The 130,592-nt window shown below is 37.0% G+C and overlaps 8 protein-coding genes, 1 long non-coding RNA gene and 2 pseudogenes across 10 annotated transcripts; 8 read left to right on the top strand and 3 right to left on the bottom strand.

The window, feature by feature from the left end:
- Window positions 1–9,139: 9,139 nt before the first annotated feature.
- On the top strand, window positions 9,140–11,632 carry LOC125609646. Its single transcript, XM_048781179.1, has 5 exons — window positions 9,140–9,549; window positions 9,648–9,814; window positions 10,748–11,027; window positions 11,129–11,295; window positions 11,396–11,632. The coding sequence occupies exons 1-5, from the start codon at window positions 9,227–9,229 to the stop codon at window positions 11,581–11,583; spliced, it is 1,125 nt and encodes a 374-aa protein (XP_048637136.1). The 5' UTR covers window positions 9,140–9,226; the 3' UTR covers window positions 11,584–11,632.
- A 4,782-nt stretch (window positions 11,633–16,414) lies between these two features.
- On the bottom strand, window positions 16,415–34,885 carry LOC106380901 (alanine--tRNA ligase-like; the record flags this gene model as incomplete). The annotated part of the gene is made up of 20 exons (XM_048778989.1): window positions 16,415–16,624; window positions 16,710–16,889; window positions 16,966–17,148; window positions 17,226–17,315; window positions 17,411–17,598; window positions 17,689–17,797; window positions 17,882–18,024; window positions 18,106–18,181; window positions 18,256–18,327; window positions 18,415–18,558; window positions 32,162–32,284; window positions 32,439–32,540; window positions 32,668–32,763; window positions 32,835–32,885; window positions 33,031–33,090; window positions 33,404–33,524; window positions 33,689–33,785; window positions 33,988–34,117; window positions 34,456–34,608; window positions 34,805–34,885. Coding segments are annotated over 20 exons (2,271 nt in total), but the record flags the coding sequence as incomplete, so codon positions are not given.
- Window position 34,886: 1 nt separating this feature from the next.
- On the top strand, window positions 34,887–37,247 carry LOC125609645. Of its 2 annotated transcripts, none has more exons than XR_007339799.1 (8): window positions 34,887–35,253; window positions 35,343–35,417; window positions 35,497–35,590; window positions 35,971–36,034; window positions 36,118–36,202; window positions 36,396–36,781; window positions 36,928–37,000; window positions 37,086–37,247. It is a non-coding gene; the product is annotated as an uncharacterized LOC125609645 (long non-coding RNA). The 2 variants fall into 2 exon arrangements; XR_007339800.1 differs by having other exon boundaries at window positions 36,928–37,015; window positions 37,086–37,131.
- Window positions 37,248–40,114: 2,867 nt separating this feature from the next.
- LOC111198367 (sugar transport protein 9-like) lies at window positions 40,115–42,535 on the top strand. Its single transcript, XM_022719481.2, has 4 exons — window positions 40,115–40,347; window positions 40,425–40,747; window positions 41,225–41,854; window positions 41,943–42,535. Exons 1-4 carry the CDS (start codon window positions 40,212–40,214, stop codon window positions 42,402–42,404), a joined length of 1,551 nt encoding a protein of 516 aa, XP_022575202.2. The 5' UTR covers window positions 40,115–40,211; the 3' UTR covers window positions 42,405–42,535.
- A 12,884-nt stretch (window positions 42,536–55,419) lies between these two features.
- Window positions 55,420–62,341, top strand: LOC125609644 (annotated as a pseudogene).
- A 2,712-nt stretch (window positions 62,342–65,053) lies between these two features.
- LOC106377864 (uncharacterized protein At3g43530-like) lies at window positions 65,054–65,452 on the top strand. Its single transcript, XM_013818090.2, has one exon. The coding sequence runs from the start codon at window positions 65,054–65,056 to the stop codon at window positions 65,450–65,452; it is 399 nt and encodes a 132-aa protein (XP_013673544.2).
- A 15,296-nt stretch (window positions 65,453–80,748) lies between these two features.
- LOC125609643 lies at window positions 80,749–82,073 on the bottom strand. The gene is made up of 4 exons (XM_048781178.1): window positions 81,815–82,073; window positions 81,615–81,704; window positions 81,417–81,510; window positions 80,749–80,997 (listed from the first exon to the last, which is right to left on the bottom strand). Exons 1-3 carry the CDS (start codon window positions 82,037–82,039, stop codon window positions 81,436–81,438), a joined length of 390 nt encoding a protein of 129 aa, XP_048637135.1. The 5' UTR covers window positions 82,040–82,073; the 3' UTR covers window positions 80,749–80,997; window positions 81,417–81,435.
- A 4,431-nt stretch (window positions 82,074–86,504) lies between these two features.
- On the bottom strand, window positions 86,505–87,383 carry LOC125608572 (annotated as a pseudogene).
- A 12,725-nt stretch (window positions 87,384–100,108) lies between these two features.
- On the top strand, window positions 100,109–105,215 carry LOC125609642. The gene is made up of 6 exons (XM_048781177.1): window positions 100,109–100,286; window positions 100,863–101,195; window positions 103,868–103,998; window positions 104,481–104,581; window positions 104,687–104,834; window positions 105,012–105,215. Exons 1-6 carry the CDS (start codon window positions 100,109–100,111, stop codon window positions 105,213–105,215), a joined length of 1,095 nt encoding a protein of 364 aa, XP_048637134.1.
- A 3,190-nt stretch (window positions 105,216–108,405) lies between these two features.
- LOC125608571 lies at window positions 108,406–109,295 on the top strand. Its single transcript, XM_048778987.1, has 4 exons — window positions 108,406–108,561; window positions 108,789–108,909; window positions 108,989–109,079; window positions 109,163–109,295. The coding sequence occupies exons 1-4, from the start codon at window positions 108,406–108,408 to the stop codon at window positions 109,293–109,295; spliced, it is 501 nt and encodes a 166-aa protein (XP_048634944.1).
- A 16,645-nt stretch (window positions 109,296–125,940) lies between these two features.
- LOC125608570 lies at window positions 125,941–128,614 on the top strand. Its single transcript, XM_048778986.1, has 2 exons — window positions 125,941–126,124; window positions 126,819–128,614. Exons 1-2 carry the CDS (start codon window positions 125,941–125,943, stop codon window positions 128,612–128,614), a joined length of 1,980 nt encoding a protein of 659 aa, XP_048634943.1.
- The last annotated feature ends 1,978 nt before the right edge of the window (window positions 128,615–130,592 follow it).

Below are 130,592 nucleotides of genomic sequence, written 5' to 3'. Positions count from 1 at the left end.
TAGAGATGGATGGCATTTCACAAACAATGGAAAATATACGGTCATATCAGGATATCAGGTAGATCGGGTTTATCCAGACATGGAAAGATCATCAGTAATGTTTGGACCCACATTAGATGTATTGAAGTCTTTCTGCTGGAAAATACGGTGTCCACCAAAGATAAAACATTTCCTATGGCAATTGGTGATAGGGTGTGTAGCAGTCAAGAAAAATTTGCAAGCGCGAGGGATAACTGGTGATATATGTTGTGCAAGATGCAGAGCTAACGAGGAATCGATAAACCATGTGTTTTTTGAATGTCCTTCAGCACTTCAGGTTTGGGCTCTTTCAAAGATAACATCAAATCCAGCTATTTTCCCAACAAGGTCTCCTTTTACAAACATGAATCATCTTTTCTGGAGAGTCTTTCCGCAGTTAGATGATCATCAGTTTGCATGGATACTATGGTACATTTGGAAATTAAGGAATAATAAAGTTTTTAGCAATCTGGATATTGATCCTAGGGATACGCTCAAATTGGCAGTGGCAGAAACAAAATCAACACTTTGGGCTAAAGCACAAATAGTGAATGAACAGAAGACAATATCACACGTAGAGGTTACGTCTTTACCGTCAATTCCAGGTAGATGGTGTTTCACAGATGGTTCATGGAAAGAGAATGATATTTTCTCCGGACAGGGTTGGTTCAGTACTTTAGAAGGATTCGATGGGCTGATGGGGGCGAGGAATGTTCAGGCTAGTCTCTCTCCTCTCCATGCGGAGATGGAATCACTACTCTGGGCAATGGAATGTATGAGGAACTTACAATTTCAGGTTACATTTGCAACACATTATTCTCAATTGGTGAAGATGGTTTCAGAACTAGAAGAATGTCAAGCTTTTGCAAGTTAGTTGGAAGATATTAAAACCTGAAAGAAAGTTTCTTCCAATCCGAGATCGTTCATGTACCAAGAACGCAAAATTCAAAGGTGGATAGTCTAGCACGCAGTGTCAGGAAGCAACCGTCTTTCGTCGTTCACATGGATCAGTATCTCCCGGTTTGGTTCACAGAGTCTGTATAAGTTGATGACAAAAAAATGGGCTCAGTCCTTAGAGGACATAAATGTTTGTTTGGATATGGACAAATGGACATAGACATACCAATTTATAAGAAAATTTACTTCTATTTATTAGGAGAGAAAAATAATTTTCCTTCCGAAAGCTCCATAATGCTAAAGTGAGACATCAATCATTTGACAATGGTAGTTAGAAAGTGGCAAAATGCATAGGCTTAAGGTTAGGAATTCCTTCCAAAGATTTAAGTTCTCCATGAGTATTTAGCTATTCTCCGGAAACAAGAAGACTGAGGTTGAAGCTCTCCCATTAGCTATCCCTTATGTTGTAACTGACTGAAGATGTAACTACATGGGGTAATTGGCAGCATTGAGATGATTCTAAGTGTATCTCATACCTACTATCCTCGTTAATTTGAACAATTCTTTTGGGAACAGTAGCAATTTGTCTACCGATTCCATATTGGTAGACTCGCAAATCGGGTCTGGAAATTTCGATATACTTAAACTCTTTCTATGACAGACTTAGGTTTATTTTCCATGCGTCCTCCACAAATTAAATGTAGCATGTTGGTTTTCAACACTAGTTTATTATTCTCTTGACTGATTATCAATGTAATCTCTAAATAGTAGTATATTGGTTTTTCATCCTCATTTAGTTATCAATTTATTGTCAACCGTCTATTTTACAAAAGTAGATCTGTATTAAATATGATATGACTTTTCTAGTATCCTTTTTAATATTAACAGTAAGAGAATAAAAGTTTTGTTAAATAGCCATGTCATATAGATAGGACAAGTAAAATTGTAATTGGTAAAAAAATGTTAAGAAACTTTTAGAACATATACTACTATTAGATTATATCTATTCTATTAAAATAGAGTCACTATTTATATCTACCACAAAAATATCATATTAGATCCATTTCATCAGTAACATCAATTTGATTATTGGGAGATATACCAGAAATGACCTAAAACTTAATTTTACATGCAAAAGTATACTTCAAAATTCAGTCAAATGCAAAAGTTACCTAAAAGATTAATAAAATTATAACTATCTCCTTATAACCAAACAAAAAACATGTAATCACTTTTATGATTATAATTTAATTGAAAAAAAAATAAATTCAGAAGCAAATGTATAGTTTATAATTTTAAATAAAAAGATAAAGTTAAGATAAAGTAAAAAAAATATAAATTAGTAAGTAAATCATATTTATTTATAAATTAAAATAAATTTAAAATATTTCAAAATAAATTAGTTTTTTAAAAAAAATAAAAAATTCAAAATAAGTAAATAAATCCAAATCCATTGCCATTAAAGAAGCTATCAACATCAATAATAATGTCTGAAAATTTTAAAGTCAATATCGGGAAACTGTCACATATGACAATTATATCAGAAACTTTCGCTGGTATATGTTGAATTTATTTACTTATTTGAGTTTTAAAATTTTTATTTTTGAAATTTTATTTTATTTTAAATTATTTTAGTTTATTAATAAATTTGATTTATTTATTCATTTTTTTTTTCTTTTGTACATTTACTTATGAATTTTTATTTTATATAAGAATTAAATTTTGATTTTGTTGCTATTTATATTTCATTATATTAACTGTTTTTCTTATTTATAAATTATTTTTCAAATTTTTAAAAATAAAAATAAACGACAGTGTATCGATTACATTTTAAGTGATAAAACAGTAGTTAGTTTGTGCTTCAAAGTTTAAAATGTTCTTTTTTACGTTTTTAAAATGCTATGTTCTTTTTTTTTTATTCCCTTGACTAGCTTCTTTTCTTCAATCGCTTTTACTAAAATAGTGGACCTAAAACTAAAAGAACAAAAAATAGTGGACCGACTTTATCTATCGGATCGATCATGAATAAGAAGTAAAACCCATCTCTAAAACAATTCAAATAGAACCCCCATAAGTCATCACTACTAAACAATAATGTAGTGAATATCCTAATACAAAATAACAAAATAATTGCGATAACAACCAAATTCCACGCGGATCACGATGCCTTTGGTCAATAGTTTCATCATATAAATCAGACCCACATAAATAATTCATTAACGTGGATCACGGGGACCTTTGGTCCATGAAAAAAAAGCAATGAAATCGTAACTAAATCGGATTACTGGCAAATCTTCCAAACATACATGTATTTATCATTCTTTTTTCATTCGTAATTTTGTAACGTCACATGATATTTACCCGTTCTTTAACCTCACTAACACGGTATCACGAATCATTTCTCGATAGATCACCTATCATTTCACTATTCCAGCTCAAACACGCTTAACTCTGAAATTCTAAACAGACATATGAAGAAAAATATAAATCAATTTTGGTGACATAAGTAGCAAATCAATTATCTTAAGCTTTTTTATATATCACAATTCAGAATGTTAGAAATTCATTAATAATTCAATCATCAGGTTATGTCGGGTCCAGAGGATAAGTGAACGGCTTTTTACTATTGGTATATTAGTAAATTTAAAATATTTTTTTTTTCATTAATCTGAAAATATTTCGGCCCAGACTAGTTCCAAAAGAAAATGTGCAATTCACGGATATACCGTCTCTTCGAATATACAAATGGGCAGTAAGCAAGGCCCATATCCATGTAAGTATCCAGAAAAAATGTAACTTAGTTTCATGTATCATGTGGGTCTAACTTTGAAACGTGTTGGAATTCCAAACTCTCCCCCTTACCACTTGACATATTGGCATGTTAGTAAATTTAAAATATATATATATTTTGATTAATCTGAAAATATTTTGGCCGAGACTAATTCCAAAAGAAATGTGCAATTCACGGATATACCGTCTCTCCGAATATAAAAATGGGCAGTAAGCAGGATTCATATGATCATATCTATGTAGGTGTCCAGAAACAATGTAACTTAGTTTCGTGTATCATGTGGGTCTAACTTTGAAACGTGTTGAAATTCCAAGCCCTTCCCCTTACCACTTGACCACCAAGTCTCGAACAATGTGAAAATGTTGTTTTAGTATTGATAACAATCAGTTATGAAGAACCAATCATTTTTATTTATTTTTAAATGTACTTATTAAATATGAAATATGCAACTCAAACTGGGATTTTTGAATTGGTTACATTCTTGAATTAGCGGAACCTCTTTCTATTTCGACCACTAAGTATCTAACCAGTACATCCCCTAAGTATCTTTCCAAACCAGCACATCTCCTTAGTATCTAAGATATACGCGGAACCGGCACCATTCTCAACATCAAATGCCTAGCCCGAAGAGATGGAATTAACTCATGATACCCGCATTACCAGTACCCCAAGCTTAGGAGACTGTACAATTGTCTTAATCGACCTTCCAACAAGAGTAGCTGAATACCCGTTACTTCTTCAATCCTGTAATCTACCCGATATTGAAGCTCACAAAATCTGTAATAACGGGAAAGGGTTTGAGCCAACCTGAGAAGACTTACAGTGGCTGAGAAGAGACACCCTCGAGCAGGACCACATGCTGGATTTGAGCTGCACAAAACTCGAACTTCAGTACTTTCAAGACGAAGGAATTGATCTTTCTACTGAACAAAGGAGTATAGCAGACACTGGGATGACGAATAACGAACGAGCGATGATATATGGTGTTTTTGATATCATTGTATATATGTTTTCTAATTGGTTTCTGAGTCTTTATCGAGTCTTTCTAGTCCTTTTCGAGTCATTACAGGTCTGGAGTTGCACTGGATAGAGATGGACCAGTTTGAGCAAAAAAGATAGAAAACAGTGCAATTTGGTGATTTTCACGCAAAACAGTCTGAAGTGATTGTTCCTGATCGAGCGGAGCAACCAGAAGTGCATGTTCCCGCGGCATAGATTTTTATGGAAACTTCTAATATTTTTGGATTTTCCCTAATCATCTCAATTTTCTCTCATAGCCGCCAACAGCCTCCATATATCTTATGTTTATCTTTTCTATCATTTTTCTACGCTATTTTTGGAGAAGAAACAAGACTCTAGAACTCTATTGTTGTGATTTCATACCTTGTAAAGGGAGAAAGATCTCGATATTTTTGAGAAAATTCTTGAACTCTATCTTATTTATTTATTGATTCAGCATGTTTTCTTCATCTATTGTCTCTGCGATTTCTCTGATTATGGCTGAGTAGTCGCTTGTTAGGTTTAGGGTGTTAGGGATCATAGATCAATGAGCTATACACAAATAGGATTGTTATTCTTTGATATCTCTATCTATTGCTATACATATTGCTTGTGTTAAATTGGCCATTCAGCATCTGATCATAGGTTTAGTCTAATCATCAAAAGTGTTTTACGTTGCTAGAAAAAACATAGATATGCGATTTGTCCTTAGCCAACGAAAGCTGATGTTAAGGTAAATCGTGAACCAATTAAATATGAGCTTAATGCTTGTCACCATTCTTTGATCCAAACGACAGTTTAGGCATTAGGATTGCTTGATAAATTGGTAGACACCATGACAGTGGATTTATCTATTCATGTTGTTCATGTTCTAGATTGGCTCTTATTGCCTTCCTGAATAGTTGTGTGGCTCATGGTCTTGAGTATTCCAATGAATCACCCTGAACCTAGCTATCTTAATCATCTGAAAACCTTAAACGAATTTGTTACTTGCTTGTCACAATACCTTAATCTCAAAATCCCATCATTGTTTTAACTAATTATTGATCCCAAAAAGATAAAGTATAATCGTTGGTCTCTATGGATTCGATCCTAAAGTGCGACATTGACATACCGTTTGATTGTGGTAGTGTGCACATTAGGTTAATTGGTGTGCGTATAGACGTAATATCAAGCGTCCACGCTGAACGATGAAACTAGAAGATACCACCAGTAACACGAAACAATGTCTTGCTCTGTGGCAGAGAACCTGACCCAGACCTTCATTGCGACTCAGGGAGAGACTATGCTGTAGAGACGAAGCCAATCGAAGAAGCGGTACCGGAGAAGGGAACCATCAGCCATAGACAACAAAGGATGACTGCTAAACCATTACTACACAAGGACCCACACATCACACAAGGACCCACACGGAGAAGACAGCCACACGACCACCACCTTTTTTTCTAATGCTGAAAAGAACAAATTGCCGGACTTGAGATGAAAACAAAAGACCACACAATGACCCGACACTGAGTCGAGTTGAAACAAGAGAGATTTCTCCCCCCTACACAATGAAGCAAGCAACTCTGAGATGAACAAAGACTGAAGAGCAAGTAGAGATACCGCCATCGAACTCATGCATCACCAATCTTGAAGGCCACCACCAGATCTGAAAGGGAAAAAATCAGATCATACCGTGACTACAACACAAAATCTGACTCTCTTGTTTCACCTGGCACATGTCGACTCGCTGGAACACCAAAGGAGCTTTCAACAGACAAATCTATCTCGCCCCGGTGCAGATCTAGAAGGCCGCCTTCGGATGATCCTCCACTGCTCCCAACATATTGAAGACTGAGAGCAGAGAAAACGGGAAGCAAAGGGAAAAACAAGCAGAGGAGGAAGAGGACCCTCCGGCGCTGGAGAGACCAGACATCGGATCAAACACTGACGTCTTTAAATTGTTTCGAGAGAGATAGGGAAGAGAGAGGAGATAATATAGAAGAAGAACCAATCTTCTTCATTCTTTTCATAAAATTTAAGAATACGGTAAACATCTTAAAACAGTACAAAACCTTAATGTAAACCCCTCCCCCCCCCCCTCCCCCGATACGGTATAAGTCAAAGTTGACTTGATCAGTCGTGCAATAATCAAACAAAAACATACACATCCAACCACTTTGAATCCAAACCAAACCAAAAAACCAAAGATGCTACAATGCGTACAAAGACATTTAATCCAAGGTTACCAAGATAAACCTGAGACCCTAGTTTAATCATCCAAGCACACATTTACTATCAAAAATAACTCAAAGCTTTTCAACCCAAGATACATTTGATAGTTAGTTTGTCCCGGACCAAAACCAAGTAACATACATAACCCAAGTATTTTATAAACATGATTTATTCATATAATACTTAGGTTTTACATGTAACCAAAGATACATATAGATCCCGCGGGGAGTTAAGAATCAAGACATGACCATACATACTAAATGCATACTTGCATATTCAAAAAAGTACAACACTACACCAGCTTTCTCTAAGCTCCTTCAGACTTTATAGTCTCTCACTATTGGTTACCTGCAAAAAAAGTAGAGTCATGAGAAACTAGTTTGCTCATGGAGTCCGGCTTCCCACTACCTGCATAATCAATTCCCCATAAACCCAAAATAACAATCATCATGCAAGATATCATCATCAACTAAGTAACGGCCATGATATTAATGCATACTTATATATACTAAAAGCATATACTTTACTTCAATCACTTCCACCTCGAGGCCTTTCCACACCCATTTGAAAATTTCCACCCATTTACTCCATACACCCAAAAATATTATAGCCAGAAAGGCTAAATAATCGATGGTCACACACATATCCAGCTGCTTCTAAAAACCAGCACCCCCGGATCGCGCATCGTCATGCGCCCATACGACACAAGTCTGCAATCTCGCCCCTCCGTGATTCCATACCGCTGGGTTTTCAAATGGCCTTAACAACACTTTCCACACACAACTCAATAATGCATAGTAATAGTATTATATAGTTCCTAATTCATGCATATCATAATATACTATAATCTTCTAGGCCCAACAACAAACAAGCAACCATGCATATCTATCACACCAATCAATATTATCATCATCAATCATAATAATCATCACAACATCTCATTTATGATAATATTCTCTAACTCTAGGTTCACATAATATATTTATAGTATACCATGTTCATTCACTTAACTAACCACCTATTCATGCTACAATCATATCATAGCATACCAAGCAAGACCATCATATTATCAGCCAAGACAAACAATAAGCATAGTAACATCTCATACTTGCTTGCATACAAGAACAAGCATAACCACAAATCACCTTGGCTTTTCGGACAAGGAAACAACAAACTATGATCTCGTCGGGTTTTTTTGGGTCTCTTAGACAAAACCTGAAATCTATTTTAACATAAGCTTCTTAAGATCTCTTATCTGTGGGCTTCTAGAGTTGGCTAAACTTTATCAATTTGTTACTCCAAGGATTTCGTGGTTTCTACGATGAAACTAGTGACTAATGGCTTATATATATAGGTCACGGAGGCCGGATCTGAGTTAGAAGTGGAACCACCAAGCTTACCTCGGAACACGACATATTTCAGTGTCAGAGAAACGGCTCATTGGAAGCAGTTAAAGCATGATAAGCATGTGAGTCACCCTTTGTTGTTGATATTTTCCATGAAACCATAAGTCCAAGGAATAATCTTAGCTTCCCTTTCACTTGGAAACCTCTCTTTCCTTAGGTGAATTCAAATCATGTCTCCTGGTTCCGCCACGAATTCCGTATACCCCATGGTAGCCTTTCTTGAATATATCTTTGTCATTTCTTCAATGTTCTTTTGTATTGACTCATGTAAATATTTCAAAAACTTGGAATTTCTTTTGCTGTGAAGGTTAGTCTGCTCTTTCAAAGGTAAGACAACCATGTCTAACAGTGATAAGAGATTAAAATCATAAACAACCTGCAAAGGAGTTAACTTGGTTGCTGAATGCACATAATGACTATAAGCAAATTCTACATGTGGCAAACAATCTTTCCAAGTTCTAATGTTTTTTTTAATAATAACACATAGTAAAGTAGACAAGGTCCTATTTACTATGTCAGTTTAGCCATTTTGTGAATAAAATGTAGTTTAAAAGAGCAAATTGATATTAGTTTTCCTCCACAAAGTTCACAAGAACTGACTAAGAAATTTAGTAATTCTATCTTAAACTTGGTCCTAGATAATCCATGCAACCTGAAAAAACTCTCCGAATAATAAATCGGCCACCATAGTATACCTGTTCAGTTTAATAATAATATTGGCTTTGCATGTAGGATAATGATCACCTAGTTTCGCTATATTGGGGATTTTTTTTTGAAGTTACATGTTTTGGATTTTTCTACCTAATGAATTTTAAAACCTGCACATGCCTATACATTAGGAATGTAAGACCTTCCATGCAACAGCAAAGACTTAAAGAAAATCGAGGTGACAGTCACAATGTTTCTAAACGAAAAAAGAAATTTAAATTTAAATGGTGCGATCTTTCTCTTTTCTTCTTTCTTTTGTGCGGGCTTTGCCACCATGCAGGTAAGTCTTGTACCTACCAAGGGAACCAACAACGCAGTGCCTTGTAACCCTCAGAGTTCGAGGCTTGCAGCGATTAATGGTGCGGAACCTAGGCTCTCGGCCGAACAGAAATTCATGCGAACTCGTCCACCAAGCGCTTATTGCGTGCGTATCGAATCATGCAGCGAACTAATGACGACATCTCCAAACTTGCAGTATGAGACCCGTCCATTCTCTGTGGGAGGATTCAACTGGTATATGTTAAATTCTTCTTCGTATCTGGTATAATTTTATTTATTTATTTTAGATTGTGTAGAAAAATTTCAATTAAACTACCGAAAATTATGTATAGGACTTTTATTCTCCAACCGTTTGGAAACAAGACTAGCGTAGGGGATTGGATCTCTGCATATGTTGCAATAGATCCTTCTGGGCTAGTTGGCGAGAACCGTGAGATTTATGCAGATCTCAGGTTTTTGGTCTATAGCAAGAGTAAAGATCAATACTGGACATCCATGGGTATGTTTTTTTTTTAAATAACTTACTTTTAAAGTCTAAAACTTTTATAGTTCAAAAAAAAGTCTAAAACTTTTATTTTTGATTTTATATTTATTTTCAAGTTAAACTCAATTACGATTTAAAACAATAATAAACTATACAAGGACAATCGATTAAATTTTCAAAGAATGGATATTGATTTTTCTTCACACTTTTTAATAAAAATGAGTATTACCGCCATGCTAACGCATTAAAAGAGTGGAAATATTATTTTAAATGATTTTCGGTTCATCTAAAATTTCTACAATACTAGATTTTGATCCACGCATAAAAGATTGAAAATATTATTTTTAACAAAGTTTAATTTTGCTAGTTAAAAATAATAATTTTGTTATAAAAACGAAATTGTAGTTTTGATGATGTTTATTCAGTTTTAGATATTATTGTTGTATATGTAAAAGATTAATATATGTTGATCATTTTGTTTTTGGTATAATTATATAATATTAAGCCGTTGAGACACTGGATGATAATTAATTTATCTCCACATAACATATTTTACAACAATATTTTAATTTTAAAACTAAAATTGAAATACTATATAATTATAATAATTTAATAATATTTATTAATTTTATTAATTGTTGAAGAAATAAGTATTAAGAAATTGTAAGATTTTATTATAGTAGAATAGAAAATATTCAAAATTGAAAAAATATTATTTAAATTGTAAAATAATATCATGTTCTTGTATTCTATTTAAATGGTTCAATCAGTGTTCATATGTTTAACAAGATATATTTGATTTTTTTTGTCAAATAATTTCTTTAACTATATTTTTCTATTTAATTTGCAGTCTTTCGTACATACAAACTTTCCTTCCTTTTGTTCAATTATTTTTTCCCTCTTTGCTAAAAATAATTCTTGAATCAGCCACCATTATAATATATGCAGACACAGAGATAAGACATTTCCATCAATTCAGGACAACTTGGGGAAGTCCAAATTTTATTCAAACAAAACAATTTAAAGCTAAAGATAAAGAGTACATTTTCGACGATGACCAATGTGTGTTTGGAGTAGACATCTCGGTGTATCCTTATTTTAACCAATGGGAGATCTTGTCGATCGATAAGACGGTTTATGGGCCTAACTCATGGAAGCTTATGAAATTCTCGACATTGACCAGAGACTTTTATATATCTGATGACTTCTCTGTTGGAGGAAAAAAATGGTGAGAAAAATGAGGCATATAGATATCGATAAATCAGTTACAAAGAAAATAGATATCAGTAAATCTTCAACTAATCAACCTTTTGTTATTTGTTTATTCAGGGCACTTAAGGTGTATCCAAACGGTAATGGTACAGGAGAAGGAAACTCGTTGTCTCTTTATGTAATTCTAAGTGAAAACCAAATCTTGAAAACTTACGAAAAGGTTTATGTCCGAGCCAAGCTGCGAGTTCTCGACCAAAAACAATCAAAACATCTCCAAAAACCAAGTAATTTTTTCTAACCTTACTTAATTATATGATTAGGACATTGTCTATAACCTTTAACATCATATAATGTGACTTAAATTTTTCTTTTTGTTCTTGGAAGTTCTATCATGGTTTGATACACCAGGAGAAGGTTCTGGCTTCGAACAGTTCGTGTCTTTCACTGATCTCCAAAATCCAGCCAAGGGATTTATCGTTGATGATAGTCTGACCGTACAAGTTCAGTTCGAGGCTACCTCATCTACCAATTATTATTCTGCCAATGCTGCTCAACTTATGAGTAATTTGTAAATATGCACCTTATTAAATCAATAAATAAGAGGCGTCCATTATATGCAAGCCGAAATATATAAGTAGTAAATATTTGACAGGCTTTCAAAACGTTTAAACGTGATGGCACAAGGAATCTGTAACACCCGTCTCCTCCTCTCTCGAGAACGACGTATTACGTACCATAAAATATTGAAATAAACGGTTTACTAAAAACGAATTAAATATCAAAACTTTAATTAAAATAATTTTGATGGAAATACATCTTTAAATTGAATTATAAAAATTTGTTAATAAATCGACGGAAAACCGAAATAAAATACGGTGATCCCAAGACACCAGTTTGATGATTTGAAAATCATATTCGACTGCACAACTGCTAATGGTAGTTTTTCAATCGGGTTGAGTGATACTACGGATGCTCTCACCTTTACGTTTGGTGATAGTCAAGTACAAGAAAACTTGAACTTTGAGGACATCAGTGATGATGTATATGCGCAGCAACTATCCGCAGAATGTGTTGTCAAAAGGCGTGTGGAAAAACTCGTCTCGAGGAAACTATCTCGAACGGAGGCATCTAGCAGTTCAGTTGAGATAAACACTGATCAAAGTAATTCTATGGTAATGATGACCAGCAAGATCCTTACTTTCACAACAGAGAGAGAACAAAAGCAACAAAAATAAGTTGAGAAAAGAGAAGCTGAAAAAAAAACAATGTTTATGATCCTATGTAAGAGGTTCCTAATTTGGATCAGCGTATCAAGTTAAACCGGTGGCCCTTATATATTCCTTATATATGAATGAAAGATGTATTCACTGATATGTACATAAAAGAACACTATGTTTGGATCCAAAGCAATATCAACTCCGATTGGTATTTGTTTTATTTTGTCTGTTTTAGATTGTTTTGTTTCTTTACAATATCATTCTAAACTGTTTTCATTATTTATAGACATCAAACTGGATTTTTCTTAAATATTTATGATGAGATTTTTATATATATTTTGTTGCTTTTAACAAAATAAAATGTCATGCTGTTATTTTATTGCTATTAGTGTTCAGTAAAATGATCCATGTGACTTTGTTGTTAGTGTCTTGTCTTTACATGGTTTATTGGTTTTTTAAAATTTGTCGTGTATTTCAGTTATTAAATAATAAACTCTTTTGTAGGTGTTTTATCATGGAGAGTACATTTGAAAAAGACGAGCAAACATATGCTGAGATAAAAGCAAACCAAATGGAAGAAGACGAGGCAGATTTAGACATTATGCTGGTGGTGTTAAATAATATAGCAACAACTTATCCAAGGAGTGACAATCGCATACAATGCCTCGTTCGTCGGCCAATCACTAACATTGGTTATGATTACATTCAAAATGCTTTGAAAGAGAATCCTAAGCACTTTCGATCACTATATCGCATGTATCCAAGCTCATTTGAAAAGTTTTTTGATCTTATTAGAATGAAGACATGTCTAAGAGATACCTGGAATATATGCGTTGAAAAATGGGGGTCATATTTTGTTTTTTTGGTCAAGGTTCGAAATATGTGTACATAAAAGTCACATTCAAGAGATCAAAAGTTCATTATCAGTGAGAATTTCAACAAAGTCTTACGAGCACTAAATACCTTAGCACATGATCTGATGGCAAAGCCTGGAGTTACAACAGCTGAAAGATAAGTGAGAGCACAACATTTTATCCCTACTTCCCTACTTCAAGGTAAATATAATATTAAACTAAGTTATGATAAGTTCTTTTTCAATAGTTTCATTGAAAATCTCTATTTTAAAATTTATAAGATTGTATTGGACCTATGGATAGTACGTATAATTTTGCAATGATACCAATTTCTGATGTTCCACGCTATCGTAATCCCAAGGGATTTGTATCACAAAATGTTCTTCCTGCTTGCAACTTTGATCTGGAATTCATGTATGTTTTAAGTAATGCTTTGACAAGGCACAGTAGCAGATTAATCGTTTCAAAAGGTATGTATTTAAGTTGTAGGAACAAGTTATATATGTGCACATTTGTTTATTGATTTACAAAATGAATTTCAGGAAAATTTTATCCGGTAGACTATGGATTTGCAAATCGTCAAACGATTTTAGCTCCATTCAGACGTACTCGCTATCCTTTACAGGAATTTAGAGGTGAAGGCTGTGATCCTAAAAAACAAGCTGTTCAATTTGCGGTATGCATCTTTGAAAAACGTGATTGAGCAAATTTTTGGTACTATCAAATATCATTTTTTTATCTTCAAGTCATCGCCTCGTTTTTTGTTTACAACACAAGCAAAATTGGTTTTAGCTTGTGTCGGGTTACATAACTTTCTACGGAAGCATTTTCGGTCTAATGGTTTTCCAGAGGAAATGATCACTCCAAACAATAACCAAGCAAACTTTGAAGAAGTTGTAAATGTTGGTGCTCTTGAACAACAAAGAGAATATGCTACAACAAGATAGACACAATAGCTTTAAGTATGTGGAATAAAGTTATAGAATCTGGAAGTTAGCAGTAATGGTGATATATTTATCAATGAAATGATTCATGTGCTTCAAGTTTTCTGAATAATTTGTAACTCATTTTTCATGTGTATGGTGTTAATTTTTCGATTCATTATTTTGATATGATGTCGTTTGACATTAGAATATCTTTCATAGCTTTTCTATGAATAACAAAATTCTGGGTTATATTAATATTTTTTCACATTATATATTGCCTCTCACGTATCATATATACTTGTCTGATAAAGAGATTGGTTTTGTCATTTCAACTTTGAGAATACAATAGTTGACTCTTAATATTTTGAAAGTTGTTGGACCAATCCGTCCAAACCATCACATACGTACCTTTGTATGTGAAAACGTATCTCATCTCTTAGCCCATAAACAAACTGGTCCATGACATTCTCATTGCTTACTCCTGGATTGAGCCGAATGCGAAGATGGTTGAATTGCTTGTGATACTCCATGAACGTCTTATTTTCTTGGCAAAGGGTACAAAACTGCCTCCGGATTTCTTGATACTGATCACATGGGATGTATTGCTTCCTCATCAGATTTTTCATCTCATGCCAAGTTGATTCTCGAGAATACCGGCGATTATCTTTTTTTGCAGTAGATTGGCTCCACAAGTGTTGAGCTTGGTCAATTAGTTGATCAGCAGCAATGTATACCTTCTCAAAATCTGGACAGCCACAAGAATTGAAGAACTTGTTCATCTTGTGCTCCCATGCATTCAAAGTACTCATCAGGGCCTGATCTTCCTGCAAAATAATAATCTTCTAGCTTCAAAAGACTACAAGGATGGCTCGCCATGTTGTTGTTGCTGGGCTGGTTTTCCATATCTTCTCTTTATATATCTCTTTTTTTTAAAAAGAAACTTAGAAAAACAAAATAGAAAAGAAAGAAAGAGGTAAAATATTTTTCTGGTTTTTTTTTTTGAGAATATAATGAAAAACAAAACAAAAACAAAAAGATAGATGATAGGAGTTTTAGCTTTGATACCAAATGATACAGCCTCAGAATCGCACCTTAGCTAATCTCACAAGAAATCAAAACCTATGGCTTAAATGGAATGAATATCGTCACTCAAAGAAGTGAAAGACCATGAACCAGAACCTAAGTGAATCACACACAAAGATAAAGGTTCCACACTTGCATCCTAAGAAAAAATCTCACATAACTTAAAAATAACAAGAACAAACATAAAAGCTCTCAAGAAAAAATCTCACTTTCTATTCAATACTCAAGTCTGCTCTTTTCCAATGAGTGCAAGGAGCTTTATATATAGCTCGTGTACAAAGGTTTCAGAATCAAAGAATTAAATGACAAGAGGATTTTTAGGATAAATCATAACTGGTCAAAAGGCTAATCTCAAGGGATTGAAATCTGCTTATTAAGGAGAGTGTTGACCACGTCTTTAATACCTTTGGGCCATATCTTTTGGAGCTGATAAGGAGGCTTAAGTGGTGGCCTTTGTTTGGGGCAGCCAGCTGAATAAAACAAACCATAAGTTTGATGTCGTCTAGGTTCATCCAAGTTCAAACATGGAAAGTCTTGTCTACTTTATGAGCAGTGGATTTGATGCCCTCATCAGACGTGTCACAAAGCAGGATATTTCTTCATGTCTATACCGCAGAGGAAGATGAAATTGCGTCGAAGAGCTTGAAAAGATGAAGCGGGTTTGCTGGGATTTCCGCAAGCTCTGCGATTTGAAAATCTCGTGCTAATAAAATATGATTTTCCGATTTGACTCTCCAACAATAAAACCCAAAAACACCGTAAATCGTCATCGTTGACTTTCTCATACCTCATACATTTTCCGCCGCATCATCGTAACAGTACTTCCTCCATCATAAAAAAACCGTCTCTAAATCACTCAAAAAAACCCCAGAGTTAATAGAAATTAACCACATGAATAGCATAAACAGTTCTGAATCATAAAAACCTTTACTTTCACACTTCTATTTCTTGCCTCTATAAACTGAAATTAAAATAAACTCACTAAATACAAAACCAGGCTAATTATGTCTTAAGTTCTTACTTATCCTGAAACACACTTCTTATGTCTAAATAAATACTCATAATTTAAGCTATCGCTTGGACTGATGTGTTCAAATCCGAGCAAACTGAAATCATCAAAGTGACAATAGTGAAAGAAAAAAAACAATCCAAGTTCAGTTTGCCGCGTAGCCCTTATGAAAAGAATCCAAAGTCAGCCGTTTGCCCTCTTCAACATCAGGAATGCGTAATTCAGCAAAGTTGAATCTCAAATGGCAAATTGAAAAATGAGATATTTCAAGTGATAGTTAACATAGTAATACTATAAGTTAAAGGTAACACGACATTAATAGCTAACTTCGATTGAACTGTAATATCACTAGAAACACGACAGTTCATATATTCTCAACAAAATGTGTAACAATGATATCAAATGAGTGGAGGTGGTTCTAGTAAAACAGATTATGAAATCGCCCAACCACATCAGTTGAGCTTCATTGAGGCAAATGATGCAGCCAGGTCCAAAGCCGAACTCACCTGGGAAGCATCCGTTCCCTGAAACCAAAACAGCATATATAGAAGATTGTGATCTCTTTGTGGACCGGAACTCGACTGGAGACTAAAGAGAAACATCATATACCTGTCCCGAAGCGAGACCACTTTTTCCTTTCCCGCACTTCCCTTTTATGGGACTTAACGCAGTTGTCAGCCATTCTGTGACGTCTAATTGCTTGAACTGATCAGATTTGTCTGGAACTCCAGCACACACAACCGCCTTATTTGTGCTTTCATCTGTGCTGAACACCATTACGGACATTCCCTGCAAGATTCACCAACAAGCCCTTACGTTAAACTTCATTACTTCTAGGAACAATGCTCTACGGATATACGGATACCTTCTTTTGCATCACTTTTGAAACGGCCTCTCGAACTGCAGCTGCATCAAGTCCCACATCAAGCTGGACAATGCAGAAGTTTTTCCCATCTGATGCTGCAGACTCAGCTGCCTCTGTTGCTATTTCTACAGATTTCTTCAGGTTTTCCTTTGCTATTTTCTTTTGAGCTTTCCTCACTTCATTCTGTGATGTAAGAAGAAAAAACAGCCACTTTAATATTCTCTTGACCATAATCCAAACTAAATAGATGGCAATATTACCTGAAGCTGAGCAATCTTGGCTTTGATATCCGCCCTTTTGGCTGCAGGGATATCTACTTCATCTACTCGTCTTTTCAAAGCATTAACTTTCTGCGAATGTGCAAAAGAAACTAACACAATCAGTGTTTCACATTAATAAGAGCAGAACACATGGTGTCTTAGTTTGTCAAGGGATGAGAGAGAACCTTTTCTAGTGCATTTCCCACCGCCTTGGACGCCTCATCTACTTCTTTTTCAAGCAAAGACGCCGTATTCACAGCATCAAATGCAGATTTAGTAGTGACAGCAATTATCCTACGAATACCTTTCGAAATGCCATCCTCTGATAGAAGAGCAAACGCTTTGGCTTCGCGTGTGTTTGTTATGTGGGTTCCTGTAAATTTCAAAAGAACCCAATATTCAAAATTCTTTTCAGAAAAAAAGGATCTCTTGGTCCAAGTAACTAACGCCAGTGGAAACCGACCTCCACAAAACTCGGATGAAAGTGATGACCATTCATCGTTTTCAGGGTCAGCCAAGAGATCCTCCACCCGTCTCCCAATTGCAACCACTCTGACAGGATCAGGGTAGACCTAAATGGAAAAGAGAACAAGCTTTCACAAACTGTACAAAACAAAACTAAAAAGGCACAGCAAACGAACTGATGGAGAGCTTACTTCTCCAAACACTGCTCTTAGACCTTTGATGCGCTTGGCTTCAGAGAGAATAGATTCCTTTGAATATACTTCTAATTCATCCTTAATTTGTGTATTCACTATGGACTCGATCTTTCTCAAATCTTCAGGATCAACCGGCTCACCTACTCAAAATTGCGGAAACCCATTAAGACACTCAAAATGATCATCAACATCAAAATAAAATTGCCTCACTAAGAATGTACCATGGGAGAAATCAAATCGTAGTTTTTCAGGAAGAACTATTGACCCCTTCTGATCAATATGATCCCCGAGCACTTCCTGGATTCATGGGGCATATATGTTTTGAGATACAACAACATACAGATTAGGTAACATAAACTATAGAAGGATACCTTCAGGGCAAAATTCAGCATATGTGTACAAGTATGATTAGGAGCGATGAGTTTACGTCTCTCATAGTCAACCTACACGCAAACAAAACAAAGATGGTAACTAATCGATGGTACTAAATATTCTGTGTGAGAGAAACAACCTCTGGTGCTAAGAATTACCTTGCAAGTTACTTCATCCCCCACCGATACCTCTCCAGTTTCTGTAGAAAGACTACCAATATGAAGAACAAAGCCCCCGAATATTTTGACATTGCACACGTTGAATGTACCAAATGACCCTTCTATAATCCCTGTGTCAAAAATCTATTGCCAGAGCAAAATGTTAGGGTCACTGATTGCATATATATACAGATAAAGCATGGAAAGTGTAGCAAAAACTAGGTTTTATTGGTTACGTGAATTTTTAATATTTACAGAACTAAAACTGAAGGTTTTAGAAATTAGTACACAAGAACAGCTAATACCTGAAGTCAAAACGATGCAATCATGATAGTTTCATATGATTGTTTGATCGGAAAACGGTAATAAAGAAGACGTGGGTTTAACAAAGACGTTTTATTATGGTCGGAAGAGACAATCAGTCGGTTACAAGAGAGGTAAGAAAATGCGACAGAGAAGAAGCCGGTAACTCGGGAGCTACCGGAAAAGTACAAATAGCGGCAAGATGAAGCAAAGGTGAAAACCCTAATCTAGCCGCCAAGTGTTAGTCAGATGATTTCGGATCCTCTTCTCGTTCCTCTTCCTTCTCATTATATAGTCCTCTGATGTGTCGTTCTTGACCTAGCTTATGTCGTCTTTGCGGGCTTTCCTTATTGGGCCGAAAGGCCCGTATTCATTCGAGCGGTCGCCGAGCCGGATGCCTCTTAGTCGACAACAATCGACTCAAGGTACTTCAGAGGCGAGCCGAGAGACTGACCTATTAAGCCGACTATCCGAGCCGTCGCTTCCCTTGGTCCGGGCCAGGCCTTCTATTCCTTGGGCCTTGTGGGATGGTTAGATCCATCTCCTACAGTAAGTCCCCCCGGTCCATCAGTGAGCGAGGAGTCGCCTAGCTCATGATGGATTCTGGAACTTGAAGGTTCAAAGGAATAGAAGTCCTGTCGGGAGGTTAAAGCGATGGGTCGCGGAAAAAGCTCTGATGACGCCTCCTCTCGGAACTGTTGAATCGCAGGCTCCCAGATTTTAGTCGGCGTGTCTTGGTTAATTGCCGGTTTAACCAATTTTAGGATAACCGTCGATTAATTAAGACGAGAAGCCGGAAAGTCGCGAGAACCGTCGGGATCTTAGGGAGAGTTTTGAGGCCCATTTAGGCCCGTTTAGACTTAATGATGACGCTTCGATTTTCCCCCATCTCTTCTTTTCACGACTCGTCGAGAAGCGGAATCGTCGCGAGGGTCCGCTGGGTTTTTAGGGGAGATTTCGAGGCCCATTTAGGCCCGAATAGGCCTAATGATGACACCTCGAATTTCCCCCTTCTCTTTTCCTTATAAATACGCGGTCCTTCTCTCATTTTTTTAAGTTTTTCTCCGCGATCAAAGGTACTTTCTCTCTCTTCCCTTTATCTCTCTAAGTGTTGTTAGATTCATTCGAAGCGTTCTTCATCGTTACGCTCCGCGATGTCGTCGGGTCAGAGGTTATCGAGGCAACAGAAAGGGAAGGCGGTCGCAGCGGTGTCGAATACGGCAAGAAATCCCGACGGGGATCGTGTCGGAGATCCAGAAGCGATTCACCGTGAGGCGATGATGGATGCGGCAAACCTATCCCGTTCTCAGAGGCTCTTGGTCGCGGATGCCGCGAGACTCGCGAGGGAAGGGAGTGAGAACGTCGTTGCGAGAGATGCGACGGAATGTGCGAGAGACGGGCAGAGCGGGGCGATGCCTGTTGAGTCGATCACCTTGAGGGCTCGACCTGTGGAGGGCGGTTCCTCGGAAAGTGTCGATTCTGAAGCCGAACTATTCCCGACTATTTTCTACCCTGACGGGATTTTCGAAGAGCTTCCTCAACTTCATACCGACTTATTGCGTTCCGCCTTCTTAGCCGGTCAGGACTGGAAGGCGTAGAGAAGACAAAGTCGACTTCGAGAAGTGTGAAAAGGGTTCTTCGGGCAGCTGGCGCCGTGGGCGTGACCTTTCTTGTGCCTACGGAGACGCAGAGGCCTTGGTCTCCTCCGATTGGGTACCAGACAGTGTATGAATCCTACTTTCAGGGAGACACTCGCTGCTGGTTCCCCATCCCGCGACTGATTACTGCATACGCTAGGCGTCGAGATCTCGCGATTAGTCAACTACTGAATGGCTCGCTGCGACTAGCGGTTACCTTGTTGGTTTTGGCGGAGCAGATCGATATGCCGATGAGCGTCAGATCGTTCGAGGAGATGACTTCAATAACCGATATGAAGGATGGCACCTACTCGGTGAAGATGCGACCGAACTGCAATGTATGCGCCGGTCATCCGAACAAGACGCAGTACTGGAAACGTTCCTACTTCTTCCTCAAGTCCGACAGTTCGGCCTTCGAGGAACCTCCCCGAAATGATTATCGAGTTCTTTGGAACCGTTCTTGCGGTAGAATATTCTGTCGCGATCCGTAAGCAACTTTGTCGATTCTAATCATGTATATCTTTTTGCTTTGTGTGCAGTCGGCCATCCTACTTCTCCGGTTTATCCCGAAGATTTCTTGAGGAGTGTTCGTGCCGTCGCTCTGCTTCGAGTCTATCGCTGGTCCGAGATCACCGTCAAGAAGATCCACGAGCTCAAAGATCGAATCGCTCGAAGTATGTTTTCTTGCACCTTTAGGTTAAGTCATTTTAGTCGTAAGATCTTTTGTCGCATCTTGACTCTTCTGCATATTTTCAGGGGAGTGGAGATCCGACCTTCCGACCGTTCTTCCTATTCGCGCTAAGCGACTAGACATCTTCCCGAGAGACATTCAGAAACAAATTTCCGAAGCAAAGAAGATGGGCACTCTTCCTGATCTGAGCGCAATGATAGCGACCCAGCTGGGGCTGGTCAGCGGGGAAGGTCCTTCGACGGTGGTTCCTCGTGCTGGCGACGTTCCCCCTTCCGAAGCCAGAGGCGCGGGGAAGGGCAAAAAAAGAAAGAGAGGCGACGGCTCGGGAGCTGAGAGGAGTACCGAGGAGGCGAGTGATGTCCCTCCTTCTGGTGAACCTCAGAAGAAGAAGAAGAAGAGGACAAAGAAGAAGTCCGTTAGCGAGGAGTCGGGGAATCTCGAGGGACCGACCGAAACTGAGGGGGGAGATGTCGAAGAAGAAGGACTTCATCCCGAGGAGGAGGCTCTCGCAGCTGGGGTCCTTGGAGAAGAAGACGACGAGGAGGAGGCCGTCGACGGGCAGGAGCCCGAGGCTTCTCTCGAAGATGCGGGCTCAGATAACCTTGAAGAGGAATCTGAGGGGTCGCCTCTTCTGATAAGAAGGCGTGACGACGAGGCAGATGGCGAGGAGCAATTTCCTGCTCCGATATCTCCTTATGTAGAGGTTCCGGCCCGTCGCAATATCGGGGCCGTCCAGACTGGTACCTCTTCTCGTGGGGATGCCATCTTGAGGAGGGTGCCCGGAGTTAGCTTTCCTGACAAAGTCGACTTCCACTACGAGGGGCCGGCTCCATTGGCGTACGTTCCAGAGAAATGCGGGGAGCTCCTTCGTCAGTTTAGGGGAAGGGCGAAACCTTTGCCCGCCGTGAAGGACCTCATCTTCGGGGGAGAGTACGAGGAAGCCGCGAGGGCCAAATTGCTGGTAAATAATTCAACTTCTTCTTATCTTTTTCTTGCTCCATTGCCCTAGTGCTAATTCCTCGCGGTTTTCGTTGCCTCGCATCTTTAGGGGGACAGCGCGATGAATGTCTTGATTGATAAGTACGACACTGCGCTGAAGGGAGCTTTGGGTGAACTAGAGCTGGCTAAGAAGGAGTTTGCTGAGAAGGAGGAGGTCCTGGCTCGCCAGCTAAGCGAGAAAAGGAGCAATCTCGAGAAGCTCAATGGTATGATGACTCGCACCATAACTCGGAGAGACGAGCTGAAGGCTGAATTGGAGGCGTCCCGAGGTATCGTCCGTGAGCTTGAACAGAAGAATGCTGATCTCGAGAGCGAGAAGGTCTCACTTACTGCGGCTCATGAAAGGGAGATGAAACGCCTTAGAGACTCCAGGGTCCTAGAGGTTACTAAGGAAAGGGCAAGAGTCGAGACCGAGATGGCCGCGAAGGCTAACCGTCGTTTCGCGAGGATTCGTTCCCGAGAAGAGCGACGAGGCCTATATGATGAAGCTCGGTTACTCCATAGCCAAGCTTTTGGAACCAGGAAATGTCTCGAAGCCTTGAGGAGGGCTGGGAGCGACATCTCGCAAGCTACCATTGAGATTTTCGCGGAGCAAGAGAGGAAATACGAGCAAGAGGCCGAGAAGCTCAAAATGGGCGAGATTCCTGCGGGAGACCTCGCACTCTCTCCTCTCATGCTGGACTCTCAGTTCGTGGATGCTCGAATCTTGGCGAGTCTCGATCCGTATGGGTCCAACGCTGGCTTGATCGATCCCGAGACCGCGCTGACTCTTCACACTCCGCTCACCCATTCGACGGAAGTGCAGCATGCAGTCCTGACGCCCCTCGTAGAGGCCTTCGACTGCATTCGAGGGAGAGACGCCTAACCGAGGGAACCTTGCTGCTGAAGATAACGCCCCCCTGCTCGTACTTTCGGACACTTCGGCTGAAGGGTCCCGTCGAGGCAATGAAGAAGAGAATGTGGGGGTGTTTGAAGAGATCCCGAGATCAGATGAAATGTACGTCTCTCCGGCTGCTCGTGAGTCGAGTGTTAGGGCTTCGGAGCTTTCTGCCCTCAACGATCGTGAGAGCGACCGAGAGGATTAGGGTCTCTTGTATGTTGTTCTCTTTTGAGTCCCGGAGGACTTTTGTTGTTGTTTTTTTTTTTTTTCTAGGATTCTGCCTTCTGGGGCTTTCGTTCTTGTGCTCGTTATTTCGAACTGTTTGAATCACATAAGCCGTTTTATTTAACTTAGACTTGTCTTATCGAATGCATGAACTTTCTCGAGATTCGAAGTAACTCTATTTGTTCAGTGTAGATGCTGTTTGAGACGTCGAATCATTATAGCTTTAAGCTCGTTATGACTTTGTCTCGGTCGATCTCTTTGAGTCGTGACCGTTTGCCATTTTGAGTTTTAGTCGTCAATTGAGAGTTTTCGACTTTGACGGTTCCAAGTCGATCCTAATGTAATTTTTCAAGCGTTTGGTTGGCCAGACCTTACTTAGTTAATTATAGGATGAGTTGGAGTCATTGTCTCGGCCGTGTTGGTTTAGGTCGCAACGCGGTCGATTCCCGTGAATATGTGTCTGATCAGGACGTATTCAACGTGGGATGCGAGTGCCGATACATTTGTTCGAGGAAACGGGGCGTGCTCGTGTAGGCATCGCTTAAGTGATCGTCTGCTTCGGAGATCGATTCCTCGGGGAGGGTTTATTTTATTTTAATTTTATTTCGGCTGGACCCTTTTTCTTTGGGCTGCCTACGTATCCCTTTGCGGGAATCAAGCCATTCGTAGTTCTTAGATTGCGAGTAAAAGTGGCCTTTGGGGCGCATTTACTCTTTTTTTTTTTTTTTTTTTTTTTTTTTTGCGAGTAAAAGTGGCCTTTGGGGCGCATTTACTCGTTTTTTTTTTTTTTTTTTTTTTGGGTGGCGCGTTTACTCGATCAATAGATTGCGAGTAAAAGTGGCCTTTGTGGCGCATTTACTCGGGTTGGTGTTTTTCTTGACTAAGGATGGAAGAGGCGGAGATGTTTGGAGTTCCAGGCTCTCGGTACTGCTTCGCCTGTTGAAGTCTCGAGGCAGTATACTCCTGGCTTGATGACTTCAACTATCTTGTATGGTCCTTCCCAGTTGGCTCCGAGCTTGCCGGCTTTCCACTCCTTAGTGTTTTCGAAGACCTTTCTTAAGACAAGGTTGCCCATTTCGAGAGGACGCGACTTGACCTTTTTGTTGTAATAGCTCTCGATTTGATGCTGGTAATTCTGGATACGGAGTAACGCTTGGTCACGCTTTTCCTCGATGTCGTCGAGTGCGTCGAGGAGCATGTCGCGGTTGAGTTCAGCGTTCTGTGGCATTCGCGATCGGCGCAGACTCGTCACGTTCACTTCTGCAGGAGCCATTGCCTCGACGCCGTAGGCCATTGAGAAGGGTGTAGTCTTCGTCGCTCCGCGAGGAGTGGTTCTGTGAGACCACAGGACACCATCTAGTTCGTCTGCCCAGCAACCTTTCTTTAGGTCGAGTCGTTTCTTCAGACCGTCTATGATGGTCTTGTTCGTCGATTCGGCTTGACCATTACTTTGCGGGTTTCTCGGTGTCGACATGTTGAGTCGAATGCGCCATCTGTCGCAGAAGCCCTTGAAATGATGCGAGATGAATTGCGAACCGTTGTCCGTGATTATCTCGTATGGGAGCCCGTGTCGGCAGATTATGTTTTTCCAGACGAAGTTTTGTACCTCCTTGTCGGTTATGCTGGCATAGGCTTCGGCTTCAACCCATTTTGTGAAGTAATCGGTGAGGACCAGGATGAACTTCTTTTGCCGAGATGCCGGCATCGGACCAATGATGTCCATTCCCCTTCGCATAAATGGGTATGGAGCAGTCAAGGTGTGGAGAAACTCCGTTGGGCTGTGTATGGTTTTGGCGTGGCGCTGGCACTTATCGCATTTACGCGCGTATGTCTCGCAGTCGGCGTTCATGGTTGGCCAGTAGAATCCGAGGTTTTTAACTTTTAGTGCGAGAGCTCGCCCGCCTGAATGGTTGCCGGCTGCTCCTTCGTGTGTTTCGGCCATGACGAGTCTTGTTTCTTCGCCGGCGATACATTTGAGTAGTACCTTTGTTGCAGTCCATCGGTGTAGTTCCCCATCCATGACGACGTAGTGTGTGCTGCGTCGTTTCAGTCGCCGGGCGTCCCATTTCTCGACGGGCAGTAAACCTTCCGCGAGGTAATCGATGAGTTCCTTGCGCCAATCTGTTGGGTGATCGTCTTGCGAGGGAGACTCCGCTTCGTCGATGTTCATTGCGTCGTTGATCGCTGCTATTATCGCTTCCTGTTCTGCCTTCGTGTCGATGCTTGGTTTCTCGATTTTGTGGATCGGGATTGTCCTTTTGACTTGGTCGTGTAGCTTGCTTCCCAGAGCGGCGAGGGCGTTGGCACAAACATTTTCTCCGCGAGGAACCTTCGTGAGTTCGAAGAACTCGAAGTCTCGCGTAAGGTCCTGGACGAGTTTGAGGTAGGCGTCCATCCTTTCGTTGCGGACGTCGTAATCACCGAGGTATTGGCTTACGACGAGTTGAGAGTCGCAGTAAGCGCTGATTCGTTTGGCTTTCACCGCCTTGGCGAGACGAAGCCCCGCGATGAGGGATTCGTACTCGGCTTCGTTGTTTGATGCCGCGAAACCGAAACTGAATGACTGCCGAATGAGTTCTCCTGTTGGTGATTGCAATTGCACTCCTGCTCCTGATCCTTTATTCGTGGATGAACCGTCGACGTGGAGGATCCAGTTTACACTTGGTAGGATGAGGTCTTGCTCCAGCTCTGGCGTCAACTCGATCAAGAAGTCGGCAAGGACTTGTGACTTTGCTGCTGTGCGATTCTTGTATACGATGTCATGTTCGCTCAGCTCCATCGCCCATTTGGTCAACCGCCCCGATTGGTTAGTATTTTGCATAACCGTTCTGAGTGGTTGGTTGGACAGTATTTCGATCGTGTGCGACTGGAAGTAGGGTCGCAGTTTTCTTGCCGAGGTGACGACAGCTAGGGCCATCTTTTCGAGTGTTGGATATCTCGTCTCAGGCTCCATCATTCTTTTACTTGTGTAAAAGATTGGTTTTTGTTCTCCCCTATCTTCTCGAATCAATACGCTGCTGACGGCGGAGGATGTGACGGCGATGTAGAGAGATAGTGTGTCGCCGGCTTCTGGCTTCGATAGCATGGGTGGGGTCGTGAGATAATGTGATGTGCCGCAGTCCATGGATCATTACATGGAACCAGCTCAGCATGGAGTTCAGGACGTTCTGAACATTTAAACCGAGGTTCATGTTTTTCACCGTTCCAGACTTGACAAGAATCATGCCAGACTTGACTTGGGTCGAGCCAGACTTAGCTTGGGTGGGGAAGAAACCAAAGACGGATATGCATTCTCATCCGGCGGACCATCCGGACAGTCCCGCAAGCGTCCTTATCTTTACCCCGTGCATCCATCTGGTTCGGATGAATCTGGACATCTTGACTGGTCTTCTCCATTTTCCGTGCCTTGACCAGATCTATAGTCTTCTCCATTTTCTGTGCCTTGACTAGATCTAGTCAAATTTATATTTTCTATGCATTGTTTTCCCACATTTTCTTTAATTGTCTTTGACTACAAAACACTATAAATATGTAGTCCCTTTGATGAATAAAATCAGTTCAGTTTTGGTTGTTTATTTCGTTTCTTCTCTGAGTGAGAGAGAGAGTTCTTTAGCTAGTTCATCGGTTTGAACCGGCTTGTTGATTTGGTGGTCAGCCAATCATCTTTGTGTGTTGTTTGGTGGTTAGCCAACACATTCATTATTTCTTTGGTGGTTAGCCTTAGATCGTGGGTATATCAAGAGCCATTCCGCATCTCTTGACGATCCTTTCAATCCATTTCAGTTCCAGAAGTGCCAATTGCCTTCTCGGTTCATATCCAACACCCAGCTAAAGTGATCCTCCCTATCTTAGGGTTCTTCAGTTGGTATCAGAGCCACTTTGGCTGGTTTGTTTTCTTTCATCTTTCATCTTCTCATCTCTCCACGATTTTTCTTTTCTTATTTCTTGGATCCGGGCTGTTCCTTTACTCCCTTGTGATCGCCTATTATAAAAAAAAAAAAAAATCGATAAAAAAGAAAAAAAAAAGTTTTGGCTTGAATCACCTTCTGAAGAGAAATCCAGGGGGAGTGGTGGAAGAAAAATCCTGCTGGCTGAAGAGAAACCCAGCCTTAGGACAGTTAAGGCGGATCCATTTCAAAAATCTCTTCATCTTTCTTTCTCTTTTCTTTTTCCCACAAAAGTTTGTTTTGGGTTTTGATTGCTGAATTTTGACTGCCTATCATCCTTTGAACCAGTGGAAAGAACTCTGAGTGACCATCTAAAAATCGTGAGCTAAACACTTGAGAGTGTGAGGATTTTTATTTGCTAACTTTGTTAAGTGTTTTCAGGATGTTTGGACTTCTCAAGAAATCAAAACCACAACAAGACGTCTACTTTCCTTTTAAAACTGTTTTTGAAAAGGAGCAATTGATTTTTGATAAGAAACAGTTTGCTTCTAATGAGTTTGACTTTGTGCAGAAACAAAAGAAGAGACAAAACAGGAGTGATGATGAGAAGTGGGTCAGAAGTCGTGATCGTCCCTTCACCAAAGCCAAGAGAAGCAACTGTGATGTGCCTGAGCAGAACGAGCTTCAGACTTATGCCAGCTTGGAAAAGATGTTGCATAAGGCGATTCATGTTGTCCGGCAACTCAAAAAGAAGGAAAACAACAACACTTCTTCTGCACCAAAACAGCAAAGTAATTTTTCTTCTCTTTCAAATTCTGATTTGAAAACTAATGTGTTGTCTTCTGATAAAAGCAAGGCTGTGAAAACCACAAGCAAGGCTCTTTCTACCAGGTGCTTCAAATGTCATAGGGTCGGTCATTATGCCAACAAGTGCCAAAAACAGAAACCGTTGGTGACTTTGGAGAAAGTTGAAACCGAGCCAGAAAAGGAAGACCCTTTGCCAATTTTGATGACTATGCACATGAACCAAAGGAAGGGTCAGGTGGAGAGCAAAATTGTGATCATAAAGAAGGATCTTCTTCCATTCACAAACCGGACCGAACTCAAGGTGAGCAACATTCTGATTATGGTTCTTTTGCTTATAATCCTTTTCCTTTTAATGTTTCAGATTTGAGGACAAATCTTTTTGAAGAGGAAGGGAATGATGTGCCGCAGTCCATGGATCATTACATGGAACCAGCTCAGCATGGAGTTCAGGACGTTCTGAACATTTCAACCGAGGTTCATGTTTTTCACCGTTCCAGACTTGACAAGAATCATGCCAGACTTGACTTGGGTCGAGCCAGACTTAGCTTGGGTGGGGAAGAAACCAAAGACGGATATGCATTCTCATCCGGCGGACCATCCGGACAGTCCCGCAAGCGTCCTTATCTTTACCCCGTGCATCCATCTGGTTCGGATGAATCTGGACATCTTGACTGGTCTTCTCCATTTTCCGTGCCTTGACCAGATCTATAGTCTTCTCCATTTTCTGTGCCTTGACTAGATCTAGTCAAATTTATATTTTCTATGCATTGTTTTCCCACATTTTCTTTAATTGTCTTTGACTACAAAACACTATAAATATGTAGTCCCTTTGATGAATAAAATCAGTTCAGTTTTGGTTGTTTATTTCGTTTCTTCTCTGAGTGAGAGAGAGAGTTCTTTAGCTAGTTCATCGGTTTGAACCGGCTTGTTGATTTGGTGGTCAGCCAATCATCTTTGTGTGTTGTTTGGTGGTTAGCCAACACATTCATTATTTCTTTGGTGGTTAGCCTTAGATCGTGGGTATATCAAGAGCCATTCCGCATCTCTTGACGATCCTTTCAATCCATTTCAGTTCCAGAAGTGCCAATTGCCTTCTCGGTTCATATCCAACACCCAGCTAAAGTGATCCTCCCTATCTTAGGGTTCTTCATAATGCTTGAGTTGATTGAATGCCTCTTCGCATTTTTCATCCCAGACGAACCTCTTGTTTCCCCTTAGTAGCTCGTAGAAGGGAAGACACTTGTCGGTCGATCGCGAGATGAACCTGTTGAGAGCTGCGATGCGTCCCGTTAGTCGCTGCACTTCGCGGCTGTTTTTCGGGCTTGGAAGGTCGAGTATCGCCGAGATCTGCTTGGGGTTAGCTTCGATTCCTCGCTGAGTGACGATGTAGCCGAGGAATTCCCCAGAGGTGACACCGAAGGTACATTTGGCCGGGTTGAGTTTCATCCCATAGTCGTTCAAGATCTTGAAGCAGTCGCGTAAGTTATTTAGGTGGTCGTCGGCCTTGAGCGATTTGACCAACATATCGTCGATGTACACTTCCATGGTGTTGCCAAGCTGATCAGCGAACATTCGGCTAACGAGTCGCTGATAAGTCGCACCGGCGTTTTTTAGCCCGAAGGGCATCACCTTGTAGCAATAAGTCCCTCTGTCGGTGATGAATGCTGTCTTCTCGCGATCATCGGGATGCATCAAGATCTGGTTGTAGCCCGAGAAAGCGTCCATGAAGGTTAGGAGTTCGTTACCAGCGGTTGATTCGACGAGACGATCGATGTGAGGGAGTGGGTAACTATCCTTTGGGCATGCCTTGTTGAGGTCCGTGAAATCGACGCATATGCGCCATTTGCCGTTCTTCTTCTTGACGACGACCGGGTTGGCTAACCATTCAGGGTATCGAACTTCGGTAATAAAACCCGCGTCGAGGAGCCGGTCGACTTCGTCGTTCACTGCCTTAGATCTTTCTGGACCGAGTTTGCGTCGCTTCTGTCGGATGGGTTTGAACGTCGGGTCGACGTGCAGTTCATGGGAGGTAACTGCGGGGTCGATCCCCTTCATGTCGGAGGTCTTCCAGTCGAACGTTGAAGCGTTGTCTTTGATGAAAGAGATGATCTTTGAACATATGTCGTCGGAAAGGTAGACGCCAACTCGGATGATTTTCGTCGGGTCGGATTCATCGATTGCGACTTCGCGAACTTCCTCCTTCTGGGGGTATATCTTGCTGAGTGGTTTACTGACGGAGTTGACGAGGGAAGCCTGTTGCTGCATCTTTACGGTTGCAATCAGCAGTTCTCTCGCGGCTTGTTGATCTCCCCGAATCGTCTGTGTTTTTCCGTCTTTGCCGGGAAACTTGACGCATTGATGGTACGTCGAGGGAACGGCTTTCATGGAATGCAACCATGGTGTTCCGAGGATGGCATTGTAGGGTGCTTTGGCTCGGATGACGGAGAACTTGACGGTACGGGTTATACCACCTGCGTATACTGGAAGACGAATTGTTCCGATCATCTGCTCCGAGGCCCCGTTGAAGCCAGTGAGCGTGCGAGAGGAAGGCTTCATATCTCTCAAATCGACTCCCATTTTGTCGAGTGTGTCGCGAAAGATGAGATCGACTGAGCTGCCGGTGTCGATAAGGACTTTTGCGACTAGGCATTCTCCGATGTCGAGGTCGACGAGGAGAGGATCGTTGTGTGGCGTATGGACGCCCTTGGTATCCAGTGCCGAAAAAGTGATCTGGTGATCATTTTCGACTGGAGGCGGCCACTTCTTGGAGGTGGTGGCTTGTCGTTTGTAGTCTTTGACAGCTCGAACTGAGTCGCCGCAAGGAGGTGATCCTCCCATGATTACGCTAATGTGCGGATTGCGGGTAGCTCGTCTTCGGAGGAGACCAAGGCCTCTGGTATGAGTGAGGTTCCACAGGTCGGACACGGTCGTTTCTTGGTTGGTGAACATGATATAATTCTTCAGGAAGGCCGTCGAGAGGTCGTGGAAACAATCGACGGAGTTTTCTCTGAGGCCTGTGAACCAAGTAAGGGCCGGTCCCTCTAAGGTTTCGACAAAGAGTTGGCAAAAGCCGGCGTCTTTGTCTTCGTCGGTCAGATTTGCGCGTCGCATCGCTATGTTGAAGGACGTGACATGAGTAGAAGGGTCGGAGAGACCCTTGAAGGTTGGAAGACGAAGTTTCTCCATCTTCTGGAGCCGTACGCCGGTGACCCTTTGCGTGAAGGGTGTGCGAAGAGATTCCGCGAGTACGTGCTCGATTTGGGGCGCCGAGGTCGTCACCTGGTGGATCTTTGAGTTGATGTCGAGGACCGACTGTTTCAACGCGGCTAGCTCGCTTGCGGTGTCTGCGTTGATGTCGTTACCGGCGCTCTGGTTGCTGTTACCGGCGCTCTGGTTGTTGTTATCCCGCGCAGGTGCTACGTTGGTGGTTCGTTCAGTGGTGAACAGGTGTCGACGGTACTGCGCCGTTGAAGCTTCGGCGTTTGCAGCGATAGGGGCGAGTATTTTTGCTATCGCTGTGATTTGGTCGACCGCCGCCTTATGCGCCGCTTCTTGCAGGGCGAGGCGTGCCAAGATGGTTTCCATGGACGCAGGAGGGGGTAGCGGAGTTACTGGTGTAGGCGTAGGTGTTACCTCGGGAGCCGGCATCACCTCGAGGGCTTCGCGCTCCTCGCCAGACGAAGAACTGTCGTTGCTGACAACCATAGTACTAACGTTACTTTGCTAAAAAGGCCCCACGGTGGGCGCCAACTGTTTGATCGGAAAACGGTAATAAAGAAGACGTGGGTTTAACAAAGACGTTTTATTATGGTCGGAAGAGACAATCAGTCGGTTACAAGAGAGGTAAGAAAATGCGACAGAGAAGAAGCCGGTAACTCGGGAGCTACCGGAAAAGTACAAATAACGGCAAGATGAAGCAAAGGTGAAAACCCTAATCTAGCCGCCAAGTGTTAGTCAGATGATTTCGGATCCTCTTCTCGTTCCTCTTCCTTCTCATTATATAGTCCTCTGATGTGTCGTTCTTGACCTAGCTTATGTCGTCTTTGCGGGCTTTCCTTAATGGGCCGAAAGGCCCGTATTCATTCGAGCGGTCGCCGAGCCGGATGCCTCTTAGTCGACAACGATCGACTCAAGGTACTTCAGAGGCGAGCCGAGAGACTGACCTATTAAGCCGACTATCCGAGCCGTCGCTTCCCTTGGTCCGGGCCAGGCCTTCTATTCCTTGGGCCTTGTGGGATGGTTAGATCCATCTCCTACAATGATCATAAATGATAAGACAATCAGCGAATTGAGTTGCATATCAAATAGAATGTAATACCTGACCACCCTGCTCAGGATAGAAACTTGTAGACGCTAATACTAGTCCCACATTATCGCCACTGGCAGAACTTTCCAGGAAAGCAGAGCCAGTGTAGATACCCTTCACTTCACTATCGTGACCCTGCACCAAAACCCCCCCGCAGTGTAAGTAAGCTTATTTAAGACTTATTCATAGGAAGAAACATTTACCAACATATGCTCCCTAACTTCTGATATGCTAATGGTATACAGTTTAGACAATAACATGCGAGTTATATGGAATTACTGAGACAAACCTGGAACCAAATGTATTTGAAAGAATCATTTGTTGCTGAAACACCCATCTTGTGCAACGTTGATGTAGCATTAGCATCCATGACAATGGTGCCACCAGCTTGCTAACAGAATAGATATTAGCAGATAAGTTAATATTATAATGTTCTTTCAAACTTTAGTCATCTTCTAATGTTAGTCTAGCATCAAACACTCTTCGAGAAAATGAAAATAGGTATGTTAAAAAGACACCTTATTCTGGGCATTCTTTGATATATCCCTCGCCTCTTTCTTGGCTTTGTTGAAACCATCAACATCAACTAGCAACCCGTGTTCTTCAGCCATTAACTAAAACACGAGAATGGAATTTACAAAAAATAGCACACAAAACTTTAGAAAAAATACAACGAACTAAATACCTGAGTCAGCTCTATAGGGAATCCATATGTCGCCGATAATATAAAAGCATCCTGCAAGGACAAGAATAGTTTATTTTGAAAATAAAGCAACAGCAAGTACAGTTTCTACGACCGCCACAACATTGCAAAGTGTACAAATACTGCAATGTATGACATAAAATATTAAAACAGCACAAAAAAAAAATTAGATACGAGCCTCTCCACTTAGCGTATTCCCCTGAACTGACTGACCAGCCTTCCGAAACTTCTCAATTCCCTGCCATAAAACTTTATAGTCAATCAAGCTGTTCTCATACTCACCTATATAAAAAATAAAGTAGATGGGCAAACAGGTCACTCAATTGATCTTTCAGAAGAAAGATCCCTACAGGAGTGGTATACAGATTCATGTCCAAACGATATCACTAAAATTACATGACGTTGAAATTTGAAAGTGTATACTAAAATAATCGGGGCCGTTGATATTTAAACAGAAAATTTTAAATCATTATTTTGACGAGCAGCAAAGCCAGTATAAAGAATTGGATAACAAGTGGGGAGGTTAATCGGAATTTCAAATCAGCCCTCACCTTTGCCAGTGTCTTGCAGAAGCTTGCTTCCTCTTCTTTGATTATCTCTGTGATCTTTTTTTCATGTTCCTTCAACTCCCCAAAGACATCACCCATCACCCGAATAACAGAACTTACGAGTCTGCAGATAAGAAAGTATAAACTGCTTAGTGAAAAACAGACCAAGCTGCGCATATGGAAACATATGTTGCATTAACAAAGATGAAAGATAGGAACAACATGTTCCAGCCCAAATGAAAAGATTAAAACAAAACTTGCTGCGACAGTAAAGAGGTAATTTCCTACCCGTTGAAAAATCCTTCCTCAGCTTTTAGGATCTCCTTTCCATAGCGAACTGCTCGACGAAGAATATGTCGCAGAACATACTCACGGCCCTCATTACCTACAGGAGAGTGAATATCGTATGGTATTTATCAAATTACAAGAAATAATAGAACAGTGCCGTAATAAATTCGGTGAGCAAGAAAAATCGTATGAAAATATAGAAGTATGAACTCAGTTAAATAATCAAATACTAAGACGTTTGAATAAAAATGTGTGTGTATTATCCCCAACGTAGATTAGACAAGAAACCATGGTCATACCAGGACGAGAGCCATCAGCAATAGCGAAGGATAGAGTCCTAATGTGATCAGCAACCACTCTATAAGCCATGTCAACTCTGTCAACATCTTCCAGACCAATTTTTCCAGAATATGGCCTAGCTCCCGTGGCCTAAAAAATATGAAAGGAAATGACACAAGGTAACAAGGAAATGATCTCCAGGTACACATACTATGACACCTTAATCATCATATCCTTAGAAACATTCAAAACACTTGACAGTGTCGCATAAAAGGAGAACAACAGTACCTTACGTTGATAGAGTAGGCAAAGATGATCATAGATTCATAAAACTACAGTAACTATCATGATCTACTTGACTATAGATAAACCAAAATGCTGATAGAACTACAATGAGGCAACAAAATCATCGCTAAGAGGAGTAACAAACTAGTAACTCATTATCTTAACATGATCATAAAATAGTCAACAGGAGGTTCCAAAATTACCTTTTGGATGTCATCAAAGATAGGCATGAACACATCTGTATCATAGTTGCTCATTTTGTTCTGAAGAACAGAAGTCAACCTCTCGAAACCCATTCCGGTGTCAACATGCTTCGCAGGCAGAGGTTTAAGTGAGCCACCAATCTCTCTGTTGAACTATTTTGAAAAAAATAGAACACAGGATCAGTTAGGGGAACACAATAGCAAAGCTAAAGAAGCTAATACAATCTAGCTAACGGAGTAATATAGTTTTCCAGTTACAGGATCTACAGAATTAAAGGCCAAGCGTAATAGCCAGCCTAAAAGTAGTAAAATAGAACTAAATAACATTGGGGATAGAGAGGGTACGTACCTGAATAAACACCAAGTTCCATATTTCCAAACATGTTGGATCGTCATTGTTAACTAAGGATGCCGCATCACGGTTACCAACTCGGGAGAGTTTACAAAGGAAGACGAAAGTATACTGGACATGTAAAATCTTGATTGATTTAATCTTCTTCCTTAATCTGTAACTGATTTGATTTGAATCTTGGTTATATACACTTGTATGGTAACCAGACGGAAGTTCATCATGAAACAAGGAAAGAGTGAGAAAGATATACAGAGTCCAAGACAAGAAATCAAGGTTATATACACTTGTATGGTGGGTGTGTGAGTCTCTCGTTGGATTTGACCAGCATACTATACTTGTTTGTATGCTTTCAGATATTGCGGAAGCTCAAGCTTGGGAATATTATTGAAATGCTCGATTCCTTTGAGAACGAACGAGAGTTTTGTGTTGTCACTGAGTTTGTCCAAGTATGCTTGATTCTAGTTTCCAAAATCACTGATTTATGAGGCTCTTGTAGTTGCACCTATAATATGATGGAACTCTTTTTGTTTCACAGGGTGAGTTGTTTGAGATTCTTGAAGATGACAAGCGCCTTCCCGAAGAGCAAGTTCAAGCCATCGCTAAGCAGCTGGTAACACGTTTTTTACCACATGGTTCTTATTACTATATCTGATTGATAAAACAATGTCTATAATTCTAATAAAACTCAGGTAAAATCATTTGCATTACTTGCATTCCAACCATATAATTCACCGTGACATGAAGCCACAAAACATTCTTATTGGTGTTGGGTCTGTCGTTAAGGTAATCTAGCCTCCCTTTTTCTGCTTCAAGAGTTATGCTTGAAATGCTGGTTTTTATGCTTCCCACACACATCACCTGTTGATATTTTTATTCTTTAAGATAGAGTTTATGTTAGGTTTAAGGTTAGTATACGATTCTTCTTGAATATGATGTATGACCTTGGAACTTTCAGTCATTGGATGTTGAAGGAAACTCAGTTTATCATGAAAATTTTTTACATGACAAGAAGAGGATCTGGCTAGCCAGGAATCTCATATGCTTAGCTAATCATAAGTGAAAACAAAAATACTTTTCACACAGCTTTGATTATATGCTTTTGTTTCTTCCCTATCATTTCTCGTTAGCATACTTTTTTACTTGTCTACCCTTTAATTTTTCAGCTATGCGATTTTGGATTTGCTCGAGCTATGTCTACCAACACTGTGGTTTTGCGATCCATTAAAGGTTAATACCTTTTATCAGTCAATGAATGAATAACTCAATAGGTCCTGCCTTGTTAATTTTCCATCAATGAAATTTTACTTCAGGCACTCCACTGTACATGGCGCCAGAGCTTGTGAGAGAACAGCCATACAATCACACTGCTGACCTGTGGTCCCTTGGTGTTATATTGTAAGTGGAGAAAGAAACTCATTTTAGTAGTCCCGCTTCTGTTTTATATGTTATCAAAAGTTACTGCATTAAGCAATTTGATGATTGTGATGGATTTTTCTTTCATAGTTTTTAGTTTTTGCTTCATTCTTGTATTATGCAACTTTACGCCACTTGAGACGGTTCTAAATAATCTCTTGCTGTGATACATCAGGTATGAATTATATGTTGGTCAACCTCCATTCTACACTAATTCTGTTTACGCTCTAATCCGACACATTGTTAAGGTATATAAATCATTGCATATTCTTGTCCATAGTCTATGCAAATAGTTTGAGCTATTTGAGTCCTTATTTCAAAAGCCCTGATGAAATGAGTCCTTATTTCAAAAGCTTTTTGAAAGGATTACTCAATAAGGTGAAGTTTCTATTTTGATCCAAGCTACTTTTACTTGTTATTAATATTTGTGAGATCATCTTGGAAGGGGCTAAAATGTTTGTATATTACAATGCAAAACAGGTGCCCCAAAGTCAATTGACCTGGCCTGCTCTTCTCGAGCACCCCTTCATTAAAGATTCACTAGAGGAAGTTGAAGCCAGGGTAAGAATCTAATATTGATTACTTAAACTTTGCAGCTTGTGTCTTATATACAAAGCTTTTTTTTGTTGAAAATTTCCATTTCACTCAATAAAAACATTGAAACTGGAAAATATTGTTGGAATAAGAACATTTTGAACTCTATTTAGGAAATGCATACTGCGGTAGTTAGACATAAGGCAGCCTGGAGACTCAAAGAAAGTGGAGGTCAACAGAAAAATGGTCTGACTAACTTCAGTATGTGGTTCGACTCTATCTCTTAGTTACTATTCTCCTTTATTAATTTTCTAGTGTTAATTTGACCCAGAAAAGTGTGACTCGTCGACCCCATTTAAGGACGCCTCTGCTCCCGGAGTTGTAGCTGCTGCTCAGTCAGATATGAAGAGTGCTGTCAAAGTAAATTATCCCTCTCCTGAGGATTTCCTCGGATTCTCAACCCATGAGGTTATTAAAAGTTCAGGTAATGGGAAATGTTATTTGTAACCTCTTCTTCTTACTTTGAGAATCTAGATTTATCCAACAGATACATAGAAGCGAGCAGTGCATGTATATATATGTACTTTCAGTTTTATTTATGTCTAACAGTTTGGTTAATCATTCGGTTCATCCAAATCGAACCGAACCGAACCGGTAACCAAATTGATTTTTAAATCTTGTTGAATTAAACCAAAATCATAGTCGAACATAAACCAAAAACCAACAATTTTGGTTTAAGTTCGGCTCCGTATATAATTTTAACATATTCATGTCATGACTAGACTAGTAATGCTGTCATAACTTAAGTCACAAGGCAGTCTTCTGACCGAACCAGCCTAACCGGAAATAAACTTCAAAAAGTTTATTTCTAAAATTTACTTCTAGAGACACTTTATGAGTTTTCAGTTATACTTAGAGACACATTTGACTTGTCACACACATTTTGCGTGTCTAAAGACACTAACACCCCTCAACTAGACCAAACTTTAGTTTCTCATTCCTCTTCTCTCCTCACTTGTTATGAAACTCATCCTCTTTTTTATTAAATGAAGGGTATAACAAATTTATCCTCTTTCCTAATTCAATTATAATTTCTTAAATGCTCAAACCTAATAATGAAACTTCGATAAAAATCAAAAGAGGATTGATAGGTGTGATGATAAGACCAGAGCTTGTAATGAAATTGATCGCGGACGAGCTCAGGATTCCCCGTGGCTCGGGATTCACCGTGGCTGAGCTCAAGGTAGCTGCGATGGAGTTTCAGAGAGTGGATGAGCTTGGGAATCAGGGACTGTTTCACCGCCTCGAGAACCCTTAAAATTCATCGGTCATTTCAAATCCACTGTGAGATAACTTCTTTCCAAATTTCTTTGGAACTAGTCAACTAGATCTGAGTGTTGGTGAGAGGGTCTTTGATCCGTTCGAGAATGAAAAGTTTGATAGGTTTGATTAACAAAATACAGAGTGCTTGCACTGTACTTGGAGATCACGACGGTGAAGGAATGTCGTTATGGACAAGATACTTGTGGTCAAGAGAATTGTGTTATAGAAGAGATAATTGTGAAAATGATAGTTATGGACAAGATACTTGTGGTCAAGAGAATTGTGTTAAAATTATTCATATGTACATGTAACATGTCCATAATTTCTTATCCATGTTTTTGTATTCACGTCTATTCATCCACAAATAGCCATCCATCAAAATCTATCTACAAAAACTTCTCTGCATATATATATTATGTCCATGACATCTTAATTGTCAACAACATATCGACCAATTGAATATCCACAAAATACATATTCATCGTATCGTAATCTAACACAAGTTTGTCTTTCCAATGAATATCCACCAAATATGTGTCCACTAAAATCATGTCCATGCAATTTTATTATTTTGTTGTATAAAAAGGTATATCAAACTAGATGTTAGAATATAGAAGAAAAAAAAATTCTAATTTTAGGTAGCATAAAATTTTGTTTTAAATATCATAGAAAGCAAAATAGTCAAATACATACATGAAAGGATGAAATATTTAACAACTAATACTCCTAAATATCTTTTATTTTTTATTCTCTTTTCCACAACCTGATAGAGTTACAGAACCGAACCGACACGTCTCAAATCAAACCAAGTCTCCAAACCGAAATACACTACGTAATTGATAACGTAAAATCTTTATTGTTTCTTTTCTGCATTTTGTTTCAGTTGATAATAAGAAGAGAATAGGACTTCCTTGTATATAGAAAACCATCTCCTCCACTTTCCCTTAATTCCCATGTTGAAAGGAGTTACGACTCCACTTTGCTTCTGTATCTTCTCTATTTAAATGAATGAAAAAGCCAAAAAGAGGCAATCTTAATTGCCCAAAAAGTATTGTGTTCTTCTTTGCTTTCAGTTTGCTTAATTACTTGGTTCTCAAGCTTTGACCAAAAGTCATAGCTATCACAACCATTAGATTGTTTTCTACAATCAGATCCTATGGCTCTTATTGTTGTTAATCTAATGAGAGAAAGTACACGTCAGTGTCATGTTTTATTAAAAATGGAAAGACATCAAAATGGAGAACGAGAATTTTACTTTTCTAGTCACCTACTAGTTAGTTTACAAAAGACCTATTACGACAATGACTTGCGCCTGGGGCATATTGGCCATTTTTCTGCCTCAAACGCAGTGAATGTGTTGCTTCAGCAAAATGTGTTTCTGAGAGTAATAATAAAGACAAAAGTGTCTTAAAGAGTAACTCACTCTTTTTCTTACAAGTTCCGTAAATTTTATATCCAATAATTTATCAAATTCAATTCAATTACAAATTTGTTATTAGAAGATTCTATTTTCAGTTAGAGAGTATATTTTTCTAGTTATCTCTAACACAGTCTAAACCCACCTTATCGGAAATAATCTTCAAATATATTTGTTTTCTTTGGGTGCAACTGGAATGCTTATTTGTGGGATAAATTTATCTGGAATGCATCATTCCATTGAATTCCATGAAATATTTACCAGTTAGCATATTTAACTTCCACATAGACTTTATTTATCCCATTCAAATGCAACTATCGATTTGTTATTACAAGATTCTATTTTCGGATAGAGACTGTTGTTTTGTATCTGCGTATCTCTTACACAGTCTTGTGTAAAAACGAAATAAGAGCGGAAATTGTCTGTGAAGAAGAACAAAACATTCTATAAAAAGACAGTGAAGTCTCCACTAAAACAGGTTTTTAAAGAAGATAGGTAAAAAAAAACAAAACAAGAACCATTCCCCTATTCGTAAGCCAAGATCAATCTCTAACAGCTCAGATCACAATCCATACCTAATAATAGACCACGAGAAATCTTATATTTAAGAAGCTGACAAGCACCTAAGTTTTGGATCACAAGCTCTCAAGTGTTTGTTTGAATAACAAAGCAAAAGGCAATAACTACTAATAAAGCAAATAATTTAATAAGTGAAGAATGGCTGGAGGAGCCTTTGTATCAGATGGTGGTGGTGGAGGAAGCTATGAAGGCGGAGTCACCGGCTTTGTCATTATCACATGTATTGTGGCCGCCATGGGAGGTCTCCTCTTCGGTTACGACCTCGGAATCTCAGGTCTGTAAATTTAAACATACGTTTTCTTCTTTTCTAGAAGTGGACATTCTAGTAATGTAATGTTGTTTCTTGTGCAGGAGGAGTTACATCAATGGAGGAGTTTTTGAGCAAGTTTTTCCCTGAAGTGGATAGGCAAATGCACAATGCTAGGCGCGAGACTGCTTATTGCAAATTCGATAACCAACTGCTCCAGTTGTTTACGTCCTCACTTTACCTTGCGGCCCTTGTCTCTTCCTTTGCAGCTTCAGTTGTGACTAGGAAGTACGGACGCAAAATCTCCATGTTTGTTGGAGGGCTTGCTTTCCTCATTGGTGCTCTAATCAACGCATTTGCAGTGAACGTTGCAATGCTCATCATTGGTAGATTGTTGCTTGGAGTCGGTGTTGGGTTCGCTAATCAGGTGAGTCAACATGATTCTCATGTGGTTTAGATCCGAGTAATCGGTTTCTCAATTTGGTTTGGTTTAGTTTTTATTTTTCAGGTTTTGGAATGACTTTTATATGGACTAAAATCGGTCATTTTAGGCGATATTTTATTAAAATTATGCGGTATCTTATCTGAATTATCAAAAAAAAAAAGAACCGAATCAGAAAAAAACTAGTCCCAAATTTTTCGGGTATTAGTAGATTCTTAGTTTGATGATCAGATTTGAACCAAACTGAGAACTATTTGAGCAGGTTTTTCTCGGCTCTTATATGGATCCTAAAATCCGAACATGATACCTGAAACAACCAATTTGAACCGAACCAATACCCGAAATACCCATGCATAATCCTAACAACTGATTTGTCAATTTAGTTTGGTTAATTTTTTTCTTTTTCTTGTTTTGGATTGGTTTTTATATGGCTGACTGGTATTCTTTCTTTTTCTTCATCAGTCTACTCCGGTTTACCTCTCAGAGATGGCTCCTGCCAAGCTAAGAGGAGCACTCAACATAGGATTTCAAATGGCTATTACTATCGGGATCCTAATTGCAAATCTTATCAACTACGGAACATCTCAAATGGCTAGGAACGGATGGAGGGTGTCTTTAGGTCTAGCTGCTGTTCCAGCAGTTGTGATGGTAATAGGATCTTTTGTCTTGCCAGACACACCAAACTCAATGCTCGAGAGAGGCAAGTATGAACAAGCGAGAGAGATGTTACAAAAGATTCGTGGAGCTGATAATGTGGACGAGGAGTTTCAAGATCTTTGTGATGCTTGTGAGGCTGCTAAAAAGGTGGAACACCCTTGGAAGAACCTTTTCCTACAAGCTAAATACAGACCTGCTCTTGCTTTCTGTTCTGCGATACCCTTCTTCCAACAGTTCACTGGTATCAATGTGATCATGTTCTACGCTCCTGTTCTCTTTAAAACTCTCGGTTTCGCTGATGATGCCTCGCTCATCTCTGCGGTTATTACCGGTGTGGTCAATGTTGTCTCTACCCTTGTCTCCATCTATGCGGTTGACAGGTATGGAAGAAGGATTCTATTCCTTGAAGGTGGCATCCAAATGATCATTTGCCAGGTAAAAAAAAAAGAAACAGCTTCAGGTTCTGTAATGACGATCACGTACCTTAACATGTATTGTTTTGATGGATCCATTGAATTTGTAGATCATTGTTGGTAGCTTGATCGGTGCGAAGTTTGGAACCACAGGATCAGGGACCTTGACACCTGCAACAGCAGATTGGGTGCTAGCTTTCATATGCCTATATGTTGCAGGATTTGCATGGTCATGGGGTCCATTAGGATGGTTAGTACCAAGTGAGATATGTCCGTTGGAAATCAGACCAGCGGGACAAGCCGTCAATGTTTCTGTCAACATGTTCTTCACTTTCCTCATTGGACAATTCTTCCTAACGATGCTTTGTCACATGAAGTTTGGTCTCTTCTACTTCTTTGGAGGTATGGTTCTGATCATGACCATCTTCATCTACTTCTTGTTGCCGGAGACAAAAGGGGTTCCTATTGAAGAAATGGGAAGAGTGTGGAAGCAGCATCCGTTCTGGAAACGTTACATTCCTGATGATGCTGTTATTGGAGGAAGTGAAGAGACTTCTGTCAAGGAGGTTTGAGATTTTCAAGAAAAGTCTAGGCATTGGTTTTTTTGCTTAGCCGTTGGTGTTTTGGTTGCTTTTTCAAGAGAATAAGCCAACAAGATGTGAGAATCTGCAGGCCGAGAGGACAAGATGAAGAAGAATGGAAACTGTTAAAAAAAAGTTTTATTGTTGAATTCTTTTACTTGATTCAAACCAATAAATTCAATCAGATTTTTCTATTTTGCATGTAGTCTAGTTTGTTTGTGTGTTCATTTCACTGCCAAATGAAATTAAGTGCAAACAAAATGCAATAAACTAGTTCATTGAGCAAAATAATGCAACAACAAGTCAATGAAAGATCTATGAAAACTTTACTAAACAAAGAAAAATACGGATACAGAAGCTATAAAGCATAGGTATATATGTATGTGTATATTTATATACTTGCATATGATGCTTGTTTGTTGCTAGATTTACACATGAAGATCAGAATTCAAGAGATTTTGAGTACATGATAAACAATGTTTAGAGACTGAGGAATACTGGTGGGAAGAGAGACAATTAAGCAAAGATAACTGGTTATTCTTAATAGGAATGCTATGAATAAAAGGAATGAATATTTGTGGAATAAGAAAAAATGGAATGATGAATAAAATGGAATAGAAACTGAAATTAATAATGGAATAGTTGATTCCATTCATTCCATCTTTCACGAAGGTTTATATTATGGAACAAAAGGAATGGATTTTACAAAGGATTTTTTGTTTTTGATTCATTCCAAAACTGGGATGTGTGGAATTGTTTTGGAAAGGTATTCATTGTGACTGATAAATATTTTTTGGAATCTCATGGAATGATGCATTCCAAACAAATCTATTCCACAAAATAATAGTTTGGTCAAGAGGCCATCAATGTGCTCCTTAAACTTGGCCTTTTGTGATAGTACCTTCCCTTTTGTTATTTACAATATCCTTGGCGCCTAGAAGAGGATGAGATGCAGTAGATCATATATAAACCTTTCTCCTATTAACTTGGGGTTAGCGTCGTGATCAATCTTAACAATCTTCAATCTCTTTTCCATATTCCTGAAAGTGGATAACATTTTCAGTCTTACAAGGCAAGAAATCCTAAGGAAATCTCGAGACACAGCATGTCCCTGATAAGATGCAGAAAGACATTACTTTTGACTTTTGAGTGATGATGAAAACATTGTAGGACGGGAAACTGCTCATTTATTTTGAAATTTTTTTATTTAATATTTTTTAATATTTGAGACCCTATATCTAAAACTTTACCCATTAACTTTAAACTCTAAATTTAGATTAGTTAATCGTAAGGTAGAAATATACTTTTATCCTTTAATAAAATTTATTTTGGTCATTTTCTTCATTAATAACTATTTTTGTGAAAATAAACTTAAAAGACTATCCTATGAAATTTCTCTTTTTCTTTTCTTATCAAATTTTCGAATAAAAAACTTTTGTTTGCCTACGTCTTGGTTTTGAACTTCTTTGCTCCAGCATTAGCGTTGAGATTGGAGATGTTGTACTTTTTCAATTATAACACATTGCTAGTTAGCTATCTATTCTACTACAACCAAATTACAAAACAATACTTGTCTTTTTAACTAATTCTAACCATTTCATTTATTATATTTTTTAATTAATTCAATAACATTTATTATAAAGTATAAAATAGAACTTATCTATTTTCAATTGTTTTATGTCATCTTTTACATTCATTTTCACTATTTTTAATTACTTCATTAATTACATTATTTTAATTACTTCATCTTTTACATTCATTTTCACAATATTTCAACAACATTTAATTTACATTTTACCCATAACAATTCCACATGTTTGAATGTAATTGCTCTATTTTTGACAAAAATTCAAAATTATTAACAAATAGTTTTTTTTTTGTTTACAGAATTAGTTACACGTAGGTATTCAGGTACCCATTTGGGTACAGGTCGTTTCTTTCATGTATTATGTTTTTTTGGGTTCTGAAATTAGTCTATGTTTGGATATTATAAATTTTTGGGTGGATTTCGAGTCGGGTCCTCCCATGTCCGAATGAATTCGGTTATGATGTATAAGAACCTAAAAATATTCAAATAACCAAAAGTAACTCTATTACGGTTTGGATATTTTGAACCAAAAGTAACCATATTACGGTTTAGATATTGTGTATTCAAACTAAAAATAACCAAATAATCAAAAGTAATCATATTATCCAATTCGATTCGAGTTCGATTCTGATGCGTAAAAAGCTAAAAATATTCAAATAATCAATATACAGTTAGTTATATAGTGATATATATAAAATAAATAACACAAATCATGAAAAACCAATATCATTTCATAAAAAGATAAAAAAAATTTACGCATGCGAATGCGCTTGTCAATCAATAGTGGTGATTAAGGCAGCTTGAGGGCATCACCAGTTAGGATGTTGCATTTAAAACTGTTATCTGCGGGTTGCCCCCTCTGAAACCGTATTTGAGCTGGCTAGAGCCGATTAAGGCCCACCACCATCATAGCATGTATCTAGTTCTAAATCGTGGGACTGATGAATAAGATGGTGATTAGTTGCTTTGTGTCTTGTTTATGGTTTGATTATGGAGCAGTATTTTATACATATGTGCGATTTTTATCTGTAATAATTATTTGTAATTATTCATTTATGCAACTGATTATTTAATATTAATCATAATTATTAGTATTTTGATATTATTTTATGAAAATACTCTATGTTATCACTAAATCATATTTTTTTCCAAAATAACAAATAAGGAACATTTGTTTAAAAAATAGTGTTATTAAAAAGTTAAAACGACTCTTTTACTTTGTATTTGTGTTTTTTTAACATCAACTAGAAAAAAACACTCATATTGACTCTGTAAACCAAACAGATAGCTCCGAATCTATGTGAACGACATTGGACGGTTGAGTCCGGGAACAACGTGCTAATCTATCCGCCTTTATGTTTTGCATCTGTGGTACATGAATGATCGTTGAGCTAATGAAGCTTTCTTAAGGGTCATGATATCTTCCAAATAGGTTGGAAAAGCTGGTCATTCTTTTGGTTCCGAAACCATCTTCACCAATTGAGAACAATCCATTGCAAAGGTAATCTGAAACTGCCGTAGATTCCTCATACATTACATTTCCCAAAGCAGTGCTTTTATCTCCGCATGAAGAGGAGAGAGACTCGCTCTAGTATTTCTCGCCTCCATCAAACCATCGAAACCTGGTAAAATACTATACCATCCTTGTCCGGAGAAAGTGTCCTTATCCTTCCATGATCCATCTGTGAAACACCAACGCGCAGGAATGGATGGAAGAATCGAAGGCTCTGCTTGTTAACCATCCCTTGTCATTTTCGGTACATGTGCCTCAGCCCAAAACGTTGATTCTGTTTCTGCTAGTCGAAGAGTCCGAATCTATATCTAGGTTACTGAAAACCTTATTTTTCTTCCTTTTCAAATGTACCAGAGTATCCATGCAAACGGATGATCATTCAATTGCGGGGACACTCTCCAAAATAGATGATCCATATTTGCAAATAATGATCAAGGCGGAAATATCGCTGGATTAGAAGGGATTTTTGAAAGCGCCCAATCCTGGATTGCAGAGGGCATTCAAAGAAATCATGATTTATGGATTCTTCTGCAGCTCCACACCTGACACAACATATATCTCTTTGTATCCCCCTCCCCTCTAAATTTTCATGACTGCTATGCATCCTGCCAACAATTGCCATAAGAAATGTTTCATTTTCGGTGGATATCGCACTTTCCAGCAAAAAACCTTTAAAATATCCACTGTAGATCCATACATTGCAGGTTGTTTACACTGATCCAGATATACCCTTTCTACCTGGTAACATGACTTTACCGTATATTTTCCATTTTGTGTGAAGTACCATCCATCCCTGTCCACCATCTGAACTTTCAAAATATCCATTGTAGGTCCATACTTTGTATTTGTGTTTAAACTTTAATAATCATAGTTTATGGTTTTAAATTTAGGAGGTAGAGATCAGGTTACAGTTTAGGGTACAAAGTAATTTATTTTATTTTATTTTACCTTTTATTTTTCTCTTGGTATACTATTTTATGATAATTGTTTTTGTCATTTAAGAAATTTACTTTTATTTTATTAATTAATATAATTATATAACTGTTTTTTCATGTTTATTTTTATACAATAACATAGATATTTTCAGTCTAAAAGTTATATTGCGATATTAAGATAGATGTGTGTTTTCTTTTGGAAAAATCCTTTAGATAGCACAATAATATTATGACTAAATAGAATAGAAATGATTTTTTGCAATAACACTAATAAAAGTATAAAATGACTAAATTACTTCCAACCCTAAACCATTCGAAGTTTTAATGTGTTAAAGCTAAATCCAGTTAGAATGTACTAAATCAAACATTTGGGGGGGGGGGGGGGGGGGGGGGGGGGGGGGGGGGGGGGGTGGGGTCGTCGTATCACTCTTTATCATGATTTTAGTCCTGCGATTTTGGTTTTCCGAAACCGAACTGAACCAAACCGTCGGTTAACCAAAATTTTGAAAACCAATTTCAATATTAACTGAATTAAATTTCGGTTCGGTTCGGTTCTCGGTTATTTTCAGTTTTCACATTTATTTCCGAAAATAATCAATTTTTTTGGTTTTCGGTTAATTTTGGTATAGTTTTCTAAAAGAAATTAGGATATTTTTGGTTAAAATCGGTTAAATTTGGCTATTTTTCGGTTAATTTTGGTTTGTTTTTTTCGGTTATTTTAGGTTTGGTAACATCTTTTTTTTGGAAATCAAAAACCGAATTATTTTTTTCAAAATCTTACCAAACTAAACCGAACTCAAAACTGTAACTGAACCAAAACCCAAAAATTTTGGTTCGGTTCAGACAAAAGTCCAAACGGCAGGGCTAATCCGTATCACTCTTTATCATGATTTTAGCCCTGCAATTTTGGTTTTCCGAAACCGAACTGAACCAAACCGTCGGTTTTCAGTTAACCAAAATTTTGAAAACCAATTTCAATATTAACTGAATTAAATTTCGGTTCGGTTCGGTTCTTGGTTATTTTCAGTTTTCACATTTATTTCCGAAAATAATCAATTTTTTTGGTTTTCAGTTAATTTTGGTATAGTTTTCTAAAAGAAATTAGGATATTTTTGGTTAAACTCGGTTAAATTTGGCTATTTTTTGGTTAATTTTGGTTTATTTTTTTCGGTTATTTTAGGTTTGGTAACATCTTTTTTTTGGAATCAAAAACCGAATTATTTTTTTCAAAATCTTACCAAACTAAACCAAACTCAAAACTGTAACTGAACCAAAACCCAAAAATTTTGGTTCGGTTCAGACAAAAGTCCAAACGGCAGGGCTAATCTGTACGTTCTTTTGGCCAAGAATAAATGTTCGGTCGGCATACTAGCTAACTACTAATCCCTTATATATTAATAGAGAAACATTTTAAAAGTTGTAACCTGTAATTTGTAATAATTACGAAAGAGTTTTGATGAGTTGTCACTTAATTAAGATGCCAATTAATCTTATGTGGCAGTTTAAGAATTAGTTAAAAAAAATGTTGGTCCAAAATTTAATTACTATGAAACATTATATTAACCCAACATATAAGAAGCGTGTATTCTTTCTTTAAATAAAAGCTACGGAGTTACCTAATATAGTTAACATATATACGATAATTATTGATTATGAATAGTAAAGATTTGATAACAATTTTTCATTTTTCCTCATTTTTGTTTACTCTTATATTACTATAAGAAATTAAACAATCACATTAACCATATAATAAAAAAAATTGATTTTTTCTTATATGTTATATTTTAAATTTATCTAAAACGACTTTAAATTACAAAATTAATATGAACCATCATCATTTTCGTTTAAAATTTTGTCACAGTAAGAATATAGGATTGGGCAAAAAATCTAAATACAAAAAACCGGGCCAATGCCGATCCAAAGAATAGTACTGAACTTTAACCAAAATTGGTTTGATTTTCGAATGGGTTCAAAATTTTGTTATCTAGAGAATCGGATCCGAACCCGATCCAAACCAAAATATCTTAAGTATCTGAATATATCCGAACAAGATTTATATACTTAAATATATTAATTATTGTTAAATTTAATATCTAAAAGAATATAAAATATATATAAGACGTTTTTAAGTTGTCAAAATACTTGGAAATATATACAAATAGTTATAAGTACATGTTTATAATAGCTAAACGATACTTATAATACCTAAAATACTTAAAATATCTATTGATTTCCTATCTAAATATTTAAGCTAAACCAATTTTTATGTTAAGTTTAAGTATTTTGGCATACATTATTCAAATTTATATGTTATATATTATTTTTATTTTTAGATTTTGAAAAATTTAAAGTATATTTAAGTTTTAATTTTTGAAAAAAATTTAAATAAGTGATTCGAACCTAAACCCGAACCAAACCCACAAAAATCCGAATTGAACCAAACTCTCAAAGATCCGAATCGAATCTAATGGTATTTGAATGTGCACCTCTAATCAAATCTGAAAAAGTTATTACTAACAAAATGTATATTATTGATAATATTGAAGTATATCATGACTCCTAGGGTTTCTGGCGACGAGCCGCCGGGCTCTTCCTCCTCCGATCTCCCACCTCCCGCCTCTCCTCCCGTTCTCCGTTCTGTTTCCGTTCATGGCTCTCCTCCTGCTAAATCGGCTTGGACGAAAAAGCAAGGAGATGGGGCTCTCCCGGTGATTGATGTAGTCGATGGAGTTGCTACTATGACGATACCTGATGAGATCTTTGAGGACCCTAATCCTCTCTGGAAAAGCTTCGTTGTTGGTTATTTCATCGGGGATGCTCCTCATGTGGGATCCATTCACGCGACTGTGAACCGAATCTGGTCTTCTCCTCGTAATGGGTCTAAGATCGATGTCCAGTTCATTGAGAAGAAAACAGTATTGTTTCGTATTGAGAATCCTCAGATGCGTGCCCGAGTCATCCAGCGCAAGTATTGGCACGTCGCGGACGTTCCTTTGGTCGTGCACGAATGGTCACCAGAAACTGCGATGAATCCCCCAGATTTGTCGGCGATGCCAATGTGGGTGGATCTCAAGGGAGTTCCGAACTCTCTTTTCTCGCACAAGGGTCTCAAGTGTTTGGCCCGTGCAGCGGGAACGTTTGTGAAGCTTCATCCCAACACAGAGAAATGTACGCGTTTGGATGTCGCGCGAATCCTTGTTGAGGTGGATCTCAATAAACCACTTGTTGAGAGGATATCTTACTCAGATAACGTCGGGGCTTTGGTTGTTCTTGAGGTTAGCTACCCGTGGCTGCCTCCAAAATGTGAAGTGTGTCGGAAATGGGGGCATAAAGGCTCTGAATGCTCCGCAAAAAATGTTACTATCCTGCAGCATAACAAGGAAGCCGATCTACAACTGGTGGTAGTGACTGAGGACCAAGGGGTGCAGAAAAACCCTGTCTCTGATCTCATCCAGGAGTTGGAGGAGTTTGTACCGTATGCTCCTTTGGGAAATGGAGTGGAAGTTAACAACATGCTCAACTCTATTGTCCTGGGTGCTGGAATGGTGGAAGTTGGCCAGTCAGGGAAAACTCCTGTGGCTGAGTCGCGGTTACTCGAAGGTGGTGATGGTATTGTGGTTGAACTTGGGAAGTCTTTGGTTTCTCAAGTAGCAGGCGGTGGAAAGGTAGACAGTGGTGCTATTACGGTGTCTCCATCGCGGTTCCATGTTCTCGCAGATATTGCTGAGGAGGGCGAATCTGATAACGAGGTGCAAACTGACACAGAGGAAGGGGAGATTGTTGCTGATACCACTGGTCAAAGTATAGCTGATCACTCTCAACGGCAACGTAAGAACTCTACGGTGCAGTTGCGGGCGTCTCATAATGCTGCCAGCACGGTGAAAACGAGTAAGAAGAAGATTGTCCGCACAAGGGACCTGAAGTTTGCGCAGGTTCATGCCTCATCAAAGAAAGCTTCCGTTAGGAAGTTATGACGTCTTTTTTCGCATGGAACATGCGCGGCTTCAATATGTCGCGCAAGCATGATGCAGTAAGGAAATGGATACAGCTAGAAAAGCCCTCTTTCGGATGCCTTATTGAAACGAGAGTCCAACAGGATAAACATGCGGATTGTATGACTGCTGCTTTGCCTGGATGGAGCTCTATTACAAACTACGATCACCACAGATTAGGTCGGATCTGGTTTTGCTGGTCTAGTAGGGCTGTGGTCACTAGACTACACGCAAGTGCACAAGTCATAACATGTGCAATACAAATCCCAGAGACAAGAGAGCAATTTATCTGTTCTGCCATCTATGCGTCTACTTGTATGGTGGAGAGAAGGAGGTTATGGGAAGAGATTAAGGGAACTCAAGCTGCTTATTCTCATCTTGCTTTGCCTTGGATCCTAATTGGTGATTTTAATGAAACGCTTGCTTCTGGGGAGCATTCTCGGTCATTGGACTATCTAACGGATCAGCGAGGTATGAGGGAGTTTCAAGAAGTATGTGGAGATTGTGAGCTTACGGATTTAGCTTACGTGGGAGCTCTCTTTACATGGTGGAACAAGAGAGAAGGCAATCCGATAGGGAAAAAACTAGACAGAGCTTTAATCAACGGAGCTTGGTTACGCTTCTTCCCTCAGTCTTATGCTAGCTTTGATGCAGGAGGAGTCTCTGACCATGCTAGATGTTTGATACGTACGTCTGCCTCCATTGACAGCACGAGGAAGCCTTTTAAATTTTTTAATTATCTCACGGATCATGAGGACTTTCTGCCTACAGTTAAAAATATTTGGGACTCCTCCCCTGTGTTATATCACTCACGCTGCTCTCTGACTATGTTTCACCGGAAACTGAAGCTTCTGAAGAACGACCTCAGAGCCCTGAATAGAAATCACTATGGTGACCTCCCCGCCCGAACAAAGCAGGCGTATGAGCAGCTATGCCACTGTCAGAATCAGGTTCTCTTAGACCCCAACCCTCAGACCTTAGCTGCTGAAGCAGAAGCTTCGAAGCGATGGAACTTGCTGGCTAGTATTGAGGAGAAGTTTTTTAGACAGAAGTCATGTCTGCGTTGGCTTCATGCTGGGGATCAGAACACTTCAGTCTTTCACCGTGCTGCTCAATCTCGTGCATCTAGAAATGCCATTCGGTCCTTGACCACCACGTCGGGAGAGATTCTAACTGCTCCTGGGGATATCCGGAGAGAAGCTGTCTCTCATTTCCAGCGTTTTTTACAGACTCATCAGGAGGGTGAGGAGATCTCTGTGGAATCTCTACAGAATTTGCTTACTTACCGCTGTCCTCTCCCCCAATCTTCTCACTTGGTTGCTCCCGTAAGTGGAGAAGAGATCAAATCTGCTCTGGACGCGCTGCCAAATGATAAAGTCTCTGGCCCTGATGGTTACACTAAGGAGTTTTATGTAGCTGCTTGGCCGGTTCTTGGGAAAGATTTTGTCACTGCCGTGCAGTCTTTCTTCTTATTTGGATTCCTTCCCTCTGGAATCAATGCAACCATTCTCTCACTGATTCCGAAGACTGAAGCTGCTCTGACTATGAAGGATTACCGTCCCATAGCCTGTTGTAACCTCCTATATAAGGTTATCTCGAAGATTCTTGCTCGCCGCCTTAGGGAGATACTTCCTGATGCTATAGAACCAAACCAAAGCGCTTTCATCAAGGGTCGTCTTCTACTGGAGAACGTGTTATTAGCATCTGAACTGGTTAATGGCTATCATAAGACTACCTCCTCCCCTAGATGCGCTATCAAGTTCGATATTGCGAAGGCTTTTGATACAGTTAAGTGGACGTTCATTGTTTCAGTCCTTAAGGCCATGAATCTGCCAGATCAGTTCATTATGTGGATCAAAGCTTGCATCTCAACTGCGTCTTTCTCGGTAGCTGTTAACGGTAGTCTGGAGGGGTTTTTCACTAGTGCTCGGGGAATCCGTCAAGGCTGCTCCTTGTCGCCGTATTTATACGTCATCCTCAATAATGTTCTTTCCAAGATGTTGAATCAAGCAGCTGAGGAAGGGAAGTTTGGGTATCATCCGCATTGCCTTGGGGTTAAGCTCACTCATCTGAGCTTTGCTGATGACATACTCGTCTTCTCAGATGGGAAAACTAGCTCTTTAGATGGAGTTATGGAGGTCATGAATCAGTTTGCAAATGTCTCTGGTCTTTATATTAATGCTTCCAAGTCTACTATCTTTATCTCTGGTGATGCATCTGGAGCTCTCAGTGTTGCTGCAACAGGAAAAGGTATTAGCACAGGGACTTTGCCTATTCGCTATCTGGGTTTTCCCTTGACTACTAAGACACTTACTAAGCATGACTACGAGCCTCTGATTGACAAAGTTCGGAGTAGGATGCTCACTTGGTCAAACAAAAGTCTCTCCTTTGCAGGCAGGCTTCAGCTGATCAAGTCTATCATTACAAGCATTGTCAACTTCTGGAGTTCCGCATTTATCCTTCCTGCTGCTTGTCTGAATGAGATTGAAAGTTTGTGTAGTGCTTTTCTTTGGTCTGGCTCACCACACCAATCACATAAGGCAAAAGTTGCTTGGGCAGAGCTTTGCTATCCGAAAGATGAAGGTGGTTTGGGTCTGCGGAGACTTAGAGATTCTCAAGTGGTGTTCTCCCTTCAATTGATCTGGCGGCTGTTTACTCTAGCAGGATCGCTGTGGGTGTCTTGGGTACAGCATTATCTACTCCGAGACAGCTCTTTTTGGGATGTGAAAGATAACCAAAAGGGTTCTTGGATTTGGCGTAAACTCCTAAAGCTTAGAGACACTGCATATCCTTTTCTGAAGGTGGCTGTTCAGAATGGAAATGATGCTTTCTTCTGGTTTGACAATTGGCTTGATCAGGGGAAGCTCATAGATATTACTGGCGACGCCGGTCCAATGCACTTAGGTGTTCCACGCAATGCTCGAGTTGGAGAGGTCGTTACTAATGGAGGCTGGAATATTAGGGAGCGCCGTGGGAGACTATTTCCTTCCCTCTGCCATCGGATAAAAGAAGCGCCAGTTCCTTGCTCAGACAATGGTAAGGATATCGTGGTTTGGAGGCAGTCTGATGATCAGTTCAAGGGTATGTTTTCCACTTCAGAAACTTGGCAGCAGATCAGAGATAAGCGTGAGATTGTACCTTGGTGTAAGGTTGTGTGGTTTACGCAAGGGATTCCTCGTTACAGTTTCATGACTTGGTTGGCTGTTAAAAATAGGTTGTCCACCGGAAATCGAATGCGTACATGGGGAATCACTCAACCTTGTACTCTGTGTGGAGAACCCGATGAGACTAGGGATCATTTATTTTTTGCGTGCCCCTACAGTTACACGGTCTGGGATAATGTGGCAGGACGTTTACTTGGTCGAAGGATGAATCCAGACTGGTCTGCAACTCTGTTGTCTATTCAGCGAACTCGTACTCCTGCTCTTGACTCGGTGCTGGTCAGACTGGTATTTCAACTGACCATTTATAGTATATGGAGGGAACGGAATGGGCGACGACACCAGAAGCCGTGGTCTACGACATCGCAGATGACGCGTCTTATTGATAAGACAATGCGCAATCGCATTAGCTCTCTTAAGTATCGCCGGGGGCACAAGTTGGAAGGCCTTCTTTGCAGATGGTTTGAAGTGTCACCTTGACTCTAAGTTTATTTTTGCAATTATGATACTTTAGACCTCTTATTCTTTATTAGGCCAATTCTTTTGTAAATTTCCCTCTGATCAATAAATATGAAATTTCATCAAAAAAAAAATATTGAAGTATAATATATATTTTTTTAAAAATTACTCCGCGCCATCTAGTTAATTATTATTCTTGTTGACAAATACGGCCGATGAACGAATATAAGCTAACATATTCCCAGGTAGTAAAGTTGACTACATAAAACCGGAGATGTGGTGGAAACGTGGACCAATTCTAAATTAATTTATTTTTACTTAGTTGATTAGGCTCCACACGTTTTAGTTAATTCTCCCCCCCCTTAAAATTTTCTGTGGAAACTAATTATCTATTGAATATAAGATTGAAGATTCCTTCTGAATAGGGGTGGGCACTTTACCCGATATCCGAAATGGCATCCGAACCCGATCCGAAAAAACCGAACCGAAATCCGAACCGAAGTAGCAAAATACTCGAACGGGTATTGAATAATGAGAGATTGGATACCCGAACCCGAACGGATAATACCCGAACCCGAATGGATATCCGAAGATAACCGAACATATGTATAATTAACCTTATGTTTCTAGTTTATATCTCTCATTTTATATAAAATATTTATATTGATACTACACATACTTTAAGTTCATATGATATACATACAATTACGGAAAAAATGATTTGCTACTCACTTAAAATGCATGTCGAGTTTTTTATTTCAAAAATTAACAAAAAGTTATATCCAAAATTAAAAAAAATAACTAAATTAATGCATTTTTAGTTTTAAAATGTTATGTCCAAATCTATTAACCATTCAATCTATTAAAAATAAAAAATTAGTTAACTAAAAGTTATATTTTTAAATACAACAAACTTGAGAAATGAAAATTTTAATTTTTTTTTTCAAAATCTAAATATCCGAACCCGATCCGAAATAACCGAATCCGAACTAAAAATACCCGAACCCGATCCGAAGTACAGAAATACCCGAACGGGTTCTAGACCTCTATACCGAAATACCCGAAAATCCGAAATACCCGATCCGAACCCGAACGGGTACCCGAACGCCCACCCCTATTCTGAATTTGAACTGGTAGAAATTAGATTATAAAATTGATTACAATTAAACAACCATTCATACAGGTCACAGTAACGTATATTTCATATTTTTTAAAAATTTCAAAATAATAATTCCGTTGTTAAATTTAAAAGTCATTAAATGAGGAAAATACCATCATTAAACTCTGCGATCACATAATAAGTTGAAAAAAAAAACATAGAAAAAGGTCGGATGACTTCCAATTAAAAAAATAAAAAAATCAAAGAAAACAGTTTTACTCTGCACAGAAAAAGTTGCCATCTTTCGTCTTCATCCTGTTCTTCTTCCTTTTTCTCGATCATCTTCTCCAATTCTCTGATTTATTTCTCTCTCCAATTTTCTCAGTAACCATTGTTACTGCCAAAACCCATACATAACATAACCCCCAAGTGTTGTCTAATGAATCTCTCCAAAGTTGACTTTTAGTTTCCTCTCTATTCATCGTTTACTGAGTCTACCACGGAGATATTTGCGTGTGTATATTCAAGATTTTGGAGAAACCAAAATTCTTGTGAATAATCAAGTCTCTCTCTCTCTTAACATTAAAGTGTTTGTTGATACAATCTTTGAAAAAGGTATTTGTATCAGCTAGCCTAGATCCAAATCAATTTCACAACTTTCAAGTCTTTATTCGTCTTGATATTTTCTTATTTATGGTGTATAGAAGCCGTCTTCTGCTCAAGAACGTCTTTACTTGTTTTGTTTATTTTTTAACCATAATATAGAAATTAGATTCTGTCTAAATTGGTTTTGTGTTAGATCATCTGATCATAAAGTCTAATTGTCTTGAAGCCAAGTAAGCTGTATATAGAATAAGCCTTAGATCTTTGGTGAATCCGTTGGTCCCAAACGATGGTTCCGCTTTCTTGTTCTCTTATATAAACTTGTGTCTGTGTCTTATTTGTAAGGAAACCAGAAGGGTCTTGTCTTTTGAACTGAACAGCTCTCTTTATCTATCCCTTACAGAAAAATGTCTGAGAAGAAGGCTAAGCCATTTGTTCAGTCACTTAAATCCATGCCGGCCGACTATAGATTTCTTGGTTCATCACCCCTTGAAGACTCCTCCTCCTCTGGCTCAAGTGTTCCTGTGTCTATCCCACGAAATGGTCACTTAAAGAATGGAGCTGTTGGGGGAGTGGACAGTGGTAGTGAGGATTCACCCTATGGCCTGCAAAGCATTTCAAATGGAGACGAATCTTCACTTGTTGATGAAGATCCTATTGTGCCATTGCCTGAGAGTAATGATCGCAGGTGGAGTGACACTAGCGTATATGCTCGGAAAAAGGTATGCTTAAAGGTTTTGTCTTTTTCTTTTTTTGGAACTAACATTCCTTTTCTTAGGCACTGCAATTTTGGGTCCAACTTCCAAACGGTAACTGGGAGCTGGGGAAGGTGTTGTCAACTTCAGGGGACGAGTCTGTTATTAAACTGCCTGAGGGCAATGTAAGTTACATTTTGTTTTTCATTTCCTCAAGGAGATTGTTGATTATTAAGCGTAATCTGTTACTGCAACTTGGTTTAACAGGTTTTAAAGGTCATATCAGAGACTCTAGTACCTGCAAATCCTGACATTCTTGATGGAGTGGACGATCTCATGCAACTAAGTTACTTAAATGAGCCATCAGTGTTGTATAACCTTGAGTATCGGTACAACCAAGACATGATATATGTAAGCCTTTTTTTTTTTTGTATAATATTGACAGTATAGTCCAATGTTTCAGCCTTTATCATTGATTTTCTGAATTTTCTTTGAGGTGCTAGACAAAAGCTGGGCCTGTTCTAGTGGCTGTAAATCCCTTCAAGGAGGTTCCTTTGTATGGAGATCGCAACATTGAAGCATACAGGAAGAGGTCAAACCAGAGCCCTCATGTCTATGCTATTGCAGATACAGCAATCCGTGAAATGATACGAGGTGGGATCATGTTTCTTAATTTGTCAAAGTGTTCAATGTATTGCACTCTATGTTTTCATTCTCATCTTTTTCGGTTTCCTTTCCAGATGAAGTTAACCAATCTATCATTATCAGGTAATCTCCTCCTTTAAAGTTACCTTTTACAAATTAAGTAAATATAAGCGCACTTATGGAGCTTACAAGTGTGTCTATATTCACTCGTTGAGCATTCTTCCCGCCAATATTTTTGCCTCTATAGAATTTATCTAGTGCTTTAAATCTTTGTGCATTTTGAAATGTTTTCTTAACACATGATATCTTTTTATATAGTGGAGAGAGTGGAGCAGGGAAAACTGAGACAGCGAAAATAGCAATGCAATACTTAGCTTCTCTTGGAGGTGGAAGTGGGATCGAGAATGAGATACTAAAGACCAATCCCATCTTGGAAGCCTTTGGAAATGCAAAAACATTGAGAAACGATAACTCTAGTCGTTTTGTAAGCCCCCAGTCTCCATTAGGCCTTATGCATGATCTTATTTTTACAATGTGAAAGTTTTGTTTGTTTCATAATATTTCTTTGGTGTTAAAATTGACAGGGGAAGCTGATAGAGATTCATTTTAGTGAAACAAGGAAGATTTCCGGTGCTAAAATTCAAACATGTAAGCATAAGTCTTTTTAGTTGCTGCTGCTCCACAATTCTTTGTTATTCTTTCCTTTACAACACCTGACTTGGCCTTTTGCTGTTTCTTCAAATTTTGCAGTTTTACTAGAAAAGGTAAGTTTCTCTATATGATTTTTGACGCTTACACGGTTTGAGATAACCTTTGTATGATTTTTTATTTTATTTTTCTGACACATTTTAATAGTCTAGAGTGGTTCAATGTGCGGAAGGAGAGAGGTCATATCACATATTTTATCAGCTTTGTGCTGGAGCTTCACCTGCGCTTAGAGGTATGATTTTAAAATCTGAATCCCATAAAGAGCTTATAACAGTTCTCTTTAGAAAATATTTTCTGCCTTTTAATGTAAATTATTTGTTACCTGTTAATATGTTCATCATGTATTAATAGAGATGTAGTTGCTGACTAACTGGTGTAACAATATTTTATATCTGACCTTTTTATTCCACTCATTGTAAAATCAGAGAAGCTAAATTTGACAAGCGCAAAAGAGTATAATTATTTGAGACAGAGCAATTGCTATTCAATTAAAGGAGTTGATGACGCTGAACGTTTTCAAGCTGTTCAAGTAAATCTCTTCTTCTTTTTTTCCTCCGCATATTTAAATCATTTAATTCGTCCTTTTGATTGAAAAACTTTTTGCTGTTGCAGGAAGCTTTAGATATTGTGCACGTTAGTAAAGACGACCAAGAAAGTGTATTTGCAATGCTTGCAGCAGTATTATGGCTGGGGAATGTCTCATTCTCCATTATTGACAATGAAAACCACGCTGAACCTGAATCAGACGAAAGTAATGCTCTATAGCTCTTGTTTCATTCGGTTGGAGACGGGTTTTGTTTATTTCAAATTTTACTGCTTAATATTTGTGGATGCACAAGCAAGGCTAACTTAAGTGCTGTTTCTTTTTTTTTCCAGGTTTATCAACTGTTGCTAGATTGATTGGGTGCAACATCAATGACCTTAAGCTAGCTCTATCAAAGCGTAATATAAAAGTTAGAAATGAAACTTTTGTACAGAAGCTAACCCTTTCGCAGGTTGGCATCTAACTTTTTGTGCATAACTGTATTCTGAGTAGGGTTGGTTTTCCACTCTGTAATCATGACCTATGCCTATTATTTATTTGGCTTCAAGCCTTGCAGTACACGACTATTCCTTCATCAAAATAATGGCTTGTTTTTTGTTTATTTCTTTCTTGTTTTATCTCATCAGGCCATTGATGCAAGAGATGCTTTAGCAAAGTCAATCTATGCCAGCCTATTCGACTGGCTGGTTGAACAGATAAACAAATCTCTTGCCGTAGGAAAGAGGAGAACTGGCAGATCCATCAGCATTCTTGATATCTATGGCTTTGAATCATTCAATGTATGCTTCTTTTTAGTCTCTCTTTTCTTTTTTTCCTGCATGAACTTAGAGAAGCTATCTGTAGATTAGATATTTGGTTTGCTGAATAACATCTTCACATGTTGCAGAAGAATAGTTTTGAGCAGTTCTGCATAAATTATGCGAATGAGAGATTGCAGCAACACTTTAATCGCCATCTATTCAAGCTAGAGCAGGAGGTAATGTTACCCTTTTCTGCTATGGGTCCTTGTAGTATATCTAAGCTGAGCATTCACGTGACAGACAATCTATTGAGTTCGAAGGGCTTAATATGTCTTTCTGCTCTTACAGGAATATATCAAAGATGGGATTGACTGGACAAGGGTTGATTTTGAGGACAACCAAACCTGTCTCAGGCTCTTTGAAAAGGTAATACGATAACTAGTCTACTCTACAGCCAGTTACCATCAATTGCTACTCAGCTGTGAGTTTCGATCATCAAGCTGCATAGCAGTCGTTGAGATATATTGTGTTGGAACATGTTTATTGTTTATTCCAAAGCATGTCTTCTAAGTTTCTATGACACATAAGTATCACATGTGTGCAGAAACCATTAGGTCTGCTCTCTCTTCTTGATGAGGAATCCACATTTCCGAATGGCACAGATTTGACACTTGCCAACAAGCTTAAGGAACACCTAAGTGATAATTCCTGTTTTAGAGGAGATCGAGGGAAGACTTTCACGGTTGCTCATTATGCTGGAGAGGTAATATCTTTAGAAAACTCAGTGGCACCATTTTACAAGACATGCCACAACATAATTGGGTCTGTGGGTTGCAATGACAAATGAATCCTTCACAAGACCAACCTTTACTTGTTTTTTTCTAACTCAGGTTACATATGAGACAACTGGATTTCTAGAGAAGAACCGGGATTTGCTGCATTCGGATTCTATTAAGCTTTTGTCGTCTTGCTCTCGCGACCTTCCCCAAGCGTTTGCTTCTAGTATGCTCGTCCATTCTGAAAAACCTGTTGTTGGTTCTTTACACAAAGCAGGTGGAGCTGATTCCCAGCGACTGAGTGTAGCAACTAAATTTAAGGTAGGGCATTTTTTCCTTAAACACAGCTTGCTTCTATTTCTGCTCTTACATGTTCTAAGCTTGTTTAGGTTTTTTCTTATCCAAAGTGCTTGTACTTACTTTAAAAGGAAACATCTCATCATCCTATAATATTTGATATTGCTGACCATGCTTCATGCTTGCATACTTTTTTCAGGGTCAACTTTTCGAATTGATGCAGCGTTTAGGGAAGACTACCCCACATTTCATTCGCTGCATAAAGCCAAACAGTGTTCAGTCTCCGGGGTTGTATGAGCAAGAGCTTGTCTTACAGCAGCTACGATGCTGTGGGGTCCTAGAGGTAGTTCGAATTTCTCGGTCTGGGTTTCCCACGAGAATGTCTCATCAAAAGTTTGCCCTAAGGTAACAACTCCATCAGTATTCAGTTGCAGCACTTTCATTAGTTTTGCAAGTAATCATTCATGTTACTTTTCTTGTTATCATACTTTAGGTATGGATTCCTTCTGCTGGAGAGCATTGCAGCAAAAGATCCACTTAGTGTTTCGGTTGCCATTCTTCATCAGTTCAACATCTTGCCAGAGATGTATCAAGTCGGCTACACAAAACTGTTTTTCAGAACAGGCCAGGTACTATAGCTAGTCGCTTGATCTCCTGCCAAAAAATTATAGACTCTTGCTTCAATGTATTCGCTTCACCATTGGCAGATTGGGGTTCTTGAAGATACAAGGAACCGCACCCTTCATGGGATTTTACGTCTCCAAAGCTGTTTTAGAGGGCACCAAGCACGAAGTCGTCTAAGAGAGTATAAAAGAGGAATTACTTATCTTCAATCATGTATTTCTCCTTCTCTCATCACTATAAAGTGGAGACATTTTCAGCTTAACTTGAGCTAAGGCCTCTTCATACATCCTTTTGTTTCAGTTGTTCGTGGAGAAAAGATAAGAAAGGAATACACAGAGTTACTGCGGAGGCATAGGGCTTGTTCTGCTATACAAAGCCATGTTAAGAGAAGTATTGCTAAGAGACGGTATAAAGCCAAGGTTGATGCATCTCTTGTAATACAGTCAGGTAAATAGGGTTTGATTAATTAAAGCAAATCTTGAAATGCCATAACTAACTGAAACCTTTATTTTCTTGCAGCAATTCGTGGCGAGCTGGTTAGAAGATGCGGTGGGGATATTAAATATGGAGGCACCAAGGTCCTAACATAGTTATCATTATTTGCTTGCATCCGACTTAAAAGGATATGAATGAACAATTGCTTGACTCTTGAACCGGTTTCTTATTACGCAGAGAAATGAGTCAGGGGAGGTGCTAGTGCAGGCATCAGTACTTTCCGAACTTCAGCGCAGGGTTCTGAGAACCGAAGCTGCTCTTCGTGAGAAAGAAGAGGAGAACGATATTCTCAGACAAAGACTCCAGCAGTACGACAACAGGTGGTCTGAATACGAAATGAAGATGAAATCCATGGAAGAAATTTGGCAAAAGCAGATGAGATCATTGCAATCCAGTCTTTCCATTGCAAAGAGAAGCCTAGATGTCGAGGGTTCACCCAGATACTCGGATGCATCTGTGAACGCTAGCGATGCAAGTGATTTCTCTGTGAGTGGTGATTTCAGGACCCCTGGGAGAAGTGGAAGTGTTGGTTTAAGCGTGATAAGCCGGTTAGCAGAAGAATTCGGACAAAGAGCTCAGGTGTTTGGAGATGACACAAAGTTCTTGATGGAAGTGAAATCTGGTAAGGTGGAAGCAAACTTGAGTCCGGAAAGGGAGCTGAGGAGGGAGACTAAGGGAAACGAAAACGATACTTAGCAGACTTGGGAATGAAGAAACTGGTGGTTCACCCTTAGTGGAAAGGGTGAAGACGAAGTGGTGGGGGAGGTTAAGGAGTACCAGGTTTTAATGGTATGTTCCTTTCTTGAGACGCACGTCTCTTTCTTTTTTTTTCTTCTTATTTGATGTTATTTGAGGTTTTGGTTTTGTTGCTGCGAGAGGTGAGAAGGCTCATGGGACTAAAATGAGTCCAAATCTACTGGCAAATTCAGTAAATATTTTTTATACATTAAACTTGTATTGATAATATCCATTTGTCCCAAGACTATGTGGACTGACCAGTGTTGTGGAAACATATAAAGCATCAATAAAATATGTTTGCGAGAAGCATCAAATACATTGAGAGAATAATATATCACTGATCTGCTCAACAGTTTAAAAACCTGGTAGAGTTGATATTGAGAAATCTTAAGTTGGATATTTCCAGCAACTTCGTGACATAAAAGAATATTTCCATGAACTCTTTACATAAAATGTTAGAATTGTTAGAATAGAATGCTACTTCACAATGAACCAGGATACTGTATTGGGATTATTGTATTGTATTAGATTATTATTCTACATCTGGTCAAATTAGTGAATAGTGAGTTTAGTTCTTCGCCTGGTCTCGTTTGCTTATATGAAGATTGTCGTGATCTGTTCCGGACGGTGCTTTTCATAATCCACTGCATGGCATGGTTAGAGCAGTGGTGGACGAACTTCATGCAGCTTTTCACTGTTGGGGCTCTGGTTATCTTTCACTGGATCAAATGCTCAAATGCCTCCCAAAATATCAGAACAGTCTCAGTTACAATTTTCACTTTATTTCCACTCTTTTTTATAAAAAAAGGTGATCTCTCCCTTCAAACCAACTATATTAATTCTGGATCATATTTCTATTCAAAGTTAAACTAAAACTAGATTTTTTATCCACGTGACTGCATATTTTTTCATTTTCATATGAGCCAACATTTTCTTTATAATATAAATTATAAAATATGTCGACTAATGTTTGATGGTTTATACTGTGTTTGTGTTGTTCAAACCAATTAGAAATAAAAGTCTTTTGTATGATGCATGAATTTTAACTCTAAACGTATTATTTTAGGGTCATCTATTAATCGTTGGATTTACAGAAACATAACAATAACACAAAATAGTAAGAGCACCATTAGTGTTTGAGCCCGGCCCGGCCCGAAAATATTTTGGACCTAGAATTCAAAACCCGGCCAGGTCTTTGTAGGCTATAGGGTTTTTCGGGCGTTTTGGGCTTTTCGAAAAATAATTTGTCATTGTCACTTCCATCGTTTAATACATTGTCACTTCCAACGTTTTAATACATGTGTATTTTCATTTAAAAAACAGTTTCATTTTTTGTTTTAAAACATAAAATGAGTTAAAACTTTTCTTCTTTATCAAAATTTTTTTACTTTTTCGTATGCTTTTAAAAACATATTATAAACAAACCAAACTTAATAAGGTTTAAATAATTAAATATAAATTAAAACTAAACATATAAGAGAACAAAATTTATGACAAACGTGGTCGAACATTTTATATTTTGTATTTTGAAATTAAAAAAATACATGTTGTACATAAAAGAAAAATGTACATTTGCAAAATTTAAAATGTGACACTTGAAATGATCAAATAATAAAGTGCATTAACAAATTTTATATTTGCTTTATTAGAGTTTGGATAAAAATATAAAAATAATATGTCAATACTAATAATGGTTTTAATTGCAAGAACGATAATATTTAAAGTAAAGTATAAAATTTTGGGTTTTCGGGCCGGCCCTAACCCAAACAAGCTTAGGCCCAAAATACCCGAAACTCAAATAGATTTAGCCTAAAAACCCCAAATTTTTTAGGCTTATAAAACTAAGCCCAAGTCCGGTAATTTCTACGGCTGGGCGAACTCGAACTGCAGGCTTCGACCCTAATTGACATGCCTAATGTTCGTTACCTCGACAAGAGCATCTAGCAAATAAAATATTAATAGTTGGAATATAAATCAATTAAACATTAAATTTTAAATAAGAAAAGTAAATTAAACCAGTAATAAGAAACACATGGAAGGGAAGAGTCACGTCTTTAACAGAGAAGAATCAAACTCTGGCAGGCTCTCCGACGATAGAAAAAAATTCCCATACGCTATTCTTCATTTTTTCTATTTAATTTTTATTATTTAATTACTAGAAAATAATAAAATACCATAATACCAGGATACAATTCAAAAAAATTATAATCTACCCATGCGGACTATAAAACCTGGTATCACCCACCCGTTAAACCCGAAATTATTCCTCATTAAATCGACTACGTACATTCAAAAATTCGGACACGTTCATTAAAATGAGTCTTTTTCAAATCCACATTCAGATCATTTTGTCCAACCGTTGCCGACGGAACAAACAAGAATGAAGCAATCAATTTCAAAGATGGCTCCACCGAACAAAACTGAGGGTCAGAGAACCCGTTCAAAGAAGACATCCGTCTGTCCAAGGGTTGCAGAGGATCCAAAGTTTGGATCCAACTCGAAGAAGAAGAAGAAGAAGAAGAAGAAGAAGAAGAAGAAGAAGAAGAAGAAGAAGAAGAAGAAGAAGAAGAAGAAGAAGAAGAAGAAGAAGAAGAAGAAGAAGAAGAAGAAGAAGAAGAAGAAGAAGAAGAAGAAGAAGAAGGTGAACTGGTAAAAGTGTGTAGAACTCAGTAATAGTTATAGTGTTCCTGTTTGTATAACTTGGTAGAACGCAGTGAAACGGAGAATGCTGAAATGTATAACTTGGTAAGAAAGTGAGTAAAACTTAGACTGTTTGATTATATAACTTTGAACAACTTAGTAGTAAAACGAATTTGTTTTAAATTTAATTTAGTTGATCCGCTTTTGGTATTGATAGCAGTATTTGGAGGACATAACTGAAGTTGTTCAAAGTATTTGGAGGACATAACTGAAGTTGTGCAACCAGTACTTTCCTTCAACTAAGTATGGGAAAGTAATACATATTTCATCAAAGTGTTATATCGCAGAGACGATAGACTTTCTAGCGTAGAAGCTGACCGAGACAGAGATGGACTGGTTCTACAACCACCCACAGTTAAAACATATATTTCATTTGAAAAACCCAAAACACAAGTGGACGGGAATCTGGATGCTCGTTCTTCATACAACTAAAACAAAGAATGATAAGGAGTTATGGTTCATTGTCAATGGCGTTCCTATCCGATACTCCCTCAGAGAAATGACACTCATCTCGGGACTACACTGCTATGCTTATCCCAACAACTATGATAGGATGGGTGGTTCAAGCTTCATTGAGAAGCATTTTGAATCATGGAAGAAGATTAAATACGAGACTGTGGAGAAGAAGCTGAAGGCAATGAAAGGGCGTTTCTCTGGGGAGCGTCTGAAGAAGGATGTCTTGTATTTCTTATACACTGTCATCCTAGGACCCAAAAAGACTGGATAAGATGCACCATCTATTGACCGTTTCTACGAGTTGTCAATAATTTTTTTTTATGCAGAACTTTCCCATAAGGACGTTTTGCATTTGATAAGAACTTGGATGATGTGTCTTGGTTATTGCGGAAGGCCAAAGGGGTTGGGAAATGCAATGGATAGTTTCTAGTTTATGTATTCCTTTGTTGATAAACCCTGAATATTTACTCATAATTTCAAATTTGAAAATTATATACAAACCCTGATTGCCCACGAATGTGCAAGATGCAGTACAAAAACGTTGGTGGAACCAAGGCTTGCACTATCAAAGAAATTAATGCGAGACTTGGCAGACTAAGAATTTTGAGAGTATCTTGGAACCTACGTCCATTGAAAGAAATTTTTTGCGAAGAATCATGGGAGAGGAGAGCAATTGGAATGTGAACTACGATAATGATGCGGTTGTTGATCGTTGGACCAGGAATATACTTAAAGGGAAGCAGAAAATCTTCTTTGAAGAAATGTAAAAGAACGATTACGCTACCTGTATAACTCAGGTTGAAGCTCTCCATGCTCCTGCTCGTAAGAAGAAAAAGAAGACTCCAGTTGAGACTGCCTCGATTGAGACTCTGGAGTATCTGATTTAAATGAGATTGAATCTCGCTTGAGAAAGGAGACTCAAGAGAGTTTTAATGAACAAAAAAGTTTTGTCTTAACTGGAATGAACGTTATGAATCAAAAGGTTGATTCTCTACGTGACTGGCCGAATTAAAATCTCTAAGTGAGGCTGTTGAAGAGGTTGTTGGAGAGCCTTCTGGAGAGCCTTTTGGTGAGCAGCCTGATGGAGAGGCTGACGGACAGCCTGGCACAGAGGCTGTTGGACACCCTGATGGATAGACAGGTGGTAAGACTGATGCACTCTCTGTTTAAGAAATTTCTGGTGCCGCGGTGAAGCAAGGTAGTAATGAACCAAGTGAGAAAGAAATGGAGGGTGGTGAAACTTTGTCGGCCTTTGTCAAGAGGGTATGTGTATCTGATGGACAAAGAGGAAGCTTGTCCGTCCAAAAGGCCTAGATTAAAGCAAGAGCCGCAAAGGATAGGAATCAGAAGACTGAGAAGAAGGAGAAGCAGAAGAACGACAAGGCGAAGAAGGAGAAGAAGACCAAGAAACATAAGCAAGGGAATCACAAGTAGGCTAAACTCTTTTCCTAAACTTTGAATGGAAAATTAGCTTTTGTAAAATTTGATGTTTGGATGAGAAAACTTTATCATTTATCGCAATGTTAGACTAAGTTCCAATTTTACATTTTCGATTGCAAAAATTGAGAATTTTTTTCCAAATTTTACGTTTTCATTTGCAAAAGATAGGAATTTTTTTGCAAGTTTTACGTTTTCGCTTGCAAAAGATGGGAAAAGTTTCCCAAGTTTTACATTTTTGTTTGCAAAAGAGGGGAAAAGTTTCCCAAATTTTACATTTTCCTTTGCAAAAGTTAACCAACTTTTACTTTATTTTTTGGAAAACTTAGGAGGGGTTGTCCAACTTTTACATTTTTGTATCATTGTAGCAGCATAGTTCCGATATGAAAGCAAACAGAAAAACAAAGACTTGTTCAGATAAGTTTCGAGTTGGCCGACTTTCCAGTTTCGAGTTAGATAAAACTTAGGATAAAAGTTTCACAAACTTAAATTTAACAAATAATTTAACCGTTGGCTGATTTCTTGATCTCTGCAAGTTCTAAGATAATTTGTGCAATCTTAGATTCCAACTTCGTGCGGTTGATCGCCTCGTCACGAGCGTCATTCTTCAACATAGTCAACTCATGTTCGATTGCTTGAAGACAACAAATGCGAAAGTGCAAACCATCATCCTGTACGGTCAACAGAACTTGCAAATTGAAGACAACCAATTCTAGATCTTGAAGAAAACATTTTCATTTCGTGCAATCGATTCTAACCTCACACTTTTTTCATATATAGTAATGCCTTCCCTGCTCACCAGTCTCCACTCCGATAGGTTGGCCACAAGCACACTTTGTTGGAATGCCATAGTTTGCATCCACTACGGCATAGAGCCAGTCACACTCTCTTTTCTCTGCCTTCATCAAGCTGTAGTAAGGATCTAACATTTTAGATTCAGATTTGAGAGAGAGCGAAATAAAAGGAGAAAAGATGGATGTGTGAGAGAGAGAAGTTGAGGGCTTTGTTGACCTCCACCACCTTCTTCTAGCTCTTGCTCTTGTTCCCTAAGTGCAACTATGTAGTCGTATGTACTGACTCCCTGTTAAGAGAAATGCATTTAGCTAAAGAATTGGCATGTACTGGAGCATTGGAAACAACCTTTTTGATGAAAAGAATGTGGAAGAAGAAAAGGTGAGCAACATGTAGTGTTTCCAGCATTGCTAGTAGAGTGCAAACAGCCTACAAGAGAAAAGAACAGTCACATCTTGCATTCAAGAGACAATAAAGGGAAGATCAATTGTAAAAGAACATTAACTTACAACGACTATGACAAATGGAACTAGCGAGAAGCTGCTTCCCAACTTTAAGGCAATGTTTGCGTTGAACTGGTTCCTTCGGAGTAGACATAGTACTAACACAATTGGGACAAAAAATTTTGTGCTAGAGGTTATAACAAGTTTGCAGTTTTACAAATATCATAAAAGTTTCACTTTTATTTTTTCACACTTTTCTTAGTTTTAATGGACTCAAGGGAGTTATATTATGGTTTACCACTTACATGTAGTTTGCTATGATCATTTCAACTAAACATGTAAATACATAAATAATTTCATGAAATATATAAGATTGATCATTTCATAAGGGCAATACAAAGAAAGAAGCCACAAAAGTATACATACTGTAATGAAAACCTAGCTATTTGATGAATATTGAGAAATGGTAAATGGTAAAGAAATATTATTTTTTCTAATTTAATTTTGTTCAATTCCATAACTAAATTAGAAAAGTTCTAATTTAATTTTGTTCAATGCCATAAAATTTGCAACAACTTACTAAGTTTCACTATCTTTTACTTTCTTTGTTTTACAAACTACAAAACTAGTTTTACCATGTCTTTACAAGTATTATTCAAAGTTTGGCTAACATAAAACAACATAACTAGTTTTACCCTTGTGTTTTTTGTGAGCCTTGTGTTCCTTGTGATCCTTGTCGGATTCCTACTGAGCCTTGTGTTCCTTCCGAAGCATATAAATATGATTCCAACGTTTCCCTATTCCGCACTATCTTGTTCTTCTTCCAACGTTCCCCAACTGATGGATAACTTTTTTCATTAAATCCTCCCTGCCGTTTTGTGTATTGCGGAGGCAAGGCATACAACTTTTTAGTTTCTTCTGGAACAATCTATTCTGAACTTGATATATAGTCCTCCTATAAGCCATTCCCCATACATTCGTCAAGTAACAAGGCGAGCAGAAAGCAAACAAATCACGCATGTCATATGGACAACCATCCTGCTTGAAACACTTATTCGATGCGGCTACTGCATGTACACATGGGTATTTATCAATATCAAAATATTTGCAGCTGCAAGTTTCACATCTCAAGTCCACAAAATAATTCTTGTTGTCATCTTCTGTGACACCATATACAAGATCAAAAGAATTCAACTCAGCCACCTCAAGGGTATAGAAGCAATTTCCTTCATTTGCTTGTTGAACCACTCAACTATTTTTTGAAGAATTGCATGAAGCATATGCAGTGAATCGTACCCACATGCCTTATTAAAAACCTCATTCTGAGACTACACAATGTTAGAGGTGTCTATGTTGTACTTTTTTGTCGGAAATTTACATTTCACCCATTTGAACATTTCACACGATTTATCAAAATACCTACTACGTGTTGGATACTTCTCCATGAAATCTGCATATCTTCTTTCAAACTCAGCCTCAAAATAAATCGTTACAATCTGTCAAAATTGTGATGCAACCTCATCCCTATGATGTTTACACTTAGTTTCACATTGTGTGACAGATGAAAGACACAATACCCATGTTGAGGCATCGGGAACAATTTAGCTATTGCCTTGATGAGACTTGCATTTATGTCTGTAACAAACACCAATCCACTACTATCCGATATAACGGTTTCAACATTGTGAAAAATCTATTCCAACTTTATTTTTCTCGCCATCAGCAACATTAATAGCTAAAGGATAGTGGTGATGGTTAGGATCCTGCGCAGTGGCAATGATTAGTATACCGCCTTCCATAATTTTCAAAAAAATTTCATCCACAGTTATGACTTTTCTCATATACTCAAACCCTTCCATGCAAGGTCCGAAAGTAGCAAATATATACTTAAAACTTTTTTTCTCCATCCAATAACATACTTGTTTTTGAACCGGGGTTCATCTTCTCTAACATATAAAAATATGAAAACACATTCTCCTAACCTTCTTGTGGAGTACCACACAGATCATGAACTGCTCTATGCTTTCCTCTCAAAGCTGTAGGGCACTTCCACACAGAGGCGAATCCAAAGATTATTTTCAGTGGGGCACAATTGCTAGAATAGGTGTAAACTTACATATGATTATAGGTGTAGACATCAAATTTGTTATGAAATATACTAAATTTTAAAATTATTATGGGGGCAAGTGCACCCATAATCCTCTACCTAGGTTCGCCAGTGCTTCCACACCCAGTTTTCTTTTAACTAGAGTCATGAGAGTTCTAGGATCTGGGGTCTCCATATGTCCAGAAAAATTATTCTTAATAATAGCTGCAACCATTCGTGGGTTGCCTTTATTTTTTTTGCTGGAGCTGAATTTCCCTTGAGCATGCATGCATTTTTGTGTATCTTCTAATCGAAAACATTTCAGAGTTCCTAACCTTTGTAGCCCTAACATACCATTCACAACCGTCTTCTGCTCCTCAACATCTAACCACATACTAAGACGTATCAGAGTCCGAGACAACAATACCAAAGCAGTTTTTTATTGATGCTCTATCAATTAAATATTTCACAGCTTCTTAACTTAGAAATTCTAGACCCATCTCAATACCCATCCCATCTTCCCATTCCTCCATTGGTCAAACTTCTTCAACAACAACTGGAAGATCAACATATATAGCATGACTACACACAGGGCTACCCATTTTCTCCACATTCTCCACCTTCTCCACGTTCTCCATGTTCTCCACCTTCTCTACGTTCTCCAAATGCTGCACGTTTTCCCCACCAAAACCCACATCTTCTTCATTTCGAGTTACAACAGTTTTTATTGCCTCTTGCACCTCCACATGTTGTTCTTCACAAGAATTGCGTTCAACTTCGGGTACTCCACTTGAAAGCTCACTAAAATTCCTGCCAAATTAACTTGCTTTCTCAGTTCTAGAAAATTGCTCAGTTATGGGAACTTTTTTCCCTTACGTGATACCCTCTACATGCAGAATATTTCTTCTTTGGTCTTTATCCATTGATGTTAGATAAACAAACACATCTTCATCATCCAATATATATTATTGCCTCTTAGGTTTCATTACCACATGAATGTAATTCAAATTCAGCCTCTTCATGGATCTATGGCCATATTCCTGCATATCCTATCCACAAAGGCCGAGTAAGTGATCTCCTCCTTCGAAGATATCCTAAAAGATAATCATACAATCGACCGTCACTTGGAGTCATGATCATCTTCTGTCTTTGAATAGTATCCTTCGTAATCAAAGTGTATGTTCTTTGAATAAGAATTATCATCTCCTGTACAAATTAAAATGATAAACTTAAATTATACCTAGTTGTCCATTTTTAACTCATACGTTATACTAAGTTTTACATTTTCACCAATAAAGTTTTGCCAAGTTATACCATATTTTATATTTTTACAAAAAAGGTTATTCTAAATAATACAATTTTACCAATCAGGTTAGACAAAGTTATACAGTTTTACGGTTATAATTTACTTATTTCTACAAATTGTTTTATTATAATTGTCCAGAGTTACACTAAGTTTCACTAAGTTTCACTAAGTTTCACTAGTTCAACCCACACCAAAACATCTTCTATTCAACCAGTTTTGGTTGGATCCACTAGAAGTTGTTTCCAAATTCTCAATTATAAAATAATATGAAATAGAAGGAAGAAATAGAAACTGATTTCAACTCCAATTAAAAAACCCAATGTATGTCATCGATTACAACTGAGATTCATATGAATTTCAGCTACTAAACAATAACACAAGGAATATAAAAGTTTGAAGGTTACACTTATGATTCCTCGCCAGTGGCTTCAATGTGATTCTCATTTTAATTTGATTTCAAACAATTGATGTCGTGAGTCAGTCAGTATTTCCTGAATTTGAATTCCACATCTGTTCCCCATGTCCCCTTTTCTATTAGATTCGAATCCCCGAAGAGAGAAAGTCTAATTAGGAAGCGGACCCACATGTGACGAATTAGAATGATTGGTTGAATTGAATCAATTAAGTGGGAATGTTTTTGACTTTCACCATTCCCCTTGAGAGTATCACAATGCATGAAAAGTACGCTAGACTCATTAAGAGTATTGCATATCAATTTTTTTAGGAGCCTGCCAGAGTTTAGAAGAATCGTTTTTCCTTCCCTCTCTCACTTTTCCCAATATTCATTTTTTAATTCTGTAGAAACCATGCAAGGTACTTGCGATGCATGTGCTCTAATAGTCAAAACAAACCGTTTAACCAACTCTAGAAATCCTCCCCATTGCTCAGAATTGATTCCAAGAGTAGGTGATTTTGAATTGAATGACAGTCTCTGACAGCACCACTCTCAAATCCCATCGATTGGGTATTCATTATTAACTCCGACCTCTTCTTGTTCTTCTGAACAATAGTTTTAAGAGCTACATTGAAGCTTTTCTTATACGCGTATTTTCTCTCACTTACTACATCTATCTTTTGTAATGCTTTAGTTATCTTTATTTATCATTTTACTGTTGAGTGCATCTTCGGTTGTAACGGTCAAAGCCCAATGAACTTTTAATTTTAATATAAACATTTGCTGTTCAATAAAAAATTGAATGTCCATCTAGTTTTGAATGGCGTCGCATCTTTAAGTAAGTTGATGTCTTTAGGAGGAGCCATACAATTAAGGAAATGATAAGCTAGTATTTGTTCTATGAGTTATGTTATATAGCATACAAGACTATTTATAGTGTTTAGTTAATGGTTTAATTATTTTATTTCTTTAATAAAATTGTATATATTTAGGTAGTAGATCTCCAGGAATATACTGCAAATTTAATTTTAAATGAGAAATCTAAAATATTTTAGTAGTTACCAATTTTTTCTCAAAATTTTAAATTTGAGTATATATTAAGATTCAATTACATAAATTGCTTTAGTAACACCTGTTTTTGATCCTCTACTTTTATTTTAAACCGATTGTTTCAAATCTACTTGATAAATATTTCAAAATACATATACATACTATATATATATATATATGTTCCTATATATTAGAAATATATTTAGGTCTAAGTTCCACAAATATTATTCCCAGAAAAGCTAGATTATTTAGTCATATTGACTCTAAGTTTCTCTCACTCCACTGGTCTGATCTACGGTATTGGCTCTAACCAATTGTTTCAAATCTACTTGATAAATATTTTCAAAATATATATACATATATATTCCTATATATTAGAAATATATTTAGGTATAAGTTCCACAAATATTATTCCCAGAAAAGGTAGATTATTTAGTCATATTCACCCGCTGGTCTATTCTACGGTTGTATTATGAAACTGGATCTTCATTTGTCTACAGCTTCGAGAGACATGAGTAAAACTAGACCTAGGCATTTTGGGTATCGTGTAGTTCAGATAGTGGTTCAATTAGTATTTTAGCTAATTTCGATTCAGTTTGGTTTAAGTCCGGTTTAGTCAAAATATGATTTTCATATCCACAAAATACCCAAAAATAGTCAGATACCTTATTGTTGAGATATACTATTTTGGTTCGGGTAATAATTATCCAAAATACCCAAAGCATAAATAACCGAAAATTTTGGATTATTTTGGATAAAAATATCTTTGATATTTTTGGATAGTTTTGGATAATTCAGAAACTAATAAAAAGTCAAAGTCAAACTTTCTCTCATCCTGCTGGTCTTGTACTTCCTTTCTTCTTCCTTTGCTTTATGGAAACTCCACTTTTCAAGTCAAGACTTGCTTTCACAGCTACATTGTCTTTTTTGGTCTCATTTTCATTTTGGGAATAACAGAAAACTTATTAGAGATGAACAATTCTCAATTTCTCAAACGAACTATTTCCAATTTCGTTGGAGAGTTCTTCTTTTCTTATATTTTCTCTATTTTTCTTAAGTTAACCTTTATATATATATGTGCCTACGAACAAAGAGAAGTATACAAATATATTTCTTCGACATTCATAAGCTATCTTCAGTTCTTTTTGTAAAGATTCAACAATATGAACAAGATGATTCTCGAAGATCCACCAAACCCTGCTAAGATCATATCAAAAAAATTAACAAAGACTGATCTTGTACGCAATGTGAAGCTACCGAAAAAACAAACTGAATCCGTCCTCCCTATGATGACTGGTGGGACAACTGAGAATTTGCAAAACGGTAAGGAAGTGAAAGTTCTCGACTATATTGAAGGCAATGAATACACAGTTGTCCTGAGATGTACTGAGAATGGTAAATACCATTTTGGAGATGGTTGGAGTACCATGAAGCATTCATTAAAACTTCAAGAAGGCGAAACTCTGAGTCTCTACTGGGATTACAAAAACCAGCAATTCATTATTATTTAGACTAACAATGATTCATATTTTCTATTTTAAGCTGTTTCAATTATGTTTTGGATTTCATATTATCTAGTTAAGTGTTACTTTTCCTTGAGTTTTGAAATTCTAATATAGTTAGAATATTTTGGACTTGCAATAAAATATTTATATGTTTTTGTCGTCTCATTATTCCAAATAATCAAAACAAATACTCCGGTGAAAAAAATAACAGAAAAGCTATCAAAAATTAAAAGCCCAACCTGACAAGTTTTACTTTTGAACGTTTATACTTTTGTACCATATTATCTGTTTGAGAAGAGTTGAGTTTAAGAAGAGAAGATGAGGAATGATGAAGGCATTTGGTATGAAGTGTGTTTGGAAGAGTTTGGGAATGTACAGGCCGTACTGGCCGTACAGGTCTGGGTACCAAACCTCGACCAAACTCACCAAAAATCACTCGGGTGAAAATGTAACTTTGAAGGAGTTACATCGGGTTCTTACCTTGGAGCTCATGACCATTGAAGGGATAAAGAGCGCATGTGACAGGCTGGATCAGGCTGTAAAGTAGCAGCATATTTGGTTCAAGATGCCTTGATTCCAAAGATGCCTTGATCCCAAAGAGCGTGAGCCTCCTCATTGGTTCAGTTCAAATGGGCGCTCCACCACCTTTTGACTATGTTTTCAAAACCCTTGTATCTCTCTTGCTATATATTGCAACTCTTGCTCATTAATAAAGTGATACACGAGTTTAGTCTTTCTCTCTTGTTCATCATGATTCTCTCATACATTTCTACATAAATCTCTTAATCTCTATTCTAATCTTGTTTAGTACAAAATCTCTTAAAGATTTTATTACCATAGACAGCGATTGAATTGTGCTTAATCAAGTATTGTTGTTAGCTTAGATGCCATTACTATCAAATTATGACATGATACACCTCATCAATTCAATGGTCTTAGGTTTTTACGAAGTTTGGTAATTCACTCTTCCTGGCTTTTTTCATCTTTTCAGTTTCATATATTATCAGTAACAGGTTTGGTTTCATGAGGTGCGGACATAGTACAGTGATGTATGCCACAAGAACAGGGGCAGATCTAGGGCTGAAGGAGGTGTGGCATGTGCCCCACACTAAATTATTTTTCTCCCATGATAATTAGTAATAAGCTTATCTAAGTACTCACTTAACCTCAACATTATAGTTACCAGAATTTTGTTAGTGCCCCACACCAAAAACAATCCTGCGTCCGGCCCTGCACGAGAAGGATGATATGTATCATCACGCCTCTGAGAGCCATAAATATATTGCACCCGAAAGAAAAACTACCAGATTTGTCTTCTCGCTTGATGTCTCCAAACCTCAAGAAGGAGTTAGGGTGCTGACAACCCGTGTGCATTTGTACATTGATACATCTGTCAGTCATCAACGGAACCAATTTTTCATCCAGAGTTGGAGCACTGGATTTTATGGTTTTGTTAGAATCTTTTTGCCAATGTCAGTGTTCTTATCCAACTAAGTCTCATTTATGTTCTTTGTCTTAGACCGCATGCATGGCTGGTTTCTTTTCTTAATGCTAATTTAGTTTTATGAAGCAATTATTTGCTCAAATTTGAGTCATGGCATCATAACACTATGTTAAGACATGGTCGTCATCACTTGGTCTTCATGATAACCTGTTGTATCTCAAAATTCATGAAATGGGCACTGCATCTAACGGAAATCAAATTCAAATGTCTATTGTTTATAACAAAAGTCTTGGCGCTGGCCATTTCTCCAAATCTGGGAGGTATGAATTTACTCAACATTTGCAAAAATGCAGATCCTATACTTTGTTTCAGGATTTGAGTTCTGCTCAAACTAAGGAATGTTGTTTTTTTTTCTATGTGATTGATCCATGTTTGATGCTGTTGAATCTGACGTGCAGAATCAAGAAGCAATTAGGAGGATGCCTTTGGATTGATGATGCGAGTATTGGACTTGATACCTGCTAATGTGTGGGTGCTCTCTCACAAGAAAGCCTCAAATAGTTTAGGTTTTATATTGTTGTCTTCTTTTATATGGTCTTTCTTTAAGCTCAGATTTCTTGTAGACACAATTTATGCGTTTTAATGTAGACCAAATGAAACTTTACCAAATCCGTAAAAATATAATTCTTTTTTTTTCGTTCACGCCGTAAAAATATAATTTACTATGAACTGAGAATTCGGTACAAATTTTTTTTTGACCAAAGGAACTTTTTTGATTGATGATGTAGTTGCTGTGGTAGTAAACTGTTTGTCAAAAAGAAGCTAGAACATTGAACAACTTTAAATCTACACTAGGTAGAGACCTACGCCTTCCATAAGGTTAAATAACTATTTTTTGTATCGGTAAAAGGTTTAAATTTTATGTTTTAAGTTTTAATTTTTTTTTGTTTTCGTATATTCATGATATACAAAAAATTTAAACCTTTTAATTTTTTTTGTATATTCAGGGCCACAAAAAACATAATATAGCAGTACAAATTAAATAGTTTACCTAAACACTAAAATACGATTTTCTAGCTTGTAGAAATGTTGACAGTTTACATATTCTAAAGATATTACTAATTCATTTACATTTATTAACCATATTGTTTGGAAAGAAGTCACAATATATATAGTTCTTTAATACATTCTTGAAGATATATAAGATTTAGGATATTTTTTTTGCGTCGATTTAGGAAACTTATATATGCCAAATAAATAAAGGAAACGTACTTATCGATCACTTAAAATTTTCAGCATGGAGCAAGCTACGACCGGGCAGAACCAGACCCAGAAACAACTGCAAAGCAACCACCACGCTGTTCCAGCTGTCGGGAACAGTCAACCAGATAATCTGAAGGGTCTGGGTATAATGATGCAACAGCTGTTACAGAGTCAGCAGGTTCAAGCCAAGGCGATGAATCAGGTTACCACGGACATCAACAACAGGATGTACAACATGTACACCGACCTGAGTACAAAGTAGGATACTGTTGCTAGCCACATAAGGAAAATAGCTGCTTAGATTGCTCAAACTGCTAAAAGTGTCAAGAAGCAGCAAGGTACCTTACCCTTCCTGGAAAGAATATGATGAATCCTAGGGCTGAGCATTGTAATGCAACAGAACTGAGATGTGAGAAAGCTGAGAGAAAAAAACCGGAGCAACTGTCTGCTGAGACTGCTCTAGGCGCATAAGAGAGAACAGAGCACCCTGCTAGTTCTGAATTGACTGCTCCTGACAAACTTGATGAGATTCCACCAGTTCGAGTCTATGTTCCTAAGGTTCCCTATACGATTCCACCTAGACATTTGATGGATCCCATTAGTGCAGAGCAGCTGGCTGAGTTTAGGAAGATGGTGAGAAGGCTTCCTCAAAAGATCTCATTTGAACATGCTTGCGAGATTCAGCCATTGCATATGTTTTCAAACATTGCAGAGAAACTCGTGGGGAAATGAAAGCTCGCTTTATTGAAGCATTGACACCATCACTGAAGGCATTGCCTAAGGTTTATGATCCTGGAAAGATTTATTTTCCATGTTCCATTGCTGGAGTTGAATTCAAAGAAGCTCTTTGTGACTCTGGGTATAGTGTGAATCTTGTCTCAAAGGCAATTGTAGACGAACTGGGCATTGTTGATGTTGAGCCTTCTCTAGTGACTCTGGCTTTTGGAAAATCTTCCACGAGAGTCCCTTATGGCACCATTCGCAATCTTCATGTCCAAGTAGGAGACTGTATGCTCCATATCAAATTTCAGGTTGTTGAGATGAGCAAGGATCATGACATGCTTTTGATTTCTGGAAGGTCATTTATGGCTAAAATGGGAGCAATCATCGACCTGCCTAATAAGAGAGTCTCCTTCTTCAACATCAACAAGAAGGTTTTCTACAAGACTGTCCCAACAAGATCACAAATCCGATACGCCTCTTGCATCTCAGTGGTTAATGGAGAACAACCGATAATTATTCGTAAGGAGTTTGGAGAAAAGGCTGAGATCAAAGAAGCCCTGGTTGGAGATCCTCACGATACAAAGAAACTCAGTGGAATGCAAAGGTGAATGAAAAAGTTCAGAAGAAAAGGGTTAAGGGTGACCCTATGATAACTTTGATACCTCGCTTGTGTGATGATAAATCTATTGAGTATGAGGTAAAGTGCAAAGGTACCTCTAAACCTTTCTCTAAAGTCAGATTAATTCTCACACATGAGCTGAAAGAGAAAGGAGAAGCTGTTGTGAAGGGGTTGTTGAGCAGAGTTTTGAAGCTGAACATTTCTGATTGTGGAGCTTGTTTTGGAACAAGCCCTCATGCTCAAACCGACTGATTAATGTCACCAAATCAAGCTAGTGACTTAAACCAAGCGTTTGGTGGGAGGCAACCCACTGGTAAGTGTAAATATAACTTGATTTTGTTTTTGTTTGCTTATTTTTCGTTTTTGTTTATTGAGTTTAAAGTCAAAAAGCAGAAAAATCTGAGATACTTAAAAATTTTGGGTTGTTAAAGGAGTGACTGCTCCAGGCAAAGATCTTGCGATGGAACACCCATAATTTTTGTGGAGCGCCCGCTCCACTCAGGTAAGTATCTCACACACAAAAAGAAAATGTTTATTTTTGTTTTCACCTTCTCTCTGTTTTATTTCACACCAAGGACGTTGTGAAGTAAGTATGGGGGAGGATTTTCGTCGTTTACTAACTCGTTTCTTTCTTTTGTTTTTCTTTTGGGTCTGTTTGAGTCAGTTTTTAGGATTGAGTCAGCCAAAACTTTGTGCAATTAGGACCTTATTCCGTGTTGATCACTAACCACCTTGTGCTTTAGTTATCTTATTCAGTGGCCTTAGCAGTGGCGAAGGACACACATGTGGACCTGGAACACCCTGACATATCTCACTTGATTCTCCAGAAGTTCTCAGCCGATCAGGTTACACTGGGTAGACTTAACTCCACCTAACTTGAACCTAATCTTGATTGAAATTCTTCTTCTTATGGACATTAGATCAGAGAAACGAGAACACACTCAGGACTTCTTATCCTTTTTATCCATCTTGCTGATCCTGAGTGGTTAGCTCATCTTTAGCTAGTTCCCACCCTGCACCTTAGCCTTTATTCCACCTTCATGCATTTGTTTTTCCGTGTCATATGTGCAGATATGTGCAAAAAGGTCGGAGAGGAAAGGATTAATGCAGCTTCTTACTCGTTACTGCTGCAGAAATTCAGTCAGAAAGGAGAACATGTAGATTAAGGGAGCAACCGCTTCATAACCAATGAACTGCGCAAGAGCAAGGGTGGAGAACCAGAATGGTTGCGAAATCAGAACCACCAGTGGCACTCAGAACCATCATGTATCACCTCCTTCTTCGTCACATGACCGTATCAGTCTTCAAATAAAAAAACGAAAAAAGGTGATGGAGAAAGGGAAGAAATCAAAGAAACATGAGCCACTGGAAAGGTCGAGCAAAAGAGTGGATACCAAGTTGAAAGATTGGAGAGCATGCAGATGATCTGAGCATCCAGATGGCTGATTCAAAACGGAGCAGTTGTTCCCGAGGAGGCAAAAATTAGTAGAGGATGTTGACATCAATGGATCTATCTTCTCTTGCCATTTTGTGCGATATCCTACATCCTCTCCAATGAAATAGTAGCCCTTAAACACTCTTAACTCCACCATTAAATAGCATGTTTCACAACTAGGCTGTCTACCTTGAATATGTGTCTGTGATGAGAAGCTCACGCTACTCTTAAATGAATGTAGAGAGTTTTGTTTCGATAGTGTTGTTTTTTCAGGTTTGAAATGTAGAGTATGAAGCTGATTTTTGAACAGTAGTCAGTGGGGTTCCGGTAAGGGTGTGTTGTCCTAGTTTTACTGCTTGTATGGTTCAGAGATTCGTGGTTAAAATATAGTTGCTGAGAATATGAGAGTTTCCGCACTTTCAAACTTTTCTACGTGTTCTTGATACTTGGCATTGTTTGAGGACAAACAAGGATCTAAATCTGGGAGAATTGATATGTTGTGTTTTTGATACATTCTAACAATGTTTTCTAAAGTGTTTTTGAGTCTTTATCGAGTCTTTCTAGTCTACAGTTCTCATAACAAATTATGGAACTTTTATAAAAATTCAAATAAGAATCAGGTCCTGAAGTTAACCCTGAACTTTATGCTAACTATCAATTGCCAATGACAAAAAAAAAGAGTAGAATTGTATGCACTATAATTAGAGGTATATGCAATCAAATGATGAGAAACCGCATATCAATTGTGCCAAGGAAAGCACACAAGGATTTGACCAAAAGCTAGCTAATTGCTTTCATCACTCCCCCTATAAAGCGGTAAGAAAATAATGGATAATTCAGGATAAGAGACCATCATCAATCTTATGGTTCAACTAAGCAAAATATATTTTGTTTCAAGCGAATATTGATTTTGCACTAACTACGTGATAAGTATTGGATCAAAGACTGATTCTTTCCACTAAACCATTATCATGTGGCTCCCAATTCAATAATTCGGCCAAAAATGCATCTACTGATTGATACTAAAAATGTCCAGTTTCTTTGCTTGTTGGTTTGTCGGCAGGGAGAACTTCACGATCTCAAGATTAAAAATATATTAAAAAAGTTAACAAGTGTTTCAGTCATCATTAGAAAAGCCCCTGCTTGCTTTTGTAATATCGCAAATGTATTTGATCGCCAGGCATAGAAGATTACACAACTAGCAAATATACGAATCCAAGATATCGAATGCTTACATGAGCAAACTTGCTCTCAGTTTTTGATAAAGGGAAATAGAATGCTGAGTTCCAAGATGTTACCAAGAAGTGGCATCGCAGCACCTATATCGGGAAAGGCATTGAAAAATACGTCACGGTCAGCCATGAAAGTTATGGAAAGCAGTGTTCGATGACAAAATCGCAATCTATACTCAAAAGTAGATAATGCGGAAAGATACACAAATCCAATATCGATTGTTTCAAGAACTGGCAGTTCCGTGAAAAAAAATATTTCAGATGTTCAAATTCAAGAGAATACCCAAATAGCATCTCAAAATCAAAACTAAAAATCCAAAAACAACAACAAATTACAGAGAAAGGCAAAGTAATCTGTGAAGACAATTCTGGAAAATCACTCTTGTTGTCATTCAAATTAATGGGTCAGTCAAAGACCACACAATGCACCATTTGCATATATATAAATGAAACAGATGTAAAAAAAAATCACTTTCTTGCAGATGAGAGTAAAAGAGTATACACACCTTACACATGTTTTATTGATCAACTAAAAGCAGCAAGTAACTTCTTTTGTATAATTTCCACACTTAAACGTGGAGACAACCTTGGCAAAATCTCCTACCATGAAGAAATATTTTGTAATGAATCAATCTTGCAAGAAAAGAAAAAAGAAAAAGAAATCTACATAACAAAAGAAGGCTTGAAATGTAGAACACACACACCTCTTTGCCATCAGAATTCTCTTTGGCCAGGACTGGTATCTCATACTGATAAGCCCTTTCCCAATCAGGATTCGTTGTGATATCTCTTACCTAACAATGTTCAATGACAAACAAAAATCACATCAATTTTAACGAACTCAAATCAATCCACGAGGATCCAAGAATTGGACATCAATTATTTGTAGTGGGTTGCGAAAGACCTGAAGAGTGACGTGGTGGAGCGAATCAGGACCGGAGAGAGAGAACGCAGCTTGAAGCTTCTCTTTGAGTCCATCGCAGAGACAACATCCTGGTTTCGAGTATAGAACAAGCTTTCTTGTGTTTGGTCCCGAACTACAGGACAAAGGAATGGTTCCCCATTGTCGTCGTCCACGCTTTGCAGCGGCAACAAACGCCCAATTCGCTGATGATATCGCTGCCGCCATTTAGCGTCTTCTGCGTTTTCGCATCGTTCTCTCTATATCCTTTGTTTTCTATTAGACTTTTAGGCCCACAGTGATCCTTCAAATCACTCGGCCCATACACTTACACGATTGGTAACATTTCCTACGCTATTATTTGAAAAATTAGTTTCCAAACGTATAATATGTAGAGAGAGGAGAAGAAAAAGGAAAAAAAAGGACACGTTTAAATGAAACGTTAATTTGATTAGCTAATTAATTTTTAATCGTGATTAAGCTAAGATGACATGCATCAATACACCTAGGACTGCCCTCTTTAAAAGCATCAATAACTTTAATTAATTCAAGTATTTTTGGCAAAATAATATTGTAAACATAAACATATTTACCAAAAATTTCATTAATATCTTTTCAAATTTACAAAATAATTCACAATTAAAAGAGTACACACATAAATCTCAAAACATGTCATAAATAAAACTATTACACATGGAGTTAGAGATTATTTCTCTACAAAGATAAGTTTGGACTCCACTTGACATGAAAGAAGTCTCCGTTAAAAGTTTTCTAGGGAATTATGCTTTCCAAGACTCTGTCATAAGACTTTGAGGAACTCTTCTATTGCACGTATTTTAGAAGACTTCTGAAAAGACTTCCAAAATCTGACTCAGATCTGAAAAATCTGCATATCTAAAAACGTTCAAATGATTTCAAGACAAAGAAAATGAATAGAAAGTTAGATAGATATATCTTTATAGAACACAAAAAATAAATATCTAACATTTATAGATCTACCTTTAAAGGAATGGAAAGATGAGAACCATGTAATAAAAAAACTGCAAAAAACAAAATAAATTAGTGAGATGAAACAAAAAAAAACGAAAAATTCATATAAACTTTGACGTTTTGAAATTCAAAGAGATTAGAGAGAGGTTGAAGAGTTTTATTGAGAATCATTACATTTTTGTTGCAGCCATTTGAGAGGAAAAGAGAGAATGTATAAATTTTCTTTATTATAGAGACAAAATTTCATTAAGTTAAATATTTTCGAATCAGGTTAAATTTCCTGGAAATCTTATACCTCTAAATATATTTCTCGCCCAAAAGACTTGCAGGAAGTCTTCTAGACCCTAAATTTATACCATAAATATATGCAGCCTTTTATCTTGTGTATAATCAGTTTCTATATTTTAAAGTTATCTCACAAATCTATATTCATTAAAAACAATTCAAAAATCAATATTGATCTGGTTCAACTAAGCAAAATATATTTTGTTTCAAGCGAATATTGATTTTGCACTAACTACGTGATAAGTATTGGATCAAAGACTGATTCTTTCCCCTAAATCATTATCATGTGGCTCCCAATTCAATAATTCGGCCAAAAATGCATCTACTGATTGAAACTAAAAATGTCCACTTTCTTTGCTTGTTGGTTTGTCGGCAGGGAGAACTTCATGATCTCAAGATTAAAAATATATTAAAAAAGTTAACAAGTGTTTCAGTCATCATTAGAAAAGCCCCTGCTTGCTTTTGTAATATAGCAAATGTATTTGATCGCCAGGCATAGAAGATTACACAACTAGCAAATATACGAATCCAAGATATTGAATGCTTACATGAGCAAACTTGCTCTCAGTTTTTGATAAAGGGAAATAGAATGCTGAGTTCCAAGATGTTACCAAGAAGTGGCATCGCAGCACCTATATCGGGAATGGCATTGAAAAATACGTCACGGTCAGCCATGAAAGTTATGGAAAGCAGTGTTCGATGACAAAATCGCAATCTATACTCAAAAGTAGATAATGCGGAAAGATACACAAATCCAATATCGATTGTTTCAAGAACACGTTTAAATGAAACGTTAATTTGATTAGCTAATTAATTTTTAATCGTGATTAAGCTAAGATGACATGCATCAATACACCTAGGACTGCCCTCTTTAAAAGCTTGTTATTTTATTGAAGTTGTATGAATAACTTCAATAAATTCAAGTATTTTTGGCAAGATAATATTGTAAACATGAACATATTTACTAAAAATTTCATTAATATCTTTTCAAATTTATAAAATAATTCACAATTAAAAAATACACACATAAATCTCAAAACATGTCATAAATAAAACTATTACACATGGAGTTAGAGATTATTCCTCCACAAAGATAAGTTTGGACTCCACTTAACATGAGATAAGTCTCCGTTAAAAGTTTTCTAGGGAATTATGCTTTACAAGACTCTCTCATAAGACTTCCAAGAACTCTTCTATCGCATATATTTTAGAAGACTTCTGAAAACTTCCAAAATTTGACTCAGATCTGAAAAACCTGCATATCCAAAAACATTCAAATGGCTTCAAGACAGAGAAAATGAATAGAAAGTTAGATAGATCTTTATAGAACACAAAAAATAAATATCCAACATTTATAGATATACTTTTAAAAGAGTGGAAAGATGAGAACCATGTAATAAAAAAACTGCAAAAACAAAATAAAGTAGTGAGATGAGACAAAAAAAAATTAAAAATTCATATAAAGTTTGATGTTTTCAAGTTCAAAGAAATTAGAGAGAGGTTGGAGAGTTTTATTGAGAATCATTATATTTTTGTTGCAGCCATTTAAGAGGAAAAGTGATGTGTACATTTTCTTTATATATGGTGACAAAAAATTTCATTTAGGTTAAATATTTTCGATTCAGAAGACTTTCAGGGAAGTCTTCTATTAGACGACTTCCTGGAAATCTTCTACCTCTAAATATATTTCTTGCCCAAAATTAGAAGTCTTTTAGACCCTAAATTTATACCATAAACTTAAATAACTAACTAAAACAGAAAGAAAAAAAAACACTTTACTAAACTTAAAATAAACTTGAAAGCGTTTAATATACACGAAACTAAACACATATAAGTCAAATTATTTTTCCAAAAACCGTCAAGCTTCCAAAATCTAACCCTAAAAATACAAACAATACTACAACATATGTTACCAAACATAAACTAAAGAATACTATGACTCACTACATTTACTCATATGTGTTGGAAAATTTTCAATTTTACTGTATCTTAATTTATATCATTTACATATGTTTATAATTACATAATTTCAATTTTTCCCCATCAAAATATTTTTAATAAAATTTATAAATTATTCTTAAGATCTACAATATTGAAAGTCTTATCCCAGAAGACTTACAAAGCCCCCAGAAGACTTACAAAGCCCCCAGAAGACTTCCACGGGTTATATTCGTAAAAGTACATTCTGTTTTTTTCGTTTGGTCATAAAAACTACTTGTAATTTCACTAGCCTCTTGTGTTAGTTTTGCATTTGATTCAAGTTGGGATAGATCTTTATGTTTAAAATTAAGTTATGGATCATATTTGTCAATTTCCCCTAAAACAAATGGAATAATGACAGTTAAAGGAATAAAATGAATAGAATTATAAATATTTATGTAACATGAACTGTAGTTTTTTTTACAGGAATATAGTGGTATGGAAACAAAATTAATTTTTTTTCTTTTTGTTTTTCACTGGAAATGTCATTGCTTATATACTATTAAAACTTAGGTTTCTGAACGTACGAAACCAAAAACAAGAACTTAAGAGTTAAGACAAACCATATCCGGATCCTTATCCGGCGGATCCATAATTTTAAGGTATCCGGATCCGGATCCTTATCCGGCGGATCCATAATTTTACTATCTTTATCCGGATCCGGGGTTTTCGGATATCCGGGTGTCAGATATCCTTCTAAAAATTGTAATATCCGGCGGATATCCGGATCCGGATTTGGATCCTTAAAATAAATAAATAAATAATATTAATATATATAAAATATTAAAGATAATTTAAAACTAAAAAAATATAGAATGTTTTTGATATTTCTATGTATAATTTTACATAAAATTTACATATACTATTATAAAAATGAAAATATATTAAATAAAGTTAGTTTTTATATATAGATATTATTATTTTTGAAATAGTTATTAATAAAACTTACGGATCTGGATATCTGGACTAAAAAATCAAGATATCCGGATCCGGATCCGGCTTTGACGGATCCAACATTTTACTATCCGGATCTGGATTCGGATTCGGCCCCTCCGGATATCCGAATTTTTGGATCGGATCCGGATCGAATGTCGGATCGAATCCGGATCTCGGATAAAAGTCTCAGGCCTAACACTAACAACAGAATCATATGCTGAGTGAAAGTCAAATTTACTTTTTGCAACAGTTTTGAGTTTTGAGATCCATGACTGAAGAATTTGAACCGACCGGTTTTGGTATAATCTGGATCAAACCTAAATGAACCAACAAACACATACACTGCTGAATACTCAAAGAAGCAATATATGCAGAGGCAGCAAGAAGCATTTGTCACAATCACAAAACAACTAAGATTGTGCCCCTATGTATAACAAAAGAAAGGGACCCTGCTCTCATAAACAAAAGAGAACACACAAGTGTTCATATCATTCATCTTCTTTCACTTCCTGCATCTTCAAGCAGATACTGAGTATAGAGGTCGATCTTGCCAACAAATCACTTGACAACCGCTCTCTTCTTTGATCATATACCCATAAAAACCATAGCCTTGAAGCAACCTCCTAGCCTGCAACATGACATAATAGCTAAGCGGAACATTCCCAAAACCAGCCAAATCAATCCTCTGGCTCCATTTCTCAAGCTTCTCATGTCTTTCTCTTCTCTCAGATCCCTCACACGCTATGATGTTCTTGATCTCCTCTCCAAATTGCATTTTCTCCACTTTGATCCTATCTTGAGATGTTCTTGGAATTTTGTTTTCCAAGCAATCAAACAATGCTGCATACGTGTAGACTGATTCGAATAGTCCATCAATGTTGAGCCATTGTGGTCTGAGTCTTGCTCAGTGACCACCATGATCTTTGGAGACAAACCCCAAATAGCATTGAGGAATCTATCGATCTTTCCTGAATTAGAAAGAGGCAAAGATGAGGCCGAGTCACCACTCAGGCTGTGTCCATTGTTGTTCCTCATATCAGAGTCAGAGGCCAAGAAGGTATGCAACGGAAGAGCCGAACTGACGGCTAAGGCCTCTCCTGTCTTAACACGCAGCTGATCTACGTCTAAACTGAAAGGGGAAATCGAGTTTCTCTGCTTCCTCGATGAGTCTATGAGCCATTTGATCAAGCACTTCCTTGTGGTGATGAACGCCAGTGATTCTCAAATGCGGAGTGGACCTTCAGGCCTGGAGTTAAAAGCTTGAATCAAAGCAAGCCATAGATCAGGCTCTGAAGCGTCGAGATCAACCACATAGAACCATCTTCTCTCCTTCCATAGCCTCGAGTATAGCTCGGTTAGTGAGCAAGTAAGATTGATACATGGTGTTTTATACATCTTGTATATATGCTTTTCAATTTGTTTTCAAGTCTTTATCGAGTCTTCCTAGTCCTTTTTGAGTCGTTACAGGTCTGGAGTTGCATTGGATGGGAGATGGACCAGCTGGAACAAAAGAGGCAGAAAACAGTGCAATTTGGTGATTTTCACGCAGAACAGTCTTGATGACTGTTCCGGATAGCGGAGCAACCCGAGTGACTGTTCCGAGTGCATGTTCCAGCGGCAGAGATTTTTAAGAAAACTACAACCTATTTCGGGATTTGCCATAATCTCTCTATTTTCTCTCCCAGCCGCCTGTGGCTTTGATATATCTTCTTTTTCTGTTTTTCCTGATCATTCTACGTTTTTTCTTTGAGAAGAAACCAGACCTTAGAGTTGGAGACTTGAGATTTTGCCACTTTGTAAAGGGAGAAGGCCATCTCTCTCGATTTAGAGAAGAACCCCCTGAACCCTATTACATTATTTCAGTCATATTTCATGTTGCTTTATATCTTTGTCTCTGTGTTTTCTTGCTCCATGGCTGAGTAGTCAGCTTGCTTAGTCTAGGGTGTTAGGGTGTTAGATCCGTGAGCTTGACATAAATAAGTTATAAATCGATTGTCTTCATTCACTGTTGTTCTTAAGGCTTGCATCAAGTTAACCACTTAGTGCCTGATTCTAGGTTTAATCTATTCATCAAAAGTGTTATAGGTTGCTAGACATAACTTGAATGAGCATTGCATCCCTAATCAGCGAAAGTAGATATTAGGGTGTTTTGTGAACATATCAGACTTGATCTCTATTGCTTGCTGTCGCATCTTGATCCAAACGAGAGTTTAGGTATCAAGATCGATCAGCATAGGGGGCAGTTCCACGACAGTGGGCTGTTCTACTTGAGTGATCCGAGTTCTAGACTAGTCTTTAATCGAACTTGAATAATTGTTTGGCTCATACTTGTTTAACACCCGACTAAACCACTCTAGGCTAGCATTTTTAATTATCTGTATTCTTTAATTAATCTTGTTACTTGTTTCTCATGAAACTCTCAAATCTTAAAACCCACATATTGTTTTAGCTTGATATTGATCCCATAAAGATAAAGTATTGGTCTCTGTGGATTCGATCCTAAAGTGCTACATCGACATACCATTCGATTGTGGTAGTGTGCACATTAGGTTAATTAGTGTGCGTATACACGTAATATCAAAGATAGTTTGACTATAGGGAACTGATAGGTTTAACTATCTGTAACTCAATGAACAAAGGAATAATTCTTTATTATCAATGAGAAATACAAGTACAGCTTGAGTGTGATCTAAAGTAATACTCTCATAACGAGCAAGCTCCGATCACCAGTCTCATGGCGACTGTGTATTCTAGACTCATCACGCCTAAGAACAAACAACATCAAGCATACCTCTTCCTCTCACTAGCTTACTGCTTATATACTCTTGTTACAGACTCATAACAAACTAACGGCAAACCCTCTCCCTCTATCAGAGTCTTTGCTCCTTCTCTTCTTTATTTCGAACTTCCAACGGCTCCTGCCACGTCACTCCTTTCCTTCTCTACAATCACTTCCTTTCCTTTCTTCCTCCTGAAGTAAGCCTTTTTGAACCTATCAACACTTCCCCCAACAAAACCAAGCTTGCCCTCAAGCTTGTAATCTGGAAACTGCTCGATGAACTCCTGATAAGGCAACCAAGTATTCTCAGCACTAGATTTACCCACCCACGTCACTAATAACTCCAAAACTCCTCGTGAATCATAACGTTTATCCAGCACTTCGGCAGGTTCCAACTCGATCTGATCTGGTCCCAAACACACCTGAGGCAAGTCCAACACTTGTTCCTGAGGATTTATGGCCAACTTCAGCTGCGAGACATGGAATACCGGATATATATTGGATGAAGCCAGCAATAACAACTTATAAGCTGCGTTACCTATTTGTTCCTTCACCTGATAAGGTCCATAATACTTTGCTGCTAACTTCTGGCAAAATCTCCTCACCACTGACTGTTGTCGATAAGACCTCAACTTAAGATACACCATATCCCCTATTGCAAACTGGACATCTCTGTGGTGCTTATCTGCTTGTTCCTTCATGACTTGTTGAGCTCGAGCTAACGTATTCTTCAATGTTATCAACATTTCATCTCGCGTCAATAACGATTGTTCCAACTCAAAATTCTTTGTAGATCCGGTTCAAATGGTAACAACGAAGGAGGATAACGACCATAAAGAACCTTAAATGGAGTCGCTTGCAGAGCACTGTGAAATGTGGTATTGTACCATAGGTCTGCCCACGATAAAAACTTCGACCATGTACGCGGATGTTCAGAAGCAAAGCAACGCAGATACGTCTCAAGACATCTGTTCAAAACCTCAGACTGTCCATCCGTTTGAGGATGAAACGCAGTGCTATACTTAAGCTTGGTGTCAGCCAATCTGAAAGTTTCTGCCCAGAAGGTACTTAAGAAGATACTATCTCGATCCGAAGTAATGCTCCTTGGAAACCCATGTAGTTTCACAATATATCTTATAAAAGCTCTCGCCACATCTGTTGAAGTAAACGAATAATGCAACGCAATGAAATGCGCATATTTACTCAACCTGTCAATGACCACCAATATCACATTCACACCATTTGACGTTTGTAATCCTTCAATGAAGTCCATATTTATATCTTCCCAAACTCTCTCCGGAATTGGTAAAGGTTGAAGAAGACCTACTGGAAACAAAGTTGAGTGTTTGTGTGTTTGACAAATGCCACAGCTCGCCACATATTCTTGCACCGTCTGATACATCTTGTTCCAATAAAATGACCGTTGTACCCATTTCAATGTCTTCAAAAACCCCTGAATGTCCTCCCACTTTACTGTCATGACACTCCGATAATATCACAGGAATGAACTTTGCAGATGTCGCAATTACTAGCCGCTGTTTAGACCACAATCTGCCAACACTGACCCTTAACTTCCCTGACTGTAATGTTCCTTGTTGTAGCTTGTGTATCGCCTGTTGAATGTAAGGGTCATGCGCACATTCTTTATCCAGATCTTGCCATTGTAGTGCTGAAGGCATCGTTAGCGCCAGCAACAATGATGAAACCGACATACAACGAGATAAACCGTCAGCCGCTTTGTTCTCACACCCTAGTTTATAGGAAATCTCAAAGTCGAATCCCGATAGCTTTGTCAACCATTTCTGATATTCCAAATTAACTTCTTTCTGTTCTAGCAAAAACTTCAAGCTTCTATGATCTGTACGCACCTCAAATCTGCGACCTATCAAATAATGCTTCCATTTCCTTACGGCCATGACAATAGCCATTAACTCTCTTTCATATGCTGGTTTAAGCTGTTCTCTGTCGGAAAGAGCATGGCTGAAATACGCTACTGGTTGATTATCTTGCATCAAAACTTCTCCAACTCCTACTCCTGAAGCATCTGACTCCACAACAAACTTCTTATTGAAATCCGGTAATGCTAACACAGGTGCTGACACCATTGCTCTCTTCAATGTCTCAAACGCCAACTGAGCTTCCCTCTTCCAATCAAACTGATCTTTCTTCAGAAGTATTGTCAACGGTCTATCCATTACTCCATATAGTCTTACGAAACGTCTATAGTAACCAGTCAAACCCAAGAACCCTGTGAGTTGTTTGATAGTCTTTGGAACTGGCCATTGATTCATCGCCTCTATTTTCAAACTATCCGTTGCCACACCTTTTTTTGAAATGATATGGCCAAGAAAATCCACTTGTGAAGTCCCAAAAGAGAATTTCATCTTATTGGCGAAAAGCTTCTGTTCCCGCAACACTTGCAGTACCAATCTTAAGTGTTCGACATGTTCTGACATATTCTGGCTGAAGATTAGTATATCTTCAAAGAACACAAGAACAAATTTTCTCAGAAACGGCTTGAAAATTTGATTCATCAGCGCCTGAAACGTTGCTTGAGCGTTAGTTAAACCAAATGGCATAACCAAGAATTCGTAATGGCCCTCCAAGGTTCTGAAAGCAGTCTTCTTAATATCATCTTCAGCCATTCGAATCTGATGATAACCAGAGCGCAGATCCAACTTAGTGAAAACCGCAGCTCCATGTAATTCATCCAGAAACTGGTCGATGACAGGAATGGGATATTTATCAGGGATTGTCACTCGGTTGAGAGCTCTATAGTCGATGCAAAAGCGAGAAGACCCGTCCTTCTTCTTGACTAGTAAGACTGGACTCGAAAAGGGACTGTTACTTGCTCTTATTATCCCTGATGAGAGCATTTCTGTCACCATTTGTTCCATCACAATCTTGCTTGCATGAGGATATCGATACGGTCTCACTGAGACTGAAGATATTCCTGGTTTCAACACGATAGAATGTTCTTTGCCTCTGAGTGGTGGTAAGCCTGTCGGAATGGCAAAAACATCTTCGAACCCTTCTAACAGAGACGTTAAGAGTGAACTCGTGGTGCAAGATTCTGACGGATTATTCTCTGGTTTGATGGATGTAACGCTCGAGGAAAACAACAACACTCCACCTTCTTGATGTTTTCCAAGATATATTGGAGCTAGTGACTTAAAAGAGAGCTTATTACAATGCAGGGACTCATCGCCATACAGTGTAACTCGCTGCCCTTCATAAACAAATGAACATACTTGTTGCTTCCAATCAACCTCGCATGTGCCAAGTGTTTCCAGCCACTGAACTCCAAGGATTACATCCACGTTTCCCAGTTCTAAAGAGATGAAGTCTAACGTGAACTTGTATGATTAAGCATTAATGTGACGGCTTTGCAGGTTCCCCCTGCTTTTACTGTAACACCATTGCCCAATAACACGTCAAGGCTGCTATCAGCACAAACTTTCAAGTGCAGCCTGTCCACAATCTTTGGAGAAATAAATTGTGCGAAGCTCCGCTATCGAGCATGACTATCACCTCTTTGTTGTTAATACAACCTTTCAGCTTCATTGTTCTTGGTGAGTCCAATCCGAAGAATGAATTCAAAGACAATGTATGAAGTTCTTGATCACAACACGTAGCACTCCATTGATCTTCTTCATCTCCCGTGTTCTGATCAACTACTTCTAGCTGTAGACCATTGATTACAGTCATCACGCGTAAAGCTCTATTTGGACATTCCGATCTGTGTGTGACTGACCATGGAGCTTTACAGTGGAAACAAATCTTATCTTTTCTCATCTTATCCAGCCCAGCGTCCGTGTATTGTTGTCTAGGACGAACTGTGTTCTTCCCTGCTTGATTCTCTTTGTTTCATTAACTTTTATATAGTATATGTTATTTGTGAATATTTCCCTGCTTGAGGATCTTTCATTCTTATCACCTCTTTCATCTCCTGTGTCAATCCATTGTTACAAAAAAAAGTCTGTTTAGTCAATTGCAAAACTGCCATGTGCGGTTACAAGTAGACTTCATCCTAAGTCTGCATATAAGCGTAGACATACAAAACAGTTTACTATCGCGACACATATATGAAAAATGACGAAAATCATGTAAATGGTTATTTTTTTTCCAGTGTAAAGCTCGTTTCCAACCTTCTCAACTCCAAATATGAGTGAAAACCTACTCCTTTTCTCTCATCAGAAATTTAGAAGCGAAGCCTTGCAGAGAATTCCCGGAGTTAGGAAGCCCTAGCCGTCAAGCTATCTCTCTCTCTCTCTCTCTCTCTCTCTCTCTCTCTCTCTCTCTCTCTCTCTCTCTATCTCTCTCTATCTCTCTCTCCCCTTGCCGTGAGCAAACGCAAGTGGTGGTGGAGGCCATGTGGTGTTTTTTTTCCCGGATCTCATCTCTCTTGTCTCATGTTTCTAGATCCAGATCCAGGTCTAAGCTAAAGTGAGGTGTTCTACCCAGATTTCTTTCATGCTCCTTTGTATTGTTGAATTAGGAGCTAGGATTGAATAGATCCTGATTGATGTTAGGTCGAATAGAACATGATGAAACCCTAGGATGATAGCCGCATAGTACACATTGCATAAGAAGGCTCATACTGTTAAAGGACTTTAAACGGACTGCCTTGTGTTGATGTGGTGATATTGAGATGATTCTCTGATCTGATTGTTTGACTTGAGTGTTTGTGAAAGCTAGGATGTATAGAAAGAATTACACCTAGGATCATATAATGTTGTTAACCGGTCCGGCTAGATGAATTCGTGAATGGTTGTTTAATGAATTGAATGTAACACTGAGAACGTGTGGCGTCAAAAAAGAAGAACGAATGAGTCTAAGGAATTAGGAAAATGGAAATGAAAGGAAAAATGAAAGAACAAGGAAAAAGGAAAGTTGAATGATTGAATTGTAAGCCACCCGGAATAGGGACGCAACAAGAAAGGGATGGGTTGGATCGCTTGAGCTGTGTAAGTCCTAGAGTTTTAGAATGATTGAAGTCTTAAATCGAATTATGTGTATTGAGTGATGACCGAGATCATTGCATTGCTTGATTTCGTGAAATTGAACTGTTACAGTTAGTTAAGTAATTTTCGTTAAATTGAATGTAGTGACTAGTCGGTTCTCGTTTCGCATTGAGTAGTATAGAGGCTCATGGGGGAAGACTGGTCTAGAATCGATTCACTGAGTATTCCTTACTCACCCCTCTTTTCCCCTTCCCTTTTGCAGAACCGTAAGTAGAAGGGTCGATTGTACCAAAGGAAACACGCATGAAGTTCTTGGGACCAGTAACGTGACATACGGAGATGTCGAATGTGGAGGCATGTGTGTCCTTGGCCCCATGCTCGGGAGCCCCGGTCGGAACGGGGGAGAGGCGGGTGTTACAAATGGTATTAGAACCAGGTTAAGGTCCCTCAATCTGAACTTAAGGGATCAGCGTTTCTGCCATTGTTCCTTACTTCTCTTATGGTTATGTTGGACCCGTCGTAGTCAGTGTCAAAAGAAGGGCCAACCAGCTGAAAAGTTCCGGCCCGAGATCGGATCAACAAATAAGTCCTCGAACCATGATGTGGTGGAGTTCTAGATGCCTATAGGGTGGATAAACAAGGAATTGAAAGACAAGTATACATAGGGGTCATTTACCTAGCACGGCAGGCTAAGGAGGAATGGAGGATTTTGACATTTTACCTTGAGGATTTTACACCCGTCCGACATCACCATCCCACGTCGGACCAAGGAGTCAAGCGAACAAGGATTGGACTCAAATCCGAGGGCATGTGTAGCTCCACGGAAGAGATATCTCTGTAAGGAAATAGCGATGCATCATTCTGATATTACAGTCAAGCTCGTTACCCGTATATAAAAAATGGGAAAAGGGTGCCGAGTACTAGGGATGGGGGAAATGCTAGAGCGGACTTCTCCAATGCCGGCATGGTTTGAACCGAAGGCGCCAATGGAGGGGGGCGAGCAGAAGGAGCAGACACGTCAGGAAGTGACACTTGAACTTGAGATAATACATCGGCTGAGAGCAAAACTGACCCACGAGTAATCGGCCAGTGGTTGGAGGATTTAAGGGGGAAAACCGATTCCGGATCGCGTGGAATAAACTAAGGATCTTCTTAGGGCAAAAAGGTTGATGCTAGTAAGGACGATGGAGGACTATCTTGGGGCAAAAAAGTTGATTCTAACAAGGACGATGGAAGATCGTCTTGGAGCAAAAAGGTTGATGCTATTAAGGATGATGGAGGATCGTTTTAGGCGAGGAGGCTGCTGCTAATAAGGTTGATGGAATGCCTCTTTGGGAAAGGAGGGATACTAATTAAGGTAGCGGGTCTTTGTAAGGATGTCTTCACCAGTGCATCACGAGTTCGGAAAAAGACGCTTGCATCATGGATCAAATGGGACGAGGGCGTATGTCCAAAAGCCCTACTGTGACACCCGGGGTAACATTAGTACCTACCCTCTTTTCGGATGAAGAGGAAATGGAGTTCGTGGAGCAGCCAAACACCCACATCCAGAAGACGACCATGAGGCGCCGGGTGCAGATACCGCATTTCCAGAGGGCGGCAGAGTATAGGAGAATGAACCTAAGTCATGGGACTTTCCAGTTCGCGCCTGAACTAGAAATGATTGATGTTAGGTCGAATAGATCATGTTGAACACCCTAGGATGATAGCCGCATAGTACATATTGCATAAGAATGCTCATAATGTTAAAGGAGTTTAAATGGACTGCCTTGTGTTGATGTGGTGATATTCATATGATTCTCTGATCTGATTGTTTCACTTGAGTGTTTGTGAAAGCTAGGATGTATAGAAAAAATTACACCTACACTACAAGAAAACAGCGGTATTCTGACGGACGTTCCGACGGAAAATGAATTCCTCGGAATATACCGAGGCATTTCCTAGGCAATTCCGAGGAAACACAAAATTTGGCTTCCTCGGAATTTCCTCGGAATATTCCGACGGAATACCGAGGAAACTAGTATTCCTCGGAAAAAACCGATGAATTCCGAGGAAATATTATAGACGTTAGAGAGCCGTTGGAGAGCCGTTGGGGGATTTTAAAAATTCCGAGGAAATTCCGACAAACTAGCCGTTTGCATCGGAATTCCGTCGGAATTTCCTCGGACCGTCGGCAGGATTTCAACTATAAATACAAGCACCCCTCTTCCTCTTCATTCACTCCATATCTTCATCCTCCCTCTCACTTTCTTTACACACGAATTTGATTCATAAAAAACATGTCTTCTTCAAATTATTTTCGTTCTTGGATCGATCGACCTCATTTGGATCCGAACACGAGATTGCTTACGGAAGAATACCAACAAGGTATAACCGAATTCATGGGGTTAGTTCACCGACAACCGGAAGCAAAAACAGGTATGTTAAGATGTCCTTGCTCTAATTGTAAAAATAAAAAAGTTATTAAAGAATGGGATGTTTGGACTCATCTATATTTGAGTGGGTTTACACGAAGTTACAAAATTTGGTATCATCATGGAGAAACTCATTATGAACTTGGTAGTACTAGCGAACCTCAGCCAGCGGTTAGATTAGAAGATCCAATTAGAACGGATGTAGATTACGGTGTAGGTACTGAGCAGATGGTAAATGATCATTTTAGAGGGGAAGATTTACCCAATGCCGAAGCTAGGAGATTTTATGATATGTTGGATGCTGGAAAGCAACCATTGTACGAAGGTTGCAGAGATGGTCATTCAGCTTTATCATCTGCTACAAGATTGATGGGCATTAAGACGGATTATAATTTGGCTGAAGACTGTGTGGATGCGATTGCTGATTATGTAAAAGGTATTCTACCCGAAGATAATGTAGCTCCTGGCTCATACTACGAGGTTCAGAAACTCGTAGCTGGTCTTGGTTTATCGTATCAGGTAATAGATGTATGCAGAGACAACTGCATGATTTATTGGAGGGCGGATGAACAACGGGTTTCATGCAAATTTTGTGGGAAGCCTCGTTATAAAGATACGAGTGGAAGAGTTCCAGTACCATATAAAAGGATGTGGTATTTGCCTTTGACGGAAAGGTTGCAGAGGCTGTATCTGTCTGAACGCACAGCGCAACCAATGAGATGGCATGCGGAGCACTCAACAGATGGTGAGATCAGACATCTTTCAGATGCAAAAGCGTGGAAGGATTTCCAATCAAAGTATCCCGACTTTGCGTATGAGAGAAGAAATGTCTACCTTGGATTATGTACTGATGGTTTCAGCCCGTTTGGCAAGAGTAGAAGACAATATTCTCTATGGCCAGTCATTCTTACACCATACAACCTACCCCTAAACTTGTGCTTGCGACGAGAGTTTTTGTTTCTCTCGATTCTCGTTCCCGGACCAGAGCATCCTAAGAGATCACTTGATGTGTTTCTTCAGCCACTAATATATGAGTTGCAACAACTATGGACTCAAGGTGCTGAAACATACGATGTTTCGTATAAAGAAAACTTTCAAATGCGGGCAGTACTAATGTGGACAATAAGTGATTTTCCAGCATATGGTATGTTATCTGGATGGACAACGCATGGAAGGCTATCATGTCCATATTGTCAAGATAACACTGATGCTTTCCAACTAAAACACGGAAGGAAAACGTGTTGGTTTGACTGTCACAGGAGATTTCTACCACCAGATCATCCATATCGTAGAAGTAGGAATTTGTTTACGAAGAACAAGAGGGTGTTTGACAGTCCACCTCCGGAAATTCGTGGGAAAGATTTGAAGACACAACTTAGAGATTTTGGTGCAGAAAGGACGCCAGACGTCGGTGGACATGAGCATTTTCCGGTAGATGGTGTTGGAAACCTACATAACTGGCACAAAAAAGTATTTTTTGGGATCTGCCATACTGGGAGGATCATCTACTAAGGCATAATTTAGATGTCATGCATATCGAGAAGAACTTTTTTGACAATCTCATGAACACGATCCTTAATGTTCAAGGTAAAAAAAAAGGATAATTTGAAGTCAAGACTGGATTTAGTCGATATATGTGCTCGTTCAGAACTTCATGTTGATGAGAGTGGTAGGGCTCCTTTTCCCATATACCGACTTGATGCAGCGGGAAAGGATACCGTTCTTTTCCTATTTTTTGTAATTATTAAACTATTTTCTATATTTATTAGACATTTTAAATATTATTAAAACTATTTTTTGTAATTATTAAACTATTTTCTATATTTATTAGATATTTTAAATATTATTAAAACTTATTTTTGTAATTATTAAACTATTTTTTTAATTATTAAGCTATTTTTTATTTATTAAAACTTTTTTTTTGTAATTATTAAACTATTATATTTTTGTGCTTAAAAACTATTTTTAAACTATTTCAGCAAGAATTCAACTGGAATTCCGATGATACGCTCTCTATCTATCACCATTTTGTCCATAAAGTTATGGACAACTATGGGAAGCAGATGTACGAGTGGAAGAAGAAGTGGGAAGTAAACAAGGTAGTTTTTAATTTATTAACAATTTTTAATTTATTAAACTATTTTTAAAATTATTAAACTTTTTTTTTTTAAATTAAAAGGTCCCAAAGTCGATGAACGACACGGTCTGGAAGGAGTTGTGTGCGCATTGGGATAAAGAAGAGACGAAAGAAACTTCTTCCACCAACTCCAACAACCGCAGGAGCGACCGTAAAGGAAAGGGCATCTACAAGCATAACTTGGGTGCTCAATCTATTGCCACTCTGGCGGATCGCATGGTAAGCTCAACCGCTTTTTCTTCAATTATTTAAGTTTCAGAATTTTATTTTTTTTTGCATTTTCAAATTTCTAATGTTTGTCTAATTTATTTTTTTTCAAGGCGGAAGAAAATGAGGGCGACCCAGTTGATGATCTCGCCCTTATGAAAAGGGCGTATACCAACAAGAAGACCGGCCAGATTGATGATGGTCTTGTGAGGGACGTGGTCGACCTGGTCCAAACTCAGGTGTATGACGAAGTGTCTCAGCTTCAAACCGATGATGACGATTCGACGGCCTCGACCAACTTGTCCCGGGTTCGAATCAACGAAATCGTTGAATCGGTAAGTTTTTTTTTTTAAAAGTTCAATTTAATTATTTCTTGATTTTTATTTTATCATCAATTTAAATTATCTAAATTTGGTTATTTATATTTCAGTCGGTTCCAAAGAAAAAGGGACGTTTGGTCGGTTTGGGTCGTCGCTCCCGGTCGGCTGCTCCTTCTTCTGCACCACATGCGTATGTTGATCCAGAAGTTCTTACGGCTCAGCTGAGGGACAAGGATGATCGGATATCTGCGTTGGAGACCCAGATGGCAGCTCAACAGGCGGGCTATGAGACTCAGAAGAGGCTGAACGAGCAGATGATGGAGATGATGAAGAGGATGTACCCGAACGAGACGTTCCCGAACATTCAAGACCCGTAGTTTTTTTTTTTTTCCAAAAACTCTGAATGTTTTATTTAAATTTGAATAATCTACTATGTTTTATTTTATGTTTTATTCAATTTTAATTTTAATTTTAAATTTTAAAAATTTTAATTTTTAAAAATAAAAATAATTTTTTAAAAAAAATAAATTTTTTCAAAATTCCGAGGGAATGGAGTTCCTCGGAATATTCCGAGGAACTTTCTCCCCTCGGAAAATTCCGACGAACTTTAAGTTCCTCGGAATTTTCCGAGGGAATAAGTTCCTCGGAATTTTCCGAGGGAATAAGTTCCTCGGAATTTTCCGAGAAACTCCATTCCCTCGGAATTTTCCGAAGGAAGAAAGTTCCTCGGAAAATTTCGAGGAACATTTGTTCCTCGGTATTTTTGGATAAACATTCCGAGGAATATTTCGTCGAAACTTCCGAGGATTGGACCATCGGAATTCCCTCGGTATTTTCCGAGGAACCTTCCGACGAACTTCGTGTCCTCGGAGTTTCCTCGGAATTCCGTCGGAATTTTCCGACGGAATTCCGAGGAAGTATGAATTTCCGAGGAGATATTTCCGAGGACTTGTTTCGTCGGTATGTCCTCGGAATAGCGTTATTCCGACGACATACCGACGATTTTTTCCCTCAAGATCCCGATGTTTTCTTGTAGTGCTAGGATCATAGGATGTTGTTAACTGGTCCGGCTAGATGAATGGTAAGACCTTCGTGAATGGTTGTTTAATGAATTAAGTGTTACACCGAGAACGGATGGCGTAAAAAAATAAAGAATGAATGAGTCTAAGGAATCAGAAAAAAGGAAATGAAAGGAAATAGGAAAGTTGAATGATTGAATTATAAGCCACCCAGAAAGGATGGGTAGACAGGAAACAAGAGGGCGTAGCGTTCAAAAACGGTGGAAATGCGGGGTCGTAGCATTCAAAAATGGCGGATTAAGATTATAGGCGCCGGTAAGATTGATTCACACCGAGTCTTGACGGGAAGGGATCATAATACACTGCAAGGGCGAACCACATCCAAGGGACAGAATGTTGAGAATACCAGAGCAGGCGGGTCCATAGGGATGCAGCAAGAAAGGGGTGGGTTGGATCGCTTGAGTTGTGTAGGTCATAGAGTTTTAGGATGATTGAAGTCTTAAGTCAAATTATGTGTATTGAGTGATGACTGAGATCATTGCATTGCTTGATTTCGTGAAATGGGACTGTTACAGTTAGTTACGTAAGTTGCGTTAAATTAAGTGTAGTGACTAGTCGGTTCTCGTTTCGCATTGAGTAGCATAGAGGCTCATTGTTGTGGTCATGAAATCCATGGTTCAACCAGAGTCTCACCAAACCGTCCAAACCGGCCATCTAGGAGGTAACAGCGACCGAGGTTCAGTCCAAGGCGTATATCTCCACAACCAGAAGGACTTTCAACATGGAACCAATAGTATTGGATTCTACACTCAAGAATGAGTCCAGCAAAAACTGGAATCGGGCCAAAATATTCACGGAGCAAGAAGTTATAATTTTACATGTCAGAGGTTGTCCAGCCCGTTTATCTACGAGTACCCGACTTTAGAAGTAGTTTAAAGCCCAAGGAAGGAGCGTCCTGAACCAAAGCCCATCATAGGATTCAATAGGGATCTATCAGCTTTTCAGAAACCCCAATATCAGGAGAAATTGACACGGAAATCAGAAGTTATGATCAATATCCCAAAACCGGCCAAACCATTCTGCACTTACCTCAATTGGAAGCTAACCGGTTCAATCAGCTTCAAAACAGACATTGGCGAGCAGGAGATCATTTCAACAAATCAGGAGGTATTCTAGGCGTCCAGGAGGAGGTCTACAAGTTTATACCATGCACCAGCAACCATTGGATCAGGAGGATCCTCATTTACTCAAACCTGCCTTATTTGGAGCAAACCGACACTAATGTCCAACAGCTCTTTTTATATCAAGCTATGGACGAGATCAGAACCTTTCAAGCCATCCAGAAGAACCCAAGTAAGCTATCTTATCCATTAAAACCGTCCAGGTTCAAGAAGAATCAAGTTTCTCACTTGAAGCCAAAATCCCATAAAAGGCTCCAACGGCTAGTTTTCGATTTTGTTACTTTGCTTGATTTGTTTCCTTTTCTATTTGTTTTAGAATGTTAGGAAATTTGTCTCTGAGCATTATATAAGCTCCTAAATGTGCATTGTAAAGAGCACCCCTCAATCATCTAAGAATTTATAAAAGTTATTCAGTTTTTATCAAAGAGTGTTCTTTGCATAAAATATCGGTCTTTAGGATTTTCTTTGTTGTTCTATTGTTTTCGTGACTCGTGAGTCTAGTTTGTTTGTGAAAATCAAACAAGTTCAGTATACATATTGAGAGAGTCAATCACCTTGTTTCGATCATCCATCAGATTGAGAGATTCAATCAAACCTTCATCCGCAAATCCACTTCAATCCATTATTTGATCAAGCTGAGAGTGATACACATCCAGCAGCTTGATTCCACCTCATCAATCCTTTTTCTTTCATTTAATTATTCTTATTATTGTTATTATCATCATCATCTCATTCGTTTTGCATTTGTTTCAGGTTTACACCTTGATTTCAATCATATCTCCCACCCGATCATCTATTTGGTCGATCTATCCAAACCTCAGGCCATCCATCCGACCAGCCTGAATCTGTCCCCAAAACATTTTGGTATCAGAGATCAAGCTCCTGACTAAGGTATATCTATCGTTGCATCATATTTAATTTGCCTGCATTTGTTTTCATCATAAACCGAAAATCCATAAAAACTGTTTCTTTGTTTCAAGTTTTATTCATGCATTTGTTTTTGTGTTCTTTCTCTTCATCCTTTTAAAAGCCACGAAAAAGAAAAGAAAAAGTCTTGTTTGATTCATTAAAAATCGAAGATCCCCAAAAGAAATGTGTTTGTTTCCTTTTTGTTTTGTTTCCATAATCAAAAATCCCATAAAAATTGTTGTTTTGAATTTGTTTCCTTTTCATTTGCATCCATAAACTTAAAAGCCAAAATAAATCATTCTCAGTATTCTCATACCATTTCTAGTTGTCCATTTCGTGCTTGCATCAAGAAAACCAAATAAAAATATTGCATCTTAGACTCTTAGTTTAAATCATTCTTGCATATTGTTGGATTAATTGTTTGCATATTAAGAAAACTCAAAAAAAAAAAAAATTCAGCAATTAATTTGCTTTACATATTTTCGCTTCATTTATGTTTAGTATCATTTCAGATAGTCTCCATTCGATTTGCATTGAGAAAACCAAAAGAAAAATCATTTTTGCATAGTTTATTTCATTTTGGTTCATAATTGCATATTTCTCGGTTTAGGTTTAATAAGCTTGCATTATTCATTTGGTTCGACCAACACTTCCCATATCTTCACTTGATCTTTTAGATTGGTTGCAGGGAGAAATGGAAGAGGCAGCATAAGGCCAAGCTTTAATAGCCTCTCAAAAACAGCTATTGGCCGCTATAACAGGAGTACAATATCAGATTGCTCAGCTGGAGAGAAGAAACAAGGCACAAGCCAACGTACACACAAAGGAAAAAGAAGTTTTGGAGATGCACCTGAGGCTGTCTATGTTGAACCCAAGCCACCAGATCCTTCAAGCATCTGTCAAACTCCAATTTCTAAAACCCACAACCCTCATGTTGTTAATTCTCGGTTTGATTATAATTCCTTTGCTGATAAAATGGAACTCTTTACATTTTTAGGAGGAAGAAGCTACCTAACATGGGAGAGGAACCTTGATGAATGGTTTCACTACAACAACATTCTGAAGGAAGAGAGGCTATCTTATGCCATTGATCAACTAAGAGGTAATGCCTTTAAATGGTGGGTACAAGAAGAAGATTATAGATGGTTTACAAGGAGTCAGCTATCAAAACGTGGAGAGATCTTAAGGAAGTCATGAGGGATGAATTTGCACCAGAACTCACAAGTTCTAAGACCCAAAAGATATACCCAAGGAGGTATCTAGCTCTTGGTTCCAAAGAAAAATCAGAACCTGTTATTGTCCAAGTAAAGGCTAAGGTAAGTCCTACACTTGATAAATTTGTTTATAAATCATTTCCCACTGGTATGAGTCACTTGTCTTTGTCCAAGAATGTTAAGACAGGTCCTGAGATCCAGAAAGACACGATCTCCCCATCCTTGTTGAGATCAAAAGTTGTCCATGATTTAAGTCCAAGAGACAAGGAGATTTTAAACCCAAATAAAGAAGAGCCATCAAGCCAAGGTAAGTCTTCTAACTCTGAGGATTTGAAATATCAGACATGTTATAGATGTCATAAGAAAGGAAACTATGCTGTAGTTTGTCCTACTAAGCAAGCATTGATAGAAACATCACTAGAAGAGAAAACAGATTTATCTATGAAAAGTGATAGTTTTATTCAATCTGATTTATTGGTTTCAAGTTCTTGTGTAATGCACTTGTCTTTGTCAAAAAGTGTTGTAACAGGACTTAAGGAGGAAGAATTCAAAAGAAAGGAATCACCAGGCGTCACCCTTGTGATAGACCAGAAGATGGTTCAAGACACAAAGCTGTCCATGTTGCTTAAAGAAGCAAAACCGGTCATAAAAATATCCCACCAAGGTAAGTGTCTAACACCACCTTTGGACACTAGTACTGACGTGTGTGTTCTTGGTACAGGGAGAACAAATGAAATCTATAAGCTTATTGAAGTTCCAAAGAAAGAACCAGACCATAAACTCAGTTATGAACCCACTCCCAAGTGGAAACCGAAATCTGACCAATCCATTGTTCAAGTTCCAAAACCTATGGTAAGATTCATTTTAGATCAGCATTTTCTTAATATTTCAATGACAGATATAATGCACTTGCTTTTTGTCCAGCATGTTGAGAAATTTTCAGGTTGCAAAGAAGAAAGCCTTCAAAGAAATCCCACCAGATTATCTTATGTTGCTAGGAGGATCAACTCCAAAGATGATCAGAAACTTGGCCACCAAACCCTTGAAGAACCATCCACTCCAGAAGAGATGAAATGGCCATAAACATAGCAGAGTCGTGATCCTTTCACACCTTTTCAAAGAAGAGCCACCAGATGCACCATGCATTACCAACCCAATATTTTATCAAGGTAAGGTTCTAGAATCTCAAAAGAGAATGAAAACTGACTTGCTCTATTCTAGGGCAAGTTATACAGTTTTGAGGTCGAAACCTTGTCAAGTAGGAGGGGATGTTGTGGTCACGAAATCCATGGTTGAACCAGAGTCTCACCAAACCTTCCAAACCGGCCATCTAGGAGGTACCAGCGACCGAGGTTCAGTCCAAGGCATATATCTCCACAACCAGAAGGACTTTCAACATGAAACAAATTTTATTGGATTCTACACTCAAGAAGGAGTCCATAAAAAATTGGAATCGGGCTAAAATATTCACGGAGCAAGAAGTTATGAATTTTACAAGTCAGAGGTTTCTTAGCCCCTCTTTTCCCCTTTCCTTTCGCAGAACCGTAAGTAGAAGGGTCGATTGTACCAAAGGAAACACACCTGAAGTTCTTGGGACCAGTAACGGGACATACAAAGATGTCGAATGTGGAGCATGTGTGTTCTTAGCCCCGTACTCGGGAACCCCGGCCGGAATGGGGGAGAGACGGGTGTTACATTCCTGAACAAAACCATAACTGAAATAGAGTAGTGCGAAACGCAAGTACAAGTATGACTACACTAATTAATAAGCAGTTGTACAGGTTTACTACACAGAAAAAGATATGAACTGATGTATTGTAATATTTTTATCTATGATTAGGTGGATCTGCACAAAACACTAGTAGGGTGACCAGGAGTGCTGTAGATCATGGGGTGTGCATGTGGAACAAGACGTTCCAATTGGTGGTCGTGCTGAACCAGATAAACTGAGAGACGCGCTTCATGTGTTGAAATCAACTGAAGATGGAAATAACCACATCAACTTAGATGACTTGGGTTCTGAAGTTGACGGGGCCAACGGGGGTTATGACCTTAATCTTGAAATATAACAGATCGCCCTTGACCTTTTATTGTTTCACTAAATTTTATACTCGCGCGTAGTATTAATAATAATTTAGACTAGTTTTGTAATAACTTTTAAACTAGTTATTTAATTTATTTATATAGTTTTCTTATCTGAAATATGATTTGTTGTTCTCAATATTTATGTCTATTTATAACTATACCCTCTTATTAGCTATTTAGTTATTTGTATTTATAAACGTAATAATTATGTTTTTAAGCATATTCATAAATTTTTGAAAAATATTAATTTTTATTTAAAATACTACATAAATTGCTTGATGCATGTAAACTGTTAATACATTATAATATTTATGATACATTTTACATAGATTTTATTTGAATAACATAAATGATTGAACTATTTGCATAATATCTAATTTTATTTGTATTTAGAAAGAAACTTTACAGTTAATGTGTGATTGTTATACGTATGTGATAGTATAAAATTTATATTTAAAATTTAATCACAATAAATATTTTGATGAAATTTAATTAATATTAAATAGCCTTTGTAAGATAATATAAAAAGTAAAGTAAATATAATGAATTTAGCTAATGTTATGTAACACTTTATTTATTGAATTATTAATATTGAGAATCTAAATTATTAGATTTAGCTACTACTTGATCTAATTAATTATTTGTATTGTATTTAATCTTTCATGATCGTATATTGTATTAAAATATTTATAATTTATTTTTTGCTATAATAGCTAATATTTGTTTGTTTTGGAGTTTAGGTGAATATTTTTAAGATCCTTTGAAAACTATTAAATAATTTTGATAATTGGTTTTTCTAGTTGCCAAATGTTGACGATAAGATAGCAAAAATCTTAGATAGCGTATTCATTGTTTTCTAAATGTTAAAAAATTGTATGTTTTTAGTTTGTTGATTATAATACTTATAAAGTATATTTATACTGATAAATTCATATCGATTGTTCCTTCTATCATTCTTTTATGTTATCTTTCATGCTAATTTATTGTTAGTATTCGTTATAAACATTATTTAAAATTTTACTAACTTTTTTGACATGCTTTATTAGGCTCTTTATTTTTCATTTATCTTATAAACATTGTTCTCTAAATATTTTCTTCAACATAACTCAACAGAAAGCATCTTAAATTTTATATGTTATATGAGGTGAATCACACTAATAATTATAAGAATTTATCATGTAGTTTACTTTAAGAACAATAATAAAAATCTTGTAATTCACATCATGTTAGATTTATTTCAGTATAGCTTATTTGGTTAGTTTCTATGAAGATTTTGACTCTAACTGACTAGAAAAAAACATAAGATAATTGTGCTGATTAATATTAAAAAAATTAATGGATTATTAAATTTGTTAATTTCTTTTGATTGATTAAAAATAATTTGAAACTCATAAATAAATTATGGCTTGGGGCTCTAAATTTGTTCTCTTACTTAACATATTTTAGAGAGAGCAAGTGTAAATTTTCAATCTTTTTTTTATATTTGAATTATTCTCTAGTATATCCGGTATTTTGTGGTGTGATACATTTTTTTTGTCTATCGGATTTTGTCTTCGGCTTGCATGATTTACTTTCTATCGTGTATGTTTTACGTTTTTGTTCGTTGTTACTCTTCATTCACTCCAAACCCTATATTTCTTTTTCATGAGGATTATGTGATTATTTGATTGGGATATTATTAAATAAAATACATTTGATATTGGTTTCTAATTTATTTTGAAAATATTTTTTTCAAGTTTTATTTTGAAGAGTATATTTTATTTTGTGTTCTTGCATGTTAAAAATCGTGTATTCTTTATCTTTTATTTTATTTTAGTTTTTTATAAAACAATTCCAAATATTTTGTATATATATGAGTCGATTCCATTTTAATGATTTATTTATTAGATTGTATTGTTTGATGTTAAATTATATTTTGTATTGAAATAATCAGTTTTGGAAATTTTAACATTTTACAAATAGTAAACTATAATTATTATTTTTCATCTTTTCATTGGTTGTTTATAATCTTATGTGTATACTCTTTATGACTTATAGCCTCAAATTTTATATAGTAAATAAAATGATGATTTGACATATTTTGGTGTTTTAAAATAATATGTGAATATTCTCAATGATTTACATCCTCAACTTTTATATAGTATATGTTATTTGTGAATATTTTCAAGAGCATATAGCTTAAGCTTTGAAAATCATGAGTTACATTTATTTACTTATAATTGTTTAAAAGCCTTGTATTTTAAAATTAATTCTTCTTTTGTGTTTTATTTTGATGTTGAATTTCTAAAAATATTATATATATTAAGTGAATTTATTTATAATGTTTTAATTTTGTTAACTTACTTTGTTTGATATTGGTTTCTATTTTAGTTTTAAATGAATATTGTTTTGAAAATGTTAATGACATTGAGGGCGTCCACGTAGGATTTAAAACAACCAATCGGATTATGACACATCATTTTTAAAATATGTTAAATGTTTCCAAAAAATAGTTAAAAATATATTATATAATTAAGTAGGCTAATAAAAGATAATTATTAGTTTTAAAAAAGGTCATGATTTGCAAATTTATGTATTTTTTTTGGTGAACTTTTTTTTTTGTCAGCTTTCCAAATTTATGTATATTAACATAAAATATTAGTTTTAATATTTAATGTCGATATATAATTATTAGATTTAAAAATCAAAATTTAAAATGTCAAAAAAATATCCTTAAATAAATAGTTTAAAAAATCTATTTAATAATTAAGCAGGCTAATAAAATATAATTATTAGTTTTAAAAATGCTATGATTTCCAAATTTATGTATTTTTGTCAGCTTTCCTAATTTATGTATATTAACATAAAATAGAAGTTTAAATATATAATTATAAGATTTAAAAATCAAATTTTAAAAGTAAAAAAATCCTTAAATACTATATTGCCTTTTTATATGAAAATTATAAGCAAAATAGAAATATTAGAAAAATACAAAATACAAAAAAATGGAACACTGATGTTAAAGTAGTTGAATAACAATAAACTAAAACATCTAAAAGGGAAATTCACTTAATACATAAAATAAGAAATTTCTAATATATGTAGTATTGGGTGACTATAAATAATTGTCTAGTTCTAAAAGTTTTCAAGATTTTACATTGAGAAAGAGAGAGATATTGAAAAGAGAAAAGAGATATGGTCGGTTCTGCTACTTCTTTTGTTTTCGATGATCTTAGAAAGGGTTTTAATAAGAATGAAGTTCTTGCTAGAGTGGTTCACTTTTGGGAAGCACGTAACGTCAACAAGGGTGGTTTGCTTCTGGGCTTCGAGTTATTTCTTATTGATCAAAAGGTATAAAAAATTATTTAGACGAGCACTTAACTTTTGGGTTGTATGTTGTTTGACACAATTTTTTTACAGGGAACAACAATCCATGCCTCCATACCAGCTAATTGAATAGGGTGCTATGAAGAGATTTAAAAGCTGGTGTAATCTATAAGATTAAGAACTTCTTGGTCATCAACAACAAAACAAGTTACAAGGTGACTTCTCACAAGTTTTTAATTCATTTCACTCAGCATACAGTTCTTGCACCCACAGATTATGCTGGCCATGATATTGAGAGGCAAAACTTTAGGATTCGTTCTTATGCTGAGTTCAATGAAGCGGTCAACAAGAACAAGAACGAAGATCTATATGGTAAAAACTTTACTGCTGTCCATATAAAAATATATATGATTTTATAATCAAGTTCTTATGACATGACAGTTTTATATAGATGCCCTTGGAAAGCTGGTTCTCATCAACAACGAGAACTTCAACAATGGTGTGACTAATAAGAGAATAGACATTCACTTGCAATTAAAAGAGTGAGCATGTTTTCCCATGAGTTCATATTCTTTTAATCTTAAATACAATGTTTACTCACCATCTTTCTCTATTTTCTACTCAGTGGGCCTATTGTTCGTGTAACACTTTGGGGTAACGGTGCTGCCAATTTTCAAAAGAAACTGATGGAAAGTGTTGACAAACCTATGGTGCTTCTCGCTACAACAATGAACCCAAGAACATTTAGAGGTTTGTAATCTCACAAATAATTATATATTGTTGCTTATTTGACCTTTAAAGTAATACTAGATTTTGACCCGCGCTTTTGAAACGCGGATATTTTTTCCAAATAGTAGTAATGTTTGATATGAATTATTATTTTGGTTTTGATGTTTTGAAGTATATTATTAAGTTACAAAATTATATAATTTATCAAATAGTTTATTTTTAGAATATATATGTACATTCTTATGTTACAACATCATCATTGTATTTTGTGTGTATTTTGTAAGAGTTACACTTGTTGAGTTGATGATACAAAAAAAATTACTTGGCAGATTTTGAGCTAATCCAATAGTATATATTTGGAGAATTTTTAATATTTATAGCAGTGTTTTCATACGTGACCCAAACCTACAGTCTCAGAAGTAAATCAGGTGATTCATATATAATCCGGTATGAATTTTGTCAAAACCTTGTATATAAAAATCTGATAAAACTTGGTGAAAACGTAAAAATCTATCGTTAATCCGCTATTCAATATTGGTTGACCCGATAAAATCCCATATAAATCGGATGATATTTTTTCAAAAATTAATTCAAACTTTTGAATCAAGCTTTGAAGCGCGAGATTAATACTTTTTCAAAAAAGAAAAATCTTGTTTAACTTAGGTATTCCAAACCTAGTGAAAGTTTATATCAATCTCAATGTGTTTTGTCGATAAACGGAACATCTCTCCATATTTTCAAATGAGGCCATATATCTTATAAAAAGTATAATTTTATAAATAATTTATATGTTTTAACATTTCTTATGATTTATTTTTAAATTTTTGTATTTAATTTATTTTGCTATTTTAATTGAACTATAATTTTAGAGATTTTGGATAATTTTGACTCGTATTATGAGTCTCTTTTGTTTAACCTATTTTAGCTAGTTAACAATTTATTTTTATCAAACAAAATACATTAATTTTATTTATAAATATTCTGACTTGCAATATTTTTAAACTATAAATAAAAATTGATTATTTCACCTTTAATATTTTGAAATTTTATATTTTAAAAGTATAGTATATTATAAATATATGAATATGTGTTATTATGTATGTATAATTATTTTAAAATAGATCACAAATGATATATATCATGTACAACTGTTTACACACGTTGAAAACCAGAATATATAACTTACATTAATTGTTACAAAATTTGAATAAATTATATTCATATTTTAGATTATAAGATACTGTATAACAATATAAGTATGTGTTGTCAAAAAAGAAACTTATATAATCAGCGATATGGGCAACAGTTCAACCATGTATATAATTTTTAAGGGAATATATAGATAATTTTAGTAAATTTAATTACGTAAGAAATGAATGAATGAGTACCAATAGGGTGATACAATTCAGAATATTTCTCTTGGCTAAAATCTCTTCAAAATCTATTCTAATATATAGTATTTATGATTGATATAAATTTGACTATTTATATTCTTGATGTTGGTAGGATATATTTATTAAGAGTAAATTGGTATATTTGGTAAGTTGCTAGACAGAAGAATAATTGTGTAAATCCCGTCTAAATTTTAAAATGTTTCGCGTGAACCATATCAACATGATACAAAATCAATTTGGTAGATTAATTGTAAAAAAAAAGCTAATAGTCACGAAAATCTATGTTTTTGCATTTATTTATATATTTTTATTTAAAATTAAAATTCATTTGGAAGAATTTAATAATTTGAGAGAACTATTAAATATATCCTATAATATTTCATGAATCTGACAATATATAGATTTATTAAGTTTTAAAAAATTATAGTTTTGAGATTCCATATAATCTATATAGGGTTTAGATGTTTTTGGTATTGAGTTTTTTTTTCGTTTGAAAGTTAAGAAGATGGTGAGATAAAAATAATAATGAAAACAGTGTTCAGTTATCTATTCATGTAGCCTACTAAAATACAAAGTGAACCAAAATATTGATTTAAATATTATAGTCCAAAATGCATCTTGAGTTAGTTGTGGACCTTGTGGTATGTATCGAAAGTAATAATAGTCGATATACTAATAGTTTTTATGTGAATAAGTCAAATTTGAATAAGAGTATTGACATCATATATGGCTGCATTCTCATTGTCCATAGTCAAAGAGAAGCATTAAAAAACACGTTAGGCAAACATGTGACATTGCAGGAGCATTTCCATATTTTCGTGTATTATAAGGTCTACCAAATAAAATATATATGTAGTTAGGATCTGATATCAACGTGTATAAAAATGTGGATCTAATAAATAATAAGTAGTGATTAAATTATTGTTAGAGAAATATATGGTAATATATTGGTAGTATAAATTTAAAGTAAGACCAAAATATTAGTCGTTTAATAAAAAGGTTCAAACAACTTTTATAGGTAGATTTTTTAGGACTCCTTCCCTTTTAATAGTATAGATAATTTATTAACCATATCATCTTTTAAATTGCATTGTGTAGACGTATTTAGTTTGTCCTTCACTTCTTCCACAAGGATTTTTTTCGACAATGATATTGAACCAAGTAATGGCTACTTGACATGGTAAGTACACGCTCACATGAATATACTTCACCATATTTAGTTGTGTTATTTAATATCGTAACTGTCTTCTTTTTTTTTTACGACAATCTCCATGTTTTATTAATTCAAAGTGAAAAGGTTAGCCTTTAAAGCTAGCCAATTCGGAATTACAGAGTTTACATGGGAAAATAGAGAGAGTTGGGAGCGAGCTCCTTTACCAAGGAGATCGGCCCTTACATTGTGCTTTCTTGCAATGAAAGAAATAGAAAAATAAGAAAACATAGCACGTGTGTGATCGGAATCATTCCATTCTGAGGCCAATATGGGCCAGTCTTCTTCTTCGTTTATCAGCTTAACAAGCTGAAGACAGTCCGATTCAAAGGACACTGTTGAAAATCTCAACTGCAGAGCAGTTTTCATTGCACACAGCAAGATATTAAACTCGTCATGCAAAGGGGATAGAACTTGTTCTATCCCGAACGAACCATACATGGTTCTATATCAAAAACACAACCACCACCAACAAAGTCTGAATTTTTCACCCAAGATACATCCACTTGGCATCTTGGAAGGTGTGAATCATTCTCATCGTCATTGTGTTCCTGTATGGTGGCTTCCTGAGGTTGGATATGTTCTGAAATGTGTTGTGCAACCCTCCATTCTTCTTCTTCCTGAGTTGCGTCTTGGACGGTCTCCGGGGGTAGAATAACTTTGCCATTAAAAATTTTCTCGTTTCTACCTTTCCAAATGTACTACAAGATCCATGGGAATCACTTCATTATATTCTCTGGCGCTCCTCTTTTCTTTGCTCGGAGGAGAAGGTAGTCAAGTTCTCGTATAGAAATTCACTCGGGAAAACACCCAGAGACGTCGGTATGTCCGATAGAGCCCAGGTCTGTAAGGCCGGTGGACATAAGAATAGGAGATGGTTGACGGTTTCGTCTCGTTCGCCACATCTGGGGCATGTGCGATCTATCCCGCAATGTCTGTCCACAAGCCGGCTGCAGGTGGCTATGCATTCGGAGATTGCTTGCCAGAGGAAGTGTTTGACCTTTCGTGTCGTTTTCAATGTCCATCTCAGCGCTTTCAACGGGTTAACACTCGGCTCCGAGACATGGTTGTCGTCTCGTTTCTCCTCTTTTAGCTGGGATGCTAGCTTATAACCGGACTTGACTGTATAGCGCCCCGATTTCGTATAAATCCAACAATATCCATCTTCTTTATCATTATGACAAGGTCTTATGCTCTGTATTAACGGGATATCTTCTGGATCAAAAAGAGAATGCAGCTCATCGGTTTTCCACTGTTTCGTAATCTGGTCTATAAGCTGATTAACAAAGAGATTCTGGTCCCGATGGATTCCGACGTCATTGGCTGCCCGTGCCAGGACAGTCGGTAACCATAGGTCTAGCCATACGCGAGTACTAGCTCCTGTGCCTATGGTTTTTCGCAGTCCTTCCTGCAGGAGATCTTGTGCTGCCAGCATACTCTTCCATCCGTAAGATGGAGAGTTTGATGTTTTGACTTCCATAGGGCTTATATGACGATAATATCTGCCTCTTTAGGACCCGAGCTAGAAGGGAATTCGGATAGTGAAGTAATCGCCACATTTGTTTGGCTAGTAAGGCAATGCTAAAATCATGAAGGTCTCTGAATCCTAATCCTCCTTTCTCAAGAGGGATGCAAATCTTTTCCCATGTGATCCAGTGTAGTCCCCGATTTATTTGCTTTTGTACTCCACCAGAACTTTGCAATTGCTCCTTGTAGCTTTAGAATAATCTCTTTGGGCAACAAGAAACATGACATTACATACGTAGGGAGTGCTTGAGCGACAGATTTTAAAAGAACTTCTTTACCTCCCTTAGATAAGAATTTTGCAGACAGAATTATTAGACGATCTCTAATAAAGGTGAATACTTGTCGTTTGGACCCGCAAATCTTTTCAGGTTAGCCGAGATACATACCCATTCCTCCTTCTTTATTGATACCCAGTGTGTACTTCAGAGCTCCGTTTATTTCTTGATCGACTCTATTCCCAAAAGAGATTGAGGATTTAGTTAGATTAAGCTACTGTCCCGACGCCTGCTTTGCAGAAGAAGAGACTATCATCTGCAAGTAAAAGATGGGACACTGCTGGGCTGGCTCTTGCGATCTTCAGCCCTGTGATTCATCCTTCATCCTCTGCTCCTTTTAATTGCGAGATAAGTGTTTCTGTCATCAAAATGAAAAGAAAGGGGGAAAATGGATCGCCTTGTCGCATGCCTCGAGTCGGAGAGACGTTCCCTTTTGGTTCTCCGTTTATAAGAACCTGATAAGATACCGAGGAAATACACCAGTGAATCCAAGAGACCCATTTTTCATCAAAGACCATTTTAAGGAGGAGAGCTTCAAGAAAGTTCCATTCGACTCGGTCGTAGGCTTTACTTATGTCCGTCATGATAGCTACAAACTTCGCTTTACACATGGGATTTGTACGAAGGGCATGGAAAGCTTCCTGAGCTAGTAGAATATTATCTGAGATAAGTCTTCTCGCCACAAAGGCGGATTGGGTTTTCGATACCATCTTAGGCAGAATTTTCTTCAAACGTGAGCATAGAATTTTGGAGATGATCTTATAGCTGACGTTGCATAGACTGATGGGAAGAAATTCCGTCATCTCTCTCGGCCGTTCCGTCTTTGGGATTAGACAAATGTGTGTCTGATTTAACCGCGGGTCAAAAGAGTTCAAACCAAAGAAATCTTTCACCATTTTGATAATGTCAGTTGCCGTAACTTCCCAGAAACGTTGGCAAAAGAGGCTCGTCATGCTGTCTGGTCCTGGCGCCTTATCAGGATTTATCTCATCTATCGCCTTCTTTATTTCTTTATCATATGGATTTCGCGTTAGTGTTGTGTTCATGCCCGGGGTCACTTTCGCAGTAATGTACCGGAGGGCTTCGTCGAAATCTCCTGGCTGCGAGGACGTAAACAGGTTCTGGAAGTACTCCGATGCTGCTTTTTCTATCCCATATTCGCTTTCAGCCCATCCCCCATTCGGGGTTTTTAGCTTGGTAATAGGATTCGGAGCTCGTGTCTGTTTTGTTATGGTATGGAAAAACTTTGTGTTTTTATCTTCATCCTTTAGCCATAGTGCCCTACTTTTTTTGTCTCCAGCATAATTCTTCCTCTCGGAAAGCCGTGCAGAGGTTCCATTTTAGGTTCAAGATCTCTTCACTCGTAACTGTCTAAATTTATGTTACATATGTTTGATTTCAAAGGCTGAGAGAAAACGGGAAAAACTCCGAAGTTACAACATCAGAGGTTACAAAGCCAGAAACTGTTACACTTTCTGAACTTCATCAATTCCTCAAAAATGACACTCCACCGGTATTAAAAACGATTATTTTCCTTAAAATCAGTTACAGAAATCTGTTTCTTACAGTGACAATATTGTTACATCTATTGTTACAGAAATCTCCACAGGTATCATCATACGATCGGTTGTTTTAAATCCTACGTGAACGTTCTCTATGGCTTATAGCCTCAACTTTTATATAGTATAGATTAGATTTTATACTCACGCTACGCACAAGTCTATATTAATAATTTAATTTAGAGATTATAATAATTTAATTTTTTTTTTAAAATATAATCAATTTCTATAAATTTAAATTTTTTGAATTCATATGTAAAATATCATTTAAAGACTTTAACATATGTTTGTCTATAAAAAAATATACTTTTTAAATTAACACTTCTTAGCATCTAGTGTTTTTATTTATAGATGTATATATTGTATTTATAAACGTATTTATATTGTTTATAAGATATAATGTTTTAAATTTTCAAATATTATGTAATTTGCTTGATATTGTAAATATTTTTACCATACATGATACATTTGATATATCTTTGGATTTAATGCAAAAATGATTAATCTATCTGCATAATATTTAAATTTTATTTGTACTGAACAAAGTTTTACAAATAATGTATAACTATTATATTTTTATTGTGTGCACAGACATACTTAAAAACTTTATTTGATATCTTAAATATGTATGTGAAGGTATAATATTTAGAAATAAATATAAATTACAACTAATATTTTACTGAATTTTGCTTATTGTTAACTACTTTTCTTGGATAATAAAAATGAAAATATAATGAATTTTAATTAATTTTATATAAATTTATTATTGAGGTAATAATATAATCAATTCAGAGCATAAGATTTACTTATACTTGGTCTAATTAATTATATTATATAGTAGGGAATCTTGTATGATTGTATAATTTTTTTTGTAATATATAAAATTTTGATCTTTGTAAGAAGAGAATAAAAGTTAATCTGTACTAAAAACAAATAATGTTTGTTTCTGTTGCTGTTTTACATAAATATTCTTAAGTATTTCTTAAAGTTATTACATAATTGAAAAAAATTCGTCTAAGCCAATAAATTTTGCATATAGTATATTATATTATAAATGAATATTGATCATTCTTCCTATTGTTTTGTAAGTTATCATTCATATTACAATTTATTGCTGGTATTAAATATAAATTTATTTGCAATTAAACTAATTTATTAGACATGAGCCTTTAGATTATTTATTTTTGTCCATTTATGTTATAAACATTGTTATCTAAATAGATTTTTCAACCAAACTTGTATGAGATAATTTTAATTTATTATATGAAACCTATCGGTGAACGTATTATATGTTTATAAGAAATCATCATTTAGTTTTCTTTATTGTAAATGACATAAATCTCTTAAAATATCAGGTAAACGTGGATTGCTTCGTATTAGCGTATTTTGATTAGTTTATACGAAGGTTTTGATTGAAGTTGACTTACAAACTCTGTGTCAAAACATAAGATAATATTATTGGCTAAAATTTTGATGAGTAAATAAATTTATTATATTTTTGGATTTTCAATACATAGTTTGAAATTTATAGATAAAGTGATTTTTAACAATATGTATTTTACATAAGTGGAATTATCTTCCATGCGGTTTTTTTTTAATAAACTTCTTGTAAATGTGTTAAATGCACATTGGCTATTCTTCTTATTATTTTTTAGGTTTTTATTCATTATATAATTTGTTGTTGGTATTACATATTATTTTATTTGAAATTCAACTAATTTATTAGACGTAATACTTTAGACTCTTTATTTTTCGTCTTTCTTATAAATATTTTTATAAAATATCTTTCTTTTTCAACCATTTTTGTATGAGATCGTTTAAACTTTATCTATTATATGGAACATATACTTTATCGGTGATATATATTTATAAGAAGTCATCATGTGGTTTATTTTATTGTTAATGCCATTACATATACTTTATATAATATGATAGTGTTGATTACAATTTCAAAATTTTGATGAGTAAAATTTTTTTGTTACTTTCTTTTGATTGAAAAGAATCAGTTTAAAATTCTCTAATAATCTGATTTTAACAATATACTAGATCTCGACCCGCACAACCGTGCGGGTTTTTGTTTTCATTTACTTTTATATAAATATTTTGTTTTCAATTATAAATTGGTATATATTATAATATATATATGTCTATTAATTTTTAAAACATAATAAGTTTACTGTATATTTTTTTAATTGAATAGATTGTTTCAAACTTTATCATGTATTTGTATTTTCTTCTATATATATTTTTGGATTATTATTTCATTATTAAAATCGTAACTATATATATAAAGATTAGTAAAATATTGTTTTATTGTCATATTTAAAGACATTGTAACATTTCACAAATTTAAAAAGTTTTTTAAAAATTAAACTTTTCGCTTCATAGATTTATATTATCGAGTAAATAATTAAACATTTAGTTTTTGTTTAATTTTTAAAATAACCAATATAGTTTAAAATTGTTTTCATTGGTTTATGGTAGTAAAGTTTAATCATTGTTAGATAATATATTTTTTGTTATTTAAAAAAATATTTATAATTTTAAAAATTAACATCGACAAATATTTAGCATATAGAGGTATAATATTACAACATTAAATTATATCTATTTAATTTATACTATCTATAAATCTAATGGATCATCAATTGTTTAAATCCAATTATTGATAGCCCAATAAAAATTTCTGGTATGCCCAAAAATTAAATGATAAGATTAGATATTAAATGTAACATGACTTTCTAGGAATAGATACATTAGGTCCATATTTTAAAAAATCACACATGAATCAAAGTTGTGACTTCTGTTTTAATATATAAGATGTGTCACGCAAGTGGATTATACTTACTTCTAATTCTCTTAAAGTAAGTGTTTTGTAAGTCAAAGAATAAATTGCCTCCGTAGAAAGAAAAAGAAAACTGAAACCAGCCGTTGTTTTAGTTTTTTTTAAACCATGTTAATTTTGTTTTTAGTCTCAAATTTTTGATATTTATTATATATATATATATTATATTTTAATATATATATATATATATATATATGATATATTTATGCTTTAACATACTTATAACACAATTTTTTATTAATATCTTTGACTTTCTTTCCAAAATAATTGGCATGTATGTAATGTTAATTTTTAAAATAAGCTCCCCTATATTTGTTTTGATTATTTGATATTGATTTGATTTTTCCTTTTAATTAAAAAAATATTTGTTTCTGAAAATCTTGATATTTATAAATTCTATGTGTAAATTTTTAATATTATGTAGTATCAACTTTGTGTTCTAAATTCTTATAAATTAAATTCTTGAAGTTTATATTCTTTTTAAAAGATATATTTGTTAGTTTTATGTTAAGTTTCCAAACAAATTTCTATGGGTCAATTTAATTATTTTTAGTGAGTTTGAAGTTTATGTTAATTTATATGAAAATTTATTCTAATTTATATGAAAATTTATTTTACTTTAAACGATTTGTTTTTGGAAAACTTTGACATTTTATTTTATCTCATTCCATAAAAGACTCTATCTGATGTGTTCATCATCCTTCCAGAAACTATTAATAATTGGCATAATCTGTTTCCACACTCTTTCGTCGAGTATTTATGTATGGTAGGGTCGGATCATAGACCGATAGTCGCAACGATTGATGACAAATTCATTAAATTTAAAAAATCTTTCCGCTTTGATAAGAGATGGATAGGACAAGAAGGACTTATGGATTCAATTACACGAGGATGTAACTCTAGGCGTGTGAGGGATAGGAATGGAATTGTGGATAGAATTCATTGGTGTAGACATGAGATCTCAACCTGGAGGAAACAGAATCCGCCATATGGGAAAGAGAAAATAAATTCTCTCCAACAGGCTCTTGAGGAAATTCAGAACAATTTTTCTAAATCAAATGAAGAGGTCCTAGAGGTTTCACGGAAATTGCAAGAGGCGTATCGTGATGAGGAGCAATATTGGGAGCAAAAATGTAGAACTAAATGGCATACATGTGGGGATAGAAATACAAAATTTAATCATGCTTTGACAAAACAAAGGCGTATCCAGAATAGAATTATAGGACTCCATAATGAGGAAGGAAATTGGGTGAACTCAGAGACGGAAGTGGAAGAAGTGGTGGTTAAGTATTTTACAGAATTGTTTCGAACAACTTTGCCAACTGAGTTGGATGGTTTTTTGGAAGAGGTACTGACCTCAGTGACGGAAGCCCAGAATCTCCGGCTAATGGCTGATGCCACCGAAGACGAGGTCAAGGCTGCACTATTTATGATGCAGCCGGAAAAAGCACCAGGTCTTGATGGAATGACTGCGCTTTTTTACCAACAGTCCTGGTCGATCATAAAAGGAGATGTGGTTGATATGGTCAATGATTTTTTGCGAACGGGGAGTTTTGATGGAAGACTGAATGTGACGAATATTTGTCTTATTTCAAAGACAGCGAGGCCAAATCGAATGATTGAACTTAGACCGATAAGTTTGTGTATGTTGGGTATAAAATTATTTCAAAGGTGCTATGTCAGAGGCTAAAAGGCTTGTTAACAAATCTTATTTCAGAGACCCAATCGGCATTTGTCTCTGGAAGGCTAATTTTGGATAATATTCTCATTGCGCAGGAAATGTTCCATGGGTTACGAACAAATAATTCGTGCAAGGGAAAATTTTTAGCGATCAAGACGGATATGAGTAAGGCGTACGATAGGGTTGAGTGGTCTTTTTTACAGCGCCTTCTACTGAAAATGGGTTTTTCTATGGAGTGGGTGGCTTTGATGATGCAGTGTATATCATCAGTTAGTTATAAGGTCTTATTGAATGGACAACCACAAGGTTTTATAGTCCCAGAGAGAGGTTTGCGGCAAGGGGATCCGTTATCTCCATATTTATTCATCCTCTGTACAGAAGCCCTTATTGCCAACATTAGGAAAGAAGAGAGGTTAAAACGATTAACAGGACTAAAAATAGCACGGGCAAGCCCATCAATTCCCATCTTTTATTTGCGGATGATAGTCTATTTTTTCGTAAGGCAACGATGGAGGAATGTAGTGTTATCCTACAATTACTCAGAGATTATGAAATGGTGTCAGGACAACAAATTAATTTTTCTAAATCATCGATTCAATTTGGACATAACGTTCCTGTGGATCTGAGGACGGCCATCCATAATCTCTTAGGTATTACAAATCTTGGGAGAATGCGGAATTATTTGGGGATTCCGGAGAGTCTTGGAGGTTCAAAAATACAGATATTTGGGTTTTTAAATGAGAGGGTACACAATAAAGTGAATAGTTGGACAGTCCGCTTTCTTACAAAAGAGGGTAAGGAGGTCTTAATAAAATCAGCTGCTTCACCCATGCCAACTTTTGTGATGTCTTGTTACAGGCTCCCCAAAGGGATTACCAGAAAAATTACAAGCACTTTAGCTCATTTTTGATGGAGTAGTGGGAATAATAAAAAAGGTATTCATTGGTTCTCGTGGGATAAAGTCTGCATCCATAAAGATGACGGGGGTTTGAGCTTTAGGGACCTGCAGGACTTTAATACGGCTTTGTTAGCCAAACAATTATGGCGATGATTGATAAACCAGAGTGTTTATTTTCCAAGGTTTTTAAAGGTCGTTATTTTGGGAATACTCATCCTCTGGATGATCACAGATCTTACTCCTCTTCTTATGGATGGAGAAGCATCTGTTCAGCTAGGCCTCTGGTTAAAAAAGGGCTAATCAAAAGAGTAGGAACCGGGCAATCGGTATCCGTATGGAATGATCCCTGGATCCCTGCTCCTCGCCCGAGGTCAGCATTACCAAAAACTCAGTCTCAAATTTTAAATCAGTCTCTTATGGTGGGTGATCCTATAAATCCCATTGATTTTTCATGGAATGAGGATCTCCTGAATGTATATTTTCATCCAGATGATGTGAAGATTATTCGTGTTATAGCAGTTAGTAGAACACAAAGGCCAGATACATATGGCTGGATGTTTACGGACTCTGGTAAATACTCGGTTAAATCAGGGTTTAGGACAGAATCCTTATACCCGGATCGGGGTCCAAGAGTGTTAAGTTATGGACCTAATGTTAAATCCTTTTTGGCACATTCTTGGAAACTAAAATGTTCCCCGAAACTAAGACACTTTGTTTTGCAAGTTTTATCTGGGACACTACCAGTATCCAAAAATCTGAAGGCTCGTGGAATAGAGTGTGATCTCCGGTGCGGTATTTGTGGGGCAGAAGAGGAATCCATCTATCACGTTATTTTTGAATGTCCACCAGTAACTTCAAACATGGGCTTTATCTCGAATCCCTTCCCCTCCCGGAATCTTCCCATCTTCCTCAGTTTTTACCAGTCTGGATCATCTTTTTTGGAGACTCCCAAAAGATGTTGACTCGGAGTATTTTCCATGGATTATGTGGTATATATGGAAAAATAGGAATGACAAAATTCATAATAATAGGACTGTAAATCCTCAAGAAATTTTGCGCAGAGCGGATGTTGAAGGATCACTTTGGGCTGAGGCCCAACTTTTGGTACAAGAGAATCATGAATTTCCACCGACAGATAGGAGTTGGCAGACATTGGGGTCCTCTCGAGTTTGCTACATTGATGGGGCGTGGAGAGAACATGATGCTTTTACAGGCCAGGGCTGGTATTGCCGGACGATAAATTCAGAGGACGTAATGATAGCCTATCATCTTTACATGCTGAATGTGAAGCTCTGATTTGGGCGATGGAGTGCATGAAGACCCTGCAGTTCTCAGATGTAGTATTTGTGACGGATTGTTCTCAATTGGTGAAGATGTTGTCCTCACCTGAACAATGGCCGGCGTTCGCTACACACATGGAAGAATTCTGCCGAAGTAAGACTTTCTTCCCCAACTTCATGATCAGACATATCTCAAAGGCACAAAATACAATGGCGGACAAGCTGGCACGTGGTGCGAGGAGTTCTCCTTCAGCTATACTATATGTCGATTCTTTACCTCCGGTTTGGCTATCTGAACCGGTGGTCCCATAGGCTTCTAGTCTATTATGATGTCAAAAAAAAAAAATCGTCTTCCTAGCCTCACATCCGGTGCAACAGGGGCAAGCCTAGGAAAGATCTAGGTGGGGCAAGTGCCACATGCAGATTTTTTTTCATTAGTTGCATTGAAAATCAAGGATCTTAAATGGCTTATCATCTCCAATGCTCCGTACACCTTTGGTTACGACTGTTATTTTATTAAGTATACCCCATGTTGTGAAATTTTCTAGATCTGCCCCTAGGTGCAATGGGTCCAGTCCAAGATCAACCGGTCTTATAATTTCTCAAGAAGCGTCAAGATGCACCACTACTCATTTGTTCTCACATCCATTGCCTTTAATTGGCACACTGAGTCGCGGTTTAGCTGCTTATATGCTTCTCCCGACAGCTTTATCTTCAGCTTGTTCGTTGTGAAGCTCAAATGTAGTAATCAATGTTGTGATTTGTTGTATTGTCTCTGTTTAACGATACCATTATGTTTCACTTGTATTTGATGTTTCCTTCACCAAAATAGTAGCAAATCTCTTAGCCGCTTATATTTTTGATCTAGACCATATTATTTCTTTGTTTTGTCTCTCTCTGCTTGAATTATAATAAGAGCACTCTAATCAAAGTGATCATCTGCATTTATATAACTTGACAACATGCCATTGAAGTTAATTAATTGAAAATTTTGTTGAAACCTCTAATATTACTTTTTAATCTAGTTTTCCATTTTTCTCATTTAGTTTTACATTACTGGAAGTCTTGACTGCAATGTATTAATTTTACATTACTGAAAGTCTTGACTGTAATGTATTTTTAGCAATTTTTATACAGTTTTGCCTATGTCAGAAGAGAAAACTCAAAATGTTTTTTCTTGAATACATTGAATATAGGAAAAATGATTACTGACTACATGAAGTATCGGTCATTACATGGCTAACCATGCAAACTAAACTAATGTATACCTAGCTACGCGAAGTATAAGTTATGCATGACAACATCCCTCAACTTAATGATATTATGTAGTTAACAACACAAGTTTAATTTTGTTCATTCAAAAGCTGATGTAGATGTCAGAGACTGTTTAAATATTTCGTTTCATCAATTAAAATATAATCAATCTAACCGTAATTTAACTAAAATTGGGTTTTAATCCACATTTTAAAAGCATAAGAATATTTTTAACAAAATTTAATTTACAAAATCAATATTTTTTTATAAGTAGCGTTTTGACCTTTTTGTTTTAGTGTATTTGATAACTATATAATTATATTATTTTATTTATATTAAATATGAAATTTATATAGGATTATTTAATTTTGTTTTTAATTATTCTAATCTGTTTTGTTCTTAAATTTAATAATAGTTATGTAATTCATTTGATTAATTTTGTGATATATACTTATCTAATAATTTTTTTATTATAAAACTTATTTGATGTCTACTTATTGACTCTAACATTTTATTTGTTTAATATAAAATTTATTAAATTAATGAATTATTTTATTTATATTTTCATTTAAAACTTAATTCATTTAAATTTAATAAAACTTTAAAATTAGATTTGTATTATTAGATTACTTTTATTCTTAAAAGTATATAATTAATAACTATATACACGAGATAATATTTGGTTTGGCGTCAAATAAGTTTTATAATTAAAAAATAAAATAATATCTTATATAACTTTTAAATTTAATATAAATATAAATAATATAATTATATAGTTTTCAAATGCTAAAATACTAGTTATCAAAAAATATTGAAACATATTGATTTTGTAAATTAGTTTAAAAAAATAATCTTATGCTTTTAAAACGCGGATTAAAATCTAATTTTAGTTAAATTACGGTCAGATTAGTTATATTTTAATTGATGAAATAAGATATTTGAACGGTCTCTAACATCCACATCAATTTTTGGATGAATGAAATTAAACTTGTGATGTTAAATACATAACATCATTAAGTTGAGGGATGTTGTCATGCAGAACATATATTTTGTGTAGCTATGTATACATTAGTTTAGTTTGCATGGTTAGCCATGTGAAGGCCAATACTTCATGTAGTCAGCGATCATTTTCCTTGAATATAATAAAACGTTTTTGCGTAGGGGTTTAGATAACTCAAGGTATCGACCAGCCCAATATAATTTTTTTTTTTTGAAATATTGATTTTTTAAAATAGTAAATTAAAATCATGATTTATCATATATTTGTGGTTTTAAATCATATTTAACTTCTTATAGCTTCGATTAAAAGCTCTTGTATTCCATTTTTTAAAATGTTAACTTTCCAAAATAAAAATTATATATAATTAAAAAAAATTCGTTAGTTTGTGTTATTTATATGTAATTCAAAATTATATGTGATTTAAATTATTATAGGTCTGATTTTTAAAAAAGTTCTGTATTTTAAAAAGTTCTGTATTTTAAAAATATATTTTCAGTTTGGGGAAATTAAATGTTTACTACTTTCATGGTACCACTTTTCATTTTTACTACCACTGAAGAGACATTTTCAAAAATACATTCTTCATTAAGTGGCAAAAGACTCTTTTGCCCTTGTTATTTATATATATAATAAATCATTATATAAATAAAGAAATTAAAAATAAAAGAAATAAAAAAATAAAAAAATAAAAAATAAATAAAAAAAGTAAAATTTTTTTTTATGTTTCCGTGTTATACTTTTTCAAATTCGAACTTTTTTATAAATTTTTTTGTTGAATTTTTTTTTTGAATTTTTTTTTTTCAAATTTCTTTTTGAGAAAACGAAAATTATGTTTGAAACTATTTTTTAAAATTTTTATATATTTTTATCCGTTATTAGGATTTTTAATCCAGATCTCGACTTTACTCTCAAAAGTGCAACGTATAACTGGCCATGAGAGAACACTGGTATAGGTAAAAACAAACCAACATTTTCTAGCGTTTGACTTTGACTTTTATTGATAGTCATCGCAAAAGCCAACGTAACTGGAAACTGTCTTCGACGCATTCTGAAGGGAAACTTTGTGTCAGGTGGTGTGACAAACATTCTCGGGATCCAAACTGCCTCTCCGGAAATATCGTTGCCCGTTATACACGTTGTTTATTAAGAGACAAATGAAAATTTTACGTAATATTTCTGTTGTCATTTGACAAATTTGTCTCTTTTGTTTTGCAATCATTTTGATATAATTTAATGAGAAAATGACACAAAGAACACTAAATCAAGTTTTCCTCCCCAAACTAGCACTCAGGATTAGAAGTCACAAAAATAGGTTTCATTAAAGGGGCAATTTACCCTTATGCCCCCTTCTTTAACTAATTTAAAAAACAAATTTGAAATCAATTTGTCGCCGTCCTCGTTTCATCGCTTCTTCTTCTCGTCTCCCCGTCCTTGTCGTCATCGTCTCCCCATCCTTGTCGTCGTCGTCTCTCCGTCGTCGTCGTCGTCGTCTCTCCGTCGTCGTCGTCTCTCCGTCGTCGTCGTCGTCGTCGTCTCTCCGTTGATCCGTCGTCGTCGTCGTCTCTTCGTTTATTTATCGTCGTCGTCGTCGTTTCTCAATTGATCTGTCGTTTCTACGTCTATTCATCTCATTCTCTCTCTCTTGTGTCTGATTTGATTAAGGTTTGAATCATTTCATTTTGTTATACATTATCTAGGTTTTGTTATATATTATTCATTTGTTGACGATTTGAAGTTGATTTTGTAGAACAATGGAAGTTTTGTGCATCTGTGGACAATGGATCTCAAAAGAATCTCTCCAGTGGGAGTTTCTTGTTGATTTGAAGAGGAATGCATCAATCATTTCCATAGAAGAAGATCTACTGTATGAAGATTTGATGAAGATTGTCTCTGAAGATTTTAGTGTTAAAGAGGAAGAAATCAGTTTGAGTTATGGTTTTTCATTGGATATGAAATGTATTATTGAAAGTTTCCCCCCACTCTCGATAGGTAATACTCGTCAGCTCAGAACTTTCATTTCCAAGACTAGAGCATTTGATGGAACCTGTCGTTTGTGTGTTAAGGTTTGTATGATTTTTTTCTTACTTAGACTTTTCAGGATATGCTTCATAACCAAGTATTATGCCTTACAGAACTACTTGACTTTATGCAGGTTAGTACTGATCCAGCTAGCTGTAACACTCAAGCTTCTGATACAGTTGCTTCTACTGTTCCATTGAATGCCAATCCAGCGATTCTTTCTACTGTGCAGAGTGAAAAACAGGTACATTGTCCTTAATTCCCTTTTTCTGTTTGTGTTTGCATGATATGCTTCATAATCAAGTACTATGCCTTACAGAACTACTTGACTTTTGCAGAGTCTTCTATATGAAGGTGTTTCTACAGTTCCTCTGAATGCTCTTCCGGATTTTAGTACTGATTCAGCTAGCTGTAACATTCAAGCTTCTGATACATTTGCTTCTACTGTTCCATTGAATGCCAATCCAGTGATTCTTTCTACTGTGCAGAGTGAAAAACAGGTACATTGTCCCTAATTCCCTTTTTCTGTTTGTGTTTGCATGATATGCTTCATAATCAAGTATTATGCCTTACAGAACTACTTGACTTTTGCAGAGTGTTCTATATGAAGGTGTTTCTACAGTTCCTCTGAATGCTCTTCCGGATTTTAGCCCTGTCCATATTGGACTTTCACCAAACACGAGAGTAGCTGGCGATATTAAGGTGAATAGCTATTTTAAGACAAAGAGAGAGTTGATGTTGAGGATGAAGAAATGGGCTTTAGAGTGGAAGTTTGAGTACAAGACTGTCTCTTCTAACAAGTCAAGAGTGCTTTTGAGTTGTGTTGATGAAAATTGCACGTGGAGGATGCGTGCTATCAAGCTACCTGTTTCAGATTTTTTCGTTGTTAAAAAGTATGTTCATGAGCATACATGCGATACAACACACAGGAAAGCCAACCACAGACAAGCATCTGCAAAGTTGTTGGGTTCTTTGATTTCCAGCAATTATGGAGAAAAAAAGGAAGGTCTCAAACCGAAACAGATCATTGAACAGGTCAGGATGCTGCATGGTGTTCACATCAATTACAAACAAGCTTGGAGAGTGAGAGAAGAAGCTCAGATTTTGGTTAGAGGGACTCCTGAAGACAGCTATTACAATTTGTCTAGGTGGTTGTATAAAATCACAGAAACAAACCCTGGTTCCTTGACTTATCAACATGTTGATGCTGCAGGAAAGTTCAAGTATGCATTTGTGGCTTTTGGTCCATCGATAAGGGGATTTTCATTGATGAGGAGAGTTATTGCAGTAGATGGTACATTTCTGAAGGGAAAATTCAATGGGACTTTATTGGCAGCTTGTGCTCAAGATGGGAATTATCATCTATATCCTCTCGCCTTTGCAGTGGTTGACGCAGAAAACGGCGCCTCTTGGAAATGGTTCTTTAGAGGTTTGAGCCAGAAGATCCCGGACGCTTCGGATCTTGTTTTTGTATCAGACAGGGCTAACTCCATTTCTTCAGCGTTGGAGGATGTATATCCCTTATCTCACCATGGAATTTGCAGGATCCATCTGCTCCGCAACATCACTCCTACATATGCGAAGACTGGGTTGCTACCTCTGGTGGAAAGCGCTGCTGATGCCTATACGTGTCACGAGTTCTGGTTAATCTTCAAGGACATAAAGGATAAATGTCCTGAATTGGCTAAGTATCTGGAAGAGTCTGATTTTAGGAAGTGGGCACGAAGCTATGCGCCTGCGAACAGGTATAATATCATGACTACCAACATTGCAGAGTCTCTCAATTCTATGTTGAAGATGCCTCGTGAGTTGCCCATTATCTCTCTCCTTGAAACTATCAGATTGACGATGACCACTTGGTTTTTTGAGCGACGCGAAGCGGCTGCGAAACATAAGCACCTGGTTACTCCAAAAGTTGTTCAGAAATTGGTATCTAGGTTAGGGGCCGCAATGTTGTTGAATGTGTATCAAGTTGATCGAAGCGAGTTTGAGGTGAAGAATGAAACAATGAAGTTTGTTGTTGACTTGGAGAAGCGGCATTGCACATGTAATGTTTTCGACATTGACAAGATCCCCTGCATCCATGCCATCGCTGCTGCTAAGCATATCAAGAGAGATGAAAACCGTTTTGTTGATGCTTCTCACTTGACAGAAACGTGGGCTAAAGCTTATGCTGAAAGCATACATCCTGGTGGAGAGTTGTCAACGTCCACCTATCCAGAGAATATTGATGAACTGTCTTGCCCACCTCCAGCTACCAAAAAGAAAAGTGGACGCCCTCCTACAAAGAGAAAGAGATCCGTTGGCGAGTTTGGGGTTCCTGGATCTAAATCTCAGTCCCACAAGTGCAGCAGATGTGGCACAGGAGGGCACAACAAGATCACATGCCAGAGGCCTATAGGATGAAGTTCTACATTTTTACATTTTTATCGATTATTATTTGGATGTTGGCTATTTGATGGTTACATGATATGCACAAGACCATATACATTTTTTCTTTTGGAACCCTATCCTGAATAAGTATGATTTCTTACAACTTTTGTAATATACAACATTATCTTTTGATCTCATTTCAATTTTTAGTTTAAACTTCTTTGCTAGAAAAAAACACAGTAATATTCAACTATTCTGGAATCCTATCCAACTTTTGTAATATACAACTTTTGTAATATACAATGTATTATACTATCAATTGTATGGTAAATACAATTATGTGGAAGCAACTAACAGATGATTCTCCTCAGCCTAGCGGCTAAACCTCGAAACCTATGACACCGAAACATTTGCTCGACCCGGGTTCGACTCTCCTACGAGTAATGGGTGATTTTTTTTTTTGTTCAATTGTATGGCTAAATACAATTATGTGGAAGCAACTAACAGATGATTCTCCTCAGCCTAGCGGCTAAACCTCGAAACCTATGACACCGAAACATTTGCTCGACCCGGGTTCGACTCTCCTACGAGTAATGGGTGATTTTTTTTTTTTGTTCAAACATATATCTCAGGAATCACATTTGTTGCAATCGGAAGCCCATCCTGAACTATCAAAGATCTTTCCAATGTATTATACTATCAATTGTATGGCTAAATACAATTATGTGGAAGCAACTAACAGATGATTCTCCTCAGCCTAGCGGCTAAACCTCGAAACCTATGACACCGAAACATTTGATCGACCCGGGTTCGACTCTCCTACGAGTAATGGGTGATTTTTTTTTTTTGTTCAAACATATATCTCAGGAATCACATTTGTTGCAATCGGAAGCCCATCCTGAACTATCAAAGATCTTTCCAATGTATTATACTATAAATTGTATGGCTAAATTCAATTATGTGGAAGCAACTAACAGATGATTCTCCTCAGCCTAGCGGCTAAACCACGAAACCTATGATACCGAAACATTTGTCGACCCGGGTTCGACTCTCCTACGAGTAATGGGTGATTTTTTTTTTTGTTCAAACATATATCTCAGGAATCGAAAAGTCTCTTCCAAACGACATCATGTAACTCAGTAACCGAAGAGTTTCTTTTCGTCAAGACTGGCTGTTATATGATTGGTTATTTTCAGTAACTGACTTCAATAATCGAAGAGTTCCACAATAATCAAGAGTTTGTTTTAACTGACTTCAATAATCGAAGAGTTCCTTTTTGTTCTATAAATATAAGGGACGATATCAGACCTTTTATTCACTCACTTCATTTCGTCTGATTTATCCTTTTGCAATACAAGTTAGTTTTCGATTTTTCTCATTTTCCATTCAATTCATGAACTTTTTTCTATTTCTATTTTATCGTAACATCTTAGTTTCGATTTTGTTGCAGGACAAAGTTTCAATGGAAGGAAGTTCAAAGAAGATGATGAAGCGTCCCATAGAGGAGGTTTACGGATGTGATGCCGCCGAAGGTTTCAAGAAGGGGAAGAAGGAAACTGTGGAACATTACAGGGCTCTTCTTCGTTTGTCCAACGAATACAGGCTATCTGAGAATGATTGGAATCTTGCATCCAGCAAAGCAAATTCAATTGCTGTCCAAATCGAGTTGCTTGAAGATATTATCAAAGCTGATGGAAAATTTGATTTAACTGCTGAGTTGGAGAAACTCAAAGAAGAGCACTCGGAAGCGGAAGGAATGCTTGCTGATGTGAAGGTCAAAGTCCCTGATTGGGATAAACTTGGCGAAAGTTGGTTGTGTCATGAGTAATTTCATGTTATCGTCTTCTCTTTTTATGTTTTTAAGGACCACATTATGTTTGAATTTCAGTTTTTTATTTTAAATGAATAAGTACTTTTGTTTCTCTTGTGTTGTTTCTTCAATTAACAACCTAAATAAAAAACTTGTTCAATGTTTTTCACTATTTTGTAATGGTTTGGCCTAGTGTTCTTA

The sequence above is a fragment of the Brassica napus genome, chromosome A5, assembly GCF_020379485.1.
Source record: "Brassica napus cultivar Da-Ae chromosome A5, Da-Ae, whole genome shotgun sequence".
In the NCBI taxonomy this organism is placed as follows: domain Eukaryota; kingdom Viridiplantae; phylum Streptophyta; class Magnoliopsida; order Brassicales; family Brassicaceae; genus Brassica; species Brassica napus.
Note: the sequence above shows the minus strand (reverse complement) of the source record. Positions and strands in the feature narration are given on the sequence as shown.

Excerpts from the sequence above, each read along its gene's own strand:
- LOC125609646 (XM_048781179.1), top strand. The coding sequence starts at position 9,227 with ATGTTTCTAAACGAAAAAAGAAATTTAAATTTAAATGGTGCGATCTTT. Across the intron at positions 9,550-9,647 it reads TCTGTGGGAGGATTCAACTG|GACTTTTATTCTCCAACCGT; the intron begins GTATATGTTAAA and ends AATTATGTATAG. Across the intron at positions 9,815-10,747 it reads TCAATACTGGACATCCATGG|ACACAGAGATAAGACATTTC; the intron begins GTATGTTTTTTT and ends TAATATATGCAG.
- LOC111198367 (XM_022719481.2), top strand. The coding sequence starts at position 40,212 with ATGGCTGGAGGAGCCTTTGTATCAGATGGTGGTGGTGGAGGAAGCTAT. Across the intron at positions 40,348-40,424 it reads TTACGACCTCGGAATCTCAG|GAGGAGTTACATCAATGGAG; the intron begins GTCTGTAAATTT and ends TTTCTTGTGCAG. Across the intron at positions 41,855-41,942 it reads TCCAAATGATCATTTGCCAG|ATCATTGTTGGTAGCTTGAT; the intron begins GTAAAAAAAAAA and ends TTGAATTTGTAG.
- LOC106377864 (XM_013818090.2), top strand. The coding sequence starts at position 65,054 with ATGGACTGGTTCTACAACCACCCACAGTTAAAACATATATTTCATTTG.
- LOC125609643 (XM_048781178.1), bottom strand. The coding sequence starts at position 82,039 with ATGGCGGCAGCGATATCATCAGCGAATTGGGCGTTTGTTGCCGCTGCA. Across the intron at positions 81,705-81,814 it reads TCCACCACGTCACTCTTCAG|GTAAGAGATATCACAACGAA; the intron begins GTCTTTCGCAAC and ends GAACATTGTTAG. Across the intron at positions 81,511-81,614 it reads AGAATTCTGATGGCAAAGAG|GAGATTTTGCCAAGGTTGTC; the intron begins GTGTGTGTGTTC and ends TCTTCATGGTAG.
- LOC125609642 (XM_048781177.1), top strand. The coding sequence starts at position 100,109 with ATGCGGGGTCGTAGCATTCAAAAATGGCGGATTAAGATTATAGGCGCC. Across the intron at positions 103,999-104,480 it reads TTCAAGTTCCAAAACCTATG|GAGGTACCAGCGACCGAGGT; the intron begins GTAAGATTCATT and ends CCGGCCATCTAG. Across the intron at positions 104,835-105,011 it reads CCGGAATGGGGGAGAGACGG|GGTGACCAGGAGTGCTGTAG; the intron begins GTGTTACATTCC and ends AAACACTAGTAG.
- LOC125608571 (XM_048778987.1), top strand. The coding sequence starts at position 108,406 with ATGGTCGGTTCTGCTACTTCTTTTGTTTTCGATGATCTTAGAAAGGGT. Across the intron at positions 108,562-108,788 it reads TATTTCTTATTGATCAAAAG|CATACAGTTCTTGCACCCAC; the intron begins GTATAAAAAATT and ends CATTTCACTCAG. Across the intron at positions 108,910-108,988 it reads CAAGAACGAAGATCTATATG|ATGCCCTTGGAAAGCTGGTT; the intron begins GTAAAAACTTTA and ends AGTTTTATATAG.
- LOC125608570 (XM_048778986.1), top strand. The coding sequence starts at position 125,941 with ATGGAAGTTTTGTGCATCTGTGGACAATGGATCTCAAAAGAATCTCTC. Across the intron at positions 126,125-126,818 it reads AGAAATCAGTTTGAGTTATG|GTGTTTCTACAGTTCCTCTG; the intron begins GTTTTTCATTGG and ends TTCTATATGAAG.